This window comes from Rana temporaria, chromosome 9 (assembly GCF_905171775.1).
Source record: "Rana temporaria chromosome 9, aRanTem1.1, whole genome shotgun sequence".
NCBI classification, from domain to species: domain Eukaryota; kingdom Metazoa; phylum Chordata; class Amphibia; order Anura; family Ranidae; genus Rana; species Rana temporaria.
This window is the reverse complement of record NC_053497.1, coordinates 22,484,181-22,628,359: the sequence shown is the minus strand read 5'-3', so window position 1 is coordinate 22,628,359 and position 144,179 is coordinate 22,484,181. Positions and strand designations below refer to the sequence as shown.

The 144,179-nt window shown below is 46.4% G+C and overlaps 2 protein-coding genes across 3 annotated transcripts in view; both read left to right on the top strand.

Moving 5' to 3' along the window:
- Nucleotides 1-53,873, top strand: part of EMD (emerin) — a 58,717-nt gene extending 4,844 nt beyond the window's left edge. Inside the window, exons 2-7 of the mRNA XM_040322955.1 lie at nt 4,559-4,652; nt 26,472-26,546; nt 30,345-30,401; nt 47,777-47,847; nt 48,656-48,678; nt 53,527-53,873. Coding sequence (XP_040178889.1) covers nt 4,571-4,652; nt 26,472-26,546; nt 30,345-30,401; nt 47,777-47,847; nt 48,656-48,678; nt 53,527-53,806 — 588 coding nt within the window. The 5' untranslated portion in view covers nt 4,559-4,570 and the 3' untranslated portion in view covers nt 53,807-53,873. The remainder of the gene's footprint in view (nt 1-4,558; nt 4,653-26,471; nt 26,547-30,344; nt 30,402-47,776; nt 47,848-48,655; nt 48,679-53,526) is intronic.
- A 27,138-nt stretch (nt 53,874-81,011) lies between these two features.
- On the top strand, nt 81,012-142,496 carry LOC120913182 (ras-related protein Rab-7a-like). 2 transcript variants are annotated; one of them, XM_040322953.1, is made up of 6 exons: nt 81,012-81,145; nt 100,444-100,540; nt 105,545-105,671; nt 124,940-125,158; nt 138,270-138,395; nt 142,175-142,496. In XM_040322953.1, exons 2-6 carry the CDS (start codon nt 100,494-100,496, stop codon nt 142,262-142,264), a joined length of 609 nt encoding a protein of 202 aa, XP_040178887.1. In that variant the 5' UTR covers nt 81,012-81,145; nt 100,444-100,493; the 3' UTR covers nt 142,265-142,496. The 2 variants fall into 2 exon arrangements, with proteins under 2 accessions (XP_040178887.1, XP_040178888.1); XM_040322954.1 differs by lacking the exon at nt 81,012-81,145 and adding an exon at nt 87,261-87,314.
- Nucleotides 142,497-144,179: the final 1,683 nt, after the last annotated feature.

The following is a 144,179-nucleotide window of genomic DNA, read 5'->3' as shown; positions in this document are numbered from 1 at the left end:
ACTTACGTTTAACATGGGAGTTTAAGGGTCCTTTCACACGTGCGGACCGTTTTTTAGATCAGTTTTTTATCATCAGTTGATCCGTTTTTTCATCCGTTTTACATCCGTTTTTCATCAGTTGTCATCCGTTTTTCTTCCGTTTTTTCATCCGTTTTTTAATCCGTTTTTCATCCGTTTTTCTTCCGTTTTTTCATCCGTTTTTTAATCCGTTTTTCATCCGTTTTTTCATCCGTTTTTCTTCCGTTTTTCATCAGTTGTCATCCGTTTTTCTTCCGTTTTTTCATCCGTTTTTCATCCGTTTTTCATCCGTTTTTTCATCCGTTTTTCTTCCGTTTTTCATCAGTTGTCATCCGTTTTTCTTCCGTTTTTTCATCCGTTTTTACATCCGTTTTTCATCAGTTGTCTTCCGTTTTTTCATCCGTTTTTCATTCGTGTTTTTTTTTTTTGCTAGAACTTTATTTTTAAAACATATTTTGATGAAAAATAGATGTTAGCGGATCGGATGTTAAAAGGATCGTCCGCTAACATCAGTTTTTCGTCCGTTCCGTTTTTTTTGACGGAAGAAAAATAGGGTTTTCTTCCGTTAAAAAAAACGGCGCTTAACGGGGACGGGTGTTAACGGACGTTAGCGGATGCTCATCCGCTAACGTACGCTATCCCATTGGAAAGCATTGCAGTCCGTAAACGGACGTATGAAAAAACGGACGAACGGTCCGCACGTGTGAAAGGACCCTTAGTTGAAATTAGACGATAATTGGCTACCATGCACAGCTGCACCAGATTCTGCGCGCTCCAGTTTTAGTAAATTTCCCCTTATAGTATATCTCTCCCTATAGCATCTCTCTCCCTATAGTATCTCTCTCCCTATAATATATCTCTCCCTATAGTATATCTCTCCCTATAGTATATCTCTCCCTATAGTATCTCTCTCCCTATAGTATATCTCTCCCTGTAGTATCTCTCTCCCTGTAGTATCTCTCTCCCTGTAGTATCTCTCTCCCTATAGTATCTCTCTCCCTATAGTATCTCTCTCCCTATAGTATCTCTCTCCCTATAGTATCTCTCTCCCTATAGTATATCTCTCCCTATAGTATCTCTCTCCCTATAGTATATCTCTCCCTATAGTATCTCTCTCCCTGTAGTATATCTCTCCCTGTAGTATCTCTCTCCCTATAGTATATCTCTCCCTATAGTATCTCTCTCCCTATAGTATCTCTCTCCCTATAGTATCTCTCTCCCTATAGTATCTCTCTCCCTATAGTATCTCTCTCCCTATAGTATCTCTCTCCCTATAGTATATCTCTCTCCTTGTAGTATCTCTCTCCCTGTAGTATATCTCTCCCTATAGTATATCTCTCCCTATAGTATATCTCTCCCTATAGTATCTCTCTCCTCTGCATTTATAACCCTGCCTGTTTGCAAATGTATATATATTTTTTTTTTCACAAGAAGATAAATTTATATTTTTAGATTACATTTCTATTTTCTCCATGCATGGTTCAGAGCACCCAGTCTACATTAACAACCCAGACTAATGGGAAGGTTCAAATTCTGCCCTTATATGGCCAAAATAATGTCCGGCATAGATCACCACATCACGATTTCAGGCACAGAGATTGCTGATGTTGACTTATGCTGCTGCTATCTGTATACATTGGCAGAGTTCTACTAACTATATATAAACCCAAGAACAAAAATGTAAGATATTGCCGCTTACCAGTCCTTAGATTTGGTGGCTGCTTTAGTTTTCTTTTTAGCTTCCCCCCCCCTTTATTTATTTTTTTAATTTAAATCAGAGAGACCGGTCCACATGGACCACAATAACAAAAACAGTACGTTTACACAGTATGGCCCAAATTCAAGTAGGAGATACGCCGTCGTATCTCCAGATACGCCGTCGTATCTCTGAGTCTGAGCCGTCGTATCTTGGCGCCTGATTCAAAGAATCAGATACGCCAGAATTTGTATAAGATACGACCAGCACAAGTCTCCTACGCCGTCGCATCTTAACTGCATATTTACGCTGGCCACTAGGGGAGTGTACGCTGATTTACGCCTAGAAATATGTAAATCAGCTAGATACGCCTATTCACGAACATACGCCCGGCCGTCGCATTACAGATACGCTGTTTACGTTAGGCTTTTTCCGGCGTAAAGTTACCCCTGCTATATGAGGCGTACCAATGTTAGGTATGGACGTTGGAACACCGTCGAATTTTTCACGTTTTACGTCGTTTGCGTAAGTCGTTCGCAAATAGGGCTGGGCATCATTTACGTTCACGTCGAAAGCATTGGCTTCTTGCGGGTTAATTTGGAGCATGCGCACTGGGATACTTTCACGGACGGCGCATGCGCCGTTCGTAAAAAGCGTAATTTATGTGGGGTCACATTAAATTTAGAGAGAGGATTTAGCATATGGAAAAGAAAAGAGACTTTGGTCCCCCTTCCCCCCCCCTTTTCTTTCCCCCCCCCCCCCCCATTTTATATTTTTTTTCACAACACTAATTAATCTGCATTACTTGCACAGTAGAGAGGGGGAATTAATTGAGTCAACATTCGAAGAGCACAGAGGGTTGGGGGGAAGGGGAAAGAAATAGAGGAGAAGCAGTCCCCCCCCCCCCTTTTTTTTTTTCTTCTTTTTTTCCTTTTACCTTATTAAGGATTTTGGTTGGATGGGGCCATAAGAATGGGAAGTGGGGTTTCAAAGAGATGTCACAGCCACAAAATAAAGAACTATTAAGTTCTTTTTTGTTTATAGGGTGTTATTAAGGGCCAGATCCTCAAAAGGGATACGCCGGCGTATCTACTGATACGCCGTCGTATCCCTGTTTCTATCTATGGAACTGATCCACAGAAAAGATAGGGAGAAGATCCGACATGTGTAAGGGACTTACACTGTCGGATCTTAGGATGCAGTACCTCGGCCGCCGCTGGGGGCATTTCTCGTCGAAATGCCGCTTCGGGTATGCAAATGAGCACTTACGGAGATCCACAACGCTTTTACGCTTCGTTTTTTCTCTGTAAGTATTAGTTTGCCGTCGCAATATTAGGGCTGCTTTTACAAGGCCTAAACTGTTTAGGCCTTGTAAAAGTAGACCCTTCTATCCCGCGTCGCCGTCTTTTTTTTCAATTTTTTTTTTTCCGCCGCAACTCGTATTTTTTTTTTTTTTTACGCCCGTCGCGATTCTCAAAACCCGGCGCAACGTAAAACCGCGCAAAGCACGTCGGGAAAATGACGTCGTGAGCATGCGCAGTACGGCTGGTGCGGGAGCGCGCCTAATTTAAATGGGACTCGCCCCATTAAATTAGGAACGCCTTGCGCCGGCCGGATTTAAGTTACACAGCCGAAAATTTCTAGGTAAGTGCTTTGTGGATCGGGCACTTAGGTAGAAATTTTCCGGCAGTGTAACTTAAATCCGAATATTTAAGTTACGGCGGCTGGCTGTGGATCTGGCCCTAAGTCCCTCCTTCTCGTGTGGTATGGGGGTCATAAGGTGATGGGATTTAAAGAGTCACGAAATAGGGAGCTTTTTTTTGGTCTCCCTTCTTCAAAAGGAGATTAATTTTTTTTGATATTCTTCTTTTTTTTTTTCTCTCTCTCTCCCTCCCTCTTATCTCCCTCTACCTCCTGTAGGTGGAGGGTTGATTTGGGGGGGGGGGAAGGGGAAGTAAGAGAAATAATCTGAGGGTGCTCTTGGGGGGGGGGTAATTTTTGGGTTTGATGTACTTTTATTTATGTATGGTGATGTTTCTTGTATTTTTCTTTTTGTCTCTATTGTTTACGTTTCTTTTTTTTTTGTATGTGTTGTAATTTGTTATAATAAAGAAAAGAAGCAATTATAAAAAAAAAACACTAGGGGGCGCTGAAGGGGTTAAGTGTGACCTCATCTGTGTTTCTAACTGTAGGGGGGGCGGGGCTGGACGTGTGACGTCACTGATCGCCTTTCCCTATATCAGGGAACAGACGATCAATGACAGCACCACTTTGAAGAACGGGGAAGGTGTGTTTACACTCACCTCTCCCCGTTCTTCAGCTCCAGGGACCGATCTCGGGACTCCGTCGGCGATCGGGTGCCGCGGTCACGGAGCTTCGGATCGGGACGCTGCCGGGCATTTAACAATCACGTACAGGTACGTGATTGTGCCCAGACGTGCCATTCTGCCGACGTATATGTGCAGGAGGCGGTCCTTAAGTGGTTAAAGACCTTGCCACCCTGTTGCTTCATATAGTCTTTATTCCATACTGTGGGTATGGAGTTGGGTGTATGGGATTGTATTGTGTTTTTTATTTTGTTTGTTTATTTTTTTGTGGTTGAACTGGATGGACTTGTGTCTTTTTTCAACCTGACTAACTATGTAACTATGTAAGAGGTTAATCATAAAATCTACACAAAAATATTGGGAGTTTTACACTCCGAGGAAATGAAAGAAGAAATCGGGTCACAATATCCTTCCTCATTTTCTCTCTACAGATTTAAAAACCGGAGTGAAGAAAGAGCGACGTGTGTGATAAAAGTACAGCCAACGACTAATCATTTGTTTTGCGTTTTATTCTTAGATATTGCCAAGAATGGACAAGTTCAAAAACCTGTCAGATGCGGAGCTCATAAAAGTCCTGCGGGAATACGGAATAAATCATGGGCCGATTGTTGGTATGTTCAATGTTATCCCAGTGAACCCGTGCATTTATATGGTACTATTGTCAGCATATAGAAGTTGAAGTTAGAATGGTGACTACGATTGTAAAATGGATGTATAATCATTTTTTTTGCACAAGAAATTGTTTTGAGATTTATATGATGATTTTATCAAAGACTTTTCAAAAGCTACTATGTTTGTGTATTCAGTTAAAAGAAAGACAAGTTTCAAAAGTGGTTTCTCCCCATTGATTAGACATGCTGGGCCGGATTCAGATAGAGATACGACGGCGTATCTCCTGATACGCCGTCGTATCTCTGAGTTCCGTCGGTCGGATCTATGCGGCTGATTCATAGAATCAGGTTCCGCATAGATCTCCCTAAGATCCGACAGGTGTAAGTGACTTACACCGTCGGATCTTAGGCTGCAATTCCAGGCCGGCCGATAGGTGGCGTTTCATTTTTTACACGCGACGAATATGCAAATGAGGATTTCCGCCGATTCAGAAACGAACGCCCGCCGCTTTTTTTTTTACGTCGCTTGCGTTCGGCTTTTTCCGGCGTATAGTTACCCCTGCTATGTGAGGGGTATCCTATGTTAAGTATGGCCGTCGTTCCCGGGCAGAGTTTTGAATTTTTACGTCGTTTGCGTACGTCGATTCAGAAAAGAGCTGGACGCAAGTTACGCTCACGCCGAAACCAATGACGTCCTAGCGACGTCATTTGGAGCAATGCACGCTGGGAAAATTCGCGGACGGCGCATGCGCTGTTCGATCGGCACGGGGACGTGCCTGATTTAAATTGTAGACGCCCCCTAGCCGCGGAATTTGAATTCCGCCGGGGGATTTACGCTACGCCGCCGCAAGTTTTGAGGCAAGTGCTTTCTGAATTAAGCGCTTGCCTCAAAAACTTGCGCCGGCGGATCGTAAATCAGATAGGTTACACGGATCTAAAGATCCTATCTGAATCCGGCCCACTGTATATTCTGCAGCCCATCGGATGGCACCGCAGACTTGAAAGAAATGTAACTTTGTAAAATGTTATTAGCGTTAAAGTGGTTCTAAAACCTAAACATTTTATTTTTTTTATTTCAAATTTTCTTTTTTTTTATTATTCAGATTTATTTTAAGAAAATGCCTTTGGAGTAAAAATCTAAAGATAGTTTTCTATTTAAGAAACATTACAATTTAGTTTATTCAGCATGATATGGAGCTTAGTTATTGTAGCACGAGGCTGTATATTCTGCAATATTAACATTTTTGGTAAACTCATTCAATGAATCCAAGCTCTGCAAGCGGAGATAACATGCACTGGCAATGTTATGGTTTTAATTAACCACTTCAGCCCCGGACCATTTGGGTGGTCAAAGACCTGGCCCCTTTTTGAGATTCGGCACTGCGTCGCTTTAACGGACAATTGCGCGGTCGTGCGACGTGGCTGCCAAACAAAATTGGCGTCCTTTTCCCCCACAAATAGAGCTTTCTTTTGGTGGTATTTGATCACCTCTGCGGTTTTTATTTCTCTTTCGTTCATAGACGGACACAGCATCCTTTGACCTTAGGGTTATGCTTCTTCCTACCAGGAGATTTAGGCAGAATTCTACAGCACTTAAGGTGTTAAAAACTTTCCTTCATGCCGCTCCTCCCAGGGGGCGTGGCTCCCCCAGGCATAACCCCCACTCTGCTTTAGCAGCCTCAGTTTGTTTCTGCCTAACCGTCAGGAGAGTCAGGCTCTCTCTGGAGTCCTGGACTCTGGAGTTTTTTCTTGCAATTTTTTTTTGCATTTTGCGAGTTTTTTCCTCGCTTTTTTATTTTATTTTTATTTTTGAATCCTGCGATTCTTCTATCAACAGCCGACTGGGTGACAGGCTGGGTCCTCGACCCTTGTAGTCCCCCCAGGTTCGGCCTTCGAGCGTGTGCCGGCCCTCAGCTCCGCTTTGGGACGTCCACGACAGGCCCCATTGCTCCAGGGGCGGCCGGGGAACTTCGGTTCTAGGGCACACATATGACCGGTCTCTATGGCCTTGTCACAGTGTGTCTGGCTGACAGCCATGCCGTTCGCGGACGTTGGTTCTGTCTGGGATACCTCCAGCCAGGTAGTCGCAGGACAGGTAAGTAGTGGCCCCTTACTCAGGTAAGTGGTCTGGCTGGAATGTTTTCCCTTGGGAGGTCGACTGAGGGTTTTCCCCTGCTTTCCTCTCTCCCTTATTCCTCTCCCTCCTTTCCCCTTTGGGTGACGGCTGTGCAGGGGGTTTTTTCCCTGGGGCTCATATTTTTTTTTTTTTTTTTTTTTTTTTTTCACTCGGGTATGGCTGGGGCTGTTCTGTGTCACTGCAGGGGACTGTGGTGGACATTCTGGGCATTTTTGTGTGTGCTGTGTGCTGTTTTGGTGTACTGTCATTTTTGGGTACACTGTCTTTTTAAAACTGCGCAACGGCGGCCATTTTGCCGGAGCCGCGCTTGTATTATTCGGCGGCCATTTTCTTGTGGCCGGCGCCATTTTCAGCACTAGTTCGGCCTCTAGTGGCCGTTTCGGCGGGGAAAAAAGACCGCGAATCATCTGAGGGGACAGACGCAGCGCTGCAGCTTCTCCTCAGCACACACTTGCCTTCACAGACCGCGCTGTACCAGGGGGTGGTGAGTCTCAGGGGGCCCCATACTGTGCTCTAGCGGCCGGGAGGTGACCTGTGGGGGACTTTTTTCCTGCCCTTGGCAGTAGGGGTGAAATGGCAACGGCAATATGGAGCCTGAATCAGGCCCCTCATTTCTTACAATGCCGGAATTAACCCTTAAGCGCCCCTCCCCCTGCCACATCTGTTGAATCGGTGTCGGCTGTCCTGGAGTCTTTTTTCTCACCAGGTTTGAAGCAGCCAGTGCTCGGTTGGGGGGTAAAAAAGCGCCCCCCCCCCCGGAGGCTGTTTCTGGGGATATCTCTGACGCAGAATCTGATGCTTCTGGTTCTGTCATGTCAGAGGATGCGGGCTTAACCCACATGGACAGCGAGGATGACTCTGCTGCGGAGTCTGCTGATAAGGAATTTGTTGGAGCTCTTATTACTGCGGTGCGTGAGGCTCTTCATTTAGAGGATTTGGCGGAGACACCAGCGGTGTCAGTCCTTTTGGATTCCGCAAACCACCGCGTACCGCTAAGGGGGTTCGGTGGTAAGGCCGGCTCTGGCCGGAGCCCTGGTAGCTCAGACGCTGACTGAAAGGGCGAAGCTCCTGCTGCAGGACCTGGAGGTCCAGGGGGCTTCCGAGTCCTCTAGGGACCTGGCTGAACAGTTGATTCAGGGTCAGAAGTTTCTCTGCGAGGCGGATATGGATTAGATTCCTTTGCTTTCCAGGGCTTCTGTCTACGCAGTGGTTCTGCGCCGCCTTATATGGCTGAAGTGCTGGTCGGCTGACCAGTACTCAAAAAAGGCCTTGGTAGATTTGCCCTTTAAGGGCGGACGGCTTTTGGGGGCATCCCTGGATGACATCATTAAGGATGCCACTGGAGGTAAGAGCACCTTGCTCCCTCAGTCGGGGAAGGGTAGGGAACCTCGCCGCAAGCAAGGTCCTACTTTTACTACCCCCTAAACGGTTTTTTTCGTGCGCCAGCGCGGCTGGAAAAGGTCCGCAAGGTGCAAAAGCCCTTGCTGCCGGGCGTAAGCGCCCCTGGTTCAAAAAACCGAACAAGCCTGCGGACAAGCCTGCTTCCGCATGAAGGTCTGCCCCCGCCCGGGTCTCGGGTGGGGGGACGGCTTCACGACTTCGTGGATCGGTGGAATTCTCTTCTATCCGACCGTTGGGTTTGCGAGGTGGTCGCCTCGGGGTACAAGATAGAGTTCCTTTCTTGTCCCCCAAACAGATTTTTTTCCATCCAACCTCCAGCTTCCTCCGGATCGTCGGCTAGCCCTGTCCGGGGACTGTCCAGGATCTTCTGGACAGGGGGGTGGTTGTGCCGGTCCCCTCGCTGGAACGGTTTCGGGGGTTCTACTCCAATCTGTTCGTGGTCCCCAAGAAGGGAGGGGTTCGCCCTATCCTGGACCTAAAGGCCCTCAACTCCTTTGTCAAGGTGCAGCGATTCAGGATGGAGTCGGTCCGTTCTATCATGGCGTCCCTCCACCAGGGGGACTTCATGGCGTCCTTAGACATCATGGACGCATACCTGCATGTTCCCGTTTGCACAAGCCACCAAAGGTATCTGCGCTTTGCGATCGGGGAGGACCACTATCAATTCGTGGCCCTCCCGTTCGGGCTGGCGTCGGCACCACGGGTGTTCACCAAGGTGCTCGCCCCGATCCTGGCCTTGCTACGGCAGCGAGGGATCGATATCGTGGGATACCTGGACGACCTTCTCCTGAGAGCTTCTTCAGGCTCAGAGTTAGAGGAGGACGTGTCCATCACGTGTCGGACTCTGCAGGAGTTCGGCTGGTTTCTGAATCTCAGAAAATCAGTGTTGGTTCCGTCCCAGAGGCTGGAACCCCTGGGGCTGGTTTTGGATTCGGGGGAGACAAAAGTGTTCCTCCCATCGCAAAACCTGCTGACCCTGCAATCTGCAGTGAGACAGTTGTTGACCCAGAAGTGGTCATCTCTTCGCTTCTGCATGCGGGTTCTGGGTCTGATGGTGGCCTCCTTCGAGGCAGTTCTGTATGCCCAATCCACACCAGGGTACTACAGAAGGAGATTCTGTCACGATGGGACAGGGTCCCATCTTCTCTGGATCACCAGATTCGGTTGAGCCATCTGGCCAAGTCTTCCCTGGCATGGTGGCTGACGTCTCCGGTGCTTCGGTCCGGGAAGTCTTTTCTTCCGTGCCGCTGGACAGTGGTCACGACGGATGCCAGCCTCTTCGGCTGGGGGGGCGTCTGGGGCACCCAGTCAGCCCAGGGGCGCTGGACTCGGGAGGAGTCCCGCCTGCCGATCAATATCCTGGAGCTCCGAGCAATCAAGCTGTGCCTTGTCAGGTGGTCGCTGGAGCTACAGGGCCGTCCTGTCAGGATCCAGTCCGACAACGCCACGGCCGTGGCGTACATCAATCATCAGGGCGGCACAAGGAGCTCGGCCGCGGCGACGGAGGTCGCTCACATACTTCGGTGGGCCGAAAGGTCCGTTCCGGCCCTGTCGGCGGTATACATTCCGGGAGTTCTGAATTGGCAAGCCGACTCCCTAAGTCGCATGACTCTGGATCAAGGGGAGTGGTCTCTCCACCCGGAGGTGTTTCAGATCCTGTGCCAAAAATGGGGCACTCCAGACGTGGACCTTCTGGCGTCCCGTCTCAATCGGAAGGTACCACGGTTTGTGGCTAGGTCAAGGGACCCGTGGGCAGACGCGTCAGACGCGTTAGTGGCTCCCTGGGTCAATATCACCTGATTTACGCCTTCCCTCCTCTAAGGCTCCTACCCCGCCTGCTGCGCAGGGTGGAAGCCGAAGGTATTCCAACGATCCTGATCGCCCCGGATTGGCCGCGTCGCTCTTGGTACGCGGACCTGGTACGTCTGGTGACAGACGCCCCCTGGCGTCTGCCTCTGAGGGAAGATCTCCTGTCTCAGGGCCCGATCTTCCATCCTGCTTTACGGTCACTGGCTTTAACGGCGTGGCTGTTGAAAACCAGGTACTGAAGGACCGGGGCCTGTCGGGCCCGGTAATCTCTACCATGCTGCGTGCACGGAAGTCCACTTCTCGAAAAATTTACCATCGTACATGGAAAGCATACATCTCTATGTGTGAGGAGATGAAGTGGCACCCCCGTACTTACGTGGTGTCCCGGATCCTGCTGTTCCTACAGCGGGGAGTGGACCAGGCTCTTGCCTTGAGCACGATCAAGAGTCAGATTTCTGCTCAGGCTGTTTATTTTCAGCGTCCCTTGGCAGCGAATTCTTTGGTTCGCACGTTTGTGCAGGGGGTCCGGCATGTGGCCCCCCCGGTGCGCCCTCCGCTACCTTCTTGGGACTTGAACTTGGTCCTCTCGGCGCTTCAGCGTGCCCCCTTTGAGGACATTCGGGAGATCCCCTTGCTGACTTTGTCGCAGAAGGTGGTCTTTCTGGTAGCTATTACCTCTATCAGACGAGTGTCTGAACTGGCGGCCTTGTATTGCAAGGCCCCCTACTTGGTCATCCATCAGGATAAGGCGGTGCTGCGCCCGCAGCCCTCTTTTCTTCCGAAGGTCGTTTCGGCCTTTCACATTAACGAGGACATTGTTGTTCCATCATTATGTCCTCAGCCGAAGAACCCGAAGGAGGCCTCTTTACATTCTCTGGATGTGGTTCGGGCCCTTCGAGTTTACTTGTCGGCGACAGCTCCGTTCCGGAAATCGGACTCGCTGTTCGTGTCTGTGTCCGGTCCCAGTAAGGGCCTGGCAGTCTCGTCGGCCACCATTTCCAGGTGGATCCGACAGGTTGTGCTTCAGGCCTACGCCCTGAAGGGGCGGGCGCCTCCCTTTCGGGTCATGGCGCATTCGACCAGGGCGATCGGGGCCTCCTGGGCTTCCGACACCAAGCCTCTGTGTTACAGGTGTGTAAGGCAGCGACCTGGTCGTCGTTCCACACTTTTTCAAAGTTTTATAAGGTGGATGTGAGTGCATCTTCTGATGCCTCCTTCGGCCGCAGGGTGTTACAGGCGGCAGTTTAAGGTTGGAGTTCCTCCGTTGAGTAACTTCGGTTTTGTTTGGGGTGTAACCTGTTTTTGCTGTGTTATTTTCCCACCCCTCGAATTTTTTTGACACTGCTTGGGGACGTCCCTAAGGTCAAAGGATGCTGTGTCCGTCTATGAACGAAAGAGAAAAAAGGATTTTTGTACTCACCGTAAAATCCATTTCTCTGAGTTCATAGACGGACACAGCACCCACCCCTCCTTTGTTTGTACTGCTTGTTACGAACTGAGGCTGCTAAAGCAGAGTGGGGGTTATGCCTGGGGGAGCCACGCCCCCTGGGAGGAGCGGCATGAAGGAAAGTTTTTAACACCTTAAGTGCTGTAGAATTCTGCCTAAATCTCCTGGTAGGAAGAAGCATAACCCTAAGGTCAAAGGATGCTGTGTCCGTCTATGAACTCAGAGAAATGGATTTTACGGTGAGTACAAAAATCCTTTTTTTTTGCGCTATAAACAAAAATATAGCGACAATTTTGAAAAAAAATGCAATTTTTTATTTCTTTTTGCTATAATAAATATCCCCCAAAAATATTAAAAAAAAACATATTTTTTCCTCAGTTTAGGCCGATACCTATTCTTCTACATATTTTTGGTAAAAAAAAATCGCAATAAGCCTTTATTGATTGGTTTGTGTGCAAAATTTATAGCGTTTACAAAATAGGGGATAGTTTTATGGCATTTTTAATTTTTTTACTAGTAATGGCGGCGATCAGTGAATTTTTTTCGTGACTGCGACATTATGGCGGACACATCGGACACTTTTGACACATTTTTGGGACCATTGTCATTTTCACAGCTATCAGTGTTATAAAAATGCACTGGTTACTGTGAAAATGACACTGGCAGTGAAGGGGTTAATCACTAGGTGGCGCTGTAGGGGTTAAGTGTTCCCTGCCTTATGTTTCTAACTGTAGGGGGGATGAGCTCTGTGTCACGTGACACCGATTTCCGCTCCGAGTACACAGAGCCGAGATCAGTGTAATTTCTCACTAGGCAGAGCAAGGAGATGCTTTTTTATACAAACATCTCCCCGATCGATACCTCCGTGAGCCGATCGCTGGGATTCCCGCGGTGATCAAGTCTGCGGGACCCTGCGGTCCGACTCACGGGGAAGGCGGCAGGGTCGCGAGGGCGGCGCGCTCGTGACCACGCGGCAGGCATTTAAAAGGGCCACGTACAGGTACGTGATAATGCCTGTCTGTGCCATTCTGCCGACGTATATCTACATGGGCCGGTCCTCAAGCGGTTAAATAAAAGCATTTGAGTAGTTCTCCAACTATGTGTGAATAACCTATTAACCTAAAATCAGTTCTGATATCGCTGCTTTACTAACCTGACAGCTTATTTTTCTAAATAGGAAACCTTCATTTTGTTTGCAAAGATTAAAGGATTCCAACTACCAGCAAGAATGAGTCCTCACATTTAAAGAGCACCTGTCATAGAGATCCATCCTGGTAGCGCCCGTTAGCGGGCATCCACTCACCTGCTGCCTCCGCATCACCAGCCGTCCCATTAAAGTGAATGGCAGTGTCGGTGAGTCAACAGCGTGTCAGAGGAGGAGCCGCTGCGGGACAGAGATGACAGTTGCTCTAAAAAAAATTATGATTTCATTTGAGTCGATTTAAATCAAGCCTTTTTACTAGTGATTTAAATCAAATCCACCCTGGTTTAAAAGTGAAATAGAAAGGTAATACACTCATAGAAAAAAGTGAGCACTGCATATCTAAAACCCTTTCACGCCGAGCGTACGCATTTATGCGTCCTCGGCTTTCGGGGGTTATACCGGGATGATGCCTTCAGCTGCAGGCATCATCCCAGTACCGTTGTTTAGAGCCGGCGATTGGCTATCCAGACATAACAACCGATGCGGCTAAAAGCCGCTCGGTTGTTATGCTGAAGGAGCGGGAGGGGACATCCCTCCCCCTCTCGCCACTCTGACCGGGCCTCCCGTCCCACCGGGAGACCCGATCCTCCATCCGGCGCCTCCAGTGTCCAGGCGCAGACTGACACTAAGCCGTAAACAGCTTTGATTCAGTCTTAGCAATGTAAACACGGAAGCGACGTCATGATGTCACTTCCGGGTTACTCGGCTGCCAATGGCGCCGGACTTAAAAAAGTACACAGTATTCAGAATCGCTGTTTTCGGCGATCTGAATACTTTGAAGTGCAAAGGAGGGATCGGGGGTCTTTTAGACCCCCGATCCCTCCATAAAGAGTACCTGTCACCACCTATTACTGTCACAAGGGATGTTTACATTCCTTGTGACAGCAATAAAAGTGATCAAAATGTAAAAAAAAAACACAATTTAATATTATAAAAATAAATAAGGAAAACAAAAAATATAAAGCACCCCCCTCCCCGCAAGCTTGCGAAAGAAAACGCATACGGAAGTCGCACCCGCATATGAAAATTGTGTTCAAAATCACACATGTGAGGCATCGCCGCGATCGTCAGAGCGAGAGCAATAATTCTCGCACTAAACCTCCTCTGTAACTCTAACCTGGTAACCGTAAAAAAAACTTTAAAGCGTCGCCTATGGAGATTTTTAGGTACCGTAGTTTGTCGCCATTCCACGAGTGTGTGCAATTATAAAGCGTGACATGCTTGGTATCTATTTACTCGGCGTAACATTATCTTTCACATTATGCAAAAAAAAATTGGGCTAACTTTACTTTTTCATTTTTTTTAAATTCATGAAATGTTATTTTTCCCAAAAAGTTGCGTTTAAAACACTGCCGCACAAATACTGTGTGATATAAAATATTGCAACAATCGCCATTTTATTCTCTAGATTCTCTGCTAAAAAATATATATATATATATAATGTTTGGGGGTTCTAAGTAATTTTCTAGAAAAAAATACAGATTTTAATCTGTATACACCAAATGTCATAAATAGGCTTAGGCATGAAAGAGATAATCTGTGGAGTGTCCAGAAGGTGGCAGTCTCTCCAACAGACATGAATAGGAGAAAAACAGGCCAAAAACAAAGAGAGAGTGCACCACACACACCACTGTTTAAATTTCATAAAAAAAATAATATAGTAAATAGAAATTGATAAAGACTCAATTAAAGGCTCCAGCAGCACCACAGATTATAGATATGCAGTGCTTACTTATTTCTATGTGAGTGCATTACCTTACGATTTCACCTTTTAAAGGGGTTGTAAACCCTGGTGTTTTTTCACCCAAATGCATCCTATGCATTAAAGCGGTGTTCCGGACAAAAAATCTAAAATGAAAAGCCAGCAGTTACACATACTGCAGCTGCTGCCTTTTAATAATAGGACACTTACCTGTCCTGGAGTCCCTTGATGTCGGCAACCGCAGCTGATGTTTCCATCAGATGTCGGGTGCTGCCGCCGCCATTGCGGGTAAGGGAACCCGGCAGTGTTGCCTTTAGGCTTCACGCGGGGAACCCTACTGCGCATGCTCGCGGCTCCGCTCCTCTCTCCTTTTAACCGGGGAGGGAGCCTTGCGGTGACGTCACGGGCCGCGGCGCGGACTCCAGGAAGCGGAAAAGGATACCTGTCAAAGACAGATTCCCCCCCCCCCCCCTGAAAGGTGCCAATTGTGGCACCGGAGAGGGGGGGGGAATCAGATCAGCGGAAGTTCCACTTTAGGGTAGAACTCCGCTTTAAAGCGGGAGTTCACCCATGTATTACATTTTTTTTTTCCCCCATTAGATTCCTGCTCGTTCGGTCTAGGGGAATCGGCTATTTGTATTAAAATATGAGCAGTATTTACCCGTTTTCGAGCTGCATCTTCTTCCGTCGCTTCCGAGTATGGGTCTTCGGGAGCGGGCGTTCCTTCTTGATTGACAGTCTTCCGAGAGGCTTCCGACGGTCGCATCCATCGCGTCACTCGTAGCCGAAAGAAGCCGAACGTCGGTGCGGCTCTATACTGCGCCTGCGCACCGACGTTCGGCTTCTTTCGGAAAATCGTGACGCGATGGATGCGACCGTCGGAAGAATGTCAATCAAGAAGGAACGCCTATTCCCGCAGCCCATACCCGGAAGCGACGGAGAGGATGCATCTCGTAAACGGGTAAGTACTGCACATATTTTAAAACAAATAGCCGATTCCCCTAGTAAAAACGAGCAGGAATCTAAGGGGGAAAAGTGCTCTCTAAGGTTGAACCCCCGCTTTAAGGTAAAAAAAAATTCTAACACTGTCCTCCCGTTTTACTCACCTGAGCCCATTCGTTCCCTCGGCAGAGACGCACTCTTCCTCTCTGCCCGATGTCTCGGCTCTTGATTGGATAGATTGAAAGCAGCTCAGCCATTGGCTCCCGCTGCTGTCAATCAAATCCAGTGACGCGGGCGCTGTAGGGTGTGGGCTGAGTCCTACTTTCTGTGCGAAAGCACGCAGGATTCGGGAGCGCGTCTGCATGGGTGTCCACCAAGGAGAGCGCTTCTTCAATGTGGACACCTGTTGCAGGGAGGAGCTACCATCGCCGTGGGGGACCCAAGAAGAGGATGATTGGGGCAACTCTGTGCAAAACGAACTGCACAGTGGAGGTAAGTATGATATGTTTGTTATTTATTTTTATTTTTTTAAACAAGGGTTTACAAACCCTTTAAACTTTATTCATGTATACTACACTTAGGCAGTGGCACTTTATCTTCCGTCTTCTTTTCTTCTTCCAAATTCTTTCGGTTTCAAGCACTGTGGTGTCATCCTATTGGACTTTTACAGCTTATGGTCCTTCTGTGACCTTTTTGCTTTTTATGATATGTTGGCACCAGTAGTCATCCTTGGGATTGTTGTATATCATTGGTTGTTTTCTCTTCCTTGTGGGTTGCTCAGGGTGACTCTTGATGACTACTGGTGCCAACATATCATAAAAAGCAAAAAGGTCACAGAAGGACCATAAGGCCCCGTACACACGGTCGTTCCAAACCGTGTGTACGGTTCACCGCTGAAGTGGCCTGATGGTCTGATGTGCGTACACACCATCAGTTCAAAAACCGATCGGGTCAGAACGCGGCGACGTAAAACACACGACGTGATGAAAAAAACGAAGTTCAAGGCTTCCAAGCATGCGTCGACTTTATTCTGAGCATGCGCGGGTTTTGAACCGATCGGTTTGGACCGATCGGGCAGCGGTCCGTCGGTTCGGTTTTGAAGCATGTTTTAAAATTTTGGACCGAAGGAAAACAGACCAATGGGCTATACACAAACGGTCGGTTTGGACCGATGAAACTGAACCTCGGTCCATTCTCATCGGTTTTGTCCGACCGTGTGTACGGGGCCTTAGCTGTAAAAGTCCAAACGTCCAATAGGATGACACCACAGTGCTTGAAACCGAAGTGCCCCACCACCATAAATAAATTGGGCGCAAGCCAAAAAGCACAGTCAGCTATAACCTAGCCGCGGCCTTTGGCTTGCGTGCTGTATGTAAATGGAACTCAGACACAATGCGGACACCCAGGACACTCCTCCGGTATACCGTATACTTCGTATGCTATGTTGCAAGCGCCGTAGCAATATGGATCTGTCCCCTCATATGTACATTTTGTATGCTTTCTATGTGATCAAATGGGTTTCCCCCCCCTTACAAACCAAAAAGATATGGTAAAATTATGGACAATTTACCAATATCTTTCATTTTTAAAGCTTAACTGCTGAAGATAGAAGTTGATTGGTGGCCATGCACAGCTGCTCAAGATTCTGTCTGCTTTAGTTTTAATAAATAGCCCACATTATATAGCGTTTTCACTTTTTATCAATACGCAATACAGAAATTCCTGTACAGAGTATAACAAGTGAATACTACTTATGCAATGTGGATAACAAGTGGCTTGAACGTGTGATAGTTTATTCACTCTGTAGAGGTTTGCACAAGAAATTCCCTTACATAAATTAACAAAATAAACACAAATGAATATGCCGGGGAATATGTTTTGTTCAGTATAATTTTGTGGGGAAAGTCAGCAGCAACTTCTGAAGCAGGTGACTACACTGTATGGCAGTTTACACAGACTCTTGTTAGTTTGCCCTAAGGGGACAATTGCTAGGTCTAAACACTGTCATGTGAGGGGGTAGAGGTTCAAGCCAACCTTCACCCATTACATAAACCATTTCTCTTCTAGTCCTGCTGTTTCTTATGCCGCGTACACACCATCACTTTATGTGATGAAAAAAAATGACATTTTCTGTGAAGTAAAAAATGACGTTTTTGAAACTTCAATTTTCAAAGACGAAGTTGCCTACACACCATCGTTTTTCTCACAATGTTCTAGCAAAGCGAGGTTACGTTCCACCACGTTTTTCCATTGAAGCTTGCTTCATAAGTAGCTTCTGGGCATGCGCGGATGAAAAAACGTCGTTTTAAACGACGTTTTTTGCTACACACGGTCAATTTCTGTGAAGTAAAAGTTGACGTTTTGAAAAAGCATGCTTCAATTTTTTTTGGTCGTTTTTTAGAAGACATAAAACAACGTTTTCCCCCACACACGGTCAATTAAAGTGACGTTTTTAAAAACGTCATTTTTTTTCATCACATAAAGTGATGGTGTGTACGGGGCATTAGGGCTCGTTAACATGAGCTTTGGTCTCTGAAAAACGATCTGCGTTTTTGCTCCAACAATGTGCAAAGCAGATATTTTTTTATTGGATGTGTCATAATTTAACGTCACTAGGAAGAAAAAAAAAAACTCTAAAAACGTCTAATTTGTCCCTTTCTCACATAGCCAATTAGCAGTAGAGAAAGCTCATCAAAAAGCTGCATTATAACAGCCAGCTTGTCTAAAATAAAGTTAGAACATTTATATTTTACTGTCTTAATAATAATATATTAGCATCTAAACCAGGGATATGCAATTAGCGGACCTCCAGCTGTTGCAGAACTACAAGTCCCATGAGGCATAGCAAGACTCTGACAGCCACAAGCATGACACCCAAAGGCAGAAGCATGATGGGAATTGTAGTTTTGCAACATCTGGAGGTCCGCTAATTGCATATCCCTAATCTAAACTATTGTTTGAATATGTTATTGGCTGTACTTGAGGGCCCCAAGGCCCCTTTCACATGTGCGGACCGTATGTCCACATTTTCATCCATTTGTTGCGGATGAAAACGGGACATACAATGGTCCCTATGTGATTGCGGGTGTCAGCGGATGAACATCCACTGACACCCGTAATCACCCGCCACCACAAAGCTCAGTTTTTGCAGACGGAAGAAAATCCTATTTTTCTTCTGTCTTGCGGATCGGATCGGGTGAACACGGACATACGGTCCGTGTTCATCCGATCCCCCCATAGGGGAGAGCGGGGGAAAGACAGGGCGGTCCTTGCACAGTGTGCGGGGACCGCCCTGTCAGCTGACGGCTCAGCGGGGATTTTACGGAGGATCCCAGCTGAGCAAAGCGGACACACGGAGGCGGATTATTACTGATCCGCCCGTGTGAAAGGGCCCCTAGGTGTAGAAAGTACAGAAGTAAGTCACCATGGCAGTTGACACGGGCTCATCTGAGGTGTGGTGTCTAAACACTGACCGGTGTTCACCAGAGCTCCTGATGGTGGAGATGGGTTTTGCTGAATATTAGTACCAGGTCGTTGCCCTCAGAATTGCCACACCAGGAGGTGAGCAAGCCGGGGTCTAGTAGCATATATATCAGGTAGGCATCAAGCAGAAGAGCAGTCAATAAACAAGCCAAAGATCAGTAACAAGTGGTAGCAGGTTGGGACTTACCTGTGTACTTATCCAAATGGTCGTTGGGAGCCTCTCTACTGCTATAGCTACTGGTCTCTGAGACTAACCATGACACTACCACTTCCCATAACAGGGAGATCCAAACTCCAAAAATGATATGAATACAACAGCTCCTGACTAGGGTTGAGCGAACCCGAACTGTAAAGTTCGGGTTCGGTACGGACTTTGGGTTTTTCCCGAACCCGGACCCGAACCCGAATAATTGAAAAAAGTTCGGGTCCGGGATCGGAGTTCGGGGGAAAAAAAATGTGCGGAGGTCCCCGCAAATTCAATAACCAGACCCTTTAGGTCTGGTATGGATATTCAGGGGAACCCCGCCGTCAATTTAAAACAAAAATGACGTGCGGTTCCCCCTAAATATCCATAACCAGACCCATTATCCGAGCACGTTGACCTGGCCGGCCGCAGAAAAGAGGGGGGGACAGAGGGCGGCCCCCCCCCCCTCTCCTGAACCGCACCAGGCCACATGCCCTCAACATGGGGAGGATGTCCCCATGTTGATGGGGACAAGGGTCTCATCCCCACAACCCTTGCCCGGTGGTTGTGGGGGTCTGCGGGCGGGAGGTTTATCAGAATCTGGAAGACCCCTTTAACAAAGGGGACCCCCAGATCCTGACCCCCCCCCCTGTGTGAAATGGTAATGGGGTACACTGTACCTCTACCATTTCACGAAGGAAGTGAAAAGTATTGTAAAAAAAACACACTGACACAAAAGAATAAAGTCCTTTATTAAAAAAAATAATAAAAAAAACTCCAGCGGTGAAAAATTCACTCGTTCCCGGCTTCCAGCGTTGTCCTCATCCTGCGACGGTGATCTCCCGCGATGAGAAGATCCTGCGGCGTCCATGTCATCTTCGACCCATCGCTCAGAAGATCCATCCGGAGCGCAGCATCCCCGACCTCCTCATCGCAGGACACAGCCCAGCGGAATGACGCGCTGGGGCTGTGTGACATTACTTATATAGAGGAGGCAGGGGCACCCGTCACGTGACCCCGCCCCCTCTGACGTACCCTCTGCTACGTCACTGGGGAAGCCCAAAAAGAGGGAAGCCGGGCTTCGCCAGTGACGTAGCAGAGGGTACGTCAGAGGGGGCGGGGTCACGTGACGGGTGCCCCTGCCTTCTCTATATAAGTAATGTCACACAGCCCCAGCACGTCATTCCGCTGGGCTGTGTCCGGCGATGAGGAGGTCGGGGATGCTGCGCTCCGGATGGATCTTCTCAGCGCTGGATCGGAGAACACCCGGCCATCGCAGGATCTTCTCATTGCGGGAGATCAGCCCTCGCAGGATCAGGACAACGCTGGAAGCCGGGAACGAGTGGATTTTTTTTTTTTTAACCACTTCCATACAGGGCAGTTATACACACATCCATACCAGGCCTATTCTGGCACTTCTCTCCTACATGTACAAATCATATTTTTTTTGCTAGAAAATTACACAGAACCCCCAAACATTATATATGTTTTTTTAGCAGACACCCTAGGGAATAAAACGACGGTCATTGAAACGTTTTATCTTGCACGCCATTTGCGCAATAATTTTTCAAACGCCTTTTTTTTGGAAAAAAATTGTTTCATGAATTAAAAAAATAACAAAACAGTAAAGTTAGCCCAATTTGTTTGTAAAATATGAAAGATGATGTTACACCGAGTAAATAGATACCTAACATGTCACGCTTTAAAATTGCGCACACTCATGGAATGGCGCCAAACTTCGGTACTTAAAAATCTCCATAGGCAACGCTTTGAATTTTTTTTACAGGTTACCAGTTTAGATTTACAGAGGAGGTCTAGTGCTAGAATTGTTGCTGGCACTCTAGCGCACGCGGCGATACCTCACATATGTGGTTTTAACGGCGTTTACATATGTCGGCGGGACTTGCGTGTGCGTTCGCTTCTGCGCGCGAGCTACTGGGGACAGGGGCGTTAAAAAAAATTTTTTTTATTTCTTTTTTTTTTTTTACATATTTATTTCTTTTTTTACACTTTATTTTTTTATTTTATTTTTTTTATTATCACTTTTATTCCTATTACAAGGAATGTAAACATCCCTTGTAATAGGAATGTGTGTGACAGGTCCTCTTTATGGAGAGATGCGGGGTCAATAAGACCCCACATCTCTCCTCCAGGCTGGAAAGCATGAAATCGGTGAAAAAAAATTCACCGATCTCATGCTTACGGTTGCTTAGCAGCCGCAATTGCGGCTTTGTTTACTTACGGGGACCCGGGCGTGACGTCATCACATCGCGCCCGGGTCCTCCGACGGTCATAGAGATGACTGGTGACCATCTGGTCACCAGTCATCTCTATGCTTCCTGCCAGCGCCGGACGATTCGTTCTCCGGGCCCCCGATGGCACGGGAGAGCCCGGAGAAGCACCGGATGGCGGCGGGAGGGGGGGGATGTCCCCTCCCGCCGCCTGTAAAAACGATCTAGCGGCGGAATCGCCGCTATGATCATTCTTACGTTGTGCAGGAGAGAAGGATATCTGAATGATGCCTCTAGCTGCAGGCATCATTCAGATATCCACCCGCAAAGCCCAGGACGTCATATGACGTCCTCCTGGATCGAGGAGGGGTTCCTGCCGCCGTCATTTCACAATGACGCGGTAAGGAAGTGGTTAAATAAAGGACTTTATTCTACGGTGTCAGTGTGTTTTTTTTACAATACTTTTCACTTCCTTCGTGAAATGGTAGAGGTACAGTGTACCCCATTACCATTTCACACAGGGGGGGGTCAGGATCTGGGGGTCCCCTTTGTTAAAGGGGTCTTCCAGATTCTGATAAACCTCCCGCCCGCAGACCCCCACAACCACCGGGCAAGGGTTGTGGGGATGAGACCCTTGTCCCTATCAACATGGGGACATCCTCCCCATGTTGAGGGCATGTGGCCTGGTGCGGTTCAGGAGAGGAGGGGGGCCGCACTCTGCCCCCCCCCTCTTTTCTGCGGCCGGCCAGGCCAACGTGCTCGGATAACGGGTCTGGTTATGGATATTTAGGGGGAACCGCACGTCATTTTTGTTTTAAATTGACGGCGGGGTTCCCCTGAATATCCATACCAGACCTAAAGGGTCTGGTTATTGAATTTGCGGGGACCTCCGCACATTTTTTTTTCTGAAAGTCCGTGTCCCATTGACTACAATGGGGTTCGGAGTTCGGGTTCCCGAACCCGAACTTTTTTTTTAAAGTTCCGTTTCGGACCCGAACCCGAACATCCAGGTGTCCGCTCAACTCTACTCCTGACTTTATAAACAATTCTCCACACAGGATCCTCAATTAATACTTCTAGAATTGTTAATGTGTATTCCGGGGGTTAGTTGGAAAAAGAGATCCATCTAGGATATGTCTGGAAGTTTTGCAATACCTGAAAGTTAGGTGGCTTATCTGTTCCTTATCTGTGGATATACTTTATCATCTTCCAGCTACAATATTTGGACTGAGTCCCACATTAAAGATTTTGCTTCCTACAAAGGCGTTTTTATTAAAGCGGTGGTTCACCCTCAATAACAACATTCTACCATTAAATAAAGCATAGTAGCGCGAGCTACAGTATGCCTTTATTTATTTTTTTGGCCCCGTACTCACAGTTTAATCCCGGAGATAAGTTTCAGGCTCCCCGCGGGGAATGGGCGTTCCTAGTCATAGGGGACAATGATTGACGGCCAGCTATTGTGCGTCACGCCTCCCGAGTAGGACTCGGTTCTTTACGGCGCCTGCGCACAGACATCGGAGCTGACTGCGCAGGCGCCGTGAAGAGCCACGTCCTATTTCGGCTATTTCCGTGAGGCGTGACGCGCCATAGCTGGCCGTCAATCATGTTCCCCTCTGACTAGGAACGCCTACTAGACTGAAACTTATCTCCGGGATTAAACAGTGAGTACGGCGCAAAAAAATAAAATAAAGGCATACTGTAGCTCAGGCTACTATGCTGGATGGCATGTTAGAAAAAAGAAATTTTTTTTTTAGGGTGAACCCCCGCTTTAAGTGCATGTCAAGCCCAAAAATTATTTTTCCCCATTTTAAATACCCTAGAGAAGGATTTGAACTCCGTTTTTTTCTGATGTCTGGGGCTTTGTTAGAAAAAGTAATCCTCATTTTTGTCTCTGACAATTAAAGTGGAAGGAAGGTCTCACTGACAACTTCCGTGTGAGGAGAGGAGACTCGATCGCCTAGCACTATATACATCACATGACAGCTGTGATTGGACACAGCCGTTGTGATCAGGAGGGCCAATCACAGAGCACTCCTGTCGAACGGAGATGCGCCGTGTCCGGGTGATGCCGCTGTGCGGGCACGCACGCGATCCCCCTCCTTCTGAGGGACGTTCCTTATCGTCCACTCAGAAGGAGGAAGCGCCCATATATGTGCAGTGGCCGGGTGGGAGGTGGTTAAACACAACTAATGTTACTTGGAAATACTGACACCGTATCTCATGTCTTTCTGAGCACATTAGAAGCAGCCATGTTTTTTTGTTTTTCTGGGGCGAAAAGTTTTGATAAAACAGCTATGAGTTGTTAGTCATTGATGTTGATTAAATTAAAAGTGATTCAACGTATCTTAGGCGTTCGTTCCGACGTGATTCTGAGGATGCGCATTGGGACGCGTCCACGGGACGGCTCATGTGCCGTTCGTTTGGCCCATTATTTGCATGGGGTCATGGTTCATTTAAATGGATCACACCCACTTCCACCTACTTTGAATTAGGCCGGGTTACGCCTACGATTTTACGTTACGCCGGCGCAACGTTGGGAGCATTTACTTTGTGAATACTGTGCTTTCCGCTCTGCGCAGTGTTGGCATAGCGTATATTCGATACGCTACGCCCGCATAAAGATGCGCCGATATGTATAAACTTTTTTTTTATACAAATCTTCCATGTTACATAAAATAACAAATATACAGTATGTTTATTATGACAAGTTTTAGAGGAAATGTTTGCAGGAATGATAAAGATTCTAAAGGAACAAGAAATGACTTTACAGAACGCTGTCAGTATATCATTGAGGAAAAGTGTGAAATTTGATGTCGCAGTTCAGGGCCAATCATCCAAGTCTTGTCCACAAGTTAGGATGTACTTGACACTTTGCTGATGCTTCACTGCCACACAACAACCCCAAAATTAAAATGAAATATATTGCAGCTCACCATTCTTTAACCACTTAAGCCCCGGACCTTTAGGCAGCTAAATGCCCAGGCCAGGTTTTGCAATTTGGCACTGCGTCGCTTTAACAGACAATTGAATTGACGCCCTTTTTTCCCTACAAATAGAGCTTTCTTTTGGTGGTATTTGATCACCTCTGCGTTTTTTATTTTTTTTCCGTGACTGCGACTTTATGGCGGACACTTCGGACAATTTTGACACATTTTTGGGACCATTGTCATTTTCACAGCAAAAAATGCATTTAAATTGCATTGTTTATTGTGAAAATGACAGTTGCAGTTTGGGAGTTAACCACAGGGGGCGCTGAAGGAGTTGTTTCACCTAGTGTGTGTTTACAACTGTAGGGGGGTGTGGCTGTAGGTCTGACGTCATCGATCGTGTCTCCCTAATAAAAGGGATGACACGATTGATGCAGCCGCCACAGTGAAGCACGGGGAAGCCGTGTTTACATACGGCTCTCCCCGTTCTTCAGCTCCGGGCAGCGATCGCGAGGGAGCGGCTTGAAACGCCCTCATCCCGGATCGCTCTCCGCAGGTTTCCGACCGCCGCATGTACCGGGGGGGTCCCCGATCGGACCCCCGACCCGCGGAAAGGCAGGGACGTACATGTACGCCCATATGCCTGTACGTGCCATTCTGTGGGCGTACATATACATGCGGCGGTCGTTAAGCGGTTAAAGTGTTAATAAACCCACAACAGTAAAATCATTCTGTATATGCAGAATAGTGTGCTTGTTATACTCACTGTGGAACGTAAGGGGTTAATCCTCTGCAATGCGTAAAAAGGCTGTGTTTTGTTTTTTAACTCTTTCCAAATAAATGTTCTGCTTTATTATGATGCAATTAAAGATTTTTATACACATGATTACATAGGTATCACAATAATATTACAATTGAACTTTTATGGTAACAAGCGGCCTAACATGGGCAGGCCAATTCTCATCAGGACTCAATAAAAAGGCTGTTTTATCCTGTATGCATAGATCCTTCCCTCCTACAATGTCTATCTGGGGAGGGCCAGCTTACACACAGGCAGGGTAGCCAACCTGCACATGCTCAGTTGTGTCTCTATTGCTGGAGAGAACATTTCCTTGTTGATCAGGTCACATTAATGGAATTTTTATTTATGCTAGTAATGGCAGCAATCAGTGACTTATAGCAGAACTATGATTTTGCAGTGGACAATCGGACGCTGGCACGTTGCGGGAACCAGGCACACCAATACAGTGATCAGTGCTAAAAATATGCACTGTCACTGTACTAATGACACTGGCTGGGAAGGGGTTAAACATCAGGTGCGAACAAAAAGTTAACCGTGTGCCTAGCCAGTGTTTGTGTAATGTATGTGCCACTTTTGCTAGGGGAAGTGGTGGATTGGAGTGCAGGATCACGTGTATATATACCGGATCCTGCGTAGAGCTGCCTCCCAATAGCAGTAAAATTGCTATAGGGCTGTCAGCAAGTTGTTAAACAGTTTGCCGTATAAATGATATGCAAGAAAAATGTATATAGTCAAATGAGTTTAGTTTACAGCACGGCAGTGCATTCATGTGGATTTAAACAAGTACAGCATACTGTATTTTTATGCACAGAATGCATTGCAAACACACATAAATGTGCGCAAACTTGGTAAAAAAGTAACAAATGAAAAAACTTGTCAAACAAAATAAACTACAAATGCACTAAAATCATGTAAATGCATGACAAAGGTGCTTGCAGAAACGCACACATGATAATTTTGCACTCTGCAGTTTTAGTAAATCAACCCCATTTTATTTTATGAGTGAATAGAAAACTTCCTCTGATTGGCCGAGTTGGAGATCATGATGTCATCCGCCCACCTCTCCACCTCAGCAAGTCAGAGGAAGCTTTGTATTAATTCATGGAGTATAAAGCTCCCTGTGAATGGCAGAGCAGGACATCCCCAATCCGACTGCCGGAACACAGCACTGAATACTGTATATAGCCGAGGCTACACACAGTTTAAAATCGCACTCACAGCAGGCACAAACGTTACTAACGAAAAACACTCACAGCACAACATGGAGTTAGGCTTTAATGAAATCCCAGAAATATGTATTTTTAATTTTTGATGATAAAAGTTTCAAAAACTATTTTAGAACACAAGAGTCAGTTTATGCAATGTGGGCGCCAACTAGCATTTTTTTTTTTTTTTTTTTTTGCAAAGCATGTTCTTCAACTGACAGTAATAATAGAAAGTCCTGCAAAAAAGTTGGCACAGGTGTTATTTGTTTAAGCAGTTTTGCTACCTTTGTTCTTGAGAATTGTGTAGCCCTCATACAATGTTTTTTTGTCTCTTTATTATAGACTCCACTCGCACGGTGTATGAAAAGAGACTTGTTGAGTTTGAACGCAAGAAAAATACCTACCCAAACTCTGCAGGTAAGGAACAAAAATATATCTAATATCTAGGGCTGGGAAAAATATCTATTATTTTTTTTTTTCTTTCCATAGGTCGGCGCTCCGCGGACTAGGACGAAGCCACGGCCTCGCCTAGTCCACGGCATTTTCCCAGGATCGCGGCGGACTAGGCCGAAGCCAGGGCCTCGCCTAAAAAACCCTGCCCGCAGCTCACCGCGGTCCTGGGAAAAGGCCGCCAGGCCGGACGCGGCTCACGGCCCTTTCCCAGGATCTCTGCGAGCTGCGGACAGGGTTTTTTAGGCGAGGCCCTGGCTTCGGCCTAGTCCGCTTTCATCAGACGAACCGATCGTGTGTACGCGGCATAAGGGTCCTTTCACAAGGACTTATCAGGTTCACCTGTCAGTTTTTCAAGCGGACCTGATCCGACACTCCATGGACCCCTATGGGGCAGCAGGTGTCAGTTAAAACCCACTCTGATCCGATCCTGTCCACCAAATCCAGACGGATGGTGACCCTATTTTCCATCCGTCGGTGGGATCGGATGAAAACGGACAGGCGGTCCGTTTTTATGCAATCTCCCCATAGAGGGCAGCAGGTCTCTGACAGGTCCGTCTCTGCACAGTGATTGGAGACTGACCTGTAATGTGCCTGCTCAGCGGATTGATCGCCCGCTGAACAAGCGGGGTCCGTCAAACGGACGTGCCCTGTGTGAAAGGAGCCTATTTGTATATTTATGTTGTCATCCGACAATATTGTGCCAGCTGCCAACTTTTATCTACCGATTTATGTGTACATATCTAGCGCAGCCGATTGTGTTTATTAAACTTCAATATTTAAAAATCTCCATAAGCGCTTTAAACATTTTTACAGGTTACGTTTAGCGTTACAGAGCTGGTCTATCTAGCACTAGAATTACTGCTCTCACTACAACGTTCACAGCGATACCCTGCATGTGTTGTGCGAATACCGTTTACATATGCCCGCGCGACCTATGTATGTGTTCGCTTCTGTGCGTAAGCACATAGGGACGTAGGCGCTTTAAAAAAAATAAATAATAATATTTGTTTTATTTTTACACTGTTTCCTTAATATTTATTTTTAATCACTTTTATTCCTATCACAAGAAATGTAAAACATCCGTGGTTAGAAATAAGAGATGACAGGCCCTGTTTATGGAGCCATCTGTGGTCTAAGACTCCAGATCTCTCCTCTACCCAGGAAAGAATACGATTAAAAAAATTTATAAAATATAATCTCATGCTGTACAATACAAGAAAAAAGGACAGCGTCTACACCTGCTACCTGGAAGTGATGTCATGAAGACTCTTTCGGGCTTCTAGACCAGGTATAAGGAATTAGCGGACCTCCAGCGGTTGCAAAACTACAAGTCCCATCATGCCTCTGCCTCTGGGTGTCATGCTTGTGGCTGTCAGAGTCTTGCTATACCTCATGGGACTTGTAGTTCTGCAACAGCTGGAGGTCCACTAATTGCATATCCCTGTTCTAGACCATAGAGTCGACCGGTGACCTTCTGGTCCCTGTCTGCCTCTAGGATACCCTGACAGCACAGCCAGATCAGATACCGGGCTCACCGATTGCACAAGAGTGCCTGGAGAAGCGCTGGTGGGTCACTGGAGGGGGTGTCCCCACCCACCGCCTGTAAAAGCAATCCAGCGGCTAATTCGCCACTAGGGATTGCTTTTAGATGAAAAATTATGGTCCACTGTAAAAAACGAAATACCAGAGTTATGGCATACAGCTGCAGCCATTACCCCGGCATAACCACTTAAAGCGGAGGTTCACCCTAAAAACAAGTATATAACATTACATTGAGGTATACTGAAACATGTACAGTATGCCGTATTTTTTTTTTTGAGGGGGGTGTACATGCAGTATTATCAGTATTTTCCTCCCGGCTTCCGGATACTCGCTCCCGCGGGACTGGGCGTTCCTGTGCAGTGCCGCAATGTCATCTGGGACTTCGCCCATATGATTGGCGTGCCTGAGAAAAACTCCCACCGGAGGATAAGGCGCGTCACGACTTTCCGAAAGTAGCCGAACCGCGAGTCGGCTCTATACGGCGCCTGCGCACCGACTAGGAGCCGTGTAGAGCTGACTGCGCAGACGCCGTATAGAGACGACTCGCGGTTCGGCTACTTTCGGAAAGTCGTGACGCGCCTTATCCTCCGGGGGGAGTTTTTCTCAGGCACGTTAATCATATGGGCGAAGTCCCAGATGACATTGCGGCACTGCACAGGAACGCCCACTCCCGCGGGAGCGAGTACCCGGAAGGAAAATGCCGATAATACCGTATGTATACCCCCCCCCCCCCAAAAAAAACGGCATACTGCACATATTTGAGGTAAACTGAATGTAATGTTATATACTTGTTTTTTGGGTGAACCTCCGCTTTAATGTACATGTATGGGATTTGGATGGCAAGAGGTTAAAAGAAGAGCGGATGCTGCACCATGGTAAACATTGCCCCATCCCAACTCCTTTGGAAATGGGGTGGTACTTTGCCAGCTTTTTGTTGCCCTGCCCCAACTTTGAGAAGTGTTCCTGCCATCAGTTTCAAAATGACCGTATTTTTATCTTAAAATGGTAAATTTTTCTCGGCTTAAACGTGTGATATGTTTTCGGTTTTCTATTGTGAATAAAATATGGTTTTATGAGAGTTGCAAATCATTGCATTCTGTTTTTCCATGTAGATTTTACACAGCGTCTCACCTTTTTTTGGAATTGGGGATGTAATATATCAAAACTCCTGTTTTATTTAGTACTATGTGGCATTGTCCAAGAAAAAATAATGTATTGGTACATATCTCTAAAAAAACAAAAGCAGAATAAAAAAATATAGTGACCAGCCAAAGATGAATAGCTGGAATTTTAATTTGGAAGCTTTGGGTATTGCGGACAGTTTAAAGGGGTTGTAAAGGTACAATTTTTTTTCCCTAAATAGCTTCCTTTACTTTAGTGCAGTCCTCCTTCACTTACCTCATCCTTCCATTTTGCTTTTAAATGTCCTTATTTCTTCTGAGAAATCCTCACTTCCTGTTCTTCTGTCTGTAACTCCACACAGTAATGCGAGGCTTTCTCCCTGGTGTGGAGTGTCGTGCTCGCCCCCTCCCTTGGACTACAGGAGAAGTCAGGACGCTCTCTACGTTGCAGATAGAGAAAAGAGCTGTGTGTTAGTGGGTGTCCTGACTCTCCTGTAGGGATGGAGGGGGGGGGGGGGAGACAACACTCCACACCAGGGAGAAAGCCTTACATTACTGTGTGGAGTTACAGACAGAAGAACAGGAAGTGAGGATTTCTCAGAAGAAATAAGGACATTTAGCCCAGGTTCACACTGTGTACGATTTGAGATGCGATTTCACATGTCAAATCGCATCTCAAATCGGCGGCATTTGCCGGCAATTGTCTGCAATGGTGCCGTCCTAATCGGTGCGACGTCGCATCTGCGGAGCTGCACCGATTTCAAAAAGTAGTTCCTGTACTACTTTTTGCGATTTCGGGCCGCGATTTACATTGACATCAGTGCAGAAGTCTCTTATATCGCGGCCAAAATCGCGGCAAAGCCGCGAAATCGCGATTTTACCGCAATTTTGAATTCGCAGCAGTGTAAACCTAGCCTTAAAAGCAAAATGGAAGGATGAGGTAAGTAAAGGAGGACTGCACTAAGGTAAAGGAAGCTATTTAGGAAAAAAAAAATTGTACCTTTACAACCCCTTTAAATTGCCTCAATTTTCTATATGCCTGTGTGTTGAAATCCACTGTATTAGTGATTTTTTTTTTGTTTTGTTTTGTTTTTACCAGAATCCTCCTATGAAAGCAGACAACAATATAGTTCAAAAGAATATAAAGGCGACCAGGGTAAGATTATATTTTTGTTCATTTGGTTAAATAATTACTTTATTCTTTCAAAACTTTCCCTGCACCTTAACCCAGGGGCCGAGGATAGGACAGTGGCAATGATCAGGCTTGCCTATTCAGTTTCGGGGAGCAGGAGGTGTCCTTGGTGTCCTTGTGTAAGCTAGTCAGTCATTAATTTTGTACCCTACACAGGGCTGTGCACTCTCCCTGTTTGACAGTGTTTTGGTTGATGATTGGCCCAGCGCTGTCACATGTAGGGAAGTCATACGCTCCTACATACCTGGAGGTACAGAGAATTAACTTTTCTCCCAGCAACTGAAGGGAAGGAATGGTTAGTATGTGCTGCTGGGGAGTGGGGCATTAAAGAAAACCAGTTGCTTTGCCCAACATGGAGAAATCACTGGTTTGTTTTAAGAACATTCTCAACTACTTGCCTACTGGGAACATTCACCCCCTTCCTGCCCAGGACAGTTTTCAGCGCTGTCACACTTTTAATGACAATTGCGCGGTCATGCAACACTTTATTTATCATTTGTTTGAAACAGATAGATAGAGCTTTCTTATGGTGGTATTTAATCACCACTGGGTTTTCTATTTTTTGCTAATAAAATGAAAAAAGACCAAAATGTTTTTCTTAGTTTCTGTAGTCTTTGTAAATAAGTAATTTTTCTCCTTCACAAATGTGCACGAGGCTGCACTGATAGGCAGCACTGACTGGAATCACTGCTGGGCACTGTTGAGGCTGCACTGATAATTAGTGCCCTGATTATCTATGCAGATCCCACCTGTAAGGAAATGCCGCTGACCGACTCTCCTCACACGCTGTCAGTGTAAGGAAAGGAATGCAGACAACTGTCATTTTCATGTTTAAAATGTGATCAGCTGTGATTGGACACAGGTGATCGCCTGGGTAAAGAGCCTCATCGTCATCGGCTCTTTACCGAGATTGGTAATGCACCGTTGGAGCTGGGCGATTTCCTCCCCCCAAAATCTGCGATTTAAATATAAAAAAAACTTGATTCACGATTCGAATCAAGTTTTTTTGTTTTGATGGACACCGCGCTAGTCCTGAGGAGCTGCGGGCAGGAGTTTTTAGGCGAGGCCGCGGCTTCGGCCTAGTCCGCTGCGTCCGGCCTCGCCGACTAGGCCTAGTCCACGGCCTTACCTAAAAACTCCTGCCCGCAGCTCCCGGTCCTGGTGAAAAAAAAAAAAATCGATTTGCTGAAAATCTGAATCGATTTGACCTTGCAACTCGATTCAAGATTCAAATCGATTTTTTTCCCCAGCCCTATGTGCCGTGTCCCAGTGTCCTAGGATGTCGTCCCAGAGCGAAAGAGCAGGAAGTGGTTGAAGCTGATTACAGCTTTACTGTCATTTTAAATTGGGGGTGCTCATCCTGTGTCCCTCGGAGCCATCTGATGTGGCCCTCGCCCTCAAAGCAGGGAGGCGCATGTCTTCAACCCGTTGATCGTGATCTGGGCTTGCTGGCCCGCCAACACTGTGCTGCACCTGCGGTGTGGGTAAACCACAGCGCATTGGTGCTAAAGCAGCCTTATAGGGGGCTCAGAACAGGAATGGCTTTTTAAATTTGCAGTTTGGGGGGCAGTAAAACCCCATAGTTGAGACGTATTTTTACCACACTCCTCCAACCACTGGTGTAGCGCCGGGCGTTGCAATATGACCCCCGCTTAATGCTCCAGGGGAACAATGTAACCTCCCAGTCTCATTCTGTTTAGAATTGGACAAGAGGGTGGCATATACAGGAACCTCAGCTCCTCCTCTTCTCCCTCCCGCCAGAATCTAGTGACTGCAGGTGGAAAGTGTACATTACACTATTCAAAATAAAAAAAATCTAAAAATTCTGAACAATTTAATTACCAGATCACTTTAGTGAGCACCCCTGCTTTGAACAGTACATTTGGGTCAAGCTGGCCCAAACAACTTTACACAAACCTGGGTGCGCTGTAAAAACTGTATATAGCCTCAGCTACGTACAGTATACAGACTTGTGTTCTGGCTGTGAGACGAAACCTTCTCATCTCACACCCGGGAAAAAAAAATAGTCAGGCTAGGCAGTGCTCAACCATTCGCATGCAGCTTTGTATTCTATGAATGAAAAGAGGCAGCACACTGATTATGTCATGCCATGAAAGTTTGTTCCACTAAACTGGCTTATTGGAAGTCATCGCCTGTGACCACTTTTTACCCCTGTTGGGTTTAATCGTAGAGGTCATCTCCACCTCTGATGTCGCCCAACGGGGTAAAACGCATCAGACAGAAATGGCCACAGCCAGGGATCTCCAATAAACTAATTTAGTGGAATAAATTTATGCTACCGACTGACATAATCGGGCATCTCTTTTTTTTTTTTTTTACTTTCGCCATACATTCAGAACAGGGGGTGCATGCTTGAGTCAGAAAATGGAATCATCCTTAGACTGGAGAGGTGAACAGGGGATTCGAGCTTACAGCGGAGTTCCAGCCTTTTACTATTTATTAAAAGTCAGCAGCTACAAAAAGTGTAGCTGCTGACGTTTAATAAACAGACACTTACCTGCTCCATGGTCCAGCGATGCGGCCGCCCGGAGCTCCGCTCCTCTCCCCCCTCCGCCGGCGCCTACATTCATAAGGCAGGCACCCGGCCGTGACAGCTTTTGGCTTCACGGCCGGGCACTCACTGCGAATGCACGAGTCGCGATGCGCTCTGAGTGGACAGGCGCGTGTCCCAGAAGATCGCCTAAGGCGAGAGGAGGAGTCGTCTAGGCGGTCCCTGGGTGGAAGTAGGAAGTGGGACAGGAAGTCCCATTCCTACCAAAGACCCCACTCCCCCCCCCAAAAAAAATTACATGCCAAATGTGGCATGTAAGGCCCCGTACACACGAGAGGATCCATCCGCTGAAAAATCTCAGCGGATCGGTTTCAGCGGATAGATCCCCTGGTGTGTACGTTCAAGCGGATATTTCCGAATTCCAGCAGATAAAAATTTGTAGACATGCTTACAAATCTATCCGCTGGAATCGGCACCAGCGGATCGATCCAGTGGTCTGTACAGACTCACCGGATCGATCCGTCCGAACCCATCCCTCGCATGCGTCGTAATGATTCGACGCATGCGTGGATATCCTTATATGACAGCGTCGCGCACGTCGCCGCGTCATCATCACGGCGCGACACGTCACCGCGATGGGAATTCGGCGCGGATTTCGATCCGATGGTGTGTACACTCCATCGGATTAAAATCCACAGAGGATTTATCCGCGGATACGGTCCGGCGGACCGTATCCGCGGATCAATCCTATCGTGTGTACCAGGCCTAAGGGGGCGAGGAGTGCTTAAAGCGGAAGTTCCACTTTTGGGTGGAACTTCGCTTCAAGTTTTACTAAAATACAAAATAGAAAAATCAGGTCTCCTACCATAATAGGCAGGGCAGTGCTGTGGGGCAGAACAATGTAAATCGCAGGACCCGATGGACAAATCCTTTGTTTGCTTGGAGTTCAGCTTTAATGCATACAATTATATGCTAAATTAGTCATCGTAAAAGTATGAGCTGGTAGACACACAAAACCATAAATAAACATTGATATCTAAATAAGCATTGCTGTCAACAAATGGAATAATCAAGAACTGAATAACATGGATTAGCTACGTTTTATACTGTAAATTATTTCTGTTAAATTAAAGTTGTATCATCCACTACCAAGTCAGTGGCTTCAAAAGATATAAATATGTAACTAAGTTGTTATACAATATAATAAAACAGTTCCTATGTATAAGAAAGTTTGCTCACCCTCTCGAACAACAGTTGTGCATTTGTAGTATAACACATTTTCTTTAACACACGGATATTGAGCCTCCATTCACACCTGAGCGGCGGGTATTTCTGGCATTTTTGAAGCTTTTTTTTTTTTCTCTCGTGCAAGTGTTTTTAGACGTGTTTTAAGCTTCAAGTGTTTTAGTTGTGGCAAGGGGAAAAGAGCATCTCTAGAGGAGGACTGCAGTTCTTCGGGTAGAAAATTGCATTAAAATGTGTGTCTTGATTATAGGCACTCGCAGTGAAGTCTGTAATAGCACCCCAAATTGGAAAGGGGTTAAAGCCGCTTAGGGTATTCCATTCCCGAAAACAAGGCAGCTACCGACACTCCACAATCCGGCGAACACGACCCATAAGAATTCCCCCATTAACGACACACATAGCTCTGTTTGAGGTTTAACAGGGATAGCCCCTTTATTGAGAAATACAGGCTCTTATATACACTTTAGGATACTGCAGTAACCAAATGAACAATGACCCAACTCCACCCACAACATCACACAATGTTTACCTAATGAGCCCCCTCAATACATCTTTTAACAGACATCCTGTCTCCAGGGCCTGACCTCATTTACATGAGCTGATTAACTACAGCCACCTGACCTTTAGGCTGTCTGTTAACTTACAATACACATTTATCACAGTAGCAGACTTAATTACCACAATAGACAATAGAATGCAATCACACCCCACCTCATTACAGCAAGCTTTATAGTACACTACAGCCAACACACTATATATATATAGATATATATATATATATATATATATATATATATATATACACACAATATATACCACATTAAATCTGACTAGCACAGACCATAGTGGGGTTCTCATTCACCCTGTGCCCCTATTAGAGACGCAGGCTGTGTCTGCTCTGCATCAGCAGAGCGGACACTGGCCTGTTATCTGCCTTCTCAGCGGAGATCAGCAGAGAGATCCCCTGCTGAGCAGGCGGATCCGCTGGTGGACTCCCACTGTTCTGTCGAGAAGTGCCCCCCGCGCATGCGCAGAATGGAGTCGCACTTCAGCTGAGTTGTCAATCAGCTGGAGTGACGTGAACAGGGCGCAAGCGCACATCGTAGGAGGTATCTCTCAATGGGAGATACCATTTCATGGGCACAATTAAAACCTATACAAACGGCGGGGGGAGACCGTATTTCTTACATTGCGCCTTGCTGTTGCAGGACGGCTTTACAGTGTGCTGATGGTCTGGTTTCACCGCTGTTTGTATTTTATTTATTTTTTTAAAGTGGTTGGAACGGTTCCACACTTCGTTTTACACAGAAATACAACTGTAATGGTCAATGCCACGCAAACTCTAAAATTGCCATATGTAAGCACCGGCCCAAAACTTTTTTCAAGAGTTTAGAATACATAGTATAATTTAAAGGGGTTGTAAAGGAATAGCTTCCTTTACCTAAGTGCAGTCCTCCTTCACTTACCTCATCCTTCCATTTTGCTTTTAAATGTCCTTATTTCTTCTGAGAAATCCTCACTTCCTGTTCTTCTGTCTGTAACTCCACACAGTAATGCAAGGCTTTCTCCCTGGTGTGGAGAAAGCCTCTTGAGGGGGCGAACAGGAGTGTCAGGACACTCTCTACTTTGCAGATAGAGAAAGGTGCTGTGTGTTAGTGGGTGTCCTGACACTCCTGCTCGCCCCCCCCCCCCCCTCAAGAGGCTTTCTCCACACCAGGGAGAAAGCCTCGCACCAGGTAAAGGAAGCTATTTAGGGGAAAAAAAATATCTCTTTACGACCCCTTTAAGCTCCCCCTTCCCCAGGAGGAGGAAAAAAGCCCTGGTCCAGCACAAAACATTCTGCAAGCATACCATTATCTCTGCCAAAGAGCATTGAAGAGTGGAATTATAGAAAGAATGTGTTATAAGTAATTTGCGACACTAGAGTTGGGTATAAAATGGTTTGCTGCCAGCTGGTCCGCCTCAAGCTGCATCTCCAGCCAAGCAGTGTCTTTTTTTTAATGGAAGATGGTATATTTTGGTTTAAAATAACTCCCACACTGCCAGAGTATGAATACCGTCATTTCTAATAACGAACTGGATCCAGACAGCTGCAATATCTTTTTGTTGTAGAATGTTGTATCCCAGCTCCCATTTTGAAATATCTCTGCTTTTGGTAACAAGTCCTTGAGAAATGTATCCAGCAACACAGACAAAAAAAAAAAAGAGGGTAACCCATTTCTTGAGATGGGCAGCCAGCAGAAAATTAAAAAATTAGGAGAAGCAGAATAACATTTAGTATTTGAATGGAAGGTTCTCCAGCATCCAAAACAGAGGCGTCATCTAGTAGTAGGGCCTGCAGTTCGGAAGATATAATGAAGATCATAAAGGGCTTGTTCACACAACCTGTACTGCATTGCTCAACTCAGTCTCAATGCATGGTCAGGCTCAGTCTCAATGCATGGTCAGGCTCAAAAACCATGGTTTTTAATGGTCTAATGTTACCCCAAAGCACTGTGTTGGGGGGAAAAAAAAGGACAGGTTGCATTTTTTGCAACAGTCTGCAGTACATGAATGGCCAAACAGTAGGCCAAGTATTCAGTACTGCTCCAGACCTGCGCCTCACTTGCTTGCTTTGAATGCCCAGGATACCAGCTCAAGAAACTCATCTCAGCTTTAAATCAAGGAACATCAGCAGGCGAAGTACGTTTGTCTCCAACTGTGACCTGTACAGCAGCCATATTCTGTGTGGAGAGAAGAAAGCAGAATATGGCCAAGATGAGCAGCATTTGATGGATTGATATTGAAGCATTCGTCAAGCCTGATGCAGAAGCACCCTAAAATGTATGACCAAAGCCACAGGCTTTACAACGTTAACATGCGAAAAACTCTAATCTGGCATCAGGTTGCCTCCAAGATATATCCAGCATGTGCTGACCTGTCCAAGTCATAGCAGACAGCAACTGGTGAGTATGAAACTGTGTGTCACAGAGTCGACCATTCAATCTGGTGATGCCTTTGAGCTTGAAGATATCTTGTACTTACTGCATGACCCTATTTAACTTTTTCTCATCTGCAAATAACAAAAAACAGCAATCTCAACTTAACTGATGGGAATGATTTTTCTGAAATTAGTGGTCATCGGTATGTAAACCAGAGATGCATGCCAAAATTACAAGCCTATTTCAGGGGGATTTCTGCACAAGTGACACAGCTCATTTCTCTATAAAGAAACTACTAGGACCTATAAATTCCCTTTGGAAGTTCAAGTTGATCGTAGTGTGGTCATTGGACTTTTTCTATACACACCATTAACCAAAAAAAAAATACATATAGCAAAGATAGTGTAAATTTTCCTGTAGCAAGGAACAGGAAATACTCTCCTTCCTGATAGCAAGTGGGCACATGGTTCCCAGCATTGCTCCATAGTGCTCAAGTTAGTGATGGAAGGAATCCTTCAATCTCTAGCTGACCTTCTCCAAGATAAAATTGTGGAGTATGAAGTTCACTGTTTTGATTGCATTCTTTGGAGTCATTTGGGTAGCTGAGTGCAAGATTCTTAACAGTATACCAAGGATATACTATACCATCTTATGTCACAGCAGAGTCCAGAATTAAAAGCTTGCTCTTTTCGTGGCTCGGGTCTCTCTGCATAAAGTCACAGTAAATACAGGCAGTCCCCTCAGTTACGAACATCCAAGTTACCAACGACTCCTACTTACGAACAGGTGGTGTGATGTCACTGCCAGACGCTTGCGCTCCACACTGGTCCTGGATACCGCTGAGCACCAATCTTGCAGCGCCGGACTCATCCCACCATGCTGTACTGCATGACCACAAGAGCCCCAAATAGCACAACTGCACACATAGAAGGGCCCGGAACATCCCACATCACTGCACAGGTTTGAGTTACACTTAATAATGTACAGTTCCAACATACAAACAAAGGCCCCTTTCACACGATCGGACCGTTCAGGTCCGCCTTTCAGTTTTGACGGTGGACCTGAACGGCCTCTCCATGCAGTACTATGGAATGTCGGATGTCAGCGGAGACATGTCCGCTGACATCCGACCCGCCAAAATCGGACGGATGGAGATACGTCCCCACCCGTCCATGGCAGATCGGATCGGGTGAGATCTGATGGAAACGAACATGCTGACAGTTTTTATCAGATCTCCCCATAGGAGACCGCGGTGCTGCACAAGCCCCTCCCCGCTCAGTGAGCAGAGGGGGACTTGTCATCCGCCGGCTCAGCGGAGAGATCTCCCACTGAGCAGGCGGACTCCGTAGCGACGGTGTCCGCCTGTGTGGAAGAGGCCTAACTGGTTCGTAGCCCAGGGAAGGCATGTATTTCCAAAGGTCTCCTCACCCACAAGGACATATGGGCATGGGAGCTCAGTTGTTCAGGACGTGTTCTGTATTAAAGAATATTTTGTGCATTATTCCTCAATGGCTGCCCAAAATTGTAATGGTTGAAGATGGTGAAAAGGCTGCTTCTTCCATAGGACCCCACATCAATGTAGGTGAAATGGTAGCTGGCATTCACCACAACCAGAAGCACCCAATTAAAATACTTATTATGGTTGAAGAATTTGCTTCCACTACATGGTGGTATCACCTTCCTGATATGCTCCCCATCGGTCCCCCTCAAGCAATTTGGAAAATGTTATTGTTGCCAGAACAAAAAATCGGCAATCTCTTTCCTTCTTGACTCTGTGGGAGTTGGCATCACCATTTCCTCCATATGGCCTTGCATGTGGATTGAACAATACAGTAGATGGTAGATGTGCCCAGAGTGCAGATGTATAGGAATGGCCACAACAAGGAACCTGTTCATTACTAAATAGATGTGTCTCTTTCTTTTCAGCCCATACATTGGAAATATCCCCAAGAAGTGTGAAAGATAATTACAGAGGAGAATCACCAGCTCAGAAGAGTGAGCAGCAGAGCAGTGCGGGAACATCAACACATATTAGCCAGCTTAATCTTACCCAACCGTGCTTTGCATCGCCTCAGTAAGTAGCCAATGCTAAAACTGTTTATGGGCTTTTCACATATTATTGCATGCATTATGATTCCTTTTTAACATGTGTTTACAGAGCCGAAAAACCCTTGGTCACAGGGGGGAATCCTGCATCTGTGAATCAGGAACAGAAGAGCGGTGCTGGTGACACAATACAAGAGAAACGCACCAGCCAGACCAGGCAGAAGAAGGACACCAGAGTAACAAGACCGGGCACCAGAGAGACAAGACAGACGAAAGGGATCGTAGAAACAAGACAAGAGGTGTGTGCCGTCAACCCAGTGTCGGAATTATCTGCCTCAGCTACCACAATGGAGGAACCACAGAAGGCAGAGGTTAAAGTTGCTTCTCCTGCCACCCCCAGAGCAAGGCAGGCAAAACGCGGCAGGCCCTCAACCCCAAAAGACCCTCAACCAGAGCCAGTGAGTGCTTTGAAGTTTGACACAGAGAGGGAGGCAGAGCAGAACCACGGCTACCATCTGGCCATGACCCTTGTACCTCTCCTTAATAAGGTACCAGCAGAAAAAATGGTCACCCTTCACCATGACCTTTTAAATCTCATTACTTCCCACTGTGCCGATTCCCCACGTAAACATCCTCAGGCAAGGCCATAGCACTGCCTTCAGCCCAGCATATGTGGCCCTATACACATTCACCCTATTACCCTTAACTTCTCTTTTAATTAAACACTGGCCCTGCTGCCCTGTAGCTTCTTTTAAAGACTGAAATTGTTTAGATTTCTTTTTTTATGCCATCTGTTCAGAACTTCTGTTTGCACTATGTTTTTGTTTTCTGTAGACAATTTTGTACGCAAAATTTCTAAACAAATAAAAAAAAAAAGTTTAAAGCTTTGTGTTTCTTTCTGTTTTGTCGTCCTTGTCTAATATATAAGCAGATTCATAAATTTTGAGAACATATCAACTATGTTCAAGTGGCTGTGTCATGAGGAGTGTAGGGGGGTTATCATTGCTGACCTCTGGTTTGAGAATGTTAATTCCCTGGCTGTCAAGCCCCAGCTAATGCTTTATTATTTTAATTTTTTTTTTATTGGTACTTGTATAGCGCCATCAATTTACCCAGCGCTTTACATATATATTGTACATACACATCAGTCCCTGCCCTCAAGGAGCTTACAGCCCAAAGCCCTGTACACACAGGCAGAATGGCATTTGCTGGTTCCAAAACAAAAAAAACAGATATTCCGCCTGTGTGTATGTTGGTCGAAAAACCAGCGGCCGATCAATGGCAGATAGCGCTGATCGGAGTGCTGGGTTGCATGAAAAAAAAAACGAATGCCCTGTACACACGATCGGTTCGTCTGATGAAAATGGTCCGATGGACCGTTTTCATCGGACGAAACGATCGTGTGTGGGCCCCATCGTTTTTTTCCCATCGGTGAAAAAACGTAGAACCTGTTTTAAAATAAAAAAAAAACGATAGAAAAAACAACGATCGTCTGTGGGCAAGTCCATCGGTTAAAAATCCATGCATGCTCAGAATCAAGTCAATGCACGCTCGGAAGCATTGAACTTCATTTTTCTCAGCACGTCGTAGTGTTTTACGTCATCGCGTTCTGACACAAACGGATTTTTAACTGATGGTGTGTAGGCACGACTGATGAAAGTCAGCTTCATCGGATATCTGATGAAAAAATCCATCGGTCCGTTTTCATCGGATGATCCGATCGTGTATATGTGGCATAATAGTGTGTACCTGCCTGGCTTCAGGTCCCTAACTTTCGTACACATACCGGTACCAATTTAGACAGAAGCCAATTAACCTACCAACATATCTTTGGAATGTTTGAGGAAACTGGAGTAGCCGGAGGAAACCCACACAGGGAGAACATGCAAACTCCAGACAGGTAGTGCCATGGTTGAGATTCAAACCAGCGACCCTAGTGCTGCTAGGCTAAAGTAGAATGCCAGCTAAATCCTAACTAGTCTTAAAAATGCCCCCCCCCCCCCCCCCAAAACCTATACTAACTAACCTGTATAAAAAAAGATGTATATACTTACCCATTTTCAGCCCCCGCTGGTCCGGTCATGAGATCCACCTCTGTGTCAGGCAGCAGCGGCTGCAGGGGAGAGGAGGGACCACCATCAATGGCTGCACCTTAGGAGCCTATGGGTGACATCACCACTCCTGGCTTTCCCAGCCATTTAGGGGTGCTCACCCCCAGTCCCCTGCAGCAGACCCAGACCGGAGCGAACTTCAAATAGGCGAGTGTATCTACATCTTTTTTTTTTTAATTCAAGTATACAATAGGTGTTTACAGGGTGCGGGTGGAGGGAGTATTTTCAAGACTAGGCTGTAGCTGGAATTCTACTTTAATACTTTCTTTTGGCCCATACACATGATCAGGTGAGGAGATAAGAAATTCTGACCTTCATTTCAGATATGCGTTGTGATTCGAAAGCACTAAAAGCCAGGCAACTAGCATTTTCAAAATGAAGGTCAGCATTAGCAACTTAATTTTTTTTTCTTATGACAAAAATTAGTTAAACTCTTGCCGACCAGCTGTTGTCATAACCCCTAGTGTTAACCCCTTCTCTGCCAGTGATATTTATATAGTAATCAGTGGTTATTTTTTGCTGTGATTGCTGTATAAATGTCACTGGTCCCAAAAATGTGTCTGATTTGTCTGCCGCAATGTCGCAGCCCCGCTTAAAATCACAGATCGCTGCCATTACTATTAAAAAAATTATAATAATAAAAATGCCATAGCTCCCCTATTTTGTAGACACTATAACTTTTGGGCAAACTGGTCAATATATGCTTATTGCGCTGTTTTTTAACCAAAAATATGTAGAACAGCCCTCAAATTTTCCACTCGCATTTTTCGAGTGGAAAATGAGGGCTGGTGAGGAGCTTGGCTGCCTGGGAGTGGGGGGGCGAGCACCGCTGGTGGGCCGGGTTGATCAGGAGCCATTCTCCCGGTGGAAGAGTGCATGGAGTTAGAGGAGAGCCGCGGGATCACCGAGCGGTCAAACACGCTGTAACAGCTGAGATGGAAACTATCTCCGCTCTGCTTACTCTCACACAGCCCCGCCTCCTCCTAACCCCGCACCTGTAACAGACAGGATGCATCCCAGCATTGGATCCTTGTTCTGTCTATTACAGGCACAGGGTTAGGAGGAGGCGGGCCTGTGTGAGATCTGTGAGCAGAGACAGTTTCAATGTCAGCTGTTACGGTGTGTTTTACCGCTCGGTGATCCCGCGGCTCTCCTCTAACTCCATGCATGATCCGGGCATCCTCTCACTGTAAGGCTGCAAATGGGGGCACAGTCAGGCTGCAAATGGGGGCACAGTCAGGCTGCAAATGGGGGTACTGTAAGGCTGCAAATGGGGGCACAGGGAGGCTGCAAATGGGGGCACAGTCAGGCTGCAAATGGGGGCACGGTCAGGCTGCAAATGGGGGCACAGTCAGGCTGCAAATGGGGGCACAGTCAGGCTGCAAATGGGGGCACAGTCAGGCTGCAAATGGGGGCACAGTCAGGCTGCAAATGGGGGCACAGTCAGGCTGCAAATGGGGGCACAGTCAGGCTGCAAATGGGGTCACGCTGCATTGATGGGCACGGTCACACTGCATTGATGGGCACAGGTAACGCTGCATTTATAAGCACAGGTCACGGTAAAGCTGTGCAGAGGGGAACTGTTAATATTTATTTTTGTAACTTAGTTCTGCATAAAACATTCAAGTGTAATTTCATGAGATAATTTATGATGGCGTGATTAGGGGTTGGGCAGGGTAAGGGTTGGGTTGGGCAACTGGTGGCGAGTAACCCTTGAGACCTGACTAGTAGCTCAGGACTTAAAATGTTGAGCCCTGATGTAGAAGAATACATTTTGGCCTAAACTGATGAAAAATTTATTTTTTGGGGGATATTTATTATAGCAAAAAGTAAAATATAAATATTATTATTTTTTTTCAAAGTTGTTGTTATTTTTTTGTTTAGAACGCAAAAAATAAAAACCACAGAGGTGATCAAATTCCACCAAAAGAAAGCTCTATTTGTGGGGATAAAAAGGACATCAATTTTGTTTGGATACAACGTTGCACGACCACACAATTGTCAGTTAAAGCAACGCCGCGCCGTATAACAAAAAATGGCCTGGTCGTTAAGGGGGCAAATCCTTCCGCTCACCAGAACAATATACACCCAGTGGCAGGGTACTTGAGCTACTGGTGGGTGGCATCAGAGCAATAATAAAAAAAAAAATAAAAAAAGATATGTTGCCAACACACCTACCGTAAATCTTGTGTAAAGAGCGATCTTGACTTATGTTCAGCATGTCATACAGCATCTGTGCAACTTTTCAAAAACCGTACACAGGTTGAAAATTTCCGAAATGTGGCACCGATGCTCTGCTTGTGTCACACATTTCACAGAGCCTGCCTTCTGAAATACAAGGGCCCAGATTCAGGTAGATCCGTGCAATATTTGCGTGGGCACAGGGCAACGAGTTTTGCTCTGCGCCCACGCAAATATTTTGAAATGCCCGCGATTCACGGAGCAGTAGCTCCGTAAATTGCGCGGGCGATATGCTAAACAGCCGGGCGTAAGGCTGCCTAATGTAAATGATCCTGCCGGGGGCGGGAATCATTTAAATTAGGCGCGCTCCCGCGCCGAGCGAACAGCGCATGCTCCATCGGGAAACTTTCCCGACGTGCATTGCGGCAAATGACGTCGCAAGGACGTCATTTGCTTCTAAGTGAACGTAAATGGCGTCCAGCGCCATTCACGAATCACTTACGTAAACGACGTGAAATTTAAATTTCACGAGCGGGAAGCGCAGCTATACTTTAGCATAGGTTGCCCCTGCTATAGCAGGAGCAACCTTGCGCTAAAGTCGCCGTACGGAAACTCCGTACCTTGCGTGCGCAGGGCCCGCGCAACTTTTGTGAATCGGTGGTAGTATGCAATTTGCATACTATACGCCGATCACAATGGCCGCGCCCCCTAGCGGCCAACGCAAGAATGCAGCCTGGGATATGAAGGCATAAGGAGGCTTATGTCTGTCATATCCTAGGCTGCAGTCGGTGTAACGAGGTTCCTGAATCAGGAGCACTCGTTACACCGGAGCAAGTAAGCACTTGCGCCGCGCAACCTATGGTTGCGCGGGCGCAAGTGCTTCTTGAATCTGCCCCAGTGACTAAAGAAATACTCTACATCATATCTGTCAGTCACGCTCTGTTAATTCCTCCCAAGATTCTCACAATTTTCACACATTTTTCTATTTTGACTCAAATCTTAAAATGTGTGAACCCTGGGTGACTGATTACTTTAACCACTGGCATACCGGGCCTATTCTGGCACTCTACTTCTACATGTAAAAATCATCTTTCTTTTTTTTTGCTAGAAATTTACTCAGAACCCCCAAACATTATATATATTTTTTAGCAGAGCAAGTCCCCCCTGGAGGAAAACAAATACTCCACCTCCTCACCCTGCATAAAATCTCCCCTATACCACCCTCCCCAAAACCAAACCCAAATGGAACCACCCCACACTAAAAATGCAAGAACAACGGGGTGGAGGATGCAACCCCACAAGGGAGCTGGGTCTACCCTCCCCAAGCATACCCCATACAGATGAAGGCACCATCAACCACCTCAGCGGAGAAAAAGAGTCAAGCCACACATTAAAACCTGTCATCACTTCCGGGAGATATCGCTGCACCGCGATCATCCGCTAGTTTGGCCCCCTCCTCCTTCCCCCACCATTGGGCCATTCAGAAAGCTCAGTAGGGAACTGGCTGTGAAACTGCAAGGCTTCACTGCCAAGTTCCCTTACTATGAATGGCAGTGGCAGCACCCGAGAGCCGATGCAAACATTTACTGGGGTGCCGACATCTCTGGATTCCAGGAAATTTTTTGCTAGAAAATTATTTAGAACCCCTAAACACATATACACACACACACACACATATACACAGTGGCCCAGATTCAAGAAGCAATTGCGCCCGTGTAACCATAGGTTACACGGCGCAATTGCTTACTTGCTCCGGTGTAACGAGTGCTCCTGATTCAGGAACCTCGTTACACCGACTGCAGCCTAAAATCTGCGCGGCATAAGGCTCTTATGCCACGCAGATTTTAGGCTGCATTCTTGCGTGGGCCGCTAGGGGGCGCTCCCATTGTGATCAGCGTGTAGTATGCAAATTGCATACTACCACTGATTCACAAACATGCGCAAGCCAGGTACGGAGTTTCCATACGGCAACTTTAGCGCAAGGCTGCCCCTTCTAATAGTAGGGGCAGCCAATGCTAAAGTATAGCCGCCGAATTTCACGTCGTTTGCGTAAGTGAATCGTGAATGGCGCTGGACGCCATTCACGTTCCCTTTGAAGCAAATGACGTCCTTGCGACGTCATTTGCCGCAATGCACATCGGGAAAGTTTCCTGACGGAGCATGCGCTGTACGCTCGGCGCGGGAGCGCACCTAATTTAAATTGCGCGCGCTTACGCCGGGCAATTTTGCCGGCGCGCCCTCGCAATTTACGGAGCTACTGCTCCGTGAATCGAGGGCAGCGCAAAATATTTTCGGGGGCGCAGGGCAAAATCGTTGCCCTGCTCCCCCGCAAATATCGCGCAAATGTACCTGAATCTGGGCCAGTATTTACACAGCGGTTTTGCAAGCTCATTTTTTTTAAAAATACACTAATGTATTTTTTGAAAAATATAAAGCCCAATGTGTTTGTAAAATGTAAAACTAACATATCACGCTTTAAAATTGGAACATTTTATGGAATGACAACAAACTATGGTACCTAAAAATCTCCATAGGCGACGCTTTAAACGCCCTTACAGGTTACCAGTTTATAGTTACAATTAGAATTAGCGCTAATGTTTGTGACGATACATCACGTGTGCTACGAATGATGTTTACATATGCGTGCTGACTTATGTATGCGTTTGCTTCTGCGCGTGGAGGAATAGGGGTGCTTTAAAATATTTGTTTTCCTTATTTAGTTTACTTTCCATTGTTTAATGATGACAGGTCCTCTTTATGGTGTAATTTGCTGTCATAAATACCTCAAATCATTTATTTACTCTTAAAAGCAAAAGATCAACAACATTTATTTTTTTGATCTTTTGCTTTTTAAAAAAAAAATTTGGTTTTAGCCTGGACCGGAAAAGTGACGTCATGACGTCGTTCCGGTCATCCAAGATCAAAAAAAAAAAATCTACTCTTTGATCGCATATGGGAGCAGCCGGCCGCACCGTCGGATTGTTTCTCAGGCAAACCGGCGGAGACCCCCCCTCCCTTCCTCTCGCCGCTTTAACCACTTACCCCCCGGACCATATTGCTGCCCAAAGACCAGAGTACTTTTTGCGATTCGGGACTGCGTCGCTTTAACAGACAATTGCGCGGTCGTGCGACGTGGCTCCCAAACAAAATTGGCGTCCTTTTTTTCCCACAAATAGAGCTTTCTTTTGGTGGTATTTGATCACCTCTGCGGTTTTTAGTTTTTGCGCTATAAACAAAAATAGAGCGACAATTTTGAAAAAAAATAATATTTTTTACATTTTGCTATAATAAATATCCCCCAAAAATATATAAAAAAACATTTTTTTTCCTCAGTTTAGGCCGATACGTTTTCTTCTACATATTTTTCGTTAAAAAAAATCGCAATAGGCGTTTATTGATTGGTTTGCGCAAAAGTTATAGCGTTTACAAAATAGGGGGTATTTTTATGTCATTTTTATTATATTTTTTTTACTAGTAATGGCGGCGATCAGCGATTTTTTTTTTCCGGTACTGCGACATTATGGCGGACACTTCGGACACTTTTGACACATTTTTGGGACCATTGGCATTTTTATAGCGATCAGTGCTATAAAAATGCATTGGATTACTATAAAAATGCCACTGGCAGTGAAGGGGTTAACACTAGGGGGCGGGGAAGGGGTTAAGTATGCCTGGGTGTGTTCTTACTGTGGGGGGGGGGGTGGCCTCACTAGGGGAAACACTGATCCTCGGTTCATACATTGTATGAACCGAAGATCAGCATTTCCCCTGCTGACAGGAACGGGAGCTGTGTGTTTACACACACAGCTCCTGGTCCCCGCTCTGTACCGAGCGATCGTGTGTGCCCGGCGGCGATCGCGCCCGCCGGGCACACGCACGGGAGTCGGGGGCGCGCGTGCCTCCGGCGGCGCGCGCGCGCCCCTAGTGGCGGCTGGGAGAGAGGACGTCATATTACGTGCTCTCGCCCAGCAGAGCCACCTTGTGGACGTATAATGACGGTGCGCCGTCGGCAAGTGGTTAAAAAGCGCTCCAGTGGCGCATGAGCCATTTGGATTGCTTTCATGAGAAAGCCAGCCGTGGGCTGTAAAAAACGTTACTGGGGTTATGGCCGATATCTTCAGCCATAATCCCGGGAAAACCACTTCAAAGCCGCGACATATACCTATTGTGGTCTTGACGTGGTTAATGCGAACATTGTGGTGTAAATAAGTCCATAGACCTGTTAGCAGTAGCTTATAGTTCCTATGTAAATCTCACCAAGGGGAATGCTGTACGTTTTAGGAAAAACCTTGAATGCTGTATTTTTTGTTTTGTTTTAAATAGATGACTTTGAAACATATGAAGAAGAAACTTACACCAAAACCTACCAGGAACCACAAACTCACCAGAGGGTGGTAAGTGTCTGCTTTACTTTTACAAACAGAATATTGAAACTTAAAAAATACTTCCAAATACAGCAGATGTCTTTTACATCTGTCACATCTGTCCCAGAAGTGGAACTTAAAAGAAAAGTGGGGGATAAGAAAAAATTTATGTACATACTCACCTGTGTGAAGGCAGCATTGACCTGATGCTGGAGCTGTCCCACGCCTCCTCTGCGCCAAGAACTGAGCAATCAAAGACCTCTTGATCGCTCAGTTTTCAGCTTCACTCTGAGCACAGAGCCAGTCACCAGTGACTGTCAGTCATCAGCTCTGTGCTCTGCCCCTCCAACGCTCTCTGGAGCGCTAAACTTGAAATCGCAGGCTTTCAGGCATTCTGGCAGATCCGAACATTATTGGGTTCCCTGTAGAGCCTGGACGGGCTCTGTGACGTAACATGACAACGGGCTTGAGCCTACTGTCGGCTGAATCTGGGTCACGGGAGTGCAGAACTAAGCGCACTTCTGTGACCCAAAGGAGAATAATGGCTGAAGCTCGGTTTAGGAGATATTCACTGTATCTGCATGTGCCAATGTCATCGGCACTGAAGAAACGGCTCGCTCGTGCCGTTTCTTCAGGAGCCGCGGCGTTATGCTATTGTTAATTGGGACTCTTACATGGAAGCAGCCAATGAGATAATAAACTGGTTACTTTGGACAGCACAGACATTTCTTGTTCCAGATACTTTAATGCAGAATTCTTTTAATGGTATTAATAGGTCTATCAGTTACCTTGGTGTCTATATTTTTTATATGATAAAAAATAAATCTTTATTTTTCAGATAAGAGAAGATCTGCGAAACAAGTAAGTGATTTGAACAGATTCTTCTGATTTGCTCGGTACAGCTGGATCCTATATATATATTTTTCCCCCCATGTAGGTGTTCAAGTAAACCCATAAATGAAAACTGAGCACAGGATGAAAATGTGTATAAACCGTAAAATTAAGAGTTTAAGCATTTAAAGTTTAAGTGGAATCCAAGGCCAAAGTCTAACTAATCTCAAAAATGCTTCCCCCCTCCTAACGCCTATTCTGACTAAACTGTGAAGGAAAGATGTATATACTTGCCTATTTTCAGGCCACTCTGCTCTGGTCACACAATCTCCTCTGTGTCAGCTAGCGGCAGCTGCGGGGGAGAGGAGCGTGCTCGACAACAGCTGGCAATGTTTGGGAGCGGTGACGTCATCCATAGAGTTTAATGGCCATTTCATTGTTGGCTCTCCCTGCTCTCCCCTGTAGCTGGCACTCACTGATACAGGGGAGACAGATCACATGCCTGGACCAGGTGTGGCCTGAAAATATGTAAGTATACAGATATTTATTATACAGGTTAATCAGAATAGGTTTTAGTAGAGGGGAGGGAATATTTTTAAGATTAGGTTTAGCCTGAAATTCCACAGATTTATGCCTTTTTTACTTTGAAAGTCTTACCAGTCTTTAGATGTGGTACCTGGTTTAGTTTTACTTTCCCTTTATTTTCACCTCGTGTTCCTGTCTGCAACATAGGGGTAGATTTACTAAAACTGGAGAGTGCAAAATCTGGTGCAGCTGTACACGGTAGCCAATCAGCTTCTAACTTCTGCTTGTTCAATTAAGCTTTGACAATAAAACCTGGAAGCTGATTGGTTTCTCTGCATATCGGCACCAGATTTTTCACACTCCCGTATTAGTCAGCTTTTTTTTTTTCCGCTTTCAATGCTGTCTCACTTTGAATGACAATTGAGTGGTCATGCAACAACTTACCCCAAAAAAATGTCATTTTTTTTTTTTAGATAGATAGAGCTTCCTGTTGCTGCAGTGATGAGCACTGGTGGGACTGCACTGATGATCAGTGTAGATGTCAACTATGTGGATTGCTGCTTACCGGCTTTCCTCCCCCCCCAGCTGATAACTGGCAAATCCTGTTTACACGGTGATCAGCTGTGATTGGACACAGCTGATCACATGGTAAAGGGCTGCTGTGATTGGCCCTTTACCTCGACCTGTGATCAGCTGTGTCTGAAGGGCACAGCGATCACAGAGCACTCCTGATGCATGCCCTGGGGGTGCGCGGAGGGGCAGGGTTCTGGGCAGATGTCAATAGACGCCCTCCCGGAAATGTGCAAGATCGCTATATAGCGTGGTCGCAAAGAGCTTAAAGCCTCACTAAAGGAAAAATGTTTTCTTTCGTTTTGGATAGATTGGAGATGGATTAGAACACCCGTCAGTTGTTATTACTGTCTGTACCCCCAGTTAGGGAGATTCAGCCCATTAGTCCTGTTTACCATTATCATTGAAAGTAAAAGAAAATCCCAAATGTCAGGCTGTCCCAAGAAAGGTAATAAAGAGGGGGAAATCTTTCAACTAGGATAGTAGTTCTAAAGGCCTGGGGGTCTCCAAGGCATTACCCTAATTAGCAGGGATTTACCCTCACTTCCTCTTTTGGCTATGGGACAGGAAGTGAAGGGAAATCTCCCTAATGGGACAAAGAGGGCAAAAAATAAACCAACAGGGGCTATAACCTTAACTTACTCTATCCAAAAAAATAAAAGGATTTGTCTATAGTTCTACTTTAAAGCGGAGTTCGGCCTGGGATTTTTTTTTTTTTATGTTCCAATGTTTTTATTAGAAAAGATGAAATGATATTAACAGACAAGAAGCGTATCTAGTCATTGTACAATCATAATAGCAAATGAGATTTCAATATCAAGGGCCCTGACGTCTAAAACTCCTAGTTGGAATATCATGAAAACATTGGTAAAAGAAAAACAAAAATAGAATACATAATCTAATAGAGATCACATAGACTAGCAACAAACAATTCTTTCCCTCAACTTCGGGTCGATCGTTGACCGACAATGATCGCACAATGCGTAGAAGGCAGGAAAGAGGACGTCAAAGCCAGCAAACCCTGCATGGGCTGAATCCGGTCATGTTAATAACAATATACAAAGGCAATAAGGACAGAGAAGTCCAAGAAAGAAAATAAGATATAAAGGAAAGAACTAGAAAGGAAAGAGAAAAAGAAGAGAAAAGTAAGAAGTGAAGGGGGAGGGGGGAACCACGGATCGGCATTTCCAAGCTATAGAACTGAAAATTATAACTAAGTCCCACGCACACTGGTATCATTAGTGAGGTAACCAATCCAAGGATCCCACACCTGATGAAAAAATTTCATTTTATCTTGTGTTAGGGCCGACAACCTCTCATTTAACATCAGCCAGGATAATTTGCCCTTAAGCTGTTCAAATGGGAGAGCAGCTGACCTCCAGTTTCTGGCAATGGTGATCCTGGCCGAAATAAAAATAAATGTCAGTAGTCGCCTGCCAGATTTAGGGGCCTCAACCCCCCCACTTCCCAACAGCGCCTGCTTCGCCGACTTGGGCAGGTTTATCCGGGTGAGGGAGTAAATAAAGTTGTACAGCTCATGGGTGCTGCCGTCGCAATTCCTGGTAAGGGAACCAGGCAGTGAAGACTTTCGGCTTCACTCCAGGTTCCCTACTGCGCATGCGCGAGTCGTTCTTTTGCCGGAAGTGGGAGCAAATACCTGAATTTGACAGGTATCTGCCCCCCCCTGAAAGGTGCCAAATGTGACACCGAAGGGGGGGGGAGGAATCCTATCAGCGGGAGTTCCATTTCTGGGTGGAACTCTGTTTTAAAAGGGTTTGTTAACCCATTTTTATAAGAGTATGCCAGCCCCTCTATTAGAGGCTGGCATAGCACACTATGTAAGTTGTTTTAAACAAAACACAGAATTTCAGCTGTCTTCAGGCCGGTCACGTGACTCGAGGCCGCTTTACAGCTCCGATGAATGTCTTCTGCGGGAGGGGACATGATCTCCCTTGGATGTCAGCCAGGGGGATCACGTGGCCGCTCGTCTCCTTCACAGAAGCTCTGTATCGTAGCTTTAATGCGGCCGCGGGTCACTTGACCGGCCTGAAGACAGTTCAAATTAGGTATTTAGAACACTTGTTTTTGAAAACTACTTACATAGTGTGCTATGCCAACCTCTTATAGACAATTTCAGGTTTTTATTTTACAATAATAGCAACGGGAGGGGCGGGCCGGAGACAGACACAGAGAGGGAGATGACAGGCAGGAAGGAGAGGGAGAGAGGGGACAGCAGCGTATGATGCAGGGACGTACTCTGACAACATTGAACAGAGCTGAGCAGCCCTTATTTTTGTGGTCAGCGCAGAGCGGGGATACAGGAAGCGGCAGGTTCAAGGATTTTTTTTTTTACAGTTTAGAGGGGGGCAGATTACACAGCACAAGCACTGTGCTGTCTAATCTGCTTTAAGGGACCAGGATGTGTGTGTGTGTGTGTATATAAAATCAGGGCAAAATTGCGGGTGCGCGGTATACGCCGATACCCGCTTTCCCGCACCAAGTTTGAATACTGCGCCGACATATACCGAGCACAGTACACTCGTGTATTGTCGGGCAGTCTCGGCTCCTCCCGCGCTGACGTCCTGGACGTCAGCGCGAGTGTAGCCGAGCATTGCCGACAATACACGAGTGTACTGCGCTCTGTATATGTCGGCGCAGTATTCAAACTCGGCGCGGGGAGGACGCCGGACCCGACGAAGAGGACACCCGAAGTCGCAGACGGACGCCGGACCCGACGAGGCCGCCGATGGACGCTGCGCAAGACACCAAAAATGTAAGTACAAAAAAACTTTTTTCCACAGGAGTCGGGGCAACTTTAGGGGTGCGCGGTAGACGCGGGAGCGCGCTATACCGCGATAAATACGGTATATATTTTAACAAACACTTTAACTTTTTCGGATCCGCGCTATAGCCGAATGACGGCTACAGCATGGACCTACTTTGCCGAGAGGGTGTCAATAGACGTCCTCCCGTGCAAGCGGCACGCTCTGTGATCAGCGAGTCTTTGAGACTCGCTGGATCACAGATCGAAGTAAGGGGTCGATCCTGACCCCTTACTATGTGATCAGCTGTCAGCCAATGACAGCTGGATCACGTGATGTAAACAGAGCCGGTAATCGGCTATTTTTTCTCCTTGTGCTGAAAGTGGGAGGAGAAAAAAAAAAGCCGATCACCGAGGGGTTTCAGAGGGACATCGGTCCCGATCAGGGAGAGCTGCTGCCAGCTCATCTCTGCCACCTGCCAGTGCACAACAGTGTCGCCTACCAGTGCCCACCAGCGCCACCTACAAGTGCCTACAGTGCCACCTACCAGTGCCATCTATCGGTAGTACCCATCAGTGTCCTTCAGTGCCCCCCTTCAGGCCCCATCAGTACCACCTTATCTGTGCCCATCAGCGCATGTTAATGAAGGAGAAAAATTACCTGTTTGCAAAATGTTATAACAAACTATAAAAAACATGATTTTTATTTATTTTTTCATATTTTTGTTTAGCAAAAAAATAAAAAACCCAGCGGTGATTAAATACCACCAAAAGAAAATGATAACAATTTTATTAGGGTACAGTGTTGTATGACCGCACAATTGTCATTCAAAGTGTGTCAGCGCTCAAAATTGAAAATTGGTCTGGGCAGGAGGGGGGGGTTTAGGTGCCCAGTAAGCAAGTGGCTCAGCTGCAAAATGTGTTTCTCAAATGTAATTTGTAAATGTCCTCATTTTATTGTATCTGACTTACCCCCCTGTATGATAGCTTTCCATTTTATCATTTCCATTTATCTGTCCCAGTTCTAGAATTGGGGAAAACGCGTACCAGAACATCTCCCAACTGCGTCAGCAGTCCTCCTACTCACAGGGAGTGGAACCTCGCAGGCCCATCCGTCCAAAAGCAATGGAAGAAGAACCCAACCAACCAACCAGTCGCTTCCTTCCACTATGGCTGCAACTCCTCCTCCTGCTTCTGTTGACTGGATTCCTGGTGTATCTTTACTGCCAGGAGACCAATCAGAACCCTTTCCTGGAAGGAAGTCAGAATCCAAGTGAGAGCAATGCTCACAGTGCAGAATGATTCACTATTGTCACATGTGAGAAGCTGTATAGTCCCACTATTTTGCCATTTAAATGATTTTTTCCTATCATGTAATCTAAATATTGACATGAGGTTGGATTCCCACCCTTGCTTTCTTGCTTGATGCGTTTTCAGTTGAAATCAGTGAAAGCGCATCCCGACGTCAGTGCGTCACGATGCACATCAATTAGCATTATCAGAGCGAGAAATGTCCCCAGCACACCATGGATCTCCAGAATGGGTCCAAAGTTTTATTTGGCAATCACATTGTTACAGCAAATAGCAATAATTCAGAGCCACACAGGACCCCTTCATCACATCACATGCCTGATGAAGGGGTCATGCGTGGCTCTGAAACGTTGCTATTTGCTGTAGCGGTTTGATTGCCGAATAAATCTTTAGACCCATTCTGGAGATCCATGGTGTGCTGGGGACATTTCCCGTATTCACAGTTCCAGCTGGTGGTCACTTCGGCACCCACTTATACATACAGACATTTCTACAGGAACATGTGCGTTGGGAATAGTGCGTAGGAATCAATTAGCATTATGACATGTCAACAGTCAGTACTGCATGCAGTGCTCAACAATGCACTTTAAAGTGGAGGTTCACCCAAAAACTCAATTTTTAACATTAGATTGAGGCTCATTTTGTCTAGGGGAATCGGGTGTTTTTTTTTTTAAATCGAAGCAGTACTTACCGTTTTAGAGAGCGATGTTGTCTGCCGCTTCCGGGTATGGGCTGCGGGACTGGGCATTCCTATTTGATTGACAGGCTTCCGACTGTCGCATCCAGCGCGTCAAGATTTTCCGAAAGTAGCCGAACGTCGGTGCGCAGGCGCCGTTTAGAGCCGCACCGACGTTCGGCTTCTTTCGGATACTCGTGACGCGATGTATGCGACCGTCGGAAGCCTGTCAATCAAATAGGAACGCACAGTCCCGAAGACCATACCCGGAAGCGGCGGAGAAGATCTATCTCTAAAACGGTAAGTACTGCTTCAATTTAAAAAAAAACACCCGATTCTGCTGCCCAAAATGAGCCTCAATTTAATGTTAAAAAACTTAATTTAACACTTGTTGTCGTCCTGTATTTCCTTTTATTTCAATTGAAAACACATACGATAAAAGTGTGAATTCAGCTTATGGTCCCACTGCTCTGGAGGCATGTCAGAAAGATCTGATCTCCCTGTGTACCATCTGACAACAATGCAATATCTCCACTTTATTAAAAAAAGACATATCTAACCCCAAAAAAACAAATGTGTGTCACAGCTTACCAATCTTTAGATGTGTAGATGCATGTTTTTTTTTTTAAGACCTTTTTTTTCTTTTATTATCACCTGATGATCCTGCCCGGAACCTATTTCCTGTCCTAAGGTAACAAAGCTTATGCATTGCACTGTAGCTATAGAGAAGCAATATTATCATCCTAGATTGGTCTTATGATTTGGTCTACAAACACCTTCTCATCTCCATTACATGGGGGGGATTGTAGTTCACAGAAGGTAACAGATAATCTTGAGTAATCAGATCAGTGCTAAGAAAGTTACTAGGACAGTGGACTCCCAGCAGAATCAACAGGTATTTTCTGTACTTGCAGAAAATGTACTTGGCCTACTTAGAAAACGACTGCAGCCACCACATCTAAGGACCGGTAAGGTAAAATAGAGCACATTGTTGTTATTGGGTTTAGATATCTTTTAAATCCTTTCTCTGCTAGCTACCAACTATTACAGTGGTCTCCGAGCTGTGGGCCGAGGGCCAGATAAGTCCCTTTGCTTGCCTTTATCTGGCTCTTTGGACACTGTTCCCCCAAATGACACCATTGATGGGGCACTATTCTTCCTACTGACACCAGCAATGGGGCATCATTTCTCCCACTGACACCAGCAATGGGGCACCATTCCTTCACTGACAACAGCAATGGGGCACAAGTCCTCCCACTGACACCACCAATAAGGCACCATTCCTCCTACTGACATCAGCAATGGGGCACCATTCCTCCTACTGACATCAGCAATGGAGCACCATTCCTCCTACTGACACCAGCAATGGGGCACCAGCCCTCCCACTGACACCAGCAAGGGGGCGCCAGTCCTCCCACTGACACCAGCAAGGGGACACCAGCAAGGGGACGCCAGTCCTCCCACTGACACCAGCAAGGGGACGCCAGTCCTCCCACTGACACCAGCAATGGAGCATCATTTCTCCCACTGACACCAGCCATAGGGGGCACCAGTCCTACTGACACCAGCAAGGGGGCACCATTCCTCCTACTGACACCAGCAAGGGGGCACTAGTCCTCCCACTGACACCAGCAAGGGGGCACCAGTCCTCCCACTGACACCAGCAAGGGGGCACCATTCCTCCTACTGACACCAGCAAGGGGGCACTAGTCCTCCCACTGACACCAGCAAGGGGGCACCAGTCCCCCCACTGACACCAGCAAGGGGGCACCAGTCCCCCCACTGACACCAGCAAGGGGGCGCTATTCCTCCTGCTAAAACCAATGATGGAGCATTGTTTACTCCGAAGGATGCTGTGGCATTTTCTACTCCCACTGTTTACAGTCTGGCCGAAGTCCCTTTATTTAAAAAGTTTGAAGACCCCTGAGCTATTGTGATAGAGTGCCTGCTAAACACTCAGTTGGGTTTGTATATACATCCGGCTGCAGGATAACGTAGACATTTTGCCAGCAGCAGATATTCAAATCTGTCTCAGGGAGAAAGGTTATTGGTCCTACTGGATTTGTCAGTCAATTACCTGCAGTTTCCCTTGATAAGCGAGAGGGGCCAGAGATACCTATATAGCATTGTACACTCCTAGAAGATGGGCCCTCGTGTCTGTATTATACCAACCAGATTATGCAAAAGTCAAGTGCTCTGCCGAGATCCATTGGCAAGAGGGTGCATTTATTTTTTATCATTCAGCAAGCCGGTTTCTATTTCAGTAAAATATACAGTCCTTTGGAAAAACAGCAACACAATTTCACATCAGCAATGCTGGTCCTAATATTTTATGTCCTTTCATAAAATGTAATATCCATTTTCTGAGCGATCTGATTTTATACTCCCAGCGCAGCATGAAGAGAGGTCCTAGTTGGAGGAGCAGTGCTGTAGAGAAATGTTTGAAGCATGCTAATAGCTATAGTAAAAAAAATGCAAAATCGCAAAGAGGTGCGATTCAATAATATAAATGCAGAAATGTAAAGGAAAAAAATCATTACCTTTCAGGGCAGATGATGAAGGGATTAGATCTTACCCAGGGTATAAGCGTGGATTGTGGTTCCATCCTTGTAGGATTTGTAACCCATACAATCCAATTCCTTTTATAGGCATTCATCATTCTTTTCTCTGTCCTCGCCAGGGACTAATTTAGTCAGCAATTCCCCCACACCCCCCCTCCCCAAAATTATTGTGTGTGGCTTGCCAATAGGCCCATTCTTCTGACCTTGAGGACCATTCATTTTAGTCGTTTAAGATAATTCTAAAGGCTTCCCTTAATCTGTTATATGGAGGTCAACAGATTCTGGGCCCGATTCTCGTAGATCCGCGTATCTTTGCCCTGGCGTAACGTATCCGATTTACGTTACGCCTCTGCAACTTAGAAGGGCAAGTGCTGTATTCTCAAAGCACTTGCTCCGTAAGTTGCGGCGGCGTAGCGTAAAAAGGCCGGCGTAAGCCCGCCTAATTCAAATTTGGAACAGGGGGGCGTGTTTTATGTTAATAACTTGTGACCCGACGTGATTGACGTTTTTCACGAACGGCGCATGCGCCGTCCGTGGAAATCTCCCAGTGTGCATTGCTCCTAAGGCCCCGTACACACGAGAGGATCTATCCGCGGATTTTTCTCGGGCCGACCGATTTCCAGCGGATAAAAATTTCTTAGCATGCTAAGAAATCTATCCGCTGGAATCGGCTCCAGCGGATCGATCTGGTGGTCTGTACAGACTCACCGGATCGATCCGTCCGAACCCATCCCTCGCATGCGTCATAATGATTCGACGCATGCGTGGAATTCCTTATATGACAGCGTCGCGCACGTCGCCGCGTCATCATCGGGGCGACACGTCATCGCAATGGGAATTCGGAGCGGATTTCGATCCGATGGTGTGTACACTCCATCGGATCAAAATCCTCAGAGGATTTATCCGCGGAAACGGTCCGGAGGACCGTATCCGCGGATAAATCCTATCGTGTGTACTAGGCATAATACGCCGCAAGGACGTATTGGTTTTGACGTGAATGTAAATTACGTCCAGCCCCATTCACGGACGAGTTACGCAAACGACGTAAAAAATTCAAAATTTGAACGACGGCCATACTTAACATTGGTACGCCGCACTTACGCCACCATATAGCAGGGGTAACTTTACGCCGGGAAAAGCCTAACGTAAACGGCGTATCTGTACTGCGTCGGCCGGGCGTACGTTCGTGAATTCGCGTATCTAGCTGATTTACATATTTCGACGCGTAAATCAGTGTACACATCCCTAGCGGCCAGCGTAAATATGCAGTTACGATCCGACGGCGTAAGAGACTTACGCCAGTCGGATCTAAGGGTAATCTATGCGTAACTGATTCTAAGAATCAGGCGCATAGATACGACCGGCCAGACTCAGAGATACGGCGGCGTATCTGGAGATACGCCGTCGTATCTCTTTTGAGAATCTGGCCCCAAGTCTTTGGCTCTGTTGCTAGACATGGCTACTGGAACACTTGGCTTGTCAATTGTATAAAAAGAGGAGGTCAAGACTAATAAATGTAATCATTTAGTATTTGTAGCGTCCTTCTAAAAAAGGTGTTTTAAGGGTTCCCATGCCCCCTTCATCAGGGCATGAGCCATGCTGAACAATAGGTGATTTTGAGGGGTAAAAATTTGGGATTCCATCATTGTACTGGTTCAATGTTTTGTAGGTCAATAAAATCGTTCATGGAAAAAAAATTGGGGATTCCTGAGAGAAATTTGTAGCAGTTAGGCAGAAGACCTGTTTCAGTATGGCAAAATAAAAAAAAAGGAAATAATGTAGATTTTAGATAAAACAGATATTCAGGTTAGAAGGACAGGACCACAACCCATCGAATGCTGTCATTAAGATGCTTCAGGAAAAGATCATTTCAGGCGAGTTTAGAATTTTCTATTCTTTATGGGCCAAATCCACAAATATCGGGCGCAACTTAAATCTTCCGATTTAAGTTACACCGCCGCAAAATTTCTCCCTAAGTGCCCGATCCACAAAGCACTTACCTTGAAATTTGCGGCAGTGTAACTTAAATGTGTCCGGCGCAAGGCGTGCCGAATCTAATGGGGCGAGTCCCATTTAAATTAGGCGCGCTCCCGCGCCGGACGTACTGCGCATGCTCCGTCGGGTAACTTACCCGACGTGCATTGCGCTAACTGACGTCGCTCCGACGTCATTTGCTTAGACGTTAACGTAAATGGCGTCCAGCGCCATTCACGAACGTCTTACGCAAACGACGTAGAATTTAAATTTCGACGCGGGAACGACGGCCATACTTAACATGGCTTAAGAGAACTAGGGCTCAGCCCTAGTTTTACGCGGCGTAACTCGACGTAAACAACGTAGATTTAGAGCGACGGGCCCGTCGGAACGTTCGTGGATCGCCGTAAGTGTTCATTTGCATATTCTAGGCCGGCCGCAATGGCCTCGCCACCTAGCGGCCGGCCTAGAATTGCATCCTTAAGATCCGACAGTGTAATTCAATTACACATGTCGGATCTTCTGCCTATCTATTGGAAACTGATTCTGTGGATCAGTTCCATAGATAGAAACAGGGATACGACGCAGTATCAGTAGATACGCCGGCGTATCCCTTTTGTGGATTACCCCCTATATTCTTCTGCACTAAAGCCTAACATTTCACATTAAATAGTTTGTTTTTTTTTGCTCAAACTAATTATTACCATTACATGCGTCTGCTATATAAACTGTATGTGGCATCAGCTACATGTAGTATACAGTGCTGTTTTGGCAGCTGGACAGAAACTTTATGTAGAGCGTTCACGGAACAAAATCAAGTTGAGCTGACCACTGCTCAGCCATTCACAGGAAGCTTTGTATTTTTATAAATGAATGCAAGGCCTTCCTCTGATCGGCTGACATAGAGATCCGGATGTTATCCACTTGCCTCCCCACCTCAAGCAGAAAAAGCCTTGTATTCATTTATAAAATGCAAAGCTTCCTGTGAATGGCTTGCTAATTTTTTTTTCTAGGAACAGGAAGACCTTGTACCTTACCCTAACACAGCAATGTATACTGTATGTAGCTGCAACATACTTAAAGTGGAGTTCCACCCATAAATATAACATTACATCAGTAGTTTTAAAAAAATGTCATTAGTCCTTTACGAATTTTTTTTTTTTTTTTTTTAGATGCCTTCAAAGTGTTGTTGCTAGGCAGAATAGTTAATCTTCCCACTTCCTGCACCTAGGTGCTTAATGTTTCCTAACCTACACCGCACAGACTCCTGGGAATGTAGTGGGTGTAACTTTCCAGGAGTCTGTGCACTCCCCAGTCTCAAAGAATCATGTGACTTGGACAGCACAGGTGCTGAAACCTGATCTGACACTGCTTGTGCAGCACTGAGCATGTGCAAGATTTGCAAGGCTGAAATCCAGGAAGTCATACAGTCTGGCTTCATGATGCCCACACTTAAGATGGCCCCAGTCAATTTCTATTTTATAAAGTGTCTAAATGCTGTAACAACCTAACAAAACGGACCTTAGTTTACAGACTAACTTTACTAGAATACATTAAGCTTGTGTATTACAGGGGCATTTATATTTAAAAAGTGAAATTGTGGCCGGAACTCCGCTTTAACTATTTAAAGTAAAATTAAACTTGTAGTGAGGCTATAAATGGAAAAGAAGTCTCACTTCTATTACAGTTGGAGCTTGCATGATTTTTTTTCCTGCCAATGATAATGACACGATTCAGCATCAGATTTCAAAAGCAATCAATCAAAAAGAAAAAGCTGCACCATCCCTGGGATGAAGATGTATCAATATAAATAATTAGCATAACAATGAGCACGGCAAACCCCTATCTGGGACTTTTATCCATTTAGGCCTTGAACAAAATGACTGTTCTGCAGTGCGCAGATTTAGCTGATGCATTTTTCAATGGTTTTCGTATATAAACATAAGATTTGCTCTGTATTTTTTGCTGCATAAAAAAAGTTATATTTTATTTTATGCTGATTGTTTAAAGAAAATAAAATGAGAAAAATGTGATAAGATACAACAATATCCTTCAATTTATCCTACCAAAATTCATCAAATGGTCATGTTTGCTGCCTATAAGAGATTGGGGTAGATCCACGTACAACGGCGCATTATTGCGCCGGGCGTAGCGTATCTAAGATACGCTACGCCGCTGTAACTTACTTTGTTTTGTTTCGAATCCTCAACGAATTTGCGCCGTAAGTTATGGCGGCGTAGTGCATCACTTGCGGCGTAAGGGCGCGGAATTCAAATGGATGTAATGGGGGTGTGTTTTATGTAAATACGTTGTGACCCGACGTAAACAACGTTTTTTTTAACTGCGCATGCGCCGTCCCTGGGGGTATCCCAGTGCGCATGCTCGAAATTTAGCCGGAACAAGCCAATGCTTACAACGGTGACGTCATTATACGCAAATTCCTTTACGCAAACAACGTAAAAAATTCAAAATTGTACGCGGGAACGACGGCCATACTTAACATTGAGTACGCCACCATATAGCACCTTTAACTATACGCCGGAAAAAAACGAACGAAAACGACGTAAAAAAATGCGTCGGGCCAACGTACGTTCGTGGATCGCCGTAACTAGCTAATTTGCATACTCGACGCGGATTTCGACGGGAACGCCACCTAGCGGCCACCGAAAAATTGCAGCTTAGATCCGACTGCGTACTAAGACGTACGCCTGTCGGATCGATCCCAGATGCCGTCGTATCTTGTTTTGTGGATACAAAACAAAGATACGACGCGGGAAATTTAAAATTACGCCGGCGTATCAGTAGATACGCCGGCGTAATCCTTTTGTGGATCTGCCCCCTTTGTGTTTCTATCCCCGCCGTCTGCCGGTCGGTCCTTAACCCATCTAGGTGGCAGGGTGCGGGCAGCTGCTCCGGTGTCCCCTCCAGCACGGCGGGAGGGCTGGCCCCATATAGGTGGCGAGGTACGGGCAGCGGCTCTGGTGCCCCCTCCAGCACGGCGGGCGGCGAGGTGTAAGTAGCGGCTCCGGTGTCCGCTCCTACGGTGGCTTCCGCCGTCTGTCTCCACTCTCTTCTTCCTAAGCGCTAGGCATCCAATAGGATCGCCTGATGTTTTGGCCAATCGGGAAACAGGTCTTACGACCCACTTCCTGATTGATTATCTCACACAACTGGGTGGGCTTTGGGCGCAGTACTCTTTTTTTTTTTTTTAAGCTTATTAGAGCACTACACCCCCCCCCCCCCATTGGAATCCATGGTCCATCGGCCTGTATGTAGATCAGGGGGCTGGACGCATGGATGGTAGGGGGCAGCGCCTGTGTGCCCTCTATGGACAGGCCACCACTGATTTATATATACACACACGCTAAAAAATACTTTTAATAAAGTAGTATTAACCCCTCAGTGTTTTTTTTAAAGTTTAACACATTAAGCAAAGTCAAAGAAACATTCCACAATAAACTGTTAAAATAATTAAAGTGGTTTACCTACAGATAAGCCTATAATAAGGCTTACCTGTAGGTATAAAGAATATCTCCCAAACCTGTACGGTTTAGGTGATATTCCCCCCACAATGCGCCGCTGATTGCAGCGGCGCATGTGCAGCGGGGATCCTCGGCTAAAGGACCGGCAGCCGCTGGACCCTGCCGAATTGAAGTCTCCCGCGCGCATGCGAGGGAGAGACGTCATCGCCGCTCCAGTCCAGCCAATCACAGCGCTGGAGCGGCGATACCCGGAAGACACGCCGGAGCAAGATGACATCTCGCTCGGCGTGGACCAGGTAAGTTCTCTTTGCCTCGTTTTAAGGTAAGTATTTCATAATGAGCTAGTATGCACCGCATACTAGCTCATGGCTTTTCCTTTACAGGTGTAAAAAAAAATTTTTTTTACAGGGTATACAACCGCTTTACGTTTAGAACTTTCTATGCTGGTGACTCCTGCTCTTTCGGTGCCGCTTCCCTGAACTTCAGATCTTCACAGGGAAGTGTTAACAATAGACAGTCCAGTTCCTAAGACGGTCTGTTATCATAGCGCAGGAAGGAGCAGCGGTGTGCCTTGCCAGCCTAGGCTACAGGGCTGTGTTTCTATTGATGCACACAGTGTAGGGAGACACAGCTCAAGTTCCTGCATACAAGGGCAGAGGATGCTGCAAGAGAAAGGACTCCCCCCCTCTAAATCAGGGGGACCCTGAACAGCAAACCTAAGGCAGCGGTCATGGCACCAGATTAAACCAGAACATAGGCAAGGATTAAAAGCTATAGGGCCAGATTCACGTAGAAGTGCGGCGGTGTAACGTATCGTAGATACGTTACACCGCCGCAAGTTTTCATCGCAAGTGCCTGATTCACAAAGCACTTGCAATGAAAACCTACGCCGGCGGCCTCCGGCGTAAGCCCGCCTAATTCAAAGGGGCGTGTGCCATTTAAATTAGGCGCGCTCCCGCGCCGGACCTACTGCGCATGCTCACTTTTGAATTTCCCGCCGTGCTTTGCGCGAGGTGACGTCATTTTTTCGAACGGCGACGTGCGTAGCGTACTTTCGTATTCCCGGACGTCTTACACAAGAAAAAAAAATTTGAATTTCGACGAGGGAACGACGGCCATACTTTGACATGGGCTGTGTAAAGTTAGGGCAGCTAAAACGACTAACTTTGCGACGAGAAACTAGACTAGCAGCGACGTAGCGAACGCGAAAAATCGCCGCAAGTACTAATTTGCATACCCGACGCTGGTTTACGACGCAAACTCCCCCCAGCGGCAGCCACGGTATTGCATCCTAAGATCCAACAAGGTAAAACAATTACACCTGTCGGATCTTAGGGATATCTATGCGTAACTGATTCTATGAACGCCTTCGTATCTCTTTTGTGAATCTGGCCCATAGAAGCTGCATACTCAGTATGTGATGATCAAATCAGCTGCTAAAACACAGAGGGGCAGATCCACATACGCTGCGCCCGGCGGAAAGGTATCTAAGATACGCTACGCCGCCGTAACTTATCTTCTTTTTTTTTCGAATCCTGAAAGAATTTGCGCCGTAAGTTATGGCGGTGTAGTGTATCTCTCGCGGCATAAGGGCACGTGTTTTATGTAAATACGTCGTGACCCGACGTAAACGTTTTTTTTTTAACTGCGCATGCGCCGTCCCTGGGGTATCCCAGTGCGCATGCTCGAAATTAAACCGGAACCCGCCAATGCTTACGACGGTGACGTCATTCTACGCAAATTCCTATTCGCGAACGACTTAGGCAAATGACGTAAAAAAATTGGACGCGGGAACGACGGCCATACTTAACATTGAGTACGCCTCAGAACAGCAGCTTTAACTATATGCCGGAAAAAGCCGAACGCAAACGACGGAAAAAAAATGCGCCGGGCCGACGTACGTTGGTGGATCGCCGTAACTAGCTAATTTGCATACTCGACGCGGATTTCGACGGGAACGCCACCTAGCGGCCGCCGAAAAATTGCAGCTTAGATCCGACAGCGTACGAAGACGTACGCCTGTCGGATCTAGCCGAGATGCCGTCGTATCTTGTTTTGTGGATACCAAAACAAAGATACGACGGGCAAAATTTGAAATTACGCGGCGTATCAAGAGATACGCTGGCGTAATTTCTTTGTGGATCTGCCCCAGGGGGTTCAATATGACTTTAACATTTCAAACTGGAACGATACTGCTCATTAGGTTATCTGTTGTCACAGAGAGAGGCAAACATTGTGACAACGCAGTACAGTGATTTTTATTGTGTTTACATTTGGATTATAGCATCATTGAGATGTAATTTACCGATATGGAGGCAGATACAGATTTAAAATCACTCTACCCCCCCACTGTGGGTATAACTTAGGGCCACACAGTTTTTGCAGAAAAAGGAGCTGCTGGGGATTTAAAACATTCTATCGGATGGTGTCTAAATATATCTTTGTTATTCAATAAAGTACTATATGGATTCCTATATGTTTAACATTTGCAGTGTTTTCTTGGATCAATTCCTTTGTCTTGCTTAAGATTATTTATTTCTCATCATAGCCACCCCTGGTCTGTGTCCCTCTATGTCTAGAAACTGGAAATTACAATTCTAGTACTAATCATTGCTACTATTCCTCTGATTGCAATCAGTTACCATATCCGTCTGTCCATCATAGAGAGAAAGAGAGACTATAGTTGGTTGTACACTGTATGATTTCTCTGCAGGCTGAATAAGAGAAGATTCCCCCATCCAGCTAAATGGGAGGAATCTTCCCTGCCGGCTGTTATATTATGACAGCCAGAACCTGTGGCTGCAAGAACACCCAAACAGTGAATGCATCTGTTTGGATGCAACCGCTGTTCAGCCAACAGTTTTCTGCTTGGCCCCACTGACATTCATATTGAGAGAGAGAGAGAGAATGCAAGGGTTCCGACAGGGCCACCCATTGCCCTAATTTCAGCTGTTATGGAAAAAAAGATAGAATTTTAAAATCAAAATTAATGTGTAGGTGTAACATTTGCTGATATTTATTAAGATTTCACAGTGCCCCCGCCCCCCCCACCTGACAGCAGTACCAGATTTATAAGGGGGAAAAAGGGGAAACTCCCCCGGTCCCCCTGACAGAAGGGCCCCCCCATATACAAATTAATACAGGGGTCGACAATATCCGGGCGCCAGGTCGCATTGGCGACAAGAAATTGTGACCTGGTGCCCGTGCCCACCAGTAATTGAGGCCGCGGCTTTGTGACCTGCGAAGCCGCGGCCTCAATTACCGGCCGCCGCGATCGCGCGGCAGGGGAGGTGGGGGCGCACAGAGGCACAGGATCGGCGCCGACCAATTAGAATGCTCCTAAACATCCCTCCTGACGGGGTACGTTTAGGAGATTAAGCTTCAGGGATTTCTAAGCCCCGGAGAGGTGAGGCGGCTACACCGGGGCTCAGAATGGGAGATTTCTGTGCTGTGGGACTGAGCGGGGGGGGGAGTCCTGTGTATGTTCGCCATACACATTTTTCTGAAAAGGTGAACTTGCCCCTTTAAGCTTTCAGAATAAAACCTGGAAGCTGATTATTATTAGGGTTGTCCCGATACTAGTATCGGTATCGGGACCAATACCAAGCATTTCCCAGAGTACTTGTACTCGTGGAAAATGCTCCGATACTTTACCGATACCTAAATCCTCCTCCAGTTCCCCCATCCGTTCTGCTCTCTCCCTCCATGCGTCCCCCCTCCGTGCCGCTACCGTTCTGCTCTCCCGCCATGCTCCGTGTCCTCCCTCTGTGCCGCTGCCGTTCTGCTCTCTCCCTCTGTGCTCCTGTGTCCCCCCTCCGTGCCGCTGCTGTCCTCCATTCTGCTCTCCCCCCTCCATGCTCCTCTGTGCTGCTGCCGTTCTGCTCTCCCCCTCCGTGCCGCTGCTGTTCTCCCTTCTGCTCTCACCCTCCGTGCTGCTGTGTCCCCCCTCTGTGCTGCTGTGCCCCCTCTCCGTGCTGCTGTGTCCCCCTCCATGTCCTCCTCCACCCCCTCTGTCAGGATGGAGAGCGGCGGTAGGAGCCGCAACACCCGGCTCCTACCTTTTCCGAATGAACAGTCAGTGATCACCGACTCTGTCCATTCATATGACTGAGCATTGTAACCTGTGTTTACGATGCTTCAGTTTATGAATGGAGAGGAGCCTCTGTCTCTTGTCCATTCATTTCCAGTGCAGCAGAGAAAGGGACTGGGGAATCTGTGTCCTTAGTCCCTTTCTCTGTCTCAAAGGTGAGATGTCAGGGGTCTTATGACCCCTGATATCTCACCAAAGCCCCCCCAACAGGGCTAAGAAAAAAAATGGCAATAAATAATAAAAATAATTAATTGTAAAAAAATAATACATATTAAAATAAAAAAAACACAGTGACACATCCATCCTCCCCCCCCCAAGAAAGCATTGTAAAAAATGAAAAATGTAAATCGTAAAATAAAAAAAAATACTGACACATGACATAAAAAAAAAAAAAAAAGTATCGGTATTCGGTATCGGCGAGTACTTGAAAAAAAGGTATTGGTACTTGTACTCGGTCTTAAAAAAGTGGTATCGGGACAACCCTAGTTATTATACACAGCTGCACTTTTCGAGAAAACGAATGCAGCCACCAAATCTAAGGACTGGTAAGCTGCAATAAGTATTACTTACCTTAGATCGAAGCCCCAGCAGCCATCCTCTACCCCCTCCGGCAGCGGACATCTCTTCCGGAGCTTACTTCCAGGTATCGCAGCTCCGGGGCTGTGATTGGCCGAAGCCGCGATGACGTCACTCCCACGCATGCGTGCGGGAGCCGCCAGCAACGGCACATCTAACTGAAGCAACGGCACAACGATCACTTCGGGACATGCAGACACAGGGGGAGATCTCCTAAACCGTTGCAGGTTTAGGAGATATCCAGGGTAGCTACAGGTAAGCCTTATTATAGGCTTACCTGTAGCATAAAGTTGTTATAATGGGTTTACAACTACTTTAAGTCCTATTGTTCTTATGCTGCGTACACACGACCATTTTTTCATGTCATGGAAAAAAACGACGTTTTTCTCGACGTAATTCTTCTCAAGCCTGTCTTGCATACACACGATCGTGATAAAAAATGCTCGAGAAAAGCGCGGTGACGTACAACGCGTACGACGGCACTATAAAGGGTAAGTTCCATTCCAATGGCGCCACCCATTGGGCTGATTATGCTAATTTCCCGTCTCATTACTTGCTTCTGAGCATGCACGGTTTTTTCACAGTCGTTAAAGCCCACACACGACTGTTTTTTCACGTCGAGAAAAACGACAAGAAAAAAATAGAGCAGGTTCTGAACTTTTAATGGACATTTTTTCTCGACGAGAAAAATGCTTTGCAGCCTACACACAACCGTTTTTAACGACCAATTTAAAAAATTAAATTTTTCTCATCATGAAAAATGATCGTGTGTTTGCGGCTTTGGGGAAAGGAGCTCATGAATGCAATCGCAGATCATTTTGTCAGTGAATAGAATATTTCTGGCTTAATTATTATTATTATTCAGGATTTATATAATGCCAGCAGTTTGCGCAGCGCTTTACAACATGAGCGCAATTACAAGTGTAGCTTGTGTTTTATACTTTCTTTAGAAATAGATCACCCATTAGTCAATACCAGATAAGAAATATAGCAAATCTGCTACTTGTCTGATAAATAACTTTTAGGCCTCGTACACACGATAGGTTAACCAGGGGACAACGGTCTGAAGGACCGTTTTCATCGGTCAAAACCGATCATGTGTGGGCCCCATAGGTTATTTAACCATAGGTTTAACCACTTAAGACCCGGACCTTTAGGCAGCTAAATGCCCAGGCCAGGTTTTGCGATTCGGCACTGCGTCGCTTTAACTGACAATTGCGAGGTCGTGCGACAGGGCTCCCAAACAAAATTGGTGTCCTTTTTTCCCCACAAATAGAGCTTTCTTTTGGTGGTATTTGATCACCTCTGCGGTTTTTATTTTTTGCGCTATAAACAAAAATAGAGCGACAATTTAGGAAACAATTCAATATTTTTTACTTTTTGCTATAATAAATATCCCCCAAAAACATATATACAATTTTTTTTTCCTCAGTTTAGGCCGATACGTATTCTTCTACATATTTTTGGTAAAAAAAAAAATCGCAATAAGCGTTTATCGATTGGTTTGTGCAAAATTTATAGCGTTTACAAAATAGGGGATAGTTTTATTATTATTATTTTTTTTAGTACTAATGGCGGCGATCGGCGATTTTTTTCGTGACTGCGACATTATGGCGGACACTTCGGACAATTTTGACACATTTTTGGGACCATTGTCATTTTCACAGCAAAAAATGCATTTAAATTGCATGGTTTATTGTGAAAATGACAGTTGCAGTTTGGGAGTTAAACACAGGGGGCGTTGTAGGAGTTAGGGTTCACCTAGTGTGTGTTTACAACTGTAGGGGGGTGTGGCTGTAGGTCTGACGTCATCGATTGAGTCTCCCTATAAAAGGGATCACACGATCGATGCAGCCGCCACAGTGAAGCCGTGTTTACATACGGCTCTCCCCGTTCTTCAGCTCCGGGGATTGATCGCGAGGGGGCGGCTAGAAACGAATAGCCGCGCCCTCATCCCGGATCGCTCCCCGTGGGTTACCGACTGCCGCATGTACCGGGGGGGGTCCCGATCGGACCCCCGACCCGCAGAAAGGCGGGGACGTACATGTACGCCCATATGCCTGTACATGCCATTCTGTGGACATATATGTACATGCGGCGGGCGTTAACCGGTTAAAAAAAAGCCAACTTGCTTTAAAATTAATCTATGGATTCCTAACCGATAGGTCAAAACCGATCGTTAGTAGGCACGACCATCGGTTAAAAATCCACGCATGCTCAGAATCAAGTCGACGCATGCTTGGAAGCATTGAACTTCGTTTTTTTAGACACACGTCGTTGTGTTTTACGTCACCGCGTTCTGACACGATCGGTTATTTAACTGATGGTGTGTAGGCGTGACGGACCATCAGTCAGCTTCATCGGTTAACCAATGACAAGGGTCCTTCAGACCGTTGTCCTCTGGTTAACCTATCGTGTGTACGAGGCTTAAGTCTTAATTAGTATATTTGTTAAATAACATTTGTTTCATCCAGCAGTGTTTGCAAAAGACCCTCGGAGGACAAGGTGACAATTGCACAGTATTATCTATGAGCTTATGTACTGTAAAACTATTGGCTCAAAGAACAAATATTTGCAATTGTTCTTATTATGAAGAGAAAACATGAAATCCAAACATTGCTAGAAGCCTGGCCTTGCTTCCCAGACAAGAAGACATATCTTCAATGGTTAGAGACGCTTTTCAGAAGAGTTTGACCTTGTCATCTATCTAAACTTTTATACCAAGATGGAGACTTCATTTCACAAATATTCATTCCTAGTCAAAATTATACTTCTATTACACTTATTTCAGTTCATACTTTTCTCCAGAACATTTTTGCTAATGTTACATTAACCACTTGCCGGCCAGCCGCTGCAGTTTTACTGCGGCAGCATGGCATGGCTGAGCGAAATGACGTTATGTTACGTCGCTTCACCCTGTGGCCACTAGGGGCGTGCCCCGATGCTCACCCCCGGAGCCAATGCGAGTGCCCCGGTGGGCGCAATGACCGTCGGGCACCCGCGATCGCTCACGACAGCGAGAACCGGGATCTGTGTGTGTAAACACAGATCCGGTTCTTTCAGGGGGAGAAATGACTGATCGTTGTTCATACAAAGATGAACAGCGATCTATCATTTCCCCTAGTCAGTCACATCCCCCTCACGGTTAGAACACAGAGAGGGAACACATTTAACCCCTTGATTGCCCCCTAGTTATAACCCCTTTACTGCCAGTGATATTTTTACAGTAATCGGTGCATTTTTATAGCACCGATTGCTGTATAAATGACAATGGTCCCAAAAATGTGTCCAATCTGTCCGCCATAATGTCGCAGTCCAGATAAAAAAAAAAAAAAAAAAAAAATCGCAGATTTAATATGTAGAAGAATACATATTGGCCTAAACTGAGGGGGAAAAAATTGGGATATTTATTATAGAAAAAAATAAAAGATAGTGTTTTTTTTTTCTCCAAAAATGGTCGCTCTTCTTTTGTTTATAGTGCAAAAAATTAAAACCTCAGAGGTTTTTGCTTGGGTACAGCGTCGCCGCGCAATTGTCAGTTTAAGCGACGCAGTGCCAAATTGTAAAAAGTGCTCTGGTCAGGAAGGGGGTAAAATCTTTTGGGGCTGAAGCAGTTAAAAAATAATAAAATAATCAGTGCTTAGTCACTTCCCGCCCGGTCAATAGTCAATTGACGTCCGGGAAGTGGTTGTGAAATCCTGACTGGACGTCTATGAATGCCCATCAGTGCAGCATACCAGCGCCCATCAGTACCACCTCATCAGTGCCGCCATATCAGTGCCCATAATTGAAGAGGAAAACTTACTTATTTACAAAAAAAAATTACAGAAAAAAATAAAAACTTATAGCTGGATTCACGTAGATGTGCCCAACGTTAGGCAGGCGTAGCGTATCTCATATACGCTACGCCGCCGTAAGTTAGAGAGGCAAGTGCTGTATTCACAGAGCACTTGCGTCCTAAGTTACGGCGGCGTGGCGTAAATGTGCCTGCCTAAGGGCGCCTAATTCAAATTGTGAAGAGGTGGGCGTGTTTTATGCTAATGAATCGTGACCCGACGTGATTGACGTTTTGACCGAGCGGCGCATGCGCCGTCTGTGGACATATCCCAGTGCGCATGCTCCTAATTACGCCGCAAAGACTTATTGGTTTTGACGTGAACGTAAATTACGCCCAGCCCCATTCACGGACGACTTACACAAACGACGTAAAAATTGGACGCGGTTCCGATCCATACTTACCATTGGCTGCGCCATCTTTTTGGTGGAATATCTTTAGGCCTGAAAACGCCTTACGTAATCGGCGTATCTTTACTGCCACGGGCAAGCGTACGTTTGTGAATAGGCGTATCTCGCTGATTTACGCATTCCTGGCGTAAATCAGCGTACACGCCCCTAGCGGCGGCCGTAAATAGACAGCTAAGATACAAGGGCGCCGGCGGTCGTATCTTAGCTAGATTTAAGTGTATCTTAATTTGAGAATACACTTAAATATACGACGGCGCAGATTCAGAGTTACGACGGCGTATCTCTACCTGAATCTGGCTATTAAAGCGGAGTTCCACCCAAAAATGGAACTTCCGCTTATCCCACTCCTCACCCCCTTACATGCCACATTTGGCATGTAATTTTTTTTGGGGGGGAGTGGGGGCTTCAGGAGAAGAGGACTTCCTGTCCCACTTCCTCCTTCCGCCGAGGGGCTGCAAAGGCGATTAAGCTTAATCGCCTTTTGGCAGCCCCTCCCTGTAGGCGATCGCCTAGGACACGTGACAGGTCCTAGGCGATCGCCTGTCCAATCAAACAGCGCAGTGCCGCTCGCGCATGCGCAGTGGGTGCCCGGCCGTGAAGCCGAAAGCTGTCACGGCCGGGTGCCCACAGTGACAATGAAGACGCCGGCCGGGGAGGGGGGGAGAGGAGCGGAGCCCCGGCCGGCGCGACGCTAGAATGCTGGAGCAGGTAAGTGTCTGTTTATTAAAAGCCAGCAGCTACACTTTTTGTAGCTGCTGACTTTTAATAAACATAAATATTGTCTGGAACTCCCCTTTAATTTTTTTTAAAAATGTCGGGCTTTTTTTTTGTTGCTGCGCAAAAAATAAAAAATAAATTGCAGAGGTGATCAAATACCACCAAAAGAAAGCTCCATTTGTGAGAACAAAATGATAAAAATTTCATTTGGGTACAGTGTAGCATGACCGCGCAATTGTCATTCTAATTGCGACAGTGCTGAAAGCTGAAAATTGGCTTGGGCAGGAAGGTGCGCAAGTGCCTGGTATGGAAGTGGTTAAAAAAATACACACACACACACATCAATGAGAACAAAATTTCAGAGTAGCTGGAAAAGTCGAGATTTACTCTTGGAAACCTTTGGTGTAAGACAATACTTGGGAAGTGTGCCTGAACTCTGATGTTTACCTATGGAGTTTCCTATAGAGACTGGAGGAAATAATGATGGGACTGAGGCCAGACTGACATGCAGGAACCGATGTGCTCTCAGCAGCAACACAAATGGGGTGTGTAAACGATGGGTGTACCGCAATCTGCACAAAGCTGGTCACCTCTGTTATCAGCTGGGAGGCCAAAAGACAGGCCAATAAATGACCTTTGGCAAGAGTCCTCGCCAGAAAGTGATCCAACCACCCATACCTGAAATGTCTGTTTTGCGTGGACTGAGCCATGGTGTAAAATTATCCTAACTTAAAGTAGAACTAAAGGCAATTTTTTCCATTTCGGATAGAGCAAGGCCCCTTTCACACAGGGCAGACTCTGTTGAAATCATCAGGGGATCTTTCTGCTGATCCCTTCCTGATCAGAGCAAAGCACATTCGTGTCTGCTCAGTTTATGGCAGAGTGGACACAGACAGAAATGTATAGGAAATAGTGCAGCGCAATATAAATACAATTAAACTAAAGTGCAAAACACAGTTGTTCTACCAATAACAAATTAATCATGAATGGTGCATAAATAATGCAAAAAAAACAGTCCAAAAAGTGAAAAATTCCAAAGGAATAGGGTGACAACCACTCCAAATCTTCACCGGTGACTTTAACTTTAAATAAGTGATCCCTCCACCGTTAAGAATGGCTACTCTCACCTTAAGGTATGGACCCCTGTTTTACCAGGCAGTCATACCAGCAGAAATCAATAGACAGATTGGTGCAATATGTGGATAGCAAACTTCTTAGGCTCGGCAGCATTGAGATCGAGGATAAGAGAAAAAACAGATCGAAGTGCTCTCTGCTTTAAAAACGGCTTAGGTTTATTAAAAAAGGCATTAACAGGCTACTTACATTAGACCGAAAGGCAAAAACGGCAGAAAGGAATTACACAGAACATGTGTCTTCTCAGAGATGGCAGCAAGCGACTTCAGGCTCCTTCCCCCGTACGCGTTGCGTTGTAGCAACTTCCTCTACAAGTAAACAGACTCCACTGTCCGTTTACACCCAACTGTCCTCCGTTCTGATCCGCCTAGATGAAGGATGACGGATCCCCTTCCATTTTTTTTTTTTTTTTTTTTTCAGATCGGACCAGAGGTAGGCAGGTGTAAATGGACACAAGTTCATAGGAGTGAAAGGAGGGTCCGATCAGCTCCACCTGCAAAATTGACAGGTGAACTTGATCGCGCCACTCGTCTGAAGGGGTCCTGAGCCCTGGTTCACACTGGTGCGTTTTGACATGCGATTTGACATGTCAAATCGGCGGCAATTGCCAGCAATGGCACCGTCCTAATCAGTGCAGCGCCACAGATGCGGCGTCGCACCAATTTGGACGGTGCCATTGCCGCCGATTTGACATGTCAAATCGCATGTCAAAACGTACTACTTTTTGCGATTTTAGCCCGAGATTTATATTGACATCTGTGCAGAAACCTGATGTCTCTGAAATCACGTCCGAAATCAGGAGTGAAATCGTGTGAGTTCAGCTGAACTCACACGGCTTCATTCCCGCAGCCCAGTGTGAACCTGGGCTAATGGAGAGTTATAACCCCTGTGCGCAGGGGCAGACTGACCATTCGGGCACTAGGGGGCCCCATCAGGGTTGCCAGCCTCAGTAAAACCAAAGGACAGTATTTAAAAATCTGTGTTTTAAAAAAAATCACAAGATTATAGCTGCCCCGCCTCTCCAGTACCTTTTTAGTGTGTATGTATACTGTGTGTGTATATTGTGTGTCTGTGTGTGTATACTGTATGTGTGTGTGTATACTGTGTGGCCCCATAATCTATTGCCTGGGGGCCCCATAATCTCCTATTGCCTGGGGGCCCCATAATCTCCTATTGCCCGGGGGCCCCATGAGTTGTCAGTCCACCCCTGCCTGTGCGTTTTTTTTTTTTTTTTTGCCATCTGCCTCCCATTGGGGAGATTTTTCTTAATTTCCTGTCCAATAGCCAAAAGTGAGGAAATCCCTGGTTGTCACTAAAACGAGTGTCCCCATTGAGAGATTTGCCCTCTTCTTCTGTTCTGGCGACAACCCAAAATTTGGTATTTTTTCAGTTTCGGTAATAATGGTACACAGGGCAAATATAGATGATTAATCTCCCCAACAGGGCACGGTCAGCCATAAAAACCTGACAGGGGTTCTAATCCCCCTCCATTCTATCCAAAGCTTAAAAAAAAAAAAAAGGGGGGGGAGAAGTTTTACCTTTGGTTATACTTTAAATACTTTGAAAATATTCATCATACGTATTGATTATGGCAATTGCACCATCTATAAAAGGACAATACAGAGCCTTGAAAAAGTATTCATACTCCTTGAAATTTTCCACATTTTGTCATGTTACAACCAAAAACACAGGGCTTTTTTTCAGGGGGAACTCAGTTCCACCACCTCTGGCTCAGACCCTTGGGGGGGGGGGGGGGGGTCTGCTCACCACAATCACTTTGTAAACACAGAAGTCTGGTTTCTGTGTTTACAAGTGACAGCTCTGCACTCTGAACTCTACACTCTGTATGTAATGCAATCCTGGTATTTAATGCCCCTTTAAGACCCTTTTACTGTTTGTGAAATTTGAATAGGGTCGTGGTTGAGTTCCTGCACCTATTTTCTGAGAAAAAAAGCTCTGCAAAAACATAAATGTGTTTTATTGGGATTTTATGCGATTCAGCCCTGGTTCCCATTGGAGCAATTTGCCAATGCGATTTGATGTCAATGGCACCATCTGAATTAGTCGTCGGACTGATTCCCAAAAGTAGTGGTTTCTGTGCTATTGTTGACTTCAGGGGCAAGTTCCATAGACATCTGTGCAGAAACTCGCTCTGAAATGCGGGAATTAAATCATGCGAGTTCAGCTGAACTCATACAATTTCATTCACGCTGTCAGTGTGAACCTAGGCAGACCAACATAAAGTGCCACATAATGGTGAAGTGGAAGGAAAATTATAAATGGTTTTCAACGTTTTTTTACAAATACTGTAAATATGTGTGATGTGTGATGTACATTTGTATTCAACCCAGTGGCGTCACTAGGGTTGGTGTCACCCCCCCCCTCTGTCTAGGCTGCCCAGCACCAAGCAGGCAGCGCACGGGCACGGGGCGCACCCCAAACCAGCCCCTGTAAATGATAGTATAGGGCAGTATAGTGGCAGGTTAGGGTAGTATAGAGTGGTATAGTGGCAGGTTGGTGTAGTGGGGTGGTATGGGACAGGTTAAGGTGGTATAGGGCATGTTGGGGTGATATAGGGTAGTTTGGGGTGGTATAGGGCAAGTTAGGGTTGCATAGGGCAGGTTGGGGTGGTATAGGGCAAGTTAGGGTGGCACAGGGCAGGTTGGGTTGGTATAGTGCAAGTTAGGGTGGCATAGGGCAAGTTGGGATGGCATGGGAAAGGTTGGGGTGGTACAGGGCAAGTTAGGTTGGCATTGGGCAGGTTGGGGTGGTATAGGGCAAGTTATGGTGGCATAGGGCAGATTTGGGTGGTACAGGGCAAGTTAGGGTTGCACAGGGCAAGTTAGGGGTGGTACAGGGCAGGCTGGGATTGCACAGGGCAGGCTGGGCATGTCAGCTAAAAAAAAAATATATATAAAAAAAAACAGGATGGTGTCACCCCTCTAGCGGGTGTCACCCGGTGCGGACCGCACCCACCGCACCCCCCTAGCAACGCCTCTGCCCATGTGAGCCGGAGTTGGTGGGCGGAGCTGTGGGTGTGGCTGCCTCCTCTTCTCCTCCCACAGACTCCTTCACCATCGATGATGCTGCAGCTCAAGCAGCTAGAGGTGGGGACACAGCAGCCCCGCCCACAAGCCCGGGTCTTCATCTGCATTCATGCTATGCAAGTAAGTTACTCTGCAGTGTCACTACATAGAGTTCCAAGATGCACTGTGCCACAAATGTTTTTTCACCTTAATGCATCCTATGCATTAAGGTAAAAAAAACATCCGATGCTACCGGCCCCCCCGAGCCCCCGTTTTACTTACCTGACCCCTCGAAAGTCCTGCGCGCGTCTACGTGATCCTCTTCAGTTCCCAGCCTGGCCGTTGATTGGCTAGGCTGGACGGATTGATAGCAGAGCAGCCATTGGCTGGCGCTGCTGTCAATCACAGCGGATGGCGCAGCGCGCCGGGGGGGCAGGGCCGAGTGATACAGTCGGCGAGGGACCCCAGAAGACTGGATTAGGGGACACTCTGTGCAAAACGAGCTGCACAGTGGAGGTAAGTATAACATGTTTGTTATTTAAAAAAAAAAAAAAAAAATCTGCCTTTAGTGTTCCTTTAACTACTTGCCGACCTGCCGCCGTCATTCTACGGCGGCAGGTTGGCTCTCCTGCGAGAGAGCCCGTAGCTCTACGTCGGCTCTCTCGCAGGCAACTAGCAGGCAACCCCGCTCGCCCCCGACTCCCGTGCCCGGCGGGCGCGATAAACGGCGGGCACACGCGATCGCTTGTTACAGAGAGGGGACCGGGAGCTGTGTGTGTAAACACACAGCTCCCGGTCCTGTCAGGGAGAGAAATGCTGATCTTCTGTTCATACAATGTATGAACAGAAGATCAGTGATTTTCCCTAGTGAGTAAACCACCTCCCCCCCCCTACAGTTAGAACACACCCAGGGACATACTTAACCCCTTCCCCGCCCCCTAGTGTTAACCCCTTCACTGCCAGTGTCATTTTTATAGTAATCCAATGCATTTTTATAGCACTGATCGCTATAAAAATGCCAATGGTCCCAAAAATGTGTCAAAAGTGTCCGCCATAATGTCGCAGTACCGAAAAAAAAAAATCGCTGATCGCCGCCATTACTAGTAAAAAAAATATATTAATAAAAATGCCATAAAAATACCCCCTATTTTGTAAACGCTATAACTTTTGCGCAAACCAATCAATAAACGCTTATTGCGATTTTTTTTTATGAAAAATATGTAGAGGAATACGTATCGGCCTAAACTGAGGGAAAAAAAATTCCATATTTTTGGGGATATTTATTACAGCAAAAAGTAAAAAATATTCATTTTTTTTCAAAATTGTCGCTCTATTTTTGTTTATAGCGCAAAAAATAAAAACCGCAGAGGTGATCAAATACCACCAAAAGAAAGCTCTATTTGTGGGGAAAAAAGGACGCCAATTTTGTTTGGGAGCCACGTCGCACGACCGCGCAATTGTCAGTTAAAGCGACACAGTGCCGAATCGCAAAAAGTACTCTGGTCTTTGACCAGCAATATGGTCCGGGGGTTAAGTGGTTAATCCTGCCTGATTGCATACAAATTGGAAGTGTTAAGGTTTGACCTCATATTATATGTTTTTGGTAAATCTAATGCCGCGTACACACGATCATTTTTTGGGTTATAAAAAACAAAGTTTTTCAGGCATTTTTTTTCAACTCGATCATTAAAAAAAGGCCTTGCCTACACACGATCATGAACAAAAAATGCTCGAGCAAAGCGCAGTGACGTAAAACACGTACGACGGCACTATAAAGGGGAAGTTCCATTTGAATGGCGCCACCCTTGGGGCTGATTTCGTGTTAGACAGAAAAGCATGAATCGTCTTTTACTGTTACAGCGTGATGAATGTGCTTACTCCATTACGAGCGCTAGTTTCACCAGAACGAGCGCTCCCATCTCAGAACTTGCTTCTGAGCATGCGCAGGTTTTTCACGTCGTTAAAGCCCACACATGACCATTTTTTACAACCCGAAAAACGACAACGTTAAAAAATGGAGCATGTTAGATTTTTTTTTTGCCGTTTTTCAGAACCCGAAAAATGCTCTGAAGCCCACACACGATCGTTTTTAATGACAAAAAAAAAACTGGACTGCTGCACTCCTTAAAAAAAATGTCTTTATTGTATAAATAAAATCCAAAAAACTACCAAAGCGATGCAGTCAAAATGAAGTGAACAACAGGACAAAGGTGGCCGACATGTTTCACATCATGTGATGCTTACTTGTAGGAGTAAGGAGTGCGGCAGTCCAGGATTTTCTTCTATCCAATGCACCTGTGCATAGCCAGCACCTTGTTGGTTTAGTGGGATGGAAGCAAAGCCAAGGGATCAGCAGTTTTTAGAGCGGTATCATTTCTCATTAAATAAAACAATTTGTTTTTTTATAACCTGAAAAAATGATTGTGTGTACGCGGCATAAGGCCCCTTTCACACTGGGGCGTTTTTCGAGCGAAGCCTCATCTGCAATCCCATTGTGCTGATAAAGCATTGCTAAGACCCTAAAGCAGTGGTTCTTAACGTGGGTTTGATCGAACCCCAGGGGTTTGGTGAGTGAGTCTTGGGGGTTCAGCGGAGGTCACACAGGGCCGCCGGTACAAGGCAGGGGCGGACGGGTGCCCTGGGCGTTACCATTTCGGATAGGAGGGGGGGGCGCAGGTGAAGCTCTGCACAAATTGTGTGCCGAGTGCACTGCTGCATCTGGGACCGTCACCTCCCGGTAAGGATGAGCTCTGGCGTGTTCGCATAGAACACGTGCAGAGCCCGCCAGGAAGTGTGCACAGCGCTGTGCTAATAACAGCCAGGGAGACATTTCACGATCCCTGCAGCCGAGCATCGGGACAATGTCTCCCTGGCTGTGATTAGCGCAGCGCCGTGCACACTTCCTGGCGGCTCTGCACGTGTTCTATGCGAACACGCCGGAGCTCATCCTTACCGCCCGGCTCCGTTTCCTGTCTGCTGCAGCCTGTTTACTCCCCCTATGAAGGAGTCTCTTGGTCCCTTCCAGAGGCGCAACGTCACACCGCTCACAGCCGGAAGGGGGGGACTCGGAGCGCTGCGCAGAGAGCTGTGTGTCGGCGCTGCCTGTGACGAGCTACAGAGGCAAGGACTAGTCTCGAGGAGCCTGCCTGACTAGTGGAATTTGAACCTAGCAGACAGTGTGCTAAAAAAGACTACTGAACTTGTTTAAAAGTAAGTAGAACCTGTTAAGAGCATAAAATGTAATGGCTGGATTGGGGGGGAGGGGAGGAGGCTGACTGAGGTGAGGTGACCAGCACTTTATTAATATAAAATGGCAGATACAAAAAAATGTTTTTGTGTTATTTTAAATGAGCCTTCTCTGACTAGCAAAAATATATATATATATATATATATATATATATATATATATATATATATAAATAAATAAATATAAATTGCAGCCTCACTATGCCATCACATGCAGCCTCTATGCCATCAATTGTCGCCACTGTGCCCATCACACCCAGCCACTGTGCCCATCACATGCAGCCACTGTGCCCATCAAACGCAGCCACTGTGCCCATCAAACGCAGCCACTGTGCCCATCACACGCAGCCACTGTGCCCATCACACGCAGCCACTGTGCCCATCAAACGCAGCCACTGTGCCCATCACATGCAGCCACTGTGCCCATCAAACGCAGCCACTGTGTCCATCACACGCAGCCACTGTGCCCATCACACGCAAAATCATATTTTAATTTTTCCAATTAAGAAGGGTTCGGTGAATGCGCATATGAAACTGGTGGGGTTCAGTACCTCCATCAAGGTTAAGAACGACTGCCCTAAAGTTTTAGGGCGTTTATGCAACGCCTCAGTGTGAAAGGGCAAGGCGTTTTTACAGCGCTTTCAATTCATTTCAATGGAGAGGGGCGTTTTTGGAGCGTTTTTATTTTCAGCGCCCAAAAGCTGCTCCAAAGATGCTGCTTGCAGGACTCAGTGTGAAAGGGTCCATTGAGATGCATGGAGAGCGTTTTATGAGCGTTTTAATAGCGCTATTTTTAACGCTAAAACGCTGTAAAAACGCTTCAGTGTGAAAGGGGTCTAAAGGAAAATTGTGTAGTCAGACTAACTCCTGCCTTAGGCTGCATTCACACCTAGGCGTAGGCGATTTGCGGCGTTTTTTACCGCGACAAATTGCGGCGTTTTTTACCTCGATTTGCTGTGACAAAACGCTGCGTTTTTAGCCGCGGTTTTGTATAGGTCATTGTCGGGTATGGAGAACTCCGAAGCTGCCCGATATGCCGGGACAAAAAAGGGTCCGGGACTTGTTTGAGCTTCAGGCGTTCAGCGTGGAGATGTGAACCATGTTATTTCTCCCCTCCAGCGTATTGTAGCGTCGCGCTTTGTCGCCTAGGTGTGAATGCAGCCTTAGGTCAGGGCACAAGTTTGTAGAGAGGGACTTGGATACAAAAAAACGATCCGTCCTCAAATAAAAATCCCCCTTCCAAGATTTTTATTTTTTTACAATAAAGTTTCACCTTCCAAGATTTTGTGTCACATAACATTCCTAAAAACCCGTCAGACTGATGTTTGAGGACCTTTCCTCTCCGTGTCACCATTACCTGGGTAAGCAGGTTTCATTTTGCGTTCAGCGCTTGCATCTGGCTGTACTTGTGTTCAAGGCTTTTGTGTTTTTTTTAAATCACCTTAAAAGAAGCACCTCCCTGGGCTTAGTGGCAGCCCGGCCCCTCCTCTCACATGCTCAGGAACCAGGAACTCTATTACTCAGCATCAGCTTTTCCACTTCTTCTGCCTACAGGAATTCGTCCCACACCAAACTCTCCGCACTCTCCGGAGACGCATACAAGGTAGGTACTGAAATGCGATTGGGCGCAGGCCTGCGAGATCTCAAAAAATACTGCAAATGTCAAAGCTTGCATGTTTCTTTTTTATTGTATTTTAAATATATAGAATAAATCTCCCTACAGACATTAGAAGAGAAGTGTCTGCAGGTCCAGATGACATTCTGGGAAAAATTACAGTCACAGAATCAGAGGTGTCTACAGGTTGCCTGAACCTTTATGCTTCTTTGATAGAAGATTGTTTATTTTACGTTTTTTGCATCAAAAGATTTATACGACTCCGATCATGTACCAACATCTGACTGCCATCTGAGATCTATGGATAGCTTCACCCTGGGTTACCGGTGATCAAGGATAAGCTCTGGCGTGTTCGCATGCAGAGCCCGCCAGGAAGTGTGCACGGCGCTGCGCTAATCACAGCCAGGGAGACATTGTCCCGATGCTTGGCTGCAGAGATCGGGAAATGTCTCTCTGGCTGTGATTAGCGCAGCGCCGTGCACACTTCCTGGCGGGCTCTGCACGTGTAGCATGCGAACACGCCAGAGCTCATCCTTACCGGTGATCTGACGATATGGTTCCGGCATTCGAGATGGTTCCTGTAAGGACTGCGCAGGCGCAATCCTTCCCAACGGAAATCACCGAACCTCCAGGGCGACGTGGAATTTGAGGTAAGTGGCCAGTCGGACGGCTCGCTACGCTCGCTCGGCCTCCTGGCTCTTTTTTTTTTTAACATCCTCCAATCCACGGGGATGTTAAGGAATGAGCCTGGATGCCGGCCGAGGTTCGGAGATTTCCGTCGGCAAGGATTGCGCCTGCGCAGTCCTTACAGGAACCATCTCGATAGAGGAACTGTACCGACAAGTCACCGGGAAGATATGGATGTATTTATTTTTTAGAAAATGGTTTATATTTACCGTCATGTTTAGATAAGATTTGGCACTTGTCCCGGTGTATTCCGTCTAATGTCTGCTGTTTACTTTGTGCTGGAGGCATATGATCGTGTACCAAACACTGCTCACCTACTTTGCGCTGGGCTGGGTGACGTCTGTCGGCGATGACAGGAAGTTATACGCTTCATGTAGTATACTTTTCCACTCTATAGTTTGTCTCCCCCCAATCCAAAAAGTTAAAGCTTGTTTAAAATCAAAAGCGAAAAATGTAATTTAGGTTACTTTCACACTGAAGCGCTGGATGCGCTGGCGGTATAGCGCCGCTATACCGTTGTTTTTGCCACGATTTTTTGGGGGGCGCTAGCAGGGTGATTTTGGAGGCGCTACCCCATTGATTTCAATGGGCAGAGGCACTGTATGAGCGGTAATTATATCGCTCCTACAGCGCCTTAAGGCTGCATTCACACCTGAGCATTTTGTCGCCTAAAGCGCAACACTCAAATACGCTATACGAGGGGAAAAAATACATTATTCCCTATGGAGATGGATCACATCTCCACGCCAATACGCCTGACGCCGAACGCCTGAAGCTCAAACAAGTTCCGGACCCTTTTTTGTCGCGCGTATCGGGCGGTTTGGTCGTTTGAGCATTTCCATTTCCCATAGAAAGTAATGGAAACGCTCGATTCAAGCGACTAGCGCTTGCTACGGGCGTTTCGTCGCTTTAATCAATAGAACTTTTCACCCAGGCAGAAGATTAAAAAAAATCTACCAACATAGCAACAAGTGATGAAAAGATGATCATTTTTCCTATTGGCTAAAATAAAAAACGTCGAACGACAATGTATGTAACAAGCATGAATGCGCGCGACAAAACGCCGGAAAAAACGACCGACGCTCAGGTGTGAATGCAGCCTAAAGATGTGTCTGGCAGGATTTTTTTTACCCTCCTGCCAGCGCAATGCTCCAGTGTGAAAGCCCTGCAGCGGCTCTTTCTGGTCGCATTGCAGGTGCTATTTTTAGCGCATTACCGCCTGCAAAGTGCCTCAGTGTGAAAGCAGCCTTATTGTAGCCTATTAGATGTGTGGCTGCATTCGTTTTTTTTTTTTTCATTGGCTGATACACACACACTATTCTTTAGATCTACCAACTGCTATTTAGTGCAAGGGCCTGCTTGATTGGATACAGATGGAATGTATTAGATAGGTCAGCGTATTTTCTGAGTGGATGCCCGCTAGCGATGGATCTGAAATGACAGGTGCTCATTAAGGGTGTAAATCTTTCGCGACTTAGAAAAAGGTTCCTGTACGACTTTGGGGGCGACTCAGGGCGGCTTGCATTGACTTCAATACAGAAGTCATTTTGCAAGTTGTCTCTCAAGTCGTCTTGAGATCGCCTTACCGAGTCGCCCCCCAATGTCGTGCCGCCTGTGTGTGAACCGGCTCTGAGAACTTGTCAGACGTCATCTTGCTGATAACAGAGGAACGAAACAGCAGAAAGACATGGGACTTGGGGCTTTGGAGAAAGATAAGTAAACACTGTAGATATATGTGCCCAGGTCAGATTTCATGAATCCGGTTTACATCCACTTTAAAGGCAGATAGATTCCAGGAAGTAAATGCTACATGAATCATTTGTCATTATTCAAGATGGCCACGGCCAGAAATGCTCGGGTTTTTTTTTCAACAAAATAAAGCATAGAGACATGTATTAAATAGCGTTTTTGGTTTGTGGTGCTCATATGCAGTGAAAACGCATAGCACTTTGAGCGCGTTTAGACAAATTCACATGCGTTTTGGTGTTTTTTTACCTGCCAAAAGGCTCCTTTCTTGAATGAAAGGGATGGGGTTTTTTTCTGCCTCTAAACACCTATGTGTACATGATCACATAAGATACCATGGTGGGACATTTAGCAGAAAAAAGCTTAAAGCGGGGGTTCACCCTATCGACGGGAAAAAAATAATTTTTTTTCTTTTACCTTTAAATCAGGCATTGTAGCGCGAGCTACAGTATGCCTGTCCCGAATTTTTTCCCCCCATACTCACCTTGTAGTCGTCCATCGAAGATACCGGGGAATGGGCGTGCCTCTGGAGACGGAGGATGATTGACGGCCGGCCCTGGCACGTCACGCTTCTCCGGAAATAGCCGAAATAGGCTTGGTCTTCACGACGCGTGCGCATAGCCTGTGCGCACGCGCCGTGAAGAGCCGAGACCTACTCCGGCTGTCTTCGGGGAGAGTGACGTGCCAGGGCCGGCCGTCAATCATCCTCCCTCTCCATAGGCACGCCCATTCCCCGCGGGAGCCGAAATCTACGATGGACGACTACGAGGTGAGTACGGGGTTAAAAAAATCGGGACAGGCATACTGTAGCTCGCGCTACAATGCCTGTCTCGATGGTAAAATCAAGTACGAGAGGGTGAACTACCGCTTTAAGTGTGCCTGAAGCCTTACACTTATGTGAACCAGAGGTATAAAGATAAAGCAGTGGATAACAATGCAATGTCTAACCATAGCTGAAATACCTGTTGGGTGGACATAGCTGTTAAAGTGTTACTAAATCCACAACGGTAAAATCAGTCTGTATATGCAGTAAAACAAGCTTGTTATACTCACTATAGAACCTAAGGCAGTGATGGCGAACCTTGGCACCCCAGATGTTTTGGAACTACATTTCCCATGATGCTCCACTACAATGCAGAGTGCATGAGCATCATGGGAAATGTAGTTCCAAAACATCTGGAGTGCCAAGGTTCGCCATCACTGACCTAAGGGGTCAATCCTCCACATTGTGTAAAAAGGCTGTTTGATCCTGTCTTCTCTGATCCTCCCCTTTTTTTTACTCCAATTAACCTGCTGATGGTACAGAGCCTTGGGGAAACTCTACACATGCTCAGTTTGGTGTGTATTGGTAGAGACGTTTTTTTTTTGGGGGGGGGGGGGTGGTGCATGTGATCAGCACTGGGCCAATCAGCACTGTCCAGACAGAGGGTCAGGGATCATGCCTCGTAGGACAGTCAGAGGAGAATGAAAACTCCTCCTACAAGCTTTATCCAGACACTGATAGAAGTCACAAGACTGCTATATACTGCTGATAAGAAAAAGGTATTTAGCAGTTTATATTTACTAAAATCATTGCATTTCCATTTCCTGTGTACTGTGGGAGACCAGATATAGACAATCCTACTTTACTCCAGTAACAATTCGGATCATTCAAAGACACTGACAATCAAATTAATTACCATGAACATCCAACATACTTTTCTATCTAATGTTCAATCACCATTCCCATATTTTTCAGGATGAAGGGCTATTGTACACATGAGCACTAGGAAAAGATGCATGCTCTTGGCACTCATTAGAACTAAGGAAGTTATTCTGGCCATACATTACTAGAACTTTGTTGCAAATGTTTCCTTTTTAAGAACATTCATTAAAGTTCTAATCCTTAGTGGGGGTCAAATCAACATTCGCTTTCGTCCGCTCTGATGAGAAAATTTGAATTATCAGGGCGGACATTTTTTCTCGAATGATGTATAGGGGTTTACTATTTTCCATTCGTTTCATCCCAGAAGATTGGCGTGGCAGATGGTTAAGCCTCCCAGCCATCTGATGAGAGCCTGAGCTAGCTGCTCCCTTCCACAGCCCAGTTCTCCAGGGAGCTCTGGAGGGGAGAGCAGAGAGCCGCTGACCGACAGTCACAGCTCTCTGCTCAGAGCGGATGGGGAGAAGGGGGAGAAGTGTGTGTGTGTGTGTTTGTGTAATAAATATTAGACATGTGCATTCGTTTTCATCCGAACGTATTTTCGTTATCGTTTTAACAAACGAAAACGAACGCACAGAATATGAAAACCAAAAGATCCGACATAAAAAAAAAATTATTTTCATTTTCGTCGGTCGAATGTGCCTAACCTTAACTCTATTAGTCCAAGATTCGACATTATAGAGAGAAAAGATTCTACATAGAGAGAAAAGATTCGACATTATTGGGAGGAAAGATTCTACATTCTGGAGAGAAAAGATTCGACATTCTAGAGAGGAAAGATTCGACATTCTAGAGAGGAAAGATTCGACATTCTAGAGAGGAAAGATTCGACATTCTAGAGAGGAAAGATTCGACATTCTAGAGAGGAAAGATTCGACATTCTAGAGAGGAAAGATTCGACATTCTAGAGAGGAAAGATTCGACATTCTAGAGAGGAAAGATTCGACATTCTAGAGAGGAAAGATTCGACATTCTAGAGAGGAAAGATTCGATATTATAGAGAGAAAAGATTCGACATTATAGAGAGAAAAGATCGCTGCTGGAATTGGGTGGGGAAGTAAAATAAAAATAATGAAGATGATGAATGTTATTGGCTGATTGTAACCAAAGAGGAGGAGCAGTAAAATAGCTAGAACTAACTTGACATTTCAACACGAACGACGAAGATTCGACAAAGCATCGAAAAACGTTGAATCTGTCATTGAAGGCTTATGGTGGCTGTTGTACGTTCTAAGAAGATTCGACGGAGCAGCTAAACTGTACGACGCTGCAATCGTACATTTCCGGTCAAATGCTCGGCCCATAGGCTATAGAAGAATTCTATTGTTGGTTGACTAGTAATAATAATAAATATAATTATTACTAGTGTAATACAACATTAGAATTCTTCTATAGCTTGTAGGCGGAAAATTAGACCGGAAAAGTATGATTGCATCATCGTACAGTTTCGCTTCTCCGTCGAATCTTCTTTGAACATTCGACAGACACCATAAGCCTTCAATGATAGATTCAACCTTAATTCGTTCGGATTTTCGGACGAATGCAATTTCCAACGAAAAACTAAATAGATAAAAACGAATTTCGGGAGTAACTAAATAAATGTATTTTTCGGACGAAAGCGAAAATCCGAAACAAAATATTTCAGTGTGCACATGTCTAATAAATATATATGTGTGTGTGTGTGTGTATATATATATATATTATCACACTTCTTAGTACATGGTAGATTTTTGGTTGAGCTGCGATTTCACGTAAAAGAGCAGCGAGCGGTAGGAGACGCCGGTACTTTTTCCGATACCAGACTGACGATGGTGTTTTGTGATACATTCTTGTCTTATGTGAGTGTACATCTGGATGGTTTTAAATTGTTTATGATTAAAGGTCTGAAACGGGGTTACGCTATGTCTGCTTCCTTCTCTTTTCTCTATGATAATCATTGAGTAATTAAAGTTGCAGCCCGTGAGCGGAGACCTGTGCTGAGATCGCCTTGCATTTTACATGCTGACGTTTGATCGCTCTGGGGTAAGAGTACACTCGAGGGGGTCTCTATCCACACAATCCCCCTCTTTACTTGTTATGAGCACATGCGTGGAGGTGTCATCTTTTGCATACAGCAAGATTTCCTGATCTCTTGGGATTAAGCGGACTTTTATCTTAACTTATATCCATCTCTTTCCTGCAGTGGAAATGTATACATTGTTTAAATGGACATTAACCACTTAAGACCCGGACCAAAATGCAGCTAAAGGACCTTGCTCCTTTTTGCGATTCTGCACTGCGTCGCTTTAACTGACAATTGCGACGTGGCTCCCAAACAAAATTGGCGTCCTTTTTTTCCCACAAATAGAGCTTTCTTTTGGTGGTATTTGATCACCTCTGCGGTTTTTATTTTTTGCGCTATAAGCAAAAATAGAGCGACAATTTTGAAAAAAAATGCAATATTTTTTACTTTTTGCTATAATAAATATCCCCCAAAAAATATATATAAAAAAAAATGTTTTTCCTCAGTTTAGGCTGATACGTATTCTTCTACCTATTTTTGGTAAAAAAAAAATCGCAATAAGCGTTTATCGGTTGGTTTGCGCAAAATTTATAGCGTTTACAAAATAGGGGATAGTTTTATTGCATTTTTATGATTTTTTTTTTATCGTGACTGCGACATTATGGCGGACACTTCGGACTATTTTGACACATTTTTGGGACCATTGTCATTTTCGCAGCAAAAAATGCATTTAAAATGCATTGTTTATTGTGAAAATGACAATTGCAGTTTGGGAGTTAACCACAGGGGGCGCTGATGGGGTTATGTGTGACCTCAAGTGTGTTTACAACTGTAGGGGGGTGTGGCTGTAGGTGTGACGTCATTGATTGTGTCCCCCTATAAAGGGGATCACACGATCGATGCAGCCGCCACAGTGAAGAACGGGAAGCTGTGTTTACACACAGCTGTCCCCGTTCTTCAGCTCCGGGGACCAAACGCGGGACTCCAGCGGCGATCGGGTCCGCGGGTCCCGCGGTCACGGAGCTTCGGACCGGGTTGCGGGAGCGTGCCGCGGGCACGCGCCCGCGACCCCACGGCTGGGATTAAAGGGCAACGTACATATACGTTCATGTGCCCAGCCGTGCCATTCTGCCGACGTATACTGGCGTGAAGGGGACGTTAAGTGGTTAATGAATCAGAGATCCAGTTTATTTACATTGTGTAGATACTGATATGTATTAGCGCTACCTGGTTAATGTTGATATTTTTTTCAGGTATCTTTATTCACCTTGTGCTTTATAAAAGAGAAGTTTATTTTTATTTTTCAAAATCATACTTACCCAGGTGGATGCTGCATCTGTCCCCCGCCGGCTCTAAGACCGAGAACTACGCGATCAAATACCGCTGATCACTTGGTTCTCGGTGACCTGTAATCAGAGAGCTGGTGACTGTCAGTGCTGGGCACCCTCCCACCCGCGCGCACACTGGAGCACTGGGCTGTGAAAGGGGTGGGAGTGCTGGCTCAGAGTCTGAGCCACATGCTAGTCTGGGGTTGTGGGCGGATCCCGACTTTATTGTCATGATCTTGCCCCAAACTGGACCGGTCTTGTGACCAGAGCTGGTGCAAGGATTTTTGACACCCTAGGCGAAACCTAATTTTGCCTGCCCATGTAAACCCCAGCCCCTGCCCAGCGTCCATCAAATGCAGCCTCACCAGCGCCCATCAAATGCAGCCTCACCAGCGCCCATCAAATGCAGCCTCACCAGCGCCCATCAAATGCAGCCTCACCAGCGTCCATCAAATGCAGCCTCACCAGCGCCCATCAAATGCAGCCTCACCAGCGCCCATCAAATGTAGCCTCACCAGCGCCCATCAAATGCAGCCTCACCAGCATCCATCAAATGCAGCCTCACCAGCGTCCATCAAATGTAGCCTCACCAGCGCCCATCAAATGCAGCCTCACCAGCGCCCATCAAATGCAGCCTCACCAGCGTCCATCAAATGCAGCCTCACCAGTGCCCATCAAATGCAGCCACACCAGCGCCCATCAAATGCAGCCTCACCAGCGCCCATCAAATGCAGCCTCACCAGCGCCCATCAAATGCAGCCACACCAGCGCCCATCAAATGCAGCCTCACCAGTGCCCATCAAATGCAGCCTCACCAGCGCCCATCAAATGCAGCCTCACCAGCGCCCATCAAATGCCGACTCACCAGTGCCTATCAATGAATGTTTGCTTGCTTCCATTCATTCGGAAGTCGGGACACAGTCCTCCGCCGCCACTGCACCTCTGAATTGAGCGGCGGCTGCCTGCTGATGCTGAGACTTAGTTGCTTGCTGCAGAGAGAAGAGAGTAGGAAGACCAGTGGCTAGGCGCCCTAGGCAGCAGGGCGCCCTAGGCGGCTGCCTAGTTTGCCTAGTGGTAGCACCGGCCCTTCTTGTGACATCAGCCGACGGCGGGTTTTTTCAGCCTACTGTCTGCTGAAAATGGGTCACAGGAGTGCACAGAAGAAACTGCACTCCTGTGATCCACAGGAGAACTACAGCTAAATGAGCTTTGGCTGTACTTCTCCTTTAATTGGTGTTAGCTGGTAATATTATTTTTAATATTTGAGCACAGGTTATATACGGTATTTAATATTGTGGTTGCGCTAATTGATTTTGTATCACAGATTTTGTGTATATATATGTGTGTATGTATGTGTGTGTATATATATATATATATATATATATATATACACATATATACACACACTTTTTAATTTAACAATCCAACGAGGGTAATAAAATCCCCTCATACTGGCCCTGGGCACTGCTGTATTTATAGGGGAGCGGATGATTCGCACCACGTGTGTGTTCAGTGAAAGTGTGTTGACATGCACTCACATGCTGTGTTGCATGTGCAAAATGCACTGCAATCCTTGATTGATGTACATTTTGTTGCGTCACTAGCAAGAAATCCATATAAATTGTATTAGACATGGTTGTGCAAAAACAAACGCCTTTGTTTCTTTTTACTAAAGTTGGTTGTTGAGCGTAACATTAGCAAATGGATACTTAACCACTTCCTTTACTGGGCACTTACATCCCCCTCCTGCCCAGAACAATTTTCAGCTTTCAGTGCTAACGCACTTTTAATGACAATTGCGCGGTCATACTACATGGTACCCAAACAACATTTTTATCTATTTTTTTTTCACACAAATAGAGCTTTCTTTTAGTGGTGTTTAATCACCGCTGGGGTTTTTATTTATTGCTAAAGAAACAAAAAAACATGAACATGTTTGAAAAAAAAATTATTATGTTTGATATTTTGCTATAAAATTTTACAAACAGGTAATTTTTTCTCCTTCATTGATATGCGCTGATGAGGCTGCACTGATGGGGACAGATAAGGCGTCACTGATAGGGACAGATGAGGTGGTACTGATGGGTACAGATGAGGCAATACTGATGGGCACAGATGAGGCAGCACTGAGTGTTACTGATAGGTACCACTTATGGGCACTGGTAGGTGGCACTTATGGGCACTGGTAGGTGACACTTATGGATGGCACTGGTAGGTGGCACAGATGTGTGGCACTGATGAGCAGCGCTGGTGGGCACTGGAAGGCGGCACTTTTGTGCACTGCTAGGTGGAAATGGCAGGTGGCACAAATGAGCAGGCGGCTGCTCTCCCTGATCGGGACCGATGTCCCTCTAACAGCCGCCGGTGATCGGCTTTTTTTTTCTCCTCACGCCATCAGGTGGTCATTCAGGTGCTTATCTAATGATTTTTTGAAACCAACGATGCCCCCCGCTGAGACCACCGCCTGTGGAAGAGAATTCCACATCCTTGCCGCTCTTACAGTAAAGAACCCTCTACGTAATTTAAGGTTACACCTCTTTTCTTCCAATTTTAATGAGTGGCCACGTGTCTTGTTAAACTCCCTTCCGCAAAAAAGTTTTATCCCTATTGTGGGGTCACCAGTACGGTATTTGTAAATTGAAATCATATCCCCTCTCAAGCTTCTCTTCTCCAGAGAGAATAAGTTCAGCGCTCGCAAACTTTCCTCATAATTAATATCCTCCAGACCCTTTATTAGCTTTGTTGCCCTTCTCTGAACTCGCTCCGTTTCCAGCACATCCTTCCTGAGGACTGGTGCCCATAACTGGACAGCATTCTCCAGGTGCGGCCGGACCAGAGTCTTCTAGAGCGGGAGAATTATCGTTTTATCTCTGGAGTTGATCCCCTTTTTAATACATGCCAATATTCTGTTTGCTTTGTTAGCAGCAGCTTGGCATTGCATGTCATTGCTGAGCCTATCACCTACTAGGACCCCCAGGTCCTTTTCCATCCCAGATTCCCCCAGAGGTTCTCCCCCCAGTGAGTAGATTTCATTTATATTTTTGCCACACAAATGCATTATTTTACATTTTTCCACATTAAACCTCATTTGCCATGTAGTTGCCTAGCATCAAAATGTGTGCAGAGTACAGCAAATTTTCTTTAGAAAGCCAGTATAGCTGAGTAGAAAAGCTCTTGGGTCTCATTTACATTTGTGATTGAGGGGAGAAAAAAAACAAGTGGTTGGGCTACATTCTTACCCAGTGGCGAAGCAAGACATTCTTTTACCCGGGGGCAAGGACTCCTCTGGTGTGGAATAGGAGTTTTTATGGTGTTTATAGGGTTAAAATAAGCAGTCACTGCCCATCATACACCTCTGAAAAGCGCCCACTGTGGATTGCTTTTCAGAGGGGTGTCTAAACCTAGCCTTATGCCGCGTACACACCATCACTTTATGTGATGAAAAAAAATGACGTTTTTAAAAACGTCACTTTAATTGACTGTGTGTGTGGGGGAAAACGTTGTTTTATGTCTTGTAAAAAACGACCAAAAAAAATTGAAGCATGCTTCAATTTTATGTGTCGTTTTTCAAAAGTGCACTTTTTACTTCACAGAAATTGACCGTGTGTAGCAAAAAACATCGTTTTCTAAGACGTTTTTTCATCCACGCATGCCCAGAAGCTACTTATGAAGCAAGCTTCAATGGTAAAACGTGGTGGAACGTAACCTCACTTTGCAAGATCATTGTGAGAAAACGATGGTGTGTAGGCAACTTCGTCTTTGAAAATTGAAGTTTCAAAAACGTCACTTTTTACTTCACAGAAAGTGTCGTTTTTTTTCATCACATAAAGTGATGGTGTGTACGCGGCATTACAGCTTACCTGTTTAAGTGTAGCATTATTGGGTGACGGCTCGTACGTACATAGAGCAGTGACCTGTTTTTTCCACTCTGGAACAACGCAGGTCACAGCCAGGGAATATAGAAAACAATTGCTTTTTGTGTGCCATGTTTACACAGAAAGCTGCAGTAAAATACTGACATGTAGCAATTCTACATGATTTCTTCTTATGAAGAGGTAAGTAAAACCTTGGACAGAGGGGTGGCTGTGGACGTGGTATACTTGGACAGAGGGGTGGCTGTGGACGTGGTATACTTGGACAGAGGGGTGGCTGTGGACGTGGTATACTTGGACAGAGGGGTGGCGGTGGACGTGGTATACTTGGACAGAGGAGTGGCGGTGGACGTGGTATACTTGGACAGAGGGGTGGCGGTGGACGTGGTATACTTGGACAGAGGAGTGGCGGTGGACGTGGTATACTTGGACAGAGGGGTGGCTGTGGACGTGGTATACTTGGACAGAGGGGTGGCGGTGGACGTGGTATACTTGGACAGAGGGGTGGCTGTGAACGTGGTATACTTGGACAGAGGGGTGGCTGTGGACGTGGTATACTTGGACAGAGGGGTGGCTGTGGACGTGGTATACTTGGACAGAGGGGTGGCGGTGGACGTGGTATACTTGGACAGAAGGGTGGCGGTGGACGTGGTATACTTGGACAGAGGGGTGGCGGTGGACGTGGTATACTTGGACAGAAGGGTGGCGGTGGACGTGGTATACTTGGACAGAGGGGTGGCTGTGGACGTGGTATACTTGGACAGAGGGGTGGCGGTGGACGTGGTATACTTGGACAGAGGGGTGGCGGTGGACGTGGTATACTTGGACAGAGGAGTGGCGGTGGACGTGGTATACTTGGACAGAGGGGTGGCTGTGGACGTGGTATACTTGGACAGAGGGGTGGCTGTGGACGTGGTATACTTGGACAGAGGGGTGGCTGTGGACGTGGTATACTTGGACAGAGGGGTGGCTGTGGACGTGGTATACTTGGACAGAGGGGTGGCGGTGGACGTGGTATACTTGGACAGAAGGGTGGCGGTGGACGTGGTATACTTGGACAGAGGGGTGGCTGTGGACGTGGTATACTTGGACAGAGGGGTGGCTGTGGACGTGGTATACTTGGACAGAGGGGTGGCGGTGGACGTGGTATACTTGGACAGAGGGGTGGCGGTGGACGTGGTATACCTGGATTTTGCAAAAGTGTTCGATACAGTTCCCCACACACGGCTCATGTGTAAGGTAAGGTCTACAGGATTGGAAATATCAGTTTGTAAATGGATAGAAAACTGGAAAAGACAGAATTCAGAAAGTCGTGGTTATTGATTCTTACTCTGAATGGTCAAAGGCAGGGGTGTCCAAACTTTTTTCAAAGCGTGACAGATTTGATGAAGTGAACATGCGTGAGGGCCGACCATTTTGCCTGACATTCTTTAAACCATTAAAATCCGGTCTAAGGCCCCTTTCATACTGGGGCGGGAGCAGCAGTGGCGGTATAGCGCCGCTAAAAATAGCGGCGCTATACCGTCGTAATTGCCACGGGATTCGGCCGCTAGCGGTGCGGTATTAACCCCCGCTAGCGGCCGATAAAGGGTTAATACAGCCCGCAATGCGCCTCTGCGGCATTACTGCGGTTTCCTATTGTTTTAAATGGGAAGGAGCGGTATACACACCGCTCCAAACATGCTGCTTGCAGGAGATTTTTTTCTCTCCTGCCAGCGCATCGCCTCAGTGTGAAAGCCCTCCGGCTTTCACATTGAGGTTGCTGGGCAGGAGTTTTTCGATATTTTTAGCGCTGTACCGCCTGTAAAACTCCTCAGTGTGAAAGGGGTCTAAGTGTGTTCCTTCGAGCACTAATACACGGCCCAACAAGAATTCTCTTGCCTTTGTGGCTGTGTGTGGTGAAGAGATGAGCTCGGGTGTGTTATTTGGATATACTGTATTTATCGGCTTATAACACGCACCTTCAATTTAAAAAAAGGACGTTTCAAGAAAAAAATAATCTTACATTTTAAATAAAGAACTGTGAAGCAAAATAAGGGTCATTGCCCATCAATGCAGCCTAATCAGTGCCCATCTGCAGCCTCACCGTTGCCATGAATGCAGAACCCTCCGTATTGCCATGAATGCAGAACCCTCCGTATTGCCATGAATGCAGCACCCTCCGTATTGCCATGAATGCAGCACCCTCCGTATTGCCATGAATGCATAACCCTCTGTATTGCCATGAATGCATAACCCTCTGTATTGCCATGAATGGAGAACCCTCCATATTGCCATGAATGCAGCACCCTCTGTATTGCCATGAATGCAGCACCCTCCGTATTGCCATGAATGCAGCACCCTCTGTATTGCCATGAATGCATAACCCTCTGTATTGCCATGAATGGAGAACCCTCCATATTGCCATGAATGCAGCACCCTCTGTATTGCCATGAATGCAGCACCCTCCGTATTGCCATGAATGGAGCACCCTCCGTATTGCCATGAATCCATGTGCCCGGGCCCCTAATCTACATGCAGGGCACCAGACGCATGGACTTCAACAGTTTTTTTTTTTTTGCAAAGCACATGATTAGAGCCTAAGGCTTTAATTGGCTTCACAAAAGGGTGGGCTAGGGCGCAAGGCTGGGTTTTTTAAGCCAATTATAGCCTCAGGCTCTAATCATGTGCTTCAAAAAAAAAAAAACATAGAAACCCATGCGACCAGCATGTAGATTAGGGGCCGGGCGCATGGATTAGGGGGCGGCAACTAGAGTTGCCACCTCATCCCTTTAAAACAGAACACATATGAATTACACAGGTTCTGAGACAAATTGAATGCAGATAAGGCACCAAGTGAGTTTAATTACCACTTTAATCAGCCACAGAACCTGTGTAATTAATATGTGTTCTGTTTTAAAGGGATGAGGTGGCAACCCTAATGGACGGGCCACCACTGCTCCTTGGATATGTGATGTCAGTATCCCAGGGGGCAGAAGGAAGATAATGAAACCTCATTGTCGCCTAGGCAAAAATCGAGACGGCACGAAAAAAAAATAACAATAAAAGGGGAAAAAAATGATAGAAAAATTATTTTGAAAGTTGAGGGGCAATTGGAATGGTCCAAAATATCACTTTTGAGTGAAGGTTTACTTTGAATACGAACCCCGGATTACTTTGCAAGAGCAAACTTTATTGTTGATCCCTTTGGTGGTGCAGATATTGAGATTTCAGTGCACCAGCTGAGAAAATTAAACTGTTTATGCTGTGAGCCTTGGGATATCCCCGAGGATGCCATGTAAACAGATTGCCTGGAATTTGATCGCAAGCTTTGTGCAGGTTTCTGGATGAGGCAGAGATCTAGAGCATAAAGATTATAGGAAACCATATCGCGAAAACATATACCGTATTTATCGGGGTATAGCGTGCTCCCGCGTATAGCGCGCACCCCTAAAGTTGCCCGAATTCCTGTGGAAAAAAGATGTTTTGTACTTACAGTTTTGGTGTCTTGCGCGGCGTCCATCGGCGGCCTCGTCGGGTCCGGCGTCCGTCTGCGGCTTCGGGTGTCCTCTTCGTCAGGTCCGGCGTCCTTCTGCGGCGTCCTTGCGTCCTCCCCGCTCGTTTCCCGCGCCGAGTTTGAATACTGGGCCGACATATTCCGAGCGCAGTACACTCGTGTATCGTCGGGCAGGCTCGGCAACTCTCGCGCTGACGTCCTGTACGCTCAGGACGTCAGCGCGAGAGGCGCCGAGACTGCCCGAAGATACACGAGTGTACTGCGCTCGGTATATGCCGGCGCAGTATTCAAACTCGTGGCTGGAAAGCGGTATCGGCGTATACCGCGCACCCGCGATTTTGCCCTGATTTTCAGGGCAAAATAGTGCGCGGTATACGCCGATAAATACGGTATACAGTATTAAAGACCGTGCATACCAAGCAAGGCAAACAAAGTACTGAGATGCTAATACTTACCTGAGCCCCATCTCTGTCCAGTGATGTCCATGAGTGTCTCGGCCATCCAGGACACCCTCCAAAATGGCTGAGACACAGCAGCGGCACCATTGGCTCCCGCTGCTGTCAAACTCTGTTAGCCAATCAGGAGAGAGAGGGGGGGGGGCGAACGGCAGCTCTGTGTCTGAATGGACACACAGAGCAGCGGCTAGGATTGGTTTCCCCCATAGCAAAGCTGCTTGCTTTTGGGGGCATTCAACAGGAGGGAGGGGCCAGGAGTGCAGAAGAGGCACCCAGGAAGAGGAGGATCTTGGCTGTTTTGTGAAAAACCAGGTAAGTTTAACATGTTAGTTATTTTAATAGAAAACAAAAAAAAGGAGACGTTACAATCACTTTAAGGGCTTGTTTACACTTGCAATTGGGGGGCATTAAAAGCATATGGTTGATCCACACTTTAAGCATCCCCCAACCTCCCTACCTTAAAGCGGAGGTCTGCCTAAAAAAAAAAATTATTAAAAGCCTGCAGCTACAAAAAATACAGGAGCTGCTGACTTTTAATAAATGGACACGTACCTGTCCAGCGCGCCTGCGATGTCGGCCGCCGAGGCCGAGCAATCGCTTGTCTCTCGGCTGCCCCTGCCGCCATCCTCGGCGAGGGATTAGAAGTGAAGCGTTGCGGCTTCACAGCCCGATTCCCTACTGCTCATGCGCGATCGGCGCGGCCCGTCCTCACTGGTCCCAGCTGTCTCCTGGGACCAGTAGATTTCCCAATTTACAGCGGGGGGATGGGTAATGGAAAGGGGCGTGACCACGGGAGCCTCTACCTGGAAGTGGGTGCAAATACCTGTATTATACAGGTATCTGCACCCCCCCTCCCCCTGAAAGGTGCCAAATGTGACACCGGAGGGGGGTTCCAAAAAGCGGAGGTTCACTTTTTGTATGGACCTCCGCTTTAAAGAGTTAGTTCACCTTTACCAAAATGACTGGCTATGTAGGTAAGGCAGGCCATAGATTATGCAATTTTGTCCCCATCAACACAGTTAGTGTTGAGGGGAAAATCCCTCCCGCAGTGGCAGCGATATTGTATTCTGTCAGCAGGGAGCTTTCCTTGATTAAGTATTGCAGCAAATGTAATTTGGCTTGCTAAGTGTGCTAAGGATGACAGGTGGCACTGCCTGTCAAACTGCCCATTGATGTCAATGGGACTGCATTGCAACCGCAAGCCAAATACTTGCCTTCTGGTTGTTACATGGTATTTCACTGCAAAATACTCTTTGGCTGGGACGAAGAAAAGAAAAAAATAGTAAAAATTATACAATTTGGGCTAGATTCAGATAGCCCGCCGTAACTTTGTGCGGGCGTAGCAGATACGCTTCGCCGCCGTAACTTAGTGAGGCAGGTTCTGTATTCACCAAGAACCTGCGCCCTAAGTTACGGCGGCGTAACATAAATCTGCCGGCGTAAGCGCGCCTAATTCAAATTGTGAAGAGGTGGGCGTGTTTTATGCATTAAAACATGACCCCACGTAAATGACGTTTTTGACTAACGGCGCATGCACAGTCCGTAAACGTAACCCAGTGCGCATGCTCCAAATTAACCCACAAAAAGCCAATGCTTTAGACGTGAACGTAAATTACGCACAGCCCTATTCGCGAATGACTTACGCAAACGACATAATCGACGGAAAATTTGACGCTGGCCCGACGTCCATACTTAACATTGGCTATGCCTCATATAGCAGGGGTAACTTTACGCCGGAAAAAGCCTAACGTAAACGACGTAAAAAATGCGCCGGGCGGACGTACGTTTCTGAATCGGCGTATCTACCTAATTTGCATATTCCTCACGTAAATCGACGGAAGCGCCACCTAGCGGCCAGCGTAAATATGCAACTAAGATACGACGGCGTAAGAGACTTACGCCAGTCGGATCTTAGCCAAAATCCGGCGTATCTTGTTTTCTGAATACAGAAAAAAGATACGCCGGAGCATCCTAGAAGTTACGCGGCGTATCAATAGATATGCCAGCGTAACTTCTTTCTGAATCTACCCCATTGTTTTTAAAAAGGGTATTTAGAAAGCCATATTGCGCCATGGGTCACTTTTTGGCAGAGGTGGGGAACGTAAATGAGGAGAGACAGATTGCCTCTTATTGCTGCTTCTCCCTCTCCCAGAGTGCTGCTGTTCAGAAGTTACAGGAGATGCACATCAAGATGTTCAAATACTTCAATAGGTATTAAAGTGGATGTAAAACCGCTCTCATCCTTTCTAAACTACTGCCATAGTGCTGATCTAGAAGGATATAGATGCCTCCTGCATGTATCCTTACCTGTCACATGTCTCCCCTCTGTCTGTTATAAGAACTGAAAAACTGCAGATTCTGTGGGTGGGTCTGTTGTCTGGAGCTTGGTGGGTGGAGCCGTTATGGAAGTAGACTCCCCGCCCTCCTCTACACTCCCCTTGTCAACATGCATTTTTTCCTGTGTATTCCTTACACTAAATTCTGCTATGATCGCTAACATCCAGTCAAAATCCAGAAAAATAACCACATGACTTCAGACAAGGAGTGGGGGTGGGAATTAAAAAATAATGCCCGTCTCCAGGCTAGTGCATGAGATATGTAAATAACCTGTCACTCACAGCAAGGGGGCGGAACGGACTAAGGTTTTTCTCTGTAAGTCTGTTTTATCTCACTGAACAATAAAAGAGGATTGCTCAGAGCTGGATTAACTTTGTGTGGCAACACTGGGCACAGATGATAGGAAATCTTATTCTCTACATTGTGACATCAAACAAAAAAATTTTAATCTGTATTTATTAACCACTTGAGACCCGCGCTATTGACAAAAGACGTCAACAGCGCGGCTCTCAGGTGCCAACTGGACGTCTTTGGACGTCCTTTTAAAAGCATTACCCGTGCGCCCCTGGGGGGTGCGCAGCGGGTAAACACTGTGCCGCTGCATCGCTGGGGAGCCGATGCGTGTACCTGGCGGCACGCGATCGTCGGTGACGCGGCAGGTGACAGCAGGAACGTGGAGCTCTGTGTGTAAACACAGAGCTCCACGTGCTGTCAGAGGAGAGGAGACCGATCTGTGTCCCTTGTACATAGAGACACAGCATTGGTCACCTCCCCCAGTCACCCCCCTTCCCCCACACAGTTAGAACACACCCAGGCTACACAGTTAACCCCTTCCTCACCCCCTAGTGTTAACCCCTTCCCTGCCAGTCACATTTATACAGTAATTAGTGTATTTTTATAGCACTGATCGCTGTATAAATGTGAATGGTCCCAAATTTGTGTCGAAAGTGTCGGATACGTCCGCCGCAATATTGCAGTCCCAATAAAAATCGCAGATCGCCGCCATTTCGACACTAGTAAAAAAATCAAAAAAAAATCATAATTATGTTCCCCATTTTGTAGGCGCTATAACTTTTGCGCAAACCAGTCGCTTATTGCGATTTTTTTTTTTTATTTTTTTACAAAAATACGTCGAAAAATACGTTTCGGCCTTAACTGAGAAAAAAAATCGTTTTTTAAAAAAAAAATTGGGATATTTATTATAGCAACAAGTAAAAAAAAAATATATTTTTTTTAAATTGTCGCTTTTTTTTTGTTTATAGCGCAAAAAATAAAAACCGCAGAGGTGATCAAATACCACCAAAATAAAGCTCTATTTGTGGGGAAAAAAGGACGTCAATTGTGTTTGGGAGCCACGTCGCACGACCGCGCAAATGTCAGTTAAAGCAACGCAGTGCCGGAAGCTGAAATTTCGCCTGGGCACGAAGGGGGTTTATGTGCCCAGTAAGCAAGTGGTTAAAAGTTATTGCACACACAAACAGTACAAAACATAACATTTAAAACCTGGATTACATGATTTATGTAATGACCTATCTGGACAACATTCAGATTTATATCTGGATTCAATTGTGGCCTGAAGCTCCGCTTCTACAAATAACATTCACTCATTGTTCGAGAAACGTCTGTAATCCCCATTACTTACTCTTTTTCTCTCTTGCCAGATATTTTCCATAGAACTTTCAACTTATGTTGTTCTACTTGACATTGGGAGATGTTCTCAAGACAACACATCAAAATTCTTTTAGTTGGGAATGCGGGGTAAGTTTATTTCTTGTGCAGTACGAATGGTAATCTTTGTATTCTAGAAAAGCGGCCGTGCCGATCACAAGGGGTGATTGATTAAAACTGAAACAAGGGAAGTCTGTGCTGTGTATTGCAAACACTCAGCCTGACATGGGCTTGTAAGAAGACTTCTGATTGGCTAGGGGTTGGTGCCAAAAGGTGCAAGTCCCCACCGGCCACTTCTTGGATTAGACAGTGGCCCACTCGTTTTGGCCATATTGTGCCCAAATGCTTCCCATAGGCCTACCCAGGACTTTCCCCGGGCCATGAGCCTTTATATTTAAAAGAAAGGAATGTCCACACCAAAGATGTATTTTCTGCACTTTACTGTTCCTCTTCAAAAGATGGCCATGGTAGAACATCTGTTGACAGTGTAGTGGGAGGCCTCTTTGTCCAGATTCCGGTGCAGGTCCCTTTAACCCCAACTCCACACAATCCTCTGAGACACACCCGGGGGATATAAATGTCAGCTCCAGGGGTCAAGTCCTGGGGAAAAAAATGTGGGAACTCCCACCCAAGATCCACTCCCCCACCAAAACAAAAAAAAATGATACGCTCATATGCATAATTACTAAACCGCATGTCTTTTTTCCGATCCACTGTACCTTAGTAATACTATGTTACTGGCCGCTTCCTGTATATGGATTCATCCGGTAGTGTGCGGGTATTCCTTTTCCTTTACCTTTAAGCTTTAAGTTCTTTCTAAATCCCGCGATAACTCGTTGCAGACCTCCGCAATGTCTCCTGGGAACAATGACAAAAGCTCCCAGGAGACATTGCGGCATCGAGGAAGTGACGGAATACCCGCACACTACGCGATGAATCCATATACAGGAAGCGGCCAGTAACATAAAGGATTACTAAGGTTCGCCTGCCCCTGACAGTGACTCGAGCTGGGCATCGCCGCTTGGTGGGGGGGTCGGCTCGGCTGCTCAAAGCTGCTCTTGTCCTGCAAAGGGAACTGCGTTCCTGCTGTGAAAAAAGTGCAGGAACTCCGTTCCCACGTGTTCCCGCAGGACCTGAGCCCTGGTCAGCTCCACCCAGCTTCCGGTGCTCAGAGAGATCCAGCCAGATGGGACAGCAGTAACTGGGCAAGTTAGCTGTTCCAACGTGCTGGGTCCTCCCCTGTTAAGCCTGGTGCGCGGGCCACCATCGCTTTACCATCAATTTTGCAGTGCTATTCGGCCACTAGCGGGGTGCTTTTACCCCCCACTAGCGGGCGAGAAAGGGTTAAAACCACCGCAAAGCGCCTTTGCAGAGGCTCTTTGCCGGCAGTATAGCCGCGGTGCCCCATTGATTTCAATGGGCAGGAGCGGTATACACACCGCTCCAAAGATGCTGCTAGCAGGACTTTATTTACCGCCCTGCTAGCGCACCGCTCCAGTGTGAAAGCCCTCAGGGCCTTCACACTGGAGAGACAGCAGCAGCTGTTTCAGGTTGGCTTGCAGGTGCTATTTTTAGCATTATAGCACCTGCAAAGCGACCCAGTGTGAAAGGGGTTTAAAGCATCTTTCTTTGATTGGCTTTTGTAAGTGCCAAAGGACTGCAGGTCAGAGTGGGACACCAGGGCTATAGAAGCAGAATGGATTTGCTACTACGACTGACTAAATGCTTTATGGCTGTATAGGCAGGGCCGATCCGCCCTATAGGCTCATTATGCAAGCCGCTTAGGGCCCCGCAAAGCTGCGGAGGGCCCCCCAAATTACTAGAGGCCCTGCCTGGTGGGAAGTAATGTTCGACCCCCCACCCCGATTCTCAACTCGCTGGCTGCATGGGAGAAGAGGTAAGAAGTCCGCATCCCCCGCTTCTCAACTTTAATGTAAGATGTAATTTCCGACAGTAGAACACCCCCTCTCCCCACTTCTCAACGTTAATCTTCAATGTGACATGTCACTGTCGGCAGCGTCCCCCGTTCCCCCGCTTCTCAACTTTAATGTGACATGTCATTTTCGACAGTCCCCCCTCTTCTCAAGTTTAAAGTGTTATTTTGCTTAGGGCACCATGGAGGTCAGGATCGGCACTGTGTATAGGTAAGCTATAACCGAGAATATAGCTTTGAAGTTGGCCAACTTCTAAGTGTGCATTGTAAAGGCCTCCCATGAATGGCTCAATTTTCTTGTTTGACATGGATGGTAGAATCTCCGACTACCTTTACACGCACATTGGGCCGGATTCAGAAAGAGATACAACGGCGTATCTCTGAGTGCGTTCGGTCGTATCTATGCGACTGATTCATAGAATCAGTTACGCATAGATATCCGTCGGATCTTAGGCTGCATATTTACGCTGGCCGCTAGGTGGCGCTTCCGTTTACGCGAGGAATATGCTAATTACTATTTACGTCGATTCAGAAACGAACGACCGCCCGGCGCTTTTTTTTTACGTCGTTTGCGTTCGGCTTTTTCCGGCGTAAAGTTACCCCTGTTATATGAGGCATATCCTATGTTAAGTATGGCCGTCTTTCCCGCGTCGAGTTTTGAATTTTTTACGTCGTTTGCGTAAGTCGTTCGCGAATACGGCTGGACGTAATTTACGGTCACGTTGAAAGCAATGACGTTTTGCGGCGGATTTTCGGGCATGCACACTGGGATGTTTTCACGAACGGCGCATGCACCGTTCAAAAAAAAAAGGAACATACGCGGGGTCAAGCCAAATTTAAATAAAACACGCCCCCAACATCCCTATTTGAATTACGCGGCCTTACGCCGCAACACATACGTTACGCCGCCGTAAATAAGGGCGCAAGTTCTTTCTGAATACAGAACTTGCGCCCAAAGTTACAGCGGCGTAACGTATCTAAGATACGTTACGCCGGCCGGACAGATACGCTCAGGTATCTGAATCCGGCCCATTAACTTTAATGTCTTAGTCCCTAGTGTTCAATATTGAGTTGGCCCACCCTTCACAGCTATAAGGCCTCGTACACACGATCGGTGAACCAGAGGACAACGATCTGGTTGATCGCTTTCATCGGTCAAAACCGATCGTGTGTGGGCCCCATAGGTTATTTAACCATCGGTTAAAAAAAAGCCAACTTGCTTTAATGTTAACCTATGGATTTCTAACCGATGGGGAAAAAACGATCGTTAGTAGGCACAACTATCGGTTAAAAATCCACGCATGCTCAGAATCAAGTCGACGCATGCTTGGAAGCATTGAACTTCGTTTTTTTCAGCACGTCGTTGTGTTTTACGTCACCGCGTTCTGACACGATCGGTTATTTAACCTATGGTGTGTGGGCGCGACGGACCATCAGTCAGCTTCATCGGTTAACCTATGAGAACGGTCCTTCAGACCGTTCTCATCGGATGGACTGATCGTGTGTACAAGGCTTTACAGCTTCAACTCTTCTGGGAAGGTTGTCCACAAGGTTTAGGAGTGTGTCTATGGGAATGTTTGACCATTCTTCCAGAAGCGCATTACGGAGGCGTAAATTACGCCTCCGTAAATTACTGGAGCTACGCTTCATTCACGAAGCATTTGCTCTGTAATTTGCGGCGGCGTTTCGTAAAAGGGGCCGGCGTATGCGCGCGTAATTTAAATGATCCCGTAGGGGGCGTGGATCATTTAAATTAGGCGCGTTCCCGCGCCGAACGTACTGCGCGGGAACGCAAGGACGTCATTTGCTTCGACGTGAACGTAAATGGCGTCCAGCACCATTCATGATCCACTTACGCAAACAACGTAAATTTCAAAAATCGCGACGCGGGAACGACGTCTATACTTGCCATTGGCTGCGCCTCCTAATAGCAGGAACAGCCTTACGATGAAAGCGACGAACGCAAACGACGTAAAACACGACCGCCGGGCGCGCGTACGTTTGTGAATCGGCGTGAGTATGCAATTTGCATACTCTACGCTGACAACTACGGGAACGCCACCTAGCGGCCAGCGTCAGAATGCAGCCTAAAATACGACAGCATAAGAGCCTTATGCCAGTCGTATCTTAGGCTACAGTCGGCGTATCGAGCTTTCTGAATACAGAAAGTTGATACGCCGGCACTACTTAGCAATTACACTGCGTATCTATGGATACGCAGGCGTAATTGCTTGCTGAATCTACCCCATAGTGTATATACTTTAAGCTGGGTTACTTATACACATGTATATTTATAAGATATTAGAGAGAGAACATAATTCCCTTTTAAAAGGAGGGTTGGTAAACATACTAGAGTGTGTACCTGCCTGCCCAATGTAACAAAAAGAACCCTTGGCACTCTGGGTCACGTGACCTAATTTAGCAAATCTTCATTTTCAGTTTAGATCCAATACTTAAAGGAGTTCTCCAAGCTAAAACTTTTAACCCCCGCTGTGCCCGGGCTGTAAAACTATACAAAATAAACTTTCACTTACCTGCCTACGATCCCCCGTTGTTCCGATATCGCCGTCCCGTTCTCCGGTCCCGGTCTGTTCCACTTCCTGCGGGTCGGTGACTCACAGTGCGCTCAGCCTATCAGCGGCCGCAGCAATGTCCCGTCGTGGCCGCTGATAGGCTGAGCGCACTGTGAGTCACCGACCCGCAGGAAGTGGAAGGAGGGATCGTAGGCAGGTAAGTGAAAGTTTATTTTGTATAGTTTTACAGCCCGGGCACAGCGGGGGTTAAAAGTTTTAGCTTGGAGAACTCCTTTAAATGACATATACTCAGTCTGAATATCTCAGGACAGACCTCATGACTGTCCCTCCTAAGAAAGATCTGCTTGGATGGTATTATAAAGGGCTCATATGGCTCCTGTAGGAGCGAATTCCTCTTACTGTGTTGATAAAAGGACAGTGCACACTGTATCCGTGGACAGGTAATAATAGTCTTATGTGGATTCTTCAAACCGTCTATTGATTCTGATCTTATAATCTGTGTTTACCCTCCACCTCACATGACTGGTGGAATGCAAAGAATTTACTAGTTCGTCAAGTAGAGCGCTGAATATGTCTTCTTAGTGCCCACGTTGAATGTGCATCTAATTGGGATTCTGTGGCTTGCAGAGTGGGAAAGTCGGCACTGATGAACCAGTACGTCAACAGTCGCTTCACCAACTACTACAGAGCCACCATAGGAGCCGACTTCTTCACCAAAGAGCTACGACTAGATGAAAAACTGGTGACGGCACAGGTAAACGACAACCAATCTACCTTTGTCCAAGTATGGATGGAGGAACTTGGCCAATGGAAATTATTCTAGAGATTGTGGGCCAGATCCACGAAGCAGTTACGCTGGCGTATCTATTGATACGCCGCGTAACTGCTAGGTTGCTCCGGCGTATCTTTGTTTTGTATCCACAAAACTAGATACGCCTCAAGCTGCGCTAGATCCGACTGGCGTACGTCTTAGTACGCCGTCGGATCTAAGGTGCATATTTTCGCTGGCCGCAAGGTGGCGTTTCCGTCGATTTCCGCGTCGAGTATGCAAATTAGCTAGATACGGCGATCCACGAACGTACGTCCGGCGCATTTTTTTACGTAGTTTCCGTAAGGCTTTTTTCGGCGTATAGTTACCCCTGCTATATGAGGCGTATCCTATGTTAAGTATGGACGTCGTTCCCTGTCAAATTTTTTACGTTGTTTGCGTAAGTCGTTCGCGAATAGGGCTTTGCGTAGAATGACATTCACGTTGTAAGCATTGGCTTGTTGCGGGTTAATTTCAAGCATGCGCACTGGGACACCCCCACGGACGGCGCATGCGCCGTTCAGAAAAAACGTCATTTACGTCGGGTCAACTAAAATTAACATAAAACACGCCCACATCTTTAACATTTGAATTCCGCGCCATTACCCTGGCAGATTTACGCTACGCCGCCGTAACTTTAGAGGCAAGTGCTTTGTGAATACAGCACTTGCCTCTCAAAGTTGCGGCAGCCGGACTAAAATTACAATCCGCTACGTGGATCTGGCCCTTTCTTTTTTCTTTTTTTCTTAATTACTTCTTATTGCCATTTCAAACACAAATACAAAAAGAACACAAATATCTATCTATCTCTGAAGAAGGAATGGAGGGGTATGAGATTATTGCAGTGCCAACAAATAGAAACCAAAACACAGTAAATATCTAAAAATAAAAAAGATTTATTAATTACAAAAGAGTAAAAAATCGGTTCAAACATATAGGCATAGAAACGTGGGAGCAAAACATCAAAGTACAGGCCATTGGTCAGGTCATTCCCGACTAGTTTCGCCAAACCGTTGGCTTCATCAGGGGATTTGTGACATGACCAGCTCAGTGAGTGGCTCCAGTGCTGCCATGTGAACCATTCAGGAACACCCAAATCGCCTGAAGGCAAATTCAGATCCAAAAACCCTCTGGTTGTGGCTAAAAGGGCTTGCAATTAAAATAAAGAAAAGGCAGGGACGATTGACTGATTACGGATACAGATATATAGCCAGATTCACGTAGGCGGGCGCAACGTTAGGCAGGCGTAGTGTATGGCATATACGCTACGCCGCCGTAAGTTAGAGAGGCAAGTGCTGTATTCACAAAGCACTTGCCTCCTAAGTTACAGCGGCGTAGCGTAAATGGGCCGGCCTAAGCGCGCCTAATTCAAATGTGGAACAGGTGGTTCAGTTATGTAAATGACTGGTGACCCGACGTGATTGACGTTTTTAACGAACGGCGCATGCGCCGTCCATGGACATATCCCAGTGTGCATTGCTCCAAAGTACGCCGTTTCGACGTGAACGTAAATGACGTCAAGCCCGATTCGCGTACGACCTACGCAAACGTTGTAAAAAGATAGGCCTGTTCCGACGTCCATACCTTGCATGGGATGAGCCACCTAGGGAGCAGCTTTATCTTTACGCCGGCGTATCTCTAACGTAAACGGCGTAACTAATTGCGACGGGCGCACGTACGTTCGTGAATCGGCGTATCTAGTCATTTGCATATTCTACGCCAAACTTAACGGAAGCGCCACCTAGCGGCCAGCGTAAATATGCACCCTAAGATACGACTGCGTAGGAGACTTACGTCGCTCGTATCTTAGCCTAATTTAAGCGTATCTGGTTTCCAGAATATGCTTAAATTTGCGACGGCGTAGATTCAGGTTTATGCCGGCGTATCAGTAGATACGCCATCGTAACTCTATCTGAATCCACCTAATATAATGTAACTACAGATTAACTGGATGACTGGGAATACCCAAATGTGGATTCAAAGCTGATAGCAGTTAAATTACCCAGTTCCTAAACGATGCTAGCTAATAGCATAGCGTCCCTGTAAACCGGATATATCTATCTCTATCAGGCATTTTATCTCTTACAGAAAGAAAAAGAAACCACACAAACAGCAAATATATTATTTGACCACTTCCCGCCCGGCCTATAGCAAAATGACGGCCGGGAGGTGGTTCAGTTACCCTGACTGGACGTCATATGATGTCCAGCAGGATAACAGCCGCCGCGCGCCCCATCGTGGCAATCTGTCAGTCTGACACACCGCTACACTGATCTCAGTAAAGACACACTCACGTCTGACAGACACGATTGGGGTAGAGCCGATCGGCTTCTCTCCTGACAGGGGGGGGTCTGCGCTGATAGTTTATCAGCGCAGACCCCCCTCAGATGCCCGCCCAGGACCACCAGGGATGGGAATCCACACTGGACCACCAGGTATGCCCCCCCTAGACCACCAGGGAAATGCAAATCTGTGCCAAGGCAGCTTCCAATCAATGCACAGGCAGCTGCCAACCAGTGCCCACTCAAAATTTCTGCCAGTGCCACAGGGATGCATATCGGTGCCACATATCAGTGCCATGTATCAGTGCCGCCTATCAGTGCCACTCAAAATGGCCTATCAGTGCCCACTGTCAGTGCCACCTAATTGGTGGCGCCTCATCGGAGCCACCTTATCAGTGCCCATTAGTGGCGCCTTATCAGTGCCCATCAGTGAAGGAGAAAACTTACTTATTTACAACATTTTATAACAGAAAAACTTTTTATTTATTTTTTCTGTCTTTTTTTATTTATTTGTATAGCAAAAAATAAAAACCGCAGAGGTGATCAAATACCACCAAAAGAAATCTCTATTTGTGGGAACAAAATGATAAAAATTCTGTTTGGGTACAGTGTAGCATGACAGCGCAATTGTCATTTAAACAGCGACAGTTCAGAAAACTGAAAATTGGCTTGGGCAGGAAGGGGGTGCAAGTGCCTGGTATTGAAGTGGTAGAGCAATTTTTTATTTTAACAACAACAAAACTAAGGGGAAGTGATAGGGAAGGAGGGAAAAGGGGAAAAAAAATATAATTAAAAATAAATAATAATAATAATGATAAAAAAAGAGAGGGATGAATGCCATTGGCATTTATCTAGGGATCTCCTAATGTAAATTGACATTTATGTGTGCAGAGTGTATTTGCAAAAGATAATATAAGAACACAGAAGTGAGATGAAAGTCACAGGGGTTGTCACAAATATTGACAATTCCCCATTGTTCTCCAGGGCGTTCGCTGCAGAATTAATGGTAGGACACAAATATTTAAAAAAACATTCAGTACATCTCTGCAATACATTTCCCCATGTTTGTTCCCTTTTAAAACTCTACAAGTGCAGAAAAAATTCAGGCGTATAACTGTTGACCTGTCAGAAAGCAGAAATCCAGTGTGCTTCTAGTTTCCTGTTTGGACTGATATCAGTGGGCCCCTGTTACACTGGAGCAAGTGTGCATTTTCATCGTTTCATCCAGGTCGGCCAATTCATTTCATGCCCTACACATATAAAACACACACATACACAAAAAAAGTGCCCTGACCCTTTTCTACAGATGTGCCGCACTGAACCACATGGTTTGGAGCACGTTAGATATGTGAGGGTCAGTGTTGCCAACCTACCAGATTGAAATTTACTGGCGCAGCCACGTTTTTACTGGCATTTCACAAAAGTTACTAAATTACATTTTTAGGTGCAAATTTCAGTATTTAGGCTACAAACAAGTAAGCTAGGCAAATAAATAGTGATTTAACCAGTTCCCGACCACCGCATGTACATATACGTCCACAATATGGCACGTACAGGCACATGGGCGTATAGGTACGTCCCCGCCTTACCTCGGTTCGGGGGTCCGATCGGGACCCCCTCCGGTACATGCGGCGGCCGGGAACGGTGTACGGGAGGTCCGGGAGGAGGGGGCGGCTATTGGTTTCCAGCCGTCCCCTCTCGATCTCCCTCGGCGAATGAAATTCCAGCAGAGCCCTCCCTGCCTGTGTAACTGTAAACACAGGCAGGGAGGAAGTGACGTTTTCTCCCCTCTGGCGGTCTTTTCGTTTGATTCCAGAGGAGAGAAGACGTCAGTACTGTGAGTTGCACCAACAGCACACTGACACAGCACACATAGGCACATAACCCCCCCCGATCACCCCCCCAGCACCCCCAGATCACCCCCTGTCACAGTGTCACTGATTGCAGTGATCATTTATTTTCTGATCACTGCTTTTAGTGTCAGTGTGACAGAAAAAAGTGTCAGGGCAGTTAGGTTTAGGCCCCTTTAGGTCCAGGGTAGCCCCCTACCCCCCCCCCAATAAAGGTTTAACCCCTGATTGCCCCTAAAGTTAACCCTTTCACCCCTATTGCCAGTGTCACTAAGCGATCGGTTTCTGATCGCTGCATTAGTGTCACTGTTGCCGCTAGGCAGTTAGTTTTTTTTGAGGTTCGCCGCCAGGTTTATATAGCGTTAGGTACCCCCATAAATAAAGGTTTTAACCCCTGATTGCCCCTAGAGTTAACCCTTTCACCCCTATTGCCAGTGTCACTAAGCGATCGGTTTCTGATCGCTGTATTAGTGTCACTGTTGCCGCTAGGCAGTTAGTTTTTTTTGAGGTTCGCCGCCAGGTTTATATAGCGTTAGGTACCCCCATAAATAAAGGTTTTAACCCCTGATTGCCCCTAGAGTTAACCCTTTCACCCCTATTGCCAGTGTCACTAAGCGATCGGTTTCTGATCGCTGTATTAGTGTCACTGTTGCCGCTAGGCAGTTAGTTTTTTTTGAGGTTCGCCGCCAGGTTTATATAGCGTTAGGTACCCCCATAAATAAAGGTTTTAACCCCTGATTGCCCCTAGAGTTAACCCTTTCACCACTGATCACTGTATAAGTGTCACTGGTGACGTGGTTAGCCAGTTAGTTATTTAGTTATTTTAGGTTCGCCACCAGGTTTTTAGAAAGCGTTAGGTACCCCCATATATTACCGAATAAAGGTTTTAACCCCCTGATTGCCCCCTAGTTAACCCTTTCACCAGTGATCACCGTATAAGTGTTACGGTTGACGCTGGTTGGTTAGTTTGCTGTTTATAGCATCAGAGCACCCGCCGTATATAACCCAATAGGTTTAACCCCCTGATCACCCGGCGGGTGATATAAATTTAATTTTAGCGCCAGTCAGGGTCTGCGTCACCCCAGGCAGCGTTAGGTTAGAGCCAGTACCGCTTACACCCACTCGCTAAGCATACACCCCCCTTAGTGGTATAGGATCTGAACGGATCGATACCTGATCTGATCAGATCTATACTAGCGTACCCAGCAGTTTAGGGTACCCAAAAACGCATTGTTAGCGGAATCAGCCCAGATACCCGCTAGCACCTGCGTTTTCCCCCTCTGCCCAGCCCAACCCACCCAAGTGCAGTATCGATCGATCACTGTCACTTACAAAACACAAGACACATAACTGCAGCGTTCGCAGAGACAGGCCTGATCCCTGCGATCGCTTACAGTTTTTTTTGAAGCGTTTTCTACATTTGCTTTTCTATAGTCAGGTGCTTTTTTTACCTGTGAATCCTTACCATTGTACCACTAAATTTAGAGTCCAAAATGGCAAACCGAAGGTACAATGATAAGCAGGCCTTGGAGTTCATGTGCATGTCAGATAGTGAAGAGGAGGAGGTCACGCATCTGACAGATTCTGGCTCAGAATATGAACCCATTTACGACAGCGGCTCCATGTCAGATAGCTCGCACGACGAAGTTGAGGTCCCTGCTAAGGCCAGGCGTACCCGATCCCATTCTGATGTTGTTGAGCAGCAAGAACCGCAGGACCCTCGTATGGAGCAGAGATCCAGTACTAGCGCCGCTATTCCTTCTGGTGAATTGGCAAGCACCAGCTGCCTAGTACACCCTGGTCGTTTATCCAGCACTGCAGTAACACTTGGTGACGTGGCGAGTCCCATAAGTGCAGTTGAAGCTGGCGATGTGGCAAGCACAAGTAGTGTCCCGCTGCCACCAAGAAAAAGACAGAGACAGGCCCGTCGTGCCCATAGTGCCCTTCCTGTAGAATTTGCCTATCCTGATTGGGTCCCCACCACTTCTACAGCACCTGTACTTCCCCCATTCACTGGCCAACCCGGTATTCAGGTGGATACAGCGAACTTTATGTCACTTGATTTTTATTCGCTGTATTTCACGGAAGATCTCTATAGATCTATTGTGGACCAGACCAATTTATATGCTGGTACTTACATCGCCGCTAACCCCCAGTCTCGCCTTGCCAAAGAATGGAAACCTCTCGAGGTTTCCGAATTTAAGACCTTTCTGGGCCTTACCCTCAACATGGGCATACACAAATTTCCGTCATTGCGGATGTATTGGTCCACACATCCCATTGACCATATGTACATTTTCTCTGCTCACATGGCCAGGAGACGATACGAGGCGATCCTGCGGTTCCTGCATTTCAGTGACAATGCACTTTGTCGTCCACGTGGAGACCCTGAATTTGACCGGCTCTACAAAATTCGGCCCCTCGTAAACCATTTCAACGAACGTTTTGCAGCCTTGTTTAATCCCCAGCAGGTTGTATGCGTTGATGAGTCCCTGATTAAATTTGCTGGCCGCTTGTCTTTCAAACAGTTCCTTCCCAGCAAGCGTGCCAGATACGGGGTCAAGCTCTATAAGCTCTGTGACAGGGCCACAGGCTACACATGGAGCTTTAGGGTTTACGAGGGAAAAGATAGTCAGGTAGAGCCGGAAGGATGCCCAGATTACATGGGGAGCGCTGGCAAGATTGTTTGGGACTTGGTGTCACCCTTATTCGGAAAGGGGTACCATTTGTATGTGGACAATTTTTACAGCAGCGTGCCACTTTTTAGCCACTTATTTGATCAACAGATTGGAGCATGTGGCACCGTGCGACCTAATCGCCGGGGCTTCCCCCAGCGGCTTGTAGATGCCCGTGTTAGGCCGGGGGCGAGAGCCTGCTGCAGATGTAAAAATTTGCTCGCTGTGAAGTGGCGGGACAATAGGAATGTTTTCGTTCTTACCACCCTTCACGCAGACACGACAGTCCAAATTCGTACGGCGACTGGTGTTGTGGAGAAACCCCTCTGTGTCCACGAATATAACCTTAATATGGGAGGGGTGGACCTCAACGACCAGTTGATGGCGCCGTATCATATTGCCCGTAAGACGAGACGCTGGTACAAAAAAGTGTCTCTACATTTATTTCAATTGGCTCTACTGAATGCTCATGTCGTATACAGAGCTTCAGGACGGAATGAATCCTTCCTTCAATTCCAGAGGGATATCATCACAGAACTCCTGTATCCAGGCGGTATTGTACCTCACCATCTCCTACCAAATGCAGTAAGCCGACTGCATGAGAGGCATTTTTCTTATGTCCTCCCGAGTACCCCTACCCAACGAGCCCCCCAAAGAAAATGTCGTGTCTGTACCAAGCGCGGATTTAGGCGTGACACCCGTTATTTTTGTCCCAAATGTCCTGGCAATCCTGGTCTTTGTATTGGTGAATGTTTTGAACGCTTCCACACACACGTTAATTATTAGTGTAGGGTGAAACATTTCACAGGCTAGGCACACTCACACAGGGTCTCCCAAGATGCCATCGCATTTTGAGAGACCCAAACCTGGAACCGAAAAGTTGAAGTTACAGTTCACAGTTACAAAAAAAAGTGTTAAAAAAAAAAAAAAAAAAAGTAAAAAATAAAAACACACAAAAAAATATAAAATAAAAAAACCAAAAATAGTTGTCGTTTTATTGTTCTCTCCCTCTCTATTCTCTCTCTATTGTTCTGCTCTTTTTTACTGTATTCTATTCTGCAAAGTTTTATTGTTGTTATGTTTTTTCATGCTTGCTTTTCAGGTATGTAATTTATTTTACTGTTTTCAGGTACGCCATTCAGCTGTTGCGCGGACTTATTTATCTTGACAGCAACAGCGTTTGCTCCCACGATATATAAAGCCACGACTCCAGTGCTGTAGGAGGTGATTTCACCACCACAGTTAAAAAAAAGAGCATATATGCCGAAGCATGCGGGCAGCAGGGGCGGAGGAGCGATTTTGCTCCTAATGCCGCGTACATACGGTTGACATTCCTACGGAGGCTTTCCCGTGGAAAAGTCTGACCATGTGTACACGGCATAGAAAAGTCCGACCGTGTGTACGCGGCATAGAAAAGTCCGACCGTACGCGGCATAACTTTTTTGCGGGAGGATGCCCCCATGCTTTGGCATATATATATATTTTAGGCACAGGTTGCGTTAAAAAATGTTTTATTTTTTACTATGTTTTTTTATAGGTATTTGCTTTGCAGGTATGGTATGATCTTACTGTTATACTGGAATGTTACTTTGTTTTAATGTTAACCATCATTTGCTTAGCAGGTACGCCATTCAGTTGCAGTGCGGATTTATTTAGCGTGACAGCAACAGCGTTTGCTCCCACGATATATAAAGCCGCGACTCCAATGCTGTAGGAGGTGATTTCACCACTACAGTTCAAAAAAGAGCATATATGCCGGAGCATGGGGGCATTAGGGGCGGAGGAGCGATTTTGCTCCTAATGCCGCGTACATACGGTTGACATTCCTACGGAGGCTTTCCTGTGGAAAAGTCTGACCATGTGTACACAGCATAGAAAAGTCCGACCGTGTGTACGCGGCATAGAAAAGTCCGACCGTACGCGGCATAACTTTTTTGCGGGAGGATGCCCCCATGCTTCGGCATATATAAATGGTGCATGTATGCCCATCATTAGAAGTGGGTGGATGAAGGGAGGTATTCTAATGGTGGGCATACCCACCGATCAATCTTTTTTTTGTTCAGCCAACAGACTGCATGAAAAAAAAAAAGATTACAATACATGTCCAACAAGAACCATCAACGTACTGGTATGTTGCAGGACTTTGAATGGTTATACCAGAATGATGCCTGCGGGTTTAGGCATCATCTTGGTATCATTCTTTTCAGCCAGCGGTCGGCTTTCATGTAAAAGCAGTCCTAGCGGCTAATTAGCCTCTAGACTGCTTTTACATTCAGTGGGAGGGAATGTCCCCCCCCCCAGATATAAACGGCGCCATTGAGAATATGGGAAAGCATTTTATCACACCGATCTTGGTGTGGTCAGATGCTTTGAGGGCAGAGGAAAGATCTAGGGTCTAATAGACCCCATTTAAAAAAAAAAAAGAGTACCTGTCACTAACTATTGCTATCATAAGGGATATTTACATTCCCTGAGATAACAATAAAAATGGTAAAAAAATAAATAAATGGAAGGAACAGTTAACAAATAAAATAAAAAAAGCGAAATAAATATATAAAAAAATAAAAAAATAAAAAAAAGCATCCCTGTCCCCCCCTGCTCTTGCGCAAAGACGAACGCAAGCGTCCGTCTGGAGTCATATGTAAACAGCAATTGCACCATGCATGTGAGGTATCACCGCGAAGGGCAGATCGAGGGCAGTCATTTTAGCAGTAGACCTACTCTGTAAATCTAATGTGGTAACCTGTAAAGGCTTTTAAAGGCTTTTAAAAATGTATGTAGTTTGTCGCCACTGCGCGTTTGTGCGCAATTTTAAAGTATGTCGTGTTTGGTATCCATGTACTCGGCCTAAGATCATAATTTTTATTTCATCAATAATTTGGGCAATATAGTGTGTTTTAGTGCTTTAAAATAAAAAAAAGTGTATTTTTTCCCCAAAAAATGCGTTTGAAAAAACGCTGCGCAAATACTGTGTGGAAATTTTTTTTGCAACACCTACCATTTTAATCTGTAGGGCCTTTGCTTTAAAAAAATATATAATGTTTGGGGGTTCAACTTTACTTTCTTGCAAAAAAATAATATGTTTTTATGTAAACAAACAGTGTCAGAAAGGGCTTTTTCTTCAAGTGGTTAGAAGAGTGGGTGATGTGTGACATAAGCTTCTAATTGTTGTGCATAAAATGCCAGGACAATTGAAAACCCCCCCAAATGACCCCATTTTGGAAAGTAGACACCCCAAGCTATTTGCTGAGAGGCATCTTAAGTCCATGGAATATTTTAGATTTTGACCCAAGTTGCGGGAAATATAAATATATATATATATATATATTTTTTTTTGCGCAAAGTTGTCACTAAATGATATATTGCTCAAACATGCCATGGGCATATGTGGAATTACACCCCAAAATGCATTCTGCTGCTTCTCCTGAGTACGGGGATACCACATGTGTGAGACTTTTTGGGAGCCTAGCCGCGTACGGGACCCCAAAAACCAATCACCGCCTTCAGGCTTTCTAAGGGTGTAAATTTTTGATTTCACTCCTCACTACCTATCACAGTTTCGAAGGCCATAAAATGCCAAAATAGCACAAAAAAAAACCCAAATGACCCCATTTTGGAAAGAAGACACCCCAAGGAAACTGCTGAGAGGCATGTTGAGTCCATTGATTTTTTTTTTTTTTGTCCAAAGTGATTGAATAATGAGAAAAAAAAAAAAAAAAAAGAAAAATGTGTCACTAAATGATATATTGCTCACACATGCCATGGTTATATGTGGAGTTGCACCCTAAAATACATTCTGCTGCTTCTCCTGAGTACGGGGATACCACATGTTTGGGACTTTTTGGGAGCCTAGCCGCGTACGGGACCCCGAAAACCAAGCACCGCCTTCAGCATTTCTAAGGGCGCAAATTTTTGATTTCACTCCTCACTACCTATCACAGTTTCGAAGGCCATAAAATGCCAAAATAGCACAAAAAAACCCCAAATGACCCCATTTTGGAAAGTAGACACCCCAAGCTATTTGCTGAGAGGCATGTTGAGTCCATGGAATATTTAATTTTTTTGCCCCAAGTGATTGAATCATGACCAAAAAAAATTAAAATAAAAAAATGTACAAAATATTGTCACTAAATGATATATTTCTCACACATGCCATGGTTATATGTGGAATTGCACCCCAAAATACATTCTGCTACTTCTCCTGAGTACGGGGATACCACATGTGTGGGACTTTTTGGGAGCCTAGCCGCGTATGAGACCCCGAAAACCAAGCACCGCCTTCAAGATTTCTAAGGACATAAATTTTTGATTTCACTCACACAAATCTTGAAGGCAGTGCTTGGTTTTCGGGGCCCCGTACGCGGCTAGGCTCCCAAAAAGTCCCACACATGTGGTATCCCCGTACTCAGGAGAAGCAGCAGAATGTATTTTGGGGTGCAATTCCACATATAACCGTGGCATGTGTGAGAAATATATCATTTAGTGACAACGTTTTGTATTTTTTTTTTTTTGGTCATTATTCAGTGACTTGGGGCAAAAAAATTAAATATTCCATGGACTCAACATGCCTCTCAGCAAATAGCTTGGGGTGTCTACTTTCCAAAATGGGGTCATTTGGGGGGGTTTTGTGCTGTTTTGGCATTTTATTGCCTTCGAAACTGTGATAGGTAGTGAGGAGTGAAATCAAAAATTTATGCCCTTAGAAATCCTGAAGGCGGTGATTGGTTTTCGGGGTCCCGTACGCGGCTAGGCTCCCAAAAAGTCCCACACATGTGGTATCCCCGTACTCAGGAGAAGCAGCAGAATGTATTTTGGGGTGCAATTCCACATATAACCGTGGCATGTGTGAGAAATATATCATTTAGTGACAACGTTTTGTATTTTTTTTTTTTTGGTCATTATTCAGTGACTTGGGGCAAAAAAATTAAATATTCCATGGACTCAACATGCCTCTCAGCAAATAGCTTGGGGTGTCTACTTTCCAAAATGGGGTCATTTGGGGGGGTTTTGTGCTGTTTTGGCATTTTATTGCCTTCGAAACTGTGATAGGTAGTGAGGAGTGAAATCAAAAATTTATGCCCTTAGAAATCCTGAAGGCGGTGATTGGTTTTCGGGGTCCCGTACGCGGCTAGGCTCCCAAAAAGTCCCACACATGTGGTATCCCCGTACTCAGGAGAAGCAGCAGAATGTATTTTGGGGTGCAATTCCACATATGCCCATGGCATATGTGAGAAATATATCATTTAGTGACAACGTTTTGTAAAAAATTTTTTTTTTTTTTTTTTTGGTCATTATTCAATCACTTGGGGCCATAAAATTAAATATTCCATGGACTCAACATGCCTCTCAGCAAATAGCTTGGGGTGTCTTCTTTCCAAAATGGGGTCATTTGGGGGGGTTGTGTGACATCTTGGCATTTTATGGCCTTCAAAACTGTGATAGGTAGTGATAGGTAGTGAGGAGTGAAATCAAAAATGTATGCCCTTAGAAATCTTGAAGGCGGTGCTTTGTTTTCGGGGCCCCGTACGTGGCTAGGCTCACAAAAAGTCCCACATATGTGGTATCCCCGTACTCGGGAGAAGCAGCAGAATGTCTTTTGGGGTGCAATTCCACATATAACTATGGCATGTGTGAGCAATATATCATTTAGTGACAACTTTGTGCAAAAAAAAATCAGTTTGTCATATTCCCGCAACTTGTGTCAAAATATAAAATATTCCATGGACTCGACATGCCTCTCAGCAAATAGCTTAGGGTGTCTACTTTCCAAAATGGGGTCATTTGTTTTTTTTTTTTGCTATTTTGGCATTTTATGGCCTTCGAAACCTTGATAGGTAGTGAGGAGTGAAATCAAAAATTTGTGCCCTTAGAAATGCTGAAGGCGGTGCTTGGGTTTTGGGGCCCCGTATGCGGCTAGGCTCCCAAAAAGTCCCACACATGTGGTATCCCCGTACTCAGGAGAAGCAGCAGAATGTATTTTGGGGTGCAATTCCACATATAACCATGGCATGTGTGAGAAATATATCATTTAGTGACAACTTTTTGTAAACATTTTTTTTTTTTTTTTTTTTTCGTCATTATTCAATCACTTGGGACAAAAAAATTAAATATTCAATGGACTCAACATGCCTCTCAGCAGTTTCCTTGGGGTGTCTACTTTCCAAAATGGGGTCATTTGGGGGGGTTTTGTACTGCCTTGCCATTTTAGCACCTCAAGAAATGAGATAGGCAGTCATAAAATAAAAGCTGTGTAAATTCCAAAAAATGTACCCTAGTTTGTAGACGCTATAACTTTTGCGAAAACCAATAAATATACGCTTATTGCGATTTTTTTTACTAAAGACATGTGGCTGAATACATTTTGGCCTAAATGTTTGACTAAAATTTAGTTTATTCGATTTTTTTTACTTTTTGTTATAAGAAAAATCATTTTTTTTCAAAATTTACGGTCTTTTTGCGTTTATATCGCAAAAAATAAAAATCGCAGAGGCGATCAAATACCATCAAAATAAAGCTCTATTTGTGGGAAGAAAAGGACGCAAGTTTCGTTTCGGTACAACATTGCATGACCGCGCAATTACCAGTTAAAGCAGCGCATTGCCAAATTGTAAAAACACCTCTGGTCTTTAGACAGCGTATTGGTCCGGAGCTTAAGTGGTTAAGGTAGATATTAAGGTAAAAAAAAATATTTTTGTTATTTTCAATATAAGGGTAAATTATTTAGTCACATTACCCCCTGCCTCCATCCCCCTCTGCCACCAACACCCCCTGCCTTCACCCCCCTCTGCGGTGCCACAATCTACCCCTGCCTCCAATCTCCCCATGCCTACATCCCCCCCCCTGCGGTGCCACCAACACCCCCTGCCTTCACCCCCCTCTGCGGTGCCACAATCTCCCCCTGCCTCCAATCTCCCTCTGCCTCCAATCTCCCTCAGGCCCCCTGCTTCCAATCTCCCTCTGCCTCCAATCTCCCTCAGGCCCCCTGCCTCCAATCACCCCATGCCTACATCCCCCTCTGCGGTGCCACCAACAACCTCTGTCTCCATCCCCCACCCTCTGTGGTGCCACCAACACCCCCTGCCTCCAATCACACCCTACCACCAACACCCCCTGCCTCCAATCTCCCCCTGCCTTCATTGTCCCCTGCCTCCATCCCCCTCTGTGGTGCCACCACAGCCACCATCACCCCCTGTCTCCAATCTCCATGCGCAGGTCCAAGCCAAACGGATTTCGGCTATTTTTACTGGCACATTCCGGCAACCACGGACATTTACGAACGGGGGAAAAAAGTGCCCGGTTTTACGAACTGTCCGTAAAAATACGGGCGGTTGGCAACACTGGTGAGGGTGCAATTACCAATTAATAGTACCACTGCCAGTCTGCTAAAAGGTCAGAAAGTTTCTATGCAGATTGGTAAAGTGCATGATTTGGTGTGCGTTCCTGACCCACAAAAGTGTGACCTTTTCCCAGCAAAAAAAAATGTTCTTGCCTTACGAAACACCCGGTTTTCTGTGTTATTTCTTAAAATTATAAAAAAAAAAAAAAAGCACCAAGCGAATGTCCCTTTTTAATATTTTACCATAGGGGCTTAGTGAGACACCGGCAGCCAGTAAGGATCTTGAGAGTAGGGTTATTACCACGTGTCCCGGATTGCCCGGGACAGTCCCGCATTTTTGCAGGTCTGTCCCGGGCACATTCATTACAGGACAATACAGTGTCCCGGAATGAAACTGCAGACACCCCCGGGCCAATCTGATGCCCCCAAAAAAGGCAGCCACATCACCGCTTTACTCACTGACAGTACTTGTCCTGGCCGGGAATGCCTGGAGGAGCACAATCTCCGCCCCCTGCTTGTGATTGGAGAAATCACAAATCCCGCCTCATGTGTCCAATCACTGTGCTGTGATTCGTTACAGCACAAGCTGATTTTTGGGAAGGGAGGGTGTCCCTGAATGGTAGTGTGGTCACCCTACTTGAGATGCAGATACTACAGATATACAAATACACTCAGGGACAATGATGGATAATTGCCGTATTTATCGGCATATATCGCACACTTTTTTCCCCTTAAAATAAGGGGAAAATCGATACCCGCTTCCCGCGCTGTGTTTGAACCGACATATACCGAGCGCAGTACACTCGGGTACACTCGGCTCCCATCGCGGTCACGTCCTGTGCCGCCTCCAATGCGAGAGGAGCCGAGCGTGCCCGAGTGTACTGCGCTCGGTATATGTCGGCGGCAAGGTTTAAACACCGCGCGGGAAGCCGGGATTGGAACAACAAGAGCCCAGGAGAAGTGGGGAGGACACCACCGAGGCCGCAGACAGACGACAAGGCCGCCGATGGACGCTGGGCAAGACACCGACGAGGGGCATTCAAACTAAGTATTTTATTTTTTCCTCAAATTTTTACTTCTAGGTTTGGGGTGCGCGCTCTACAGATGTGCGCACTTTAGCCCGATAAATACGGTGAAAGAATTACCAATCATCCATATCTGAGAGTAGGAGAGCACTACCACACCACAGAGAGTACAAGGCTACCTCTCCCCCTCCAAGACACCCCCCCCCCCCCCCAAAGGTGGACACTTGGCTCAGTAATCGTAACCAAAGCTTACATCAGATAGTCACAAAAGAACCAGATCATTTAGTCAAACTGAAGACCGTGTTAATCCCCCCCCCCCCGTAGATGAAAGGCTCAGCAATAGCATGCAATGCCAAGCTGCTGCTAACAGAGCAAACAGAATATTGGCATGCATTAAAAAGGAGATTAACTTCAGAGATCAAGATATAATTCTCCAGCTCTACAAGACTCTGGTCTGGCCGCACCTGGAGTATGCTGTCCAGTTCTGGGCACCAGTCCTCAGGAAGGATGAACTGGAAATGGAGCGAATACAAAGAAGGGCAACAAAGCTAATAAAGGCAAAAAAGGGGGAGATCGCGCTAAATAAGTATAGCAACACAAAAATTGAGTGAGGTAAAAAGCACGTGAATGTTCAAATAAATAATAGTCATAAAAATGATCAGTCCGCCAGAAAGGCAAGATCCATATAAACAATCTCCCAAGTGTATACAGCGAATCCACACAAGAAAAGTGCTTGAAAGGAAAGAACCTCGACCACAGTCATATAAAGCTTCTTACGGAATGGAGACAATCTCTAAATTATAAGAGATCAAAAACAGCCTGGTAAGAGACATGGATCGATGATATCCGATAGGAAACCCAAATGCTGATAGCCTGTATCCTTAGTATGGGTGAGTGACTCCCAATATGCCATCCGATGTAAAATAAAAGGGGCTCACATAGTGTAAAACCTTAATTTATTTGGTAAAAACAAGTGGAATTGCACTTACAATTATCCAGAAATGCAGAGCATATAAAATAAAGCCGGCCAGCTTAGGAGAACACAGCCTGTATCCGGGTAGAGAAAATGTGCGGTGACGTCAGAACGCCGCCTCCCTACGTTTCGTCACGACAGGACTTGGTCACGGGATACAGGCGGTGCTCTGAATCACCACGTAAATAAAAAAGCTAATAAAGGGTCTGGAGAATATTAGTTGTGAAGAAAGGTTGCGATCACTTACGCTTGAGAGGGGGTATGATTTCAAATTTACAAATGCCATACTGGTGACCCCACAATAGGGATAAAACTTTTTCATGGAAGGGAATTTAAAGTGGCTGTAAAACCTTTTTTGTTACTTCTACCTATAGGTAAGCCTAGAATAAGGCTTACCTATAGGTAGTGAAAATATCTCCTAAACGTGCGCGGGGAAGAAACAAAACTCCATGCTGTTTCTTCCCTAGCTTATGTTACTATCATACGCATGCGCGGTAGTGACGTCACACGGCTCCGGTAAATCACAGAGCCGGAGTTCGCGGCCCGAAAGGAAGAGGGACGAGAAAATGGATGCAGCCTACACAGAGGACAGCACTGGATTCTTGTTCAGTTAAGTGTCACATTATGCTTTTAATTTGCAGGCAGCAAAAGAGGAAGTAAAACCCATTAGGGTATACTTCCTCTTTAACCACTTCCCATCCCGCGTATAGCCATATGACGGCCGCAAGGTGCCTCTGCCATCCCGGGCGGCCGTCATGACGTCCTCGGCTTCCATGTCCCTGGGGGGTGCGCGCACTGCGTCACTCGGCCACGATGTCCGCCAGGCACCCCCCATTGCCGGTCACAGAGCAGGGACGTGGGTCTGTGTGTGTAAACACACAGACGCACGTCCTGTCAGGGGAGAGGAGACCGATAGTGTGTTCCTTGTATATAGGAACACTGATCGGTCACCTCCCCCAGTCAGTCCTCCTCCCCTCACAGTTAGAATCACTCCCTAGGTAACACATTTAACCCCTTGATCGCCCCCTAGTGTGAACCCCTTCCCTGCCAGTGACATTTATACAGTAATCAGTGATGTCCCCAGCGAACTGCGCTCTGAATGTACAGCACGCTCAAGTGCTGTCCATTCAGGTTATAAAGTTCCATGCCAAGATGGCTGCCAGCGGTCAGTAGAAGTTGCAACGTCCAGTCAGACAACTAGTACCTAGGGTTGTCACTTGGATTCACCCGGACAGTCCAGGTTTGGAGTCATGTGTCCGGGTTTCAAACTGCCTGAAATCCGGACACATTATTTAGACTGGAGTATTGTCTCCCAGCAGGGTTGCTGGCTCCAGTTGTCTAAGACAGCACTAACAATCCCCCCACGTACACACAGGAGAGGAGAGAGGACTTGATCTGCTCCTCTTCCTCCTGCCCCTACCCCTCTGTGTCTGCTCTCACGCCAATGCCCAGCACTGTGCCTCAGAAAGGGAAAGTGGGGGGCTGGAAATTTGAAGTCCAGCAGCCTCAGATACACCTGAATGAGAGGTGCTGACTGCCAAGGGGTGAGTGAGCTCCCCATCCATCCCTGTCTGTGACTGAAGTCTTCCCCCTTCTCTCTCCTGCCTCTGAGTGAGTACACTAAAGGTAAATCAGGGTTCTCAGAGCACCCCTTACATCAGAGTTCCCCTTTACACCAGAGGCCCCAGTGTTCCCTCTTATATCAGAGTCCTCTTCTTTGTGCACCAGTGTACTCAGTGTTCCCCCTTAAATCAGGGTTCCCAGAGAATCCACAGAGTTCGCCCCTTACATCAGTCTGCAGAGTCCCGCCTTACAGTGTAAGGGAACTCTGCGGATTCAGACGTAAAAGGGGAACTCTTGTTATGAACTTGCTAATTGCAAAATATATGTATAGTTTATACTATAAAAAAAAATTGCTTTGCACTGCTAAAGTGTTCGGGTTTGACTTGAAGAAAAGGTGTAAACCCTAATAGTACCTCTGAGACACAAACTGGGCCAGATTCACGTAGCTCAGCGGATCTATAGATCCGCTCGATCTACGTGATTTAAGATCCGCTCCCGCAAGTTTAGGAGGCAAGTGGCTAATTCACAAACCACTTACCTCCAAACTTGCGACGGCGGATCCTAAATCCCCCGGTGGAATTCAAATTCCGCGGCTAGGGGAGTGTACTATTTAAATCAGGCGCGTTCCCGCGCCGATTTAAATGCGCATGCGCCGTCCGGGGAATTTCCCGGCGTGCATTGCTCCCACTGACGTCACTAGGACGTCAGTGATTGCGACGTGAGCGGGACTTGCGACGCGCGTGTTCGTGAATCGGCGTACGCAAACGACGTAGGAAAATTCAAATTCGACGCGGGAACGCCGGCTATACTTAACATTGGCTGCGCCTGATAAAAGAAGGGGTAAGTATACGACGGGAAAACCGCTACGGAAACGACGTAAGAACACTGCGACGGGTCCGCGTACGTTCGTGAATTTGCGTATCTCGCTGATTTACATATTATTTATCGTAAATCAGCGGGAACGCCCTCGGCGCCATTTTTAAATTGAAAAAAAGATCCGACAGTGTAACACTGTCGGATCTAGCCCTATCTATGCGTATCTGATTCTATGAATCAGGCGCATAGATAGGACCAGTGTAAGTCAGAGATACGATGGTGTATCTGTAGATACACCGTCGTATCTCTTTGTGAATCTGGCCCACTGAGTCCAGGAAGGGACAAATCTCTCTACAGACTCCACTCCAGCTGTACAATGGCACAGTGCCACCTACTGGATGGAGGAAAACCTGCACCTGCCTACAAGTCCTGGGGAAAAGATCAAGGGCAAGGAGACCACAGGTAATACTAGTGGATTAGTCCTTTTGCCCCACGGCCTGCTTTTCCTAGGCCATAGTTTCCACAATTAGGTCCCATATATGAATAAAAGAAGTGTTTGTACTGCCCCAAAACAATAAGATTCTAACTCTCATTCTCTATCAATTTCTAGAAAAAGATTAAAATCTGATTAATGGGTATGAAGTAATACAGGTAATTACATTTTTGATGTTGATATAGATGTCTTTTTGTCCAGATTTGGGATACAGCGGGCACAGAGCGCTTTCAGTCACTGGGTGCAGCACTCTACAGGGGCACAGACTGTTGTTTGCTGGTCTTTGACGTGACGTCCCCTATTTCCTTCCACGCTCTTGACACCTGGCATAGAGAATTCCTGGTACAAGCCGATCCCTCATCGCCAGACAAATTTCCCTTTCTGGTGGTTGCCAACAAGACAGATCTGGAGGAACGTCAGGTTAGTGCATTGTTTCCTACTGCAGCCGATGCGTCATTGAGTAAACAAGCCTCTTCTTGCTTCTCTGTTCTGTTTTATTGTATTTATTATGAACTTGGAGAGGTGAACTATATCTTGCTATGAATCGAAGGGGAGAAGAAAGATCAAAGCTTCCACTGCTGACTTTTTTCAGTCACTGGCAGTGGCAGCTGGTGCTCAAAATTTTTGGGGGGCGCAAACGAAAAAAAAAATTGCAGCCTCACTGTGCCCATCCAATGCAGCCACTGTGCCATCAATTGTCACCACTGTGCCATGCCATCAAACGCAGCCACTGTGCCATTAATTGTCACCACTGTGCCATGCCATCAAAAGCAGCCACTGTGCCATTCCATCAAACACAGCCACTGTGCCATGCAACACAGCCACTGTGCCATGCAACACAGCCACTGTGCCATCAATTGTCACCACGATGCCCTTTAATTGTCACCACTGTGCCCTTTAATTGTCACCGCTGTGCCCTTTAATTGTCGCCGCTGTCCCCCTTAATTGTCGCCACTGTGCCCATTGATGTCGCCGCTGTGCCCTGAAAAAGTGCCCCTTTTCCCCCCCGCCCGGCACTTACCTTTTACTGGAGTCAGCCATTCACGTCCCTTGATGTCTTCTACCGCCCTCGATGACTGACAGGCGTCTCAGCCAATCAGGTTACCGGTAGCCAGAATCGGCCAACCTGATTGGCTGAGACGCCTGTCAGTCTTATACAAGGAGTGCATCCTTAGTGCGTTCCTTGTATAAGCTTCCGGGACCCGAGGGCTGTACTCGGAAAGCCTATCAGAGCCGTTGGCTCTGATAGGCACTTCCGTACAGCCAACCAGCTGCCGTTATTCAGATGGCCGGACATTGAGCGCCGACCATCTGAATAGAACAGTGGCTGCGGCGATAATAACATAGATTCCTGCAATGCATGAATCTATGTTATTAGACTCAGTGGCGGTGAGAGCCAGAGGGGGCGGCGCTCCAGCGCCCTCTATGGACGAACCGCCACTGTCACTGGTTATTTAAAAACTTGTAAAAAAAAAACTTGACCAGTTTCCCAGCCATGATGTGGTCCAACAGAAGCACTGGACAAGCCAACATGTGAAAAAGGTGCAAATAAACGCGAGTGGGAACGTGAGGTTCCCACTACGCATAAATGTAAATGCAGCCTTACAGCCGGCTCTTCATAGAGCTCCTCCAGGAGCTTCTTCATTGGAGCCATGGGACCCCCAACATTAGATTACTCATCCCTTCATCAGACATCTCTCCCCAGCTTCCACCCCCCAAAGCCTACAGATATTCCTGGCCTCCTCACACCCCCCCTCCCCAATGATGACCGACATTCTTCCCTAGCCTACTGAAATCCCTTCTTGCTGAGAAACCCACCTCCCTGCCTCCTCACATGCACCCACCCCTGCAGATAGACCTTTTTCTTTCATCGTCTAAGGCACCATTTACACTTGTGCAACCTGTCATGCAACTTTGGACAAGTCATTCCCCATGTTTTCCACTGAAACACATTCATATATGTGCGATTTAAAGTTGCAGCGACTTCAAAGTAGTTCATGCACTACTTTGGTTCTGACTTTCATGCAACTTGATGGCTGTAGACGTAACCCTCAAAAGTTGCATGAAAGAGTTACCTGAATGTTATACAATGCAACAGTTGTTCATCACCCAAGTGGCAATTCTCTCTTCCATATACCCACCCACCCCCTGCAGACATACATATTTATTTATATATTTGTTGGTGGCCTCATTTAGCCACCCCCACCCCCCCTTCCACGCTCAAAAACGTACCTCCTTTGCAGTCTCTACCCCCCACCCCCTCTTACAAATATCCCTCCCCATCTACTGCATCACCCAAGTTGCCAGTTATCTCTGCCAAAAACTTGACTACGTTCTTATCCTTCTCTATTCTATCCAGAGCTAAAAGAACAGTTTGGGCTATATACTTTATTCAGCTGTGCATAACTTCATCTATTTTTTCCCCCTTGGCTAATATTTTTATTTTATGTTTTGCCATTTATAAGCTTTGGCCCAGATTCAGGTAGAACCGCGCAATATTTGCGTGGGCAAAGGGCAACGATTTTTGCTCTGCGCCCACGCAAATATTTCGATTTGCCCGCGATTCACGGAGCAGTAGCCCGTAAATTGCGCGGGCGCTATGCTAATTTGCCCTGCGTAAGGGCGCCTAATGTAAATGATCCCGCCGGGGGCGGGAATCATTTAAATTAGGCGCGCTCCCGCGCCGAGCGAACAGCGCATGCTCTGTCGGGAAACTTTCCCGACGTGCATTGCGGCAAATGACGTCGCAAGGACGTCATTTGCTTCTAAGTGAACGTGAATGGCGTCCAGCGCCATTCACGAATCACTTACGTAAACGACGTGAAATTCAAATTTCACGAGCGGGAAGGGTGGCTATACTTTAGCATTGGCTGCGCCTACTATGAGTAGGAGCAGCCTTATGCTAAAGTCGCCATACGGAAACTCCGTACCTTGCGTGCGCATGGCCCGCGCAACTTTTGTGAATCGGTGGTAGTATGCAATTTGCATACTATACGCCGATCACAATGGCTGCGCCCCCTAGCGGCCAACGCAAGAATGCAGCCTGAGATATGAAGGCATAAGGAGGCTTATGTCTGTCATATCCTAGGCTGCAGTCCGCGTAGCGATGTTCCTGAATCAGGGGCATTCGCTACGCGGGAGCAAAACAGCTATTGCGCCGCGCAACCTATGGTTGCGCGGGCGCAATAGCTTCTTGAATCTGGGCCTTTGTCTACAATACAAATGTGATACTAAAAATTTTTGGAAATAATTACTGTAATGTGTCTAATATGTGTATTTACTATGATCATCCGCGCCATCTACCGTATTTTTTGCTCTATAAGACGCACCTCACCATAGGATGCACCTACGTTTTAGAGGAGGAAAACTAGGGAAAAAAATATTTTGAACCAAATGGGCTGGCACTAGGGTGACCACATTTCCAAACTACCATTCAGGGACACCCTCCCTTCCCAAAAATCAGCTTGTGCTGTAACGAATCACAGCACAGTGATTGGACACAAGAGGCGGGATTTATGATTTCTCCAATCACAAGCAGGGGGCGGGATTGTGTTCCTCCAGGCATTCCCGGGCCAGGACAAGTACTGTCAGTAAGTAAAGCAGTGATGTGGCGGCCTTTTTTGGGAGCATCAGATTGGCCCTGGGGGGGTGGCTGTGTCAGTTTCATTCCGGGACACTGTATTGTCCTGGAATGAATGTGCCCGGGACAGACCTGCAAAATGCGGGACTATCCCGGGCAATTCGGGCACGTGGTCACCCAATCCCTGCAGTGGGTGGTTGGGCTGGCACCCGATCCCTGGCCCTGTTGTGGCTTGCTGGTACCTGTGAGTGAGGGGGTAACCAATGTGGGTACACTATACCATAGATTTACTAATGGCAGTAGGTGAGCAGGTGTCCTGGAACCAATTTATTTCATTAGTACTTGCCATGCTTTATGTCATTATAGCGCTATTCTAAACAAAAAGACAGAATACAGTGTGCATTTTTTATTTACAGTAGAACTAGTCTTTTTTTCCTTTTTTTTTTTTTGTACATCTGCTTGCCTGTAGATTAATCTGTTTAGTTGGTAAAGCTTGGCCTCCCAGTGACTGAAAGACTATACCCTCCATATAAACCACAGTTAGTCTATGACTTCAGAGTTCTCTGGTCTGGCTGCTGCACCTGTATCCTGGCTCACGCTTGGCTGGCGGCTGTACACACCATTCCGCAGTTGTTTGCATGAGAGGCGTTGAGTGGCTAAGACGGGTGTTCTGTAGAGACATATTTTAAACGTGGCACCCATACACTATGTACATGACCTTCTATTGCAGCAATCATGCAAATGTTATTTAGATCAGCACCATGATCACCTCTTTATTGATACAGGTGGGTTATTTACCCGCTTGCCCCCTGGGCACTTAAAGCGGAGTCCTAACTAAAAAAAAAAAGAAAAAAAGTTAAGTCAGCAGCTACAAATACTGCAGCTGCCGACTTTTATTAATCGGACACTTACCTGTCCCGCGTTCCAGCTATGCGGAGGAACGAATCCACGCTCCTCTCTCCCTCCTCTCCGCGGTGCCAGCATTGCCACCATGGGCGCCAGGCTGTGGCTTCACAGCCACGCATGCGCAAGCCACGCTGCACACTGACTGTTCGGGCAATCATCTGGGACCTGTGACTTGTCCCAGATGATTGCAGAGAGGGAGGAGGGGGAGAGGTGAACTTCCTTCCGGCACCCCGGTAGGAAGTGGGAGCTGGATCCCTCTAAAAAGAGGATATCCGCTCCCCGCCCAAAAAAATGTGGCATGTCAGGGGGTCACCATTTTTGGGTGGAACTCCGCTATAAACCCCCTTCCTGCCCAGACAAATTTTCAGCGCGGTCACAATTTGAATGACAATTGCGCGGTCATACAACACGCTGTTACTAATCTGGTTTACATCACATGATCGGCTGTCATTAGCTGACCGCTAAGGGACTGGGATTGGCTCCTTAGAGCGATCTGTGATCAGCCGAGTCTCATTGACTCTGTGATCACAGAGCGTGCGGGGCGCATGCAAATTGGAGACCGTCCTATGACGGCCTCCCGGCAAAGTAGGTCTGTGCTGCAGCCGTCATTCAGCTATAGCGTGGACGCAAAGGAGTTAAACCTCAAAACCACTCTGGCTTTCACACTGGGGTGGATTGAGAGGCGCTTTTCACTCGCTAAAACGCCTGAAAACCGCCCCAGTGTGAAAGGCATCTTAGGAGCAGGCATACCTTCCAACTTTTTGCAATAGGAACAAGGGACACCTATAAGCAAAAGTATGTAGACATAGGACACACCCCCTGCCACCCCCTTAAAGGAGAACTATACAAAAAAACACTAGTTAGAGTGGAAGTTCCCCAAAAAATTAACTTTTAACATTGCATTTACCACATTAATGACAATTGGAATCGGCTGGTTTTATTAAAAAAAAAACGTCTGTACGTACCGTTTGCTATATGCGTTCTCACCGCCACTTCCGGGTACGATGGTGGGGCTGGGTGTTCCTAATTGATGGACAGGCATCCGACCGACGCATACATCGCGTCACGAGATGCTGAAAAACGCCGAACGTCAGTGTGGCTCTATACGGCGCATGCGCACCGACGTTCGGCTTCTTTCGGCATCTCATGACGCGATGTATGCGTCGGTCGGATGCCTGTCCATCAATTAGGAATGCCCAGCCCCACCATTGTACCCGGAAGTGGCGGTGAGAACGCATATAGCAAACGGTACTTACGGACGTTTTTTTTAATAAAACCAGCCGATTCTAATTGTCATTAATGTGGGAAATGCAATGTTAAAAATGTATTTTTAGGGGAACCTCCACTTTAAACCCACAAGTGCTTTTTTATTTTTTATCCACTACTTTTCCTTTATATTGGCATTCTGAAATGTACCAATCCAGAAATGTAGAACCTGGATGAATGCTTTAGCACGGTGATAAATATAGATCAGGAGGTCTATGGTGGCCCCCCTCCTCTTGTGCGCGCTCGGCCGGCCTACCCTCTAATTTGCGCATTACTTAATGTACCAATTGCTGTCCGGTGTCGGCTTGACTTCCGGTTCTTGCCCCTCTTCAGCGAGCACACGTCTTGCCAGTAGATGTGTGGCTCAAAATGTATCTCCCTCACGCTTTGTTTTTTGGGTAAAGTGTTATAAACGGAGGGGGAGACTTCACCCCCCCCCCCGGCTCGCTGCCTGGTTTATAAGTCCCGATGTGTTTACCTGTATTTCTGTTTTTAATGTTCAACTCCTTTTTATGTTATGTTGAATAATGAATGGCTTACTGTCTGTTGAAAGTGCTTCTGACAACGTGTGTTGTGATGTACTACTTTGCCGTTGACAAATAAAGATTTAAAGATTATACAAAAAAAAAAAATATATATATATATAGATCAGACCAAAATGGGGGACAAATGATGAGTACAAGAGGGACTTTGTTCCAAATCAGGGACAGTCCCTCGAAATCAGGGACAATTGGGAGCTATGGGAGCAGGTATGCTGGCTGCAAAAACTAACATGAGTTTCACATACGCACTCATTCCTCTTATCACTTCAAATGTATCCTAATCCTCAAACTAGCCTTAATTCTTATAGTTAGGCTAGGGTTTAAGATTTTTAGCCAGATTCAGATAGCTTTACGCCGGCGTATCAGTAGATACGCCGACGTAACTCTGAATCTACGCCGTCCTAAATTTAAGCGTATTCTGGAAACCAGATACTCTTAAATTAAGCTAAGATACGTGCGGCGTAAGTCTCCTACGCCGTCGTATCTTAGGGTGCATATTTAGGCTGGCCGCTAGGTGGCGCTGCCGTTGAGTTTGGCGTAGAATATGCAAATGACTAGATACGCTGATTCAGAAACGTACGTGCGCCCGGCGCATTTTTTTACGTTGTTTACGTGCGGCTTTTCCGGCGTAAAGTTAGTCGAACAAATAGCTGGCCCATTCAATGTTAAGTATGGCCGTCGTTCCCGCGTCGAAATTTAAAATTTTTACGTTGTTTGCGTAAGTCGTCCGTGAATGGGGCTGGATGTAATTTACGTTCACGTTGAAACCAATATGTCCTTGCGGCGTACTTTGGAGCAATGCACACTGGCATATGTACACGGAGGGCGCATGCGCCGTTCGTAAAAAACGTCAATCACGTCGGGTCACCATCCATTTACATAAAACACGCCCCCTCATCCTCATTTGAATTAGGCGCGCTTACGCCGGCCCCATTTACGCTACGCCGCCGTAACTTAGGAGGCAAGTGCTTTGTGAATACAGCACTTGCCTCTCTGACTTACGGCGGCGTAGCGTAAATACGATACGCTACGCCGCCTGAAAGATGCGCCGCCGTACCTGAATCTGACTATTTGTGTATACTTTTGTTGAGGAAAAAAAAACACAAAAGGCCCGGATTCACATACAGCGGCGCACAGTTATACCGGCGTAGCGTATCGAATATACGCTATGCCGACGTTGCGCAGAGCGGCGAGCACAGTATTCACAAAGCACTTGCTCCCAACGTTGCACCGGCGTAACGTAAATTCGTAGGCGTAAGCCAGCCTAATTCAAAGTAGGTGGAAGTGGGCGTGATCCATTTAAATGAAGCACGACCCAAAGCAATTGATGGGCTGAAAGAATGGCGCATGCGCCATCCCGTGGACGCATCCCAGTGCGCATGCTCAGAATCACGTCGAAAATACTCCCTAATATACGTCGAATCACTGCCTACGACGTGAACGTAACCTACGCCCAGCCCTATTCACGTACTACGTAAACGACGTAAAAAACAACGGCTGTGTACCCTGGTGCAGCCATTTTCATTGAGGGTGCTGACTTACACCTGCTATACGAGTCGTAACTTTACGCCGGACGTACGACTTACGTAAACCGCATATATTAATGTGCCGGGCGCAAGTACGTTTGTGAATCGGCGTATCTCACTCATTTGCATATTCGAATCGTAAATCAATGGGAGCGCCCCTTGCGGCCAGTGTAAATATGCGCCCACGATACGACGGCGCAGGAAACTTCGGTCGGTCGGAAGAAGCCTATTTTCAGGCGTATCTAGTTCTGTGGGCACGGCGCACAGATACAACGGCGCACATTTAGGCTGCATTCACGTTGTAACGCCGCGTACACGGCGTATTTTGCCGCGATTTGTTTCTTTTTTTTACAAAGAATTTCCATTGATGTCTATGCCCGAACGCCAATGCCGCCTGAAAAAAAGGGTCCGGGATTGTTTTCAGGCGGCAGGCGTACGGCGTTTCCGCGTTCGGCGTGAGATGTGAACCATCTCATAGACATCAATGGAAATTCGCCCCTCCAGCGGCACAAGCGTCGCGCTTCAGGCTTTTTGTCGCCTAGGTGTGAATGCAGCCTTACACTTGCGCGGCGTATCTCGAGATACGTCGGCGTAAGTGCTACGTGAATCCGGGCCAAAGACTTTAGGTAGATGTACTGTGCAAAGACTTTAACAAACGTATATGATTCCTACCTTTTTTCAGCAAGCTGTTTCCAGAATATTTCCTGGATGTAAAGGTCTGCACTCGTTATAATCACTTGCTGCACATTTAGTGTACTAATGAGGAAATCTGCATCCCTTTAGAAGTAATTAACCAGGGCTCGAGTCCTGCGGGAACGCGTGGGAACGACGTCCCTGCACTTTTTTCACAGCAGGAACGCGCGTTCCCATTGCAGGACTCGAGCAGAGAATAGGTGGGAAATGAATGCAGTGTTTACTAAGTGAGGGGCGGGGGGGCACACACTGGGGGTGTCAGGCCGGCGCCCCCCCTCCGATTGAAGCGGAGACTGCAGGCAGGTTAAGCAGCGGAGTGGCAGGCGCCCACCCCCCGCGCGACTGAACAGACAGCGAGGCTGAGCGGGCGGGTTCAGAGACAGCGCGGATTAGGCAGCGGCGCGCAATTTTTAGAAAACACGTGGAGAGAAGAGCCTGAGGTAGTGTGGCTTTGCGGGGGTGCGAACCGCACTGTAGCGACACCCGGCCGTCAGATCCCTCCCTGCTCTCCGTGCTCTGATCTCCGTGCAGCCGAGTGAAGCGGCCCGCCTCCCCCTCCTCCTGTATGTCTACACAGGGGGAGGGGATCCGACAGGTTCACGAGTGTCTGGCATGTCCCGATCATCTCAGGTACATAAGGGTTACTGAATGGGGGGGGGGGAATCTACACTGAATGGGGGGGGAATCTGTACTGGGGGGGGGGTATGTACTGAATGGGGGGGGGGGAATCTGTACTGAATGGGGGGGAATCTGTACTGAAGAGGGGGGGGGGAGAATCTGTACTGGGGGGGGGGGGTATGTACTGAATGGGGGGGATTTGTACTGAATGGGGGGGTGTGTACTGAATGGGGGGGGGGAATCTGTACTGAAGGGGGGGGAGAATCTGTACTGAAAGGGGGGGATCTGTACTGAATGGGGGGGGGGATCTACTGTAGGGGGGTGGGTCTGTACTGAATGGGGGGTGACTGCACTGTAGGGGGTCTGTGTAACATGCAGGGGGTCCATAACTGTTAGGGGGGGTGTCTGTGTAACATACAGGCGTCCCGAGCTGTGGGGTGCTGTGTAATGTAAAGGGGTCCAGAGTGCTGTGTAATGTAAAAGGGTCCAGAGGGACAAGGACTGTGTAATGTAAAGGGGTCCAGAAGTGCAAAGTGCTGTGTAATGTAAAGGGGCCCAGAGGTGCAAGGTGCTGTGTAATGTAAAGGGGCCCAGAGGTGCAAGGTGCTGTGTAATGTAAAGGGGTCCAGAGGTGCAGGGTGCTGTGTAATGTAAAGGGGTCCAGTGATGCAGGGTGCTGTGTAATGTAAAGGGGCCCAGAAGTGCAAGGTGCTGTGTAATGTAAAGGGGCCCAGAGGTGCAGGGTGCTGTGTAATGTAAAGGGGTCCAGTGATGCAGGGTGCTGTGTAATGTAAAAGGGTCCAGAGGTGCAAGGTTCTGTGTAATGTAAAGGGGCCCAGAGGTGCAGGGTGCTGTGTAATGTAAAAGGGTCCAGAGGTGCAAGGTACTGTGTAATGTAAAGGGGCCCAGAAGTGCAAGGTGCTGTGTAATGTAAAGGGGCCCAGAGGTGCAGGGTGCTGTGTAATGTAAAGGGGTCCAGTGATGCAGGGTGCTGTGTAATGTAAAAGGGTCCAGAGGTGCAAGGTTCTGTGTAATGTAAAGGGGCCCAGAGGTGCAGGGTGCTGTGTAATGTAAAGGGGCCCAGAGGTGCAAGGTGCTGTGTAATGTAAAAGGGTCCAGAGGTGCAAGGTGCTGTGTAATGTAAAGGGGCCCAGAGGTGCAAGGTGCTGTGTAATGTAAAAGGGTCCAGAGGTGCAGGGTGCTGTGTAATGTAAAGGGGCCCAGAGGTGCAAGGTGCTGTGTAATGTAAAAGGGTCCAGAGGTGCAAGGTGCTGTGTAATGTAAAAGGGTCCAGAGGTGCAAGGTTCTGTGTAATGTAAAGGGGCCCAGAGGTGCAGGGTGCTGTGTAATGTAAAGGGGCCCAGAGGTGCAGGGTGCTGTGTAATGTAAAGGGGTCTAGAGGTGCAGGGTGCTGTGTAATGTAAAGGGGCCCAGAGGTGCAGGGTGCTGCGTAATGTAAAGGGGTCTAGAGGTGCAGGGTGCTGTGTAATGTAAAGGGGCCCAGAGGTGCAGGGTGCTGTGTAATGTAAAGGGGTCTAGAGGTGCAGGGTGCTGTGTAATGTAAAGGGGCCCAGAGGTGCAGGGTGCTGTGTAATGTAAAGGGGTCTAGAGGTGCAGGGTGCTGTGTAATGTAAAGGGGCCCAGAGGTGCAGGGTGCTGTGTAATGTAAAGGGCCCAGAGGTGCAGGGTGCTGTGTAATGTAAAGGGGCCCAGAGGTGCAGGGTACTGTGTAATGTAAAGGGGTCCAGAGGTGCAATTGTGGAGACCTAACCTACCTAAGACAGTGTTGTATCACAGTGGCTTAGCTATGTTAACTGTCTGACGTTTTTGCTTCTTGGGGGGGGGGGTTAATTTACAATGGTATTCAGCAATGAGGGGGTTAATGTACTTCCACTGATGCATTGGTGACACCAGTGTCAGTGTTTATTACCCCTATTTGGTGCAGCATGAAAGGGTTCATACACAATGACACTGGTGTCACTAATGCAGCACAAAGGGGTTAATTACCTGCCACTGGTCACCAATGCATCAGTGGCCAGTGGTGTATTTGATACTACCCACCCCATACACTCCGCACCCCTCTCATCTACATACCACCCACCCCCATAATTGTTTATTTTTTTGGTGGGGGAGTGGATCTTGGGTGGGAGTTCCCACACTTTTTTCCCCAGGACTTGACCCCTGTAATTAACCCTTAGGAAGTATCTCACCAAAAATAAAATTCCTAATGAAGAGCGTGCCTAAAGTTTTACTTTGTGTCTTGGGCAAAGTGCAGCTAACCTATAGTTTTCGTGTGGGTAGGGTTGCCACCTCATCCCTTTAAACCCAAACACATATGAATTACACAGGTTCTGTGGCTGATTAAGGTGGTAATTAAACTCACTTAGTGCCTTACCCTCAGAACCCGTGTAATTCATATGTGTTCGGGTTTAAAGGGATGAGGTGGCAACGCTACGTGTGGGTTAGCTGCGCTTTCCCATGGACTTTTATGAGGTCCTGTGGTTTTGATGCAGTTTCAGAAAGCGCACCTGCAGCATACAGGACTTTTGGTGCACTTTCTGAAACTGCACCAAAACCGCAGGACCTCCAAAAAGTCCATGGGAACTCACGCAAAAACTGTGGGTTAGCAGTGCTTTAGCAAAAGAGCGGCGGGGCAGGGTGAAGTCGCCCTTAGTGCAGACCCTTGAGGAAATCGGTGAGCTGTAGACACAAGTAGGAAATTACATTTCTAAGGGTGTTCTGTACATCAGTGGTTCTCAACCCTGTCCTCAAGTACCCCCAACAGGCCATGTTTGCAGGTTTTCCTTTTATCTTGCTTTAAATCCGAGTCAATGGCTTGGTATTTTGGACAGCTATTTTATCTAAGGCCCCTTTCACACGTTTACGGACTTGTAATGCATCCCTATGGGATTGCAGACGTTAGCGGATGATGCATCCGCTAACGTCCGCAAAGATCCGCGTCCGTAAAGATCCGTTTTGAAAGGACCCTAAGAGAAGTTCCCAAAACAAGGCCCGTTGGGGGTAATTGAGGACAGGGTTGAGAACCACTGATGCACATCATCTGTACAGAACGCCTCCAGGTTGCAATACTGCATTGAATTTTTTGACAGCAGCTTTATATTGAAATAGAAAGGTAATTTTTTTATTAAAATACAATTCTGTGGCCCTTATATATGCTATAATATTTTAATAAAAGTGGCTTTCCCCTTTAACAATTTGCTCTACTCTCTGGCCTGAAGTAGCTCTACTTTAACCCGGAAAGGCCCAGTTGGTGTGAAGGAAGAAAGAATATAGATCATGTGACCACTGTCAGGGCCGGCGCTACCTATAGGCAAGGTAGGCGCCAACCTAGAGCGCACATCAGTCAGGGGCGCCAGAGGTGCCGCCTCCTCATTGGCCGGCTGTGCGGGTTAGGGACAGCCTGAGAAGGAAAGGGGGCTTCTGACCGCAAGAACCCCGTTCTTATCCCCCTACAGGCGAGCAGATGGTGGATCCCGGTATGCCAGGTAATAGCAGCTGAGTGAGCGGTGACGGTGACAACTGATGATCTTCTGCAGAGGATCCCCGGTGTACAGGGGCTGGAACTCCTCACTGCCCCATGACTGAGACACAAGGCTAGTAGGCCTCCGCCTGCACTGCTGCCTGGGACTGCCTGTTCATAATACTACCCTAGCCTGTTCATAATTCTACCCTAGCCTGTTCATAATACTACCCTAGCCTGTTCATAATACTACCCTAGCCTGTTCATATACCTGTGTGAATGCACCCTTAAAGTTCAAAGCAGATAACAGGATTTCTTGACTTAACAAATGTGACTGCTACTAATATATTGCATAATATGGGTTTGTATTGTCCGTTATGCATTTGTACATTTATTCCTTTTTTTTTTTTTTTTCTTACATTTGAATGGAACAGGCATGTGTTCTAATAACATACAGTATGATGCTGAGCCAAGGTGTATTGTAACTTTTGGATATATATATATATATATATATATACACACATACATACAGTATATATGTGTATATAATATATATATATTGTAGTAATATAGGTACAGCCCACACTAAGGCTGGGCTCACACCGCAGCACGCTCCGGCTCACAGCAGGAGTCCGGTGCGTCTCCATTCACCGGTTCAGGTCTGAGTTTTTTCAGCCCCAATTTTGGGCTGAATTTGGACCTGAAACAGACCAAAAGACGCACAGGACTTCTGTGCAATTCACACCGGAGCCACATGAACCGTCTCTATAGAGAGCCAGTCACAATCTCCTGCTATGCGAATTGGATAATGTGAACCCAGCCCTAATCAACTTTAATAAGATGTAAACTTTTGGTAAGCATATATTATAAATAATATATTTTTATAACAACCTCCTCACTTACCTGTATTTTATTACAGGTTTCTCCTCGGCAGGCACAGGAGTGGTGCAAGTCATGTAATGCAGAATACTTTGAAACCAGTGCAAAGGAAGCAGTGAATGTAGAGGAAGCATTTGTGCAAGCCGTCAGACTAGCCCTTAAGCATGTATGTATATTTGTGAAAATCTCTTATTACAATGTATGGGGGTAAGTGATACCACTAGCAATTTAATATCTTGTTCATCCTACATCATTTATTACTTCCATACAACACATGAAAGGTCCAAAGTACAAACAGCAGTGAGGGGAATAAGCGGGGAGAAGTTGAAGAAAGAAGGCATCTTCAACATTATTGTGTTCAGACTTATGTGAATTGGATGAGGATTTCCTTGCATCCAATTTACATGACAGGAGAGTGTGCCTGGCTCTCGATCGAGACGGTTCACACACCTCCGGGGCGGCCCGCATTAAAGAAGGGTCCGGTGTGTCTTTTCAGGCAGAAATTTGCACCCGAAACGGTGTATAGGGACGCATCGGACCCCTCTACTGTGAGCCGCAGCCAATGTGACCCCAGCCTTGAATATCCTCATTTACACAGATATTTGTGCAGCCCCGTGCAGGCAGTCCCAATCAGGTCAATTGGGACTCGGCGGTTGTGTAGACACAGCTGCTGCTCCCAATCTTGACATTTGTCCATGCAACTTTTGCGTCCCAGTTGACCTGAATGGGACTGCCTGCATGGGGTTGCACAAAGATTTCATGCCGGATAAACAAGGTCCTCGCATGGGTGTATGGTAATATTCTGCCTGTGTGAACAAGGCCTAACTATGTTTTTCCCCAGCTGATTCCTGCCATTCAATAATAAGACCTGGTACATGCTAATAATAGGATTTTTGTACTCACCGTAAAATCCTTTTCTTGGAAGTCCATGGACGGACACAGCTTCCTTAAGTCTTGACATTTGGGTTATGTTCTGTCTATGAGGAGAGGACTAGGCAGACATGTTAGATATTTAAAAACATGTAATTATACCAAAGCTGAACAGCCCCGCCAAGGGGGCGGTCTCTCTGGTCATAACCCCTCACCCTGCACTCAGCAGCTCAGTTCGTCAAAAAGCAGTACAAACATAAAAAGGAGGGGTGGGTGCTGTGTCCGTCCATGGACTTCAGATAAAAGGATTTTACGGTGAGTACAAAAATCCTATTTTCTCTTTTGTCCACGGACGGACAAAGCTTCCTTAAGTCTTGACATTAGGGATGTCCCCAAGCAGTGTCAAAAAAAGAGGGGTGGGAACAGCATCAAAACAAACTTCAACAAACAGAGCTTCTCAACGGAGGAGTTGCAACCTTAAATAGCCGCCTGCAAAACCTTGCGGCCGAAAGCAAGCCCACTGGTCGGAAAGCAGGGAGGTCCACCTAGCTGCAAACTCGCGAAGGTAACCCCAAAACCGAGAGTCAGGCGGGGCAAACCTTCATGCAGTCGCAGATTTGTTCGCAGGCTTGTTTGGCTTGCTTACCCGCGGACCCGGACTGACGAAAAAAAACCTTCTGAGCGGAAAAGGAGGGCCCTGGCCTACGGCGTGGCTCCTTACCCTTTATGGATTGTGGGAGCAGCGTGCTCTTACCCCCAGTGACATTCTTAATAATGTCATCCAGCGAGGCTCCAAAAAGTCTCTCACCCTGGAAGGGCAAATCAGCCAGAGCCCTTCTTGGAAGTCTGGTCCGCGGACCAGCATTTTAGCTAAATCAGTCGACGCAGTACCACAGCAGATACTGAGGCTCTGGAAATCAGGGGAGCCGTGTCCAGGGCTGCATCGCAGGTATATTTGAGGCCATGCACCAACTGGTCAGCCAGCTCTACGCAGACCGGGGAAACCTGTTGCTTCTAAAAACTCCTGGTGCAACAATTTTGCCCATTCCGTAAGTGTCTGTGACACCAGGGCCGCAGCCAAAACTGTCCGTAATGCTGACCCCAGCATGGTGAACATGGACCGGGCCACCGCCTCGGACCTCCTATCTGCAGGATCCTTAAATGCAGGGGTCCACTCAACCAGAATCGTGGTCACCTTGTTTAACCTGGATACCGGGGGGTCCACATTTTTTCAGAAGGCTCTCCTCAAAAGGGTAATGGACCGCCATGCGTTTTGGGACCGAAAAGCTCCTCTGCGGTCGTTCACATTCTTTGTCAATAAGTTTGATAAGTTACACAAGGAAACACCTTAGTAGTGTGGGTCAGCTTGTGGGACCCAAAAGGGACCGACACCTTAGAAGATGCCCCAGCCGCATTCTCCAGCTTGAGGGTTTCCCGCACCGCGTGATAAGTGCTCCAACAAGTGCCTTCTCCTGCGCTGACCCGGACACGGAGTCCTCCTGACTGTCCGAATGGTCCTGGTTCGCATACTCTAACACTTCAGAACAGGGGTCATGTGTCACAGCCAGGCTCGAGTCTGATTCAGAGCTTTCCCCAGAAGATGGTGGGGGAAGGGAGTGTTTTTTACCCCCCTTTCGCCCACACACAGCCTCCACCCTGGCAATAAATGATTCCAGGACCGCCGACAAAGCGTCCACAGGTACCGCAGGGGCAGGGGCACCGGTTTCTATCACCGGAATGTCTGGGGAAGAAACGCCAGCTTCTGATGCCATGCTGACCCGCTCACCTGACAACCACTCAGGGACTAAGTCAAGATATAAAAAAGGGCCCACCCTCCTAGCTGCCCAGACTGAGGGGTATTCCCAGAGGACTCACCGCCCTGAGCCAGGCACTGCCGTCCGCTCTAACTCCTGCACAGTGTGTGCCTAAGGGGTCTCTGAGGTGATCTGCTGTTCGTGCCGGTCAGAATGACAAACTAGCGCTAAAGGCCAAAACCTGTTAAAAAAAAAAAAAAAAAAGATGTCCGCCTGCTGCCTCAGGAAAAAAGAGCTTGAGCTACAGGAAAATGGTTGATTGCTGTATTAGCCATAGAAACAGCACGGCTACAAGAAAATGGCCGCCGCTGTATTAGCAATAGGAACAGCGCGGCTACAGGAAAATAGCGCTGGTGCATCCAAAATGGCGTTGAATAGTTTCTGAGGTAAAAATAAAGGCCACAAAAATACTGGGTACCCGAACAGAGGCCTCAAAAAAGGCAGACCACCCACACTAAAGTGGACCCGGACACCCCGCAGCAGCCCCCAGCCAGGACCCGGAGCCCCCCTCAGGGACCCCCTGGTGAGGTACACAGCAGGCCCAGCAAAGCATGGGGAGGAGGGATGGATGGTCTTCGGGACTGGGCGTTCCTATTTGATTGACAGGCTTCCGACGGTCGCATACATCGCGTCACGATTTTCCGAAAGTAGCCGAACGTCGGTGCGCAGGCGCCGTATAGAGTCGCACCGACGTTCGGCTTCTTTTGGCTACTCGTGACGCGATGTATGCGACCGTCGGAAGCCTGTCGATCAAATAGGAACGCCCAGTCCCGAAGACCATACCCGGAAGCGGCGGAGAAGATCTATCTCTAAAACGGTAAGTACTGCTTCGATTTTTAAAAAAACACCCGATTCCCCTTGACAAAATGAGCCTCAATCTAATGTTAAAAATTTGTTTTTCGGGTGAACTCCCGCTTTAAGGAAGCTGTGTTCGTCCATGGATGAAAGAGGAATTTTTTTTTCATTCAACTCAGTGGGCTAAAGGGGGAAAAAAAAAGGGCATGAACTGGGGCATGTGTTGTGGTGGCCCAAGGAATGATATGTAGAAACCTGTGCCAAACACCTCATCTAATGGTATAAATAAGCCTTCGCAGGTAATCGGTGACAGTAATTAAAATGTGGGTCTTTTGTAAAAGAATAGTTCTTCACATACCATATCAACCTTTGATAAACGAGTTCCACCGGGGTAGGACAGGGTAATTACAAAACATTTGCAGTCTATAACTGCTCTTCCTTTATCAGTTGTTCTTTTTCTTAACAGCACGAAGTACCTGGCAATAAGGCTAATGAAGAATCCGTGAATTTGTTAGAAAAGTCAGAAACTCTACACCATAAAAAATGTAACTGTTAATTCTAGAAGCGCCCTTCTTACCTCAAACATGAAGGTGCTTTTTCCATTTATCAAAAACTACGACAAAGTCTGAGATCTTGGAGAACCTAACTTACATGGAATTCAAAGAAAACCAGAACCTTGATAAATATGTGTAAAATATATATATATATATATTTCTGTTTTGCATGGACAATACAGACCCTATCCTTTAGCCTAGGTTCACACTGCTGCGAATTCAAAATCGGTAAAATGCGCGATTTTGCCGTGATTTCGGCCGCAATTTAATGTAAATCGCGCCCCGAAATCGCAAAAAGTAGTACAGGAACTACTTTTTGAAATCGCAGATGCGGTGTCGCACTGTCCTATTAGGACAGTGCCATTGCTGACAATTGCCGCCGATTTGAGATGCGATTTGACATGTCAAATCGCATCTCAAATCGTTCCAAATCGTACCCAGTGTGAACCAGGGCTAAATCAGAGAAAAGGATATTCTCCCATTAATATACAGCTGGGAAAAGTTTTTGGAATTTTTGCTTAAATAACTCTTACAATGTTATCTGGACTGCACCAAAATCTTGGCAATAAAGACAGCCTTGTCTTATTTAGTATACATTTTACATAGCTGCGTTTTTTTAGTATAAGCTGCCAAAAATGTTTAAAATATGCAATTTACAAAAAAAAATTTTTTTTTGGGAGTATATTTCATATTAAAGAGGGGGTTCACCCTATAATTTTTTTTTTTTTTTCTAGCATTAAATTAAGCATAGTAGCGCGAGCTACAGTATGCCTTTATTTATTTTTTTAGCCCCGTACTCACTGTTCAATCCTATAGTGAAGATTCCGACTCCCCGCGCCGTATCTTTTTTTTTACCCGACGCAACTTTATTGTCCCGTCGCAATCCACAAAGCCCGACGTAACGTAATTTCGCGCTATGCACGTCGGGAAAATGACGTCACGAGCATGCGCAGTACGGCCGGCGCGGGAGCGCGCCTCATTTAAATGGGAATCGCCCCCTGGAGAAGAGGAACGCTTTGTGCCGGCCGGATTTAAGTTACACCGCTCAAAATTTCTAGGTAAGTGCTTTGTGGATCGGGCACTTAGTTAGAGATTTTGCGGCGGTGTAACTTAAATGGAAAAAGTTACGTTGCGCCGGGTTTTTGAGGATTAGGCCCAAGGTTCCCAATAGTGTGAGATCAGTACTGTTTGTGAAAGCAGGTTCCTAGTTCCAAAATTAAATGTAGATTCCTTATTCCTCAGCATGGGGCATCATGCTAGGAAACAAAAATCTGCGTTTTTGTAGGCAGCAAGGAGTTAAAGCTGAATTTGGAGCAAACCGTTACACACAGGAAGCTAGTTCATCTATTTGTTTTAATCTAGTGCTGGTACTTACACAGCCCTGTCTGGCAAGGACAGAAGACCTGATTACTGCAAAGTAGCAGCAGGTACTGGTCTTGTACGGTCGCCATCATGTGACTGGACAGTGAAAGAGGGCTGCTCTTCCATATTGGATGTCACACAACTCTACCTATCCAATACAGAACGTCCATAACATTATTTTAGTTTAATTCACAGGGTGTGTTACAGGAACACTGGATTTCTGGCAGGATTAATGGGTATTTGTCTGTACTGTGAATAATGTAGGCGATGGTGGGGGACTAGCTGGATCTATAATACTCGGCCTGTCAATGAACAATGACAGAAAAAAAAAAATGACAAAAATGAATCAACTGGAACTAAAAACTCAAAAAAAGAGCTAGAAATAGGGATGCACTGATACCAGTTTAAGACCGAGTACCGATACTTTCTCTCAAGTACTACCAATAACTGATACCTATTTTTAGTGAGTGAGTGCTTGTGATGACGTCACGCCCGGGTCCCCGTAAGTAAACAAAGCCGCAATTGCGGCTGCTAAGCAACAGCAAGCATGAGATC

What these genes read in the sequence shown, in the direction of transcription:
- LOC120913182 (XM_040322953.1), top strand. Translation starts at nt 100,494, where the DNA reads ATGTTCTCAAGACAACACATCAAAATTCTTTTAGTTGGGAATGCGGG. An exon ending in CTTTTAGTTGGGAATGCGGG is followed by an intron (nt 100,541 to 105,544) that starts GTAAGTTTATTT and finishes TGTGGCTTGCAG; the next exon opens with AGTGGGAAAGTCGGCACTGA. An exon ending in TCAGACTAGCCCTTAAGCAT is followed by an intron (nt 138,396 to 142,174) that starts GTATGTATATTT and finishes TTTTCTTAACAG; the next exon opens with CACGAAGTACCTGGCAATAA.